We start from the raw sequence: 101,092 nt of genomic DNA, 5'->3' as shown, positions 1-101,092 counted from the left end.
TCGGCTCCCCCCCCAAGCTCCTGTTACATCTGCTCTCTGTGGGAGTTGGAGCCACAGGAGATGCTGCTCCAAATCAACAGGGACCTTGTTAACTTGTCCTTACCTGGGAAGGAAGGCGACGGCAGTAGGGGAGACTGCTTTGGGCAGTGGGGAGCTCACACCTTGGCCATTGACAGTGTGGCAGCCCCCAGCCTGGCCCCCCAAGTGCCTGGGGGTCTGCTCCCTACCACAGAGAGGGGCTTCCCTTGCTCTCTGGGCACTGGCAGGGAAGTGGGAGCTCTCTGATGTTCCTGGGCTTCTTTTATTTTCAGCTTTTGGGAAAAGGTAAATCAGACTTGAGCTGTTTTTCTGGGGTCTTGCTGTCTGTGCCCTGCTCCCCATGCACACCTCGTGTCAGGTGTACCTCAGTGTCTCCCCTGCCTCTGCCCCAGTAAGGAGCATCCTCTTGCATAAAGCCAGACAGGGACCATGCCTGAAAGACTGGGGGGTCCAGAGAAGGTAATAAAGAAGGTTGTGAAGTGATGTGGGCAAAAAGAGACTCCAAATCTGCTTTAAAATAAGACTGAAAGCTGTGGCTTGATTCTTGACCCTTCTGAGGAATAGGAAGTGAGAGGTGTGCTGCCCAGCACAGTGGGGGAAAGGCAATTCCCAGCTCTGCTCCCACAAATGCTGGTACTTCCCTGGCTTTGTAAGCAGCAGAGATGCTGCATGCTGGTGAGGCTGGTCCTGAAAGTGAGGAAGGCTGGAGCCAATGCACGCCTGTAAGACCTAGGCTTGGAGCAGCCCAGGGAAGGGTGGGTGAGGAAACCACCGGGGCTTCCTCAGCAGCACCGAGCCTTTGTCCTGAGTGTTCTCACTCTTGGAGCTCTGATTGCTCCATGATACCCACAGCGAGCCCCAGAACTGGCTCTCTGCAGCTCAGGGCACTCGGGGTCCTGCCAGGGGGAGAAAGCAGCCTGCTGGGGTGGGACACTGGAGATGCCAGGAGCTGGGGTTTGCAGACAGGGGCTGAGCAGTGGCTCAGCTGCCGGGGACTGGCTTGGTTTTCCATGGCCTCACATTTTCCTGTGCTGGAGAGTTTGCAGAGAAGGTGGAAAATGCAGCAGCCGGGAGGGGAAAGAGGGCAGAGGGAAGGTGAGTGGCCTGGTGGGGAAGGGTTTGCTTTGCCGGGGTGTTTGGACCTTACACACCTGCCAAGGCAGACTGCACTGCCAGACAGTGTCAGGGGACGTGGACATGGTCCCACCAAACCCTGTGGCTGTGGGCAGTGTCCCCTCCCGAGGTGGGTTGGTGGAAGGCAGAGTGCTGCCTTGTCTTCCTGGCTCCCACAGGATGGGCCAGCAACCCTGCGGTGCTCATGCAGGCTGGGGATGCTCAGAGGGTGCCGGGGACTTGCCAGGCCAGAGAGCGCGGGGATGGGCTCCAGTCTGCTGCCGTGCTGCAGCTCCCTGCCGTGGATCTCAGCAGGGACCAGCTGAGGCAGCACCCGTGGCCACCTGATGCGTCCCTCTTGGCCTGCAGACATCCAGGACTGCTGCTTGGTCCGCTCATTGCTGCTTCTGAGGGGGTTGCAGCAAACCGACTCCAAGAGGAGCCATGAGCTGGGTGCGGAGTGGCTTGAATGCACCTGAGAGGGCAGCCGGGCTCTGCCCTCAGTGCTGCTGCCTGACTTGCAGGCAGACCCGGCGGCGCGGTGGGATGGGGCATTTCCTCGGGCCCATCTCTGCTGGAGGGATGTTTGGTTTGCAGCGCTGGTGTTTGGAAGCTTGGAGAGCTGACAGTGCCTGCGGGCTCCGCCTGCCCACTGAGCAGGGCAAAATGATGAGGGATGGAGGGGGAAAAGATAACTCAGGTGTACCCCAGGGCAAGGCAGAGGGCAAGAACAGGCAGGTAAAACATCAAAGGAAGACTTCATCCTCTGCAGATACTTAGATGGACTCCTCTTGCCAAGAGGAGTCTTTCCTCTTTCAGCAACTTGAGGGATCGCTTTCTCTTGAACCCTTTCATTCTTTCCTCTTCTCTTATGTCCCATCCTCACAGCCATCTCCATCTCTTCCCTCCCACAGTGCTGGAGTCCCATCTGGGTATCAGCTATCCTGCCTTCCCTTCATCCAGCAGAAGCATTTCATGATGTCTTGAGGAGATCCACCAGCACCCAGGGAGCTGGGACCCATGGTCTGGCACTGCTCTGGGAGGAGATGTTATCTCCAGATAGTGACCTTCCTGATAACAGCCATCGAGCCTCCACCCTTCCCCATCTCCAGTGATCTTGCACATGCCCTGAGGGTTTGTGCCATTTGCTGGGGCAGGAGAGGGGCTGGGGCCGGGGACAGGGATGGAGCAGAGTCCCACAGCCCACCCCTGGCACTGCTCGGGGACACCAGGGCATGGCTGACCCCCTCACAGGCGTGGTGGCACCCCAAGAAAGCACCTTTCCTTAGCTCAGGACTGATGCCCACATGTCAGGGGCTGCCAGTGGGGGGAGAGTGTTTGCCACAGCAGCCTGACCTTTAAGGAAAGGTGGCAGGAGAGGTGGAGGGAGCAGAAATCCTGAATGATTATTTGTTTCTCACAAACTATATTTAGGCACCACTGGCAAAACCCACAAGTGCTGAGTTCTGCTGAATAAATATAGGAGCTTTGTGGTTCTTTCCCCCTGAGGAGAACAGGATTAGTAAGTTAATGGCAAATTGTATTTTGGTTTGACATACCTGAGGGTTTCCAGTCCAAGTTGAGCTCTTGATGCCATGATGACGATGATGGACCTAAGGCAGCACTGCCCCATCTTGTGATACCACCCGCCATGGCACTGGTTTAGGGTTTGGGTTCAACTTTGCGTTCTGGAGTATTTCATCAATGTTTGCATATTAGCATGTTTTTAAGCTAGAAGTAGCGTGAAGCTGATGCCACTCCCGTAGCAAAGTCCTTCCCTAGTGGGATGCAGAGCCCCAGGCTCCCTGTTCTCCCAAAGTCATCAAAATCCCATGTGCCTCAGGCTGGCTCCACTGGGATTTCAGCATCTGTCTGTTGTGGAAATGAGGCACTGGAGTAATTCAAGTCCTTATTACAGCAGCTCATCCACTGTAGCTCTTCTCCAGAGAGGCCCAAGTGGAGGCTTTGATGGAAATCATTGCACAACAGCAGCACCCTGCTAAGCAGATAAGAGACGCAGCTGAAGAACTGTCTGGAACTGCTCCTCTGACCAGGTTAGAGATGATGGTGTCCTAGCATGCTCCACACGGAGAAGAGGTGGTGAGAGAGGTACTCAAGGACGATTCAGTTCAGGAAGAAGGATGCTGGTACCAGGTGGTTTGTCAAGAGGAAGAAGTGACCCAGCCTTGGGTAAGAACCATCAGAAAGAGGGCAGTGACCTGAACATGGACTGAGTTGGGGCTGGAAAGAGAAGAGATTCAACACGGTGTTTCCCAGCACTGATGAATTCTGTCCGGTAGCAGGGACTAAGACAGTGAGGTCGCAGGTGTGTGCCAGGGGCTGCAAACACGGAAGCCAGGTCTGGGCTGCTCCAGCCTGCTCACTACTGAGCTTTGCTGGAGGAGCTGAAACCAACACAACCCAAAAGCACTGCAAGTGCCAAACTGCCTCCCAGACCACCCTGATGAGTCCGTGGGGCTTGGAGGGTGCGTCTGTATCCAGCTACCACAGCAGTGCTGCAGCTCGCAGCAAGCACAAGGCAGGCTTCAACCACAGCACTGATGCCGTTGCCAGCAAGTGGGGGCTAGCAAAAGGCCACCCATGCTGTGGGGCACCCAAGGGAGGTTGCCAGGTGACATCCATTGGGGTTGCACTGGAGATCTGGTTTGACCCAGGTTGAACTGTTGCAGATGTGCTTGGCCCATGGCACATTCAGAGCTGTCAGAGCAACGTGTGAGCAGTGCACAGGAGCAAGATGGGGATGCAGGAGCTTTCTGGAGCTTTCTGCTGGGCCATGGACATGTGCAGCTCTGGCTTTGGAGGGGCAGGGCTTGGGGATTCTCCAGTGCTTCCCAAATTACATGACCCGTCAGTGTGCACTTGCAGCCCAGAACCCCCCAGTGTGCTGGGCTGCACCCCCAGAGCATGAGCAGCAGCTCAGGGAGGGGATCCTGCCCCTCTGCTGTGCTCTGGGGAGGCTGAGCTGAGCTCTTAGGCAGAAGCTCTTCTCTGTGAGGGTGCTGAGGCGCTGGCACAGGGTGCCCAGGGAAGCTGTGGCTGCCCCATCCCTGGCAGTGTTCAAGGCCAGGTTGGACACAGGGGCTTGGAGCAAGGTGCTCCAGTGGAAGGTGTCCCTGCCCGTGGCGGGGGTTGGGACTGAATGAGTTTTAAGGTCCCTCCTAACACAAACCAGGCTGGGGTTCCATGATTCTGTGTTTCTATGATACGATTCTCTTTCAGCCCAGTAGCAGTGGAAGTGGCCAGGATCCCTGCCTGCACGTCAAGCCCCTTGCTGAGCACTTGCAGCACCCCAGGTTTGCAAAGCTGCCTCCTGGATTGCATTTGCTGGGATTTCAGCTGCTCCTTGGAGAGACACAAGGAATTGGCACAGACCTGGGGAGCATGGACATCCCGTGGGGCTCAGCTGCCATGGGGCCCCATCCCCTGGTGCTATGGGGCTCAGCCCCAGCCCGTGTCCTGCCTGGCTTCAGGCTGCCCCATCGTTCTCCTCCTCCTCTGGATCATATTTATTTATTTATACGGTGAATGTAATAAAACTCCACCAGGAAACGGAGGCGATTCCCTGCCATTCCATGCAAGCCAGCCCTGGGCTGGGGCGAACAAGGAGGCTCATTGTGCGGCACAGCCCTGCCTGCCAGCACCGAGCCACACGCGGGGCCGAGGGGCGAAGAAAGGGCTGTGTGTGTCTGTGCCTGCACCAGGGCTTGGGGCTGGCAGCGGCGGCTCGGCAGGATGGGGCGTCCTGGGGAGGAAGCTTCACTTCAGGGGCAAGCAGGGCCAGGGATGAAAGGGCTCCTGTGCTGGCTTGGGACGTCAGCAGGGAGCCCCACATGGCTTCCCCCAGCACAGGGTGCCTCCTCTGCCCATCCTTGTCTGCCAGGAAACAGGGCTGGGCACTGCAGGTCAGCTGGGGGGCAGATGGTCACCCCATGGCCCGGTCTGGCATCTCTGTGATCTGCTCTTCCCAGGGCTGAGCCAGCTGGGAGGCAGCTCCAGCCCTTCACCTACCTCCTTCAGGAAGCTGCTGCAAACTGCAGATGCTGCCGTCGGTAGGGTTCAGAGTGAATGCCTGCTGCCACAGCTTGCGTGGGTCCTGAACTTCCCCAGGGGGCCTGTATGGGTGAGTGATGTGGCTGGGAGCAGGACATGGTTCAGTTCAGTTTCTCCTTTAATGGGAGGGGGTTCTCCATGGCCAGGACTATGCATCCCAGCCCCGAGGAAGGCTGTAAGCTTCCTGTTGTGCTGTCAGCTGCACCGCCAGCCTCACTGACAGCTCAAACACTGGACAGGACGTGGTGGGGGACTGCCCGAATTCCCCTCCCGCCCCTTGCTAGCCAGCTTCCCACTGCGCTCCGAGTGGCAGGTACCTCAGGCACCCCACTGCCCTCCTGCCCATCGCTCAAGGCCCATGGCTGCTTGTGGTCCCCACCCCTGTGCTGGTCTCTCAGGGCTCCCGGGGGTGCGACATGCCCTGTGCTGTGGCTTTATTGCCTGCTTCGTGCCAACACTGCGTTGAGGGGGGTGTTGTGGTCCAGGGACCCTGTGGCCATTGCCCCTGGGGCTGGCCCCAGGACTGTCCCTCCGTGCCAACCCCACCTGTGCCAGACACAGAGCGCCCACGGCTTCCCAGGTGATGGGGTGACCAGGCTGCAGCAAGCATCCCTGAGGAGCTTTTGACACCCACGTCCCTGAGCCCGGGCCGCAGTCTCCCTGCACCATGGGCTGGGGCTGTCATCACACACACACGCAGGGGACTCGAAGCTAAGAGGTGACCAGGGGCCTGGGGACCCCGCCTGCTGCCTGCAGCTGCCTGCCCCTGCTCTGGGGTGGCTGGGTGACAATGGGGAGGTGGAGGGGGTGGGTGTTGAGCGCAGCAAATCCCCCCTGTGGCTCCAGGGGCTCCCACTACCTGCAACGGCTCAGCCGGCCGTTCAGGCAGGGAAGGCTGGGAGCAGCCATGGCTCCCATGGCTCCTGCAGGTACCAAGGCAGCACGCACAGGGGAAAGGGGTGAAAACCTCCCTGCTCCCGTGGGAATGTCTCTGCAGGCCCCTTGGTGTGGGGCAGAGCCAGGCGCTGCAGCCAGGGCAGGCTGTGCCAGGACAGCCAGGTCAGCAGCATTGCCAGCGAGGGGCACCGGGGGCTTCAGGAAGAGCTTTCCTTCCCCAGGATGGGTGGATTGGATCGGGCCCTAGCCTGGATAGGAGGAGCCCTGCAGAGCCTTTGGCATGGCTTGGGAGTGTTCCAACCGGGACACCAGGAGCAGTGGTGTGAGAAAAGGAGAGGACGGTCCTGTCCTGCAGGAGGTGCGTGCCAGTGTCCGAGTGCCTCAGCAGCAAGTGCCAGGGTAACAGCACCCAGCTGGGAGCCAGTGCAGCCTCCCAGGACATGGGGCTGGGGTGCTGGGTGCTCCAGGCTTTGTACTACCACTGCCCGTGCCCACGGTGCCCTTCCAGGAGTGGGTTGCCTCTGGTGGCACAAGCTGTGGGGTTCTGAGAAGCCACCACAGCCGCTGTAGTTGGATGTGTAGTGAATGGGGCTGGTTGGTAATTTCCCCGCACTGGGGGTCTCACTGATGTAATTAATGCCAGCATTAGGGAAGGGATGAGGTTTTTCCCTTCTGTTGGTACTGGCTGGGGTTGGGCAGGGTTCGTGCCCCATGTTCACCCATCTCCTCCCACCCGTTTGTTTAGGGTCTGCCCCCCAGAATCCTTATCTTCCCACCCGCTGCCTCCTGCCCATGGCGGGGACTCTGGCAGGTCACTCACAGAGGCTGTGGGGCACAAATCACCCCTTGCCCCATGCTGTTCATGGGGCTGGCACACGCATGTGCATCTGCATCACATAGGACTGTGCCTGGGGGTAGGAAGGGTTCAGGCTGGAGGATGGCTCCTGCAGTGACACAGGGGGGTGTCCCCAGGGCAGCTGCCCCCGCAGGCAGGGCAGTGCCAGCCTGCAGCCCTCCGGGTGCCTGGCATGGGGTGGTCCCAGGACAGAGCCCTCCACCTGCTCCCCAGCCCATCCGGCCCCAGCAGTGGCATCCCTTTGAAATGGAAGCCACTGGCCTTTCGCACCAGCTATTCCTGTGAAATTCTTCAGGAAGGGAAAACCATCCCCTGGATCACTGCGTGGCTCCTTGTGGGCTGGCAGGGAGAGCGCGGGCTGCACTGCAGCCCAAGCTGGTCCCTGCGCGTGGCCCGTGGCCTGCCTTCGCTCTTTGGGTTTTCCCTCCCTGCCTCAGCCCCTGCCCGCAGACCTGCTCAGGGGCAGTCTGGGACCACCAAGGGGATGGGGCAAGGGTAGGACAGTGGGGCCCTCAGCACCCCACAGCAGGTCCTGCCCGCCCCAGACAAGGTGCAGCAGGACAGCACCCCAGGCTCCCTCCATAGCTCCATCATCCACTCCACAGCTCCATCACCCCGTCCCCGAATCCATCACCCTATCCCCTGCCCTATTGCCCTCTCTCCACCTCTAGCGATCTCTCCCCACCTCCAGCACCTCCTCCCCAGCTCCGCTTCCCAACCCCTGGCTCCATCACCTCCTCCACAGCTCTGTCACCTCCTCCTCTAACTCACTGATCCCTCCCTGCCTCCACCACCCTCTCCCCACCTCCATCACCCCTGCCCAGCTCCCCCCTGGCCTGAGGGGGATCTCCCAAACCCTAGGAACACCCCTCCATGGCTGGGCAGGACAGGTACTGCTGCAGACTCTTTGGACCCTGGGGTGGCAGTGGGGGATCTTTCTCCACCCCTGCCGTCCCTTCCTGCTCTCTTTCCTGCTCCCCTCACTGAGGCTCTTGCTGAGGTTTGCAAGGGCTGTTGATGGGAAGAAAGGAAATGGGGCAAAGCTGCTGCCAGGAACCACAGGCTCCCGGGCTCCTGCGATACGGCCCCGCTCCGCCGGCCTGGCTGCTTCCCGGGCAGGATTTCTGTGCAGACTCTGTGAGCCCTTTCTTCCAGCTATTGATATTGGATTCCCAGCCCAGGGCCACTTCCAAGGCCGTAAATCTGCTGTGTTGCTCTACCTGGTGTTCTTGTTTTCACTGCGAGGCTTCCAGACCTGCTGGAGATCTCGACTTCTGTGCATGGCTGTGTCCCTCCCAGCCCGGCACTGTGGTGCTGTGCCCTCCCCGGCTGCTGCACCCCTGGTGTGTGGGCACGGGTGGGCAGGCAAATATCCCTGTGCAAGGAAAGGAGGAATTCAGCCAACGCTGGTGACAACCCCTGTGCACCACCCCGTGTGGGGTGAAGCTCCAGGAAGGGTCCTTTGCTGTCCCCATGCCGGTCCCTGAGGCTTGGGCATTCCATGGAGCGCCCAAGGAGGGTGTTGGGGAGAGGGAGGAGCTCCCCTGGGGTGAGGGGCATCCACTCTTCTGTGTGAAAAGAGCCCCTTGACTCTAAACCCCCACGTATTGCTCTTGGCTAGGCTGCGGCACCTCCTGCCAAGAGCAACAGTTTTACATATTAAAGCAAAATTCAATTAAAAGACATTTGTTTGTGCCTTTGGCCCCCCTTCCCCCATTAACCCTTTGCCACCCTGGCAGCAGGGCCAGGAGGTACAAGGGCACCCTTGGGGGTGAGTGGGGATGGTGGGACTGGCACCATCCGGCTGCTGCCCAAGCTGGGTCCTGAGACCTTTGGGTGTCTCCAGGTGATGAGTCCAAGTTTCCCTAACAAATGGCTTCCTAAAGGGAACCCTCGGTGGCAGGAGCTGGGCTCTAGGGTGCCCTGGAGCAGTGGAAGTGACACTGTTGGGTCCCTTACCCCACACAGGATGTGAATCCTGCGGCTGGAGGGCGGGTGGGATGAGGGATCCTGCAGGGGTGCTGCCAGCTCCTCTGTGGTTGACAATTTGCCCCCCAAAGATGGACTGCAGCACAAAGTACCCCAACCCCCCCATTTCCGAGAGCATGAGAGGAGGAGCATGGCCTCAGCTGTGGCGTGAAGTCCCTTGATGCCGGCTGCTGCTTCATCACCTGGGCACGTGGGATGGTGCTTCCCGGGAGCCTCCCCGGAGCTGGTGGCCAAGGGGACAAAGCCCCATCCAGCATCCTAAATGCCCCCAAATAACCCTTTTCCCAGGGCCCCAGAGCCGGGGTCAGCAGTCGCCCCGTGCGAGAGGGAAATTCTGTGGCGACAGCTTATCTCCCATACCGTTAGAATAACCGATAAGCGGCTCCCATGGAATTTCCTTATAGCGCTGGATCAGGGATGTTTGAGTAACGCATGGCCGGGTGTCAGCGTGTGGCTGGCGATTAGGAGCCGCGTTGACAGGTTGTTATGCTGTTACTAAAGGCATTGCAGGGCTGCGGGGAATGCCTGGGAACGGCGCGGCACCCGGACCCCCAGGCGCCAGCCTGTGCCCACACCACCGCCAGCCCAGCCAGCGCCCGGCACGGCACCCGAGCTGCCCCGGCGCGGCTCAGCTGCCCGTCCTCACCAGTGGGTGCTGGGCCGGCACGGAGCACCCTGCACTGGTACACAAACGCCAAATGGGTGGTCGTCAGCTTCTGGACACGGGAAGCAGCTGGTGGCATCCTGTGGTGATGTCACATCCATGGCTTTAGCGCTCGCCCAAGCGCCCATGGCTCCTGCCAGCCTCCCCTTGCTCCCGGCGAGACCGGGTGGGACACCGGATTCTGGGGGCCGGCAGCCCCAGCTGAGCCATGCTGACTTGTGTCTGGCCCACACCAGCGCCGGTGGCATTGCTGTCCCCAGCCCCATGGGCACGGGGCACCCATGCGTGCGTGTGATGTGGGCTGGAGCGGCTGTGCTCGTGCCAGCAGCGGGGAAGGTGGAGAAGATGCAGGTAGGGGAGAGGCGACCCCGAGAGGACCGTGCTGGGGTGCTCACCCGCGGGTGCCCCGCGGAGGGGGGGATACAGCCCCTGCAAGGGGTGTGGGTCCCGGTACGGATGCGGGTCCCGGAGCGCGCTGCCGGGCAGGCCCCGCTGCCGGTCCCGGTGCCGGGGCGGGCTCTTACGGGGGTCCCGGCTCCGCGCGCGGACCCCGCCCCGTCCGTCCCCGTCGAGGCGCGTCCACCCCTGTCCCCGCCCCGGGGGCGCGTCCCCGCGGAGGGGCGGGGCGGGGGGGGCCGGTCCCTGCCCGCGGGCGCTGCCGGGGCTCGCGGGGCGCTCGGCGGGGCCGCCGCATGGCGCGCGGGGCCGGGGCCGGGGCCGCGGTCGGGGGGGGCCGCCCCGGCGCGGCGCCGCCGCCGCAGCAGCAGGAGCCGGAGCAGCGGCAGCAGCGAGCGGCCGTCCCGGGGCGGCGGGGCCGGTGGGGCCGGGCGATGGAGGTGCTGTAGCCGGGGCCGGGGCCGGGCGATGGCGGCTCTGCGGCTGCGGCTGGCCCTGTCCGTGCTGTGGCAGCTGGCGGCGGCCGGGCGCGGGCTGGAGCTGCCGGGGCTGGAGGGGCCGCGGGGCCGGGCGGCGCGGTGCCAGCCCGTGGACATCCCCATGTGCCGCGGCATCGGGTACAACCTGACCCGCATGCCCAACCTGCTGGGCCACGACAGCCAGCGCGAGGCCGCCCTGAAGCTGCACGAGTTCGCGCCGCTGGTGGAGTACGGCTGCCACGTCCATCTGCGCTTCTTCCTCTGCTCGCTCTACGCACCCATGTGCACCGACCAGGTGAGCGCCAGCATCCCCGCCTGCCGCCCCATGTGCGAGCAGGCCCGGCACAAGTGCGTCCCCATCATGGAGCAGTTCAACTTCGGCTGGCCCGAGTCACTTGACTGTGGGAAGCTGCCTACCAAGAACGACCCCAATGCCCTCTGCATGGAGGCCCCCGAGAATGCCTCGGCCACCGAGCCCCACAAGGGCCAGGGCATGCTGCCCGTGGCACCCCGGCCATGGCCGCCAGGCACTGCCGAGGGACGGGGCCCCAACGGTCTGGGGGCCTGTGACAACCCCGAGAAGTTCCAGTATGTGGAGAAGAGCCTCTCCTGCGCGCCCCGGTGCACCCCTGGGGTGGACGTATACTGGTCTCGGGAGGACAAGGACTTCGCCTTCATCTGGATGGCCATCTGGTCCACACTCTGCTTCGTCTCCACCGCCTTTACCGTCCTCACCTTCCTGCTCGACCCCCACCGTTTCCAGTACCCCGAGAGGCCCATCATCTTCCTCTCCATGTGCTACAATGTCTACTCCGTGGCCTTCATCATCCGCTCAGTGGCAGGGGCCGAGAACATCGCCTGTGACCGGGAGAACGGTGAGCTCTATATCATCCAGGAGGGGCTGGAGAGCACGGGCTGCACCATCGTCTTCCTCATCCTCTACTACTTTGGTATGGCCAGCTCGCTCTGGTGGGTCATCCTCACCCTCACCTGGTTCCTGGCTGCTGGGAAGAAGTGGGGACATGAGGCCATAGAGGCCCACAGCAGCTACTTCCACATGGCTGCCTGGGGCATCCCAGCCATGAAGACCATCATCATCCTCACCATGCGGAAGGTGGCAGGGGACGAGCTCACGGGGCTGTGCTATGTGGGGAGCATGGACGTCAGCGCCCTGACCGGCTTTGTCCTCATCCCCCTTTCCTGCTACCTGGTCATCGGCACCTCCTTCATCCTCACAGGCTTCGTCGCCCTCTTCCACATCAGGAAGATCATGAAGACGGGCGGCACCAACACGGAGAAGCTGGAGAAGCTGATGGTGAAGATCGGGGTCTTCTCCATTCTCTACACCGTCCCAGCCACCTGCGTCATCGTCTGCTACTTCTATGAACGGCTGAACATGGATTACTGGAACCTCAGGGCCCTGGAGCGCGGCTGCCTGCACCTCCCTGGCCGCCGTGCCGCCAACTGCTCCTTGGAGGCCTCAGTGCCCACCGTGGCGGTCTTTATGCTAAAGATTTTCATGTCGCTGGTGGTGGGCATCACCAGCGGGGGGTGGGTGTGGAGCTCCAAGACGCTGCAGACCTGGCAGAGCCTGTGCAACAGGAAGCTGGGTGTGAGGACGCGGGGCAAGCCCTGCAGCGGGGTGAGCTGCGGTGGGGGGCACTGCCACTACAAAGCCCCCACGGTCATGCTGCACATGACCAAGACGGACCCGTACCTGGACAACCCGACGCATGTCTAGAGCAGGGACTGCTCCCGCCCCGGGACGGCGCGCCGCGGAAAGTGGCCTCGCGGGTAAGGGGCGAGGGGATGCCGAGGCGGGCTGGTGGCACGTGGGACACACTGGTTTGGGGTGGCAAGGCCCACGGGACCCCCGGCACCCCTTGACCTGACAAGGAGCTGCTTTTTCCTAGAGATTGTTTTGTTGTTGTTGCTGTTGCCAAATCCAGTGACTCTTCTAACGCTTTCTTTGGGGGGGCAGCGGGGATGGGGCAGGGAGGGGAATAATCCGGCCTGTGTTTATTTAATTCTGTAATTTATTTTAGATTTTTTTTTTTTTTTAATCATTAGCTGCGAGGAATGGAAAAAACAATAAACCCTGGATGTGTTATTTCAACTGAGCCTGGTGCTGTCTGCAAGAATTCAAGGGGGCCCGGAGCAGCCCCATGGGATGCCCTGGCCCAGCGGGTCCCTGTGTGGGTGCATGCGGGGCAGGGAGCTGTCGTGCCAGCAGCAGGAGGTGTGTGCTGTGCCATCAGGAACGTGGTGCTGGAGGCAACCTGCCTCCATCCCCCCGTGGCGTGGCAGTTGTGGCGCCCGCTGCCTGCCTCCCAGCGAGGAGGAGGAGGGTTTCCTGTGCTGTCACGCTCATGAATCATCTTTTCCACACTGCACTCTGTAGGTGATTTGTGTCAGTGCCATTGGCTGCCGGGCCCTTGGTGCCAGGCAAGGGGGGCTCAGCATGCCGGGCATGGCAGGCCAGGAGCTGGCTGATGGGCTGGGGGCACAGGACTTTGGTGTGGAGAGGGCCCAGCTTTGATGTCCCACGCAGAAGCCGGAGGTGCGGGTAATGGAAACATACGGGCAGCTTTATTTATCCCCTGCTCTGGTTACAATCCCCGCTTGCCTTCCCCATTGTCCAGAGGGAAATTCAAGCCTCAGCTGGTGTTGCCGGGCCAGCCGGGCTGAGAGGTGGGCTCGGCTGCTGGTTTGCCCCGGTGCCAAGGGGTAGAGATGGGCTCTGCTCTGGCCCCATGGCAAGTAAGGCGCTGTGGGAAGGAACATGGGCAGCGTGGGACCTGTGGCAGGCAGGGAGCTGTAGCAGGGACACAGGCAGCCCTGGGGATGCTCAGACTTGGCCATCATCAAATTGCCTGTTAATTAGCCGGTGTGCAGGCGGCAGCAGCGCTGCGCCCTAAGAAGGGTCTATGGGGCCCCTGGATCCTGCCCAGGGTGCAACAAGCCAGGAAGGGAGCCCTTGTCCAGCACCCAGCTTAGCACCAACAGCCCCTGGTGCTTGCCCCAGACAGAGCCCTTGTAGCTCAGAGCCCCATGTGAGGGCTGCAGCCAAGGGAGGTGTGCAAGAGACCCCCCAGCCCTGAGCAGAGGTTGGGTTTGGCGGCCCCTCTCCTGCTGCTGTGCTGCACCAGGGCTTTGCTCTGCCGTGACTGATGCAGTGAAGCGCCTTTCATCTGCCCCCCCCACCCGGGGTGCCGGGACAGTGGGAGAAGTTGAGCAACTGACGTGAGAAAAGCCCTCGCCTCCCCTGGGAGCCCCTGCTGCCTGTGTGGTGCTGAGGACACACCAAGGGATTCACACCCAGTTTGGGGTGCTGGGGGCAGACGTGCCCTTGGGTGGGCTGGGGGCACCCACCCTCCTTCAGGTAGGGCAGGGACCCGTGCTGCGGGGGGCTGCAGCCTCACGGGCTGGCCTGGCTGCGCGCAGGGGGGGTTGTTTGGGCAGTGACAAGGGCCATGACCTGGGGCAGGAGAGTCAATACTGGCTGCAGGACAGGCTCCAAAGTCCAGCGCGGGCAGCCGGGCACGGTGCAGGGTGGGGGGAGCCTGGGGAGGGCTTGCAGGGCCTTGTCCCTGTGTGGGGCACATCCTGTGTGCTGCCCCCCTGCCCCAGGCTGTGTGCAGGGAGCCCCATGGCGCTGAGCTCTGAGCCAGCTCGTGGCACCTTTGGCTCGGCGATGGCCCCGGGGTGTGCGGGTGTCCTGGCAGGGACAGCCTGCTCTTGCCCTGGCACTTGCCAAGTAACCGGCTGCCTCCTGAGCGCCCACCCCAGTAACAGGCCCCCGTTATCAGCAGCAGTGGGGGCTGCTGGTGCCCAGTCAAAACCCGCTATCAGCCCCGCAGCCCAGCCAGCTCTGGATGCAGCCAACAAGGTGCTGGGCATGGCCAGCCCCACTGGGGAGATAGAGCTGTCCCACAGGGCTGCCCCAAAGCAGGGCTGCCCCCTGGAAGGGCTCAGTGTTAGAACAGCAGCTGCCCCCTTGTCACAGCCACTTTCAGCCCTGTTCTGGGGAGGCTCAGCCTTCCTCCATAGTCCCCACCATCACCCCTGCATCCCCTCTTTATCCTACCTGGAGAAGACCCAAAGGCAGCCAAAAAGCCAGTGCTGGCAGGATGGGGGCTGCTGCAGCAGGGCTCAGCACCCCTGGAGCAGGCACTGCTGCCATGGCTGCCAGCCCCAGTGCAGGCAGGAGGGGCTGAGCTGGGGCTGCCGCTGGGTGAGAGCGGGCACAGGACACTCCAGGGGCCTGGTGCAGCCGAGCATAGGATCATGGACTTGCAGAGTGGTTTGGGTTGAAGGGACCTTAAATCTCCTCCAGCTTCAACCCCTGCCACGGGCAGGGACACCTTCCACTAGAGCAGCTTGCTCCAAGCCCCTGTGTCCAACCTGGCCTTGAACACTGCCAGGGATGGGGCAGCCACAGCTTCTCTGGGCACCCTGTGCCAGCGCCTCAGCACCCTCACAGGGAAAAGAAGCATGGAACAGTCACTGGGTGCCCCCACAGCACTTGCTGAGCTGTGGCCATTATCCCTAAGCAAGGCAGGATGTTCCCTTGGGGTTTGGAGTATCAGAAGGGATGTCACTGTGCTCTGGGAACACGCTAAAAACCCCGAGTTACGCAGTCTCAACTGGTTGACGTTCCTGAGGAAGCCACGAGGAAGCCAGGTTCCAGGCTCCTCACCCACTGCACCCCATGGCCTCCTCCCTGCAAACACAGCGACCCCAGGGTCTGGCACGGTGGGGAACAGGGCTGGCAAGTGTCCCCCTGGCCGCAGGGCCACGGCTGCTGGGATGGGCACAGCTATTTATGGCCCCCGCACAGGACACTCGTGCCATACAGGGGCTGCTATAAAAAGCAAGTGTCTGAAAAGGTCTCAGAGCAGATGCTGCTGAGAGGTCTCCATGCCAAGGCCTGGAAACATCCCAGCTGGAGTCACACTGGTTCGCCCCTGTCTTGTTGCATGCCCAGCAAAGCAAAACCTCTTGTGCAGGGTGGATGAGGCTTCTCAAGCCCATCCATCACTGAGAGCCTTCCGTGCTCCAACCCACCCCCAGGGCGGGGATTTCCTCTGTCCTGGCTGCAGTGCTCCCTGAAGACACCCAGGAACCATCACTCCCTTCAGGTAGAGCACTGGCACAAAAGCAGGCAGAGCACTGGTGTCACAGCTGACGGGGCTACAGCAGCTTGGGTTTGCTGCCTCCCTGGGCCATGCTGCCTCAGAAGCTCACTCCAGGAGACTGGAGAGCAGCTGGAGCCATCCCTTTGGACACAGCCCAGCTCTGAGCCACAGCCCCCAGAGCTGCGGTTGCAGAACGTGTGAACAGAAGAGGGGAAGCATCCCCACCACATCTCTCCGGCAGTGCCAGACTCTTCAACTGCCCCATCACCTGCGTGTACTCCCTTCAGAACAGCAAGCCGGTGCCACCCTGTGCGCTGTGGCAGGACGAGTGTCACTGGCAGCCTGCAGGAGACAAGGGACCAAAGGGGGTTCCAGCTCCCACATCCTGGTGCAGTGGCAGGAAGGGCACAGCCCCATCCCTCTCCTCTGAGGAGGACAAAGGGGGTCAGCTCGGAGCACACAGCACAGCAGCTCTGCCTGGCACAGCTCAGTGTCACAGCCCTGCACAGGGGACAAGACCCAACCTGGCTGCAATAACCAAAGCGGAGCAGGGCACTGGCAGATGGTGCTTCAGAGCTCTGAGCTGACCTGGCCCAGCCTTGCTGGGCCCTCCACTCCTTGCTCTGTGGATCCATTTTCCCTCTGGAAGGCAAGAGCCATCACCTGTGGTGGGGGCTCTGGGGAAGGCAGAGGGGAGACATCCGTGATGCTCCCACACAAACACAGGGCACCCACAAAGGACTCACTGCACACTGTCTTTACAAACACAAGTACATAATGTTTATTTTTAAGTTCCCAATTTATTACAAGTACAGCCCTTGGCAGAAACCCCCTCCCCCCCAACATTTATGTTTAAAAAAACGTACAGTTCCAAAGGTTTCACCATGTAGGACCTGCAGAAAATGATCTCTATGACCAGGACAAAACCAAGCCTCTGGAGGAGATGTGCGAGATACAAATGTCAGTGCTAGCCTGAGGGGCAGGGAGCTGAGGCTGAGAGGGAAGAGGCTGGAAACCTGCCTGATCTCCACAGCCGGGGACAGCCCAGAACTGAAACAAATAAACAAATGCCTGTTAACAAAACCCCAACAAACAAAGGTAAAACGTTCATAAAACCAGTCTGCTTTTTTTGATTATTCTTTTCGTCTCAAATCACAGGAGCTGCAGCAGCTGCTTCTGCTTTTGCTACAAAAGCAGTCTAGAGCAGCCCTGGGTCTGGTTTGGGCCAAATCAGAGTTCCGTAACAAAAAGGTCGAGCTCCGATTGTATGATCAAAACCTGTCATGATGGAGAGGGAGAGGTGAGGAACAAACACATCCTTTCCTTAGAGAAAGGCAGTGCTGGGCACAGGACAGGCCACGACGGAGCAGCCTCCGGCAGCACTGGGCTGGTCCCGCTGCGCAGGGTGAGGAAGGCGAGTGAGGGAAGGTGGCACTATAAAACATGGTGAGAGTGTGGCTACGGAGGGACTGGGAGACCCCCCCCAACAAGTCCCCTGATGTAACTCCAGCTACTGGTAGGAAAATGAGTTTTAAAGAGTGGGGGGCAAATATAAAGCAAACACGATTTAATAGAAACTGTACATGTGCCAAAGCAAGACAACAGTATCTTACAGGTGTTCTTTGTACAAGATCACAGCTAGAAACAAGCCCCTTTTAATTAGAAAATTGATTTTAAAAGTTACACAGAACATGTTTCCGCTGCCCCCTTGCCCTGGAGCTCCCTGCGGGGGGGGGGGCAGAAAACCACGCTCTTGGGTATGCTTCTGGCACTCGTGCGTCCCAGGGGCTGCGTGCTGCTCAGGGGGAGCCAGCTGCCTCCTCTTCATGTGTGCGAGCTGAGCTCAGAACCGCCCTCCACGGCGCTCAACCTCCAGAGATTACTCCCCGGGAAGAGAGAGGGGAGAAGCAGGAGCACCTCAAAGCCAGTGGTGTTAGGATGCTGGTGAAAGCCGGATCTCCATATATGTAAGTGCTTGCTTGCCCTATGTAGCCCTTCGCTAGGGGCTCAGAATTAACACCATATAAATATATACATACAAGAACTAGCAGCCCATTGGCCTGATGGCACCCAGTCCTTCCATGAAGCAACATGATCCCTCCCTGCACCAGCCCCAGGCTGGTTTCACATCACAGGCAGCAGAGGCAGAAGGTCCCACTGCGCTCCAGCACCAGCTGCTCATGGAGGGGAGGAAGCAGCTCATCCCAGGGAAGCTAGCAGCACCTGAGCTGGAGAAGGCTTCATGCTCCTCCGCCCAGCCAGGCTTTGGCCAGACCCATCCTGTGCTCTCCCACCTTCCCCTCCTCGCAGGACAGGCTTGCCAAGAGCGTTGTGGATTTTGCAGGATGCAGGACGGTCACCTCTGCTCACTCAACAGATGACTGAATACGTGAGGAAATTGCAGAAAAATTAAAACTAGGACAGGCCAAAGGAAAGGCTGGATTCATAGAGAAGTGCCTGCTGCTTCCCAGCTCCCTCCAGACAACCCATCCTGCTGCCCGGCAGCACCAGGAGGCCTGCTCCAGCTCTCCCCCATGTCTCCCCATCCCTCATTTCTTCCTTTTCCGCCCCCGGGAATGTTCAAGGGGCTCTGACTCACTGTCCCCTTCCTGCTCCTCCAGTCCCTGGCACCTGGCAGAGAGCTTCCTGCGTTTCCTGCGTGCATACGTGTGGCCAGGCAAGTGCTTGTGCACCATGTCAATCAAACACTGTTCCGTCTTCTCCAGGCAGGACAGTACGTGACTCCCGTTCTGGTTGTAGCACTCGGCATTGGAGAACACCTGCTTGATGTCAGAGAGAAACTCCTGCACCGAGCGGTAATTGCCACAAGAGCACTTGCTCTGTATAGTTTGGAAGTCCATAGGGTTGCTGATGACCTCAAAGTAATCTTCAGCTTCCTCTGTGGTCACTGGCTCCCTGCCGAATGAAGAGCCACAACGATAGGAGGACAATGACGGCCCCGGCCACAAGCAGTGCAGGCTGTTGAGGAGAACCACAACCACCCCATCCCCTTCATTTGGGCAGCAGCCCTGACCCACAACTTGCTATGCCCTAACAAGCCCAGGCAGCACCTTGACAGTGCTCAACATATCAGTCATACAGTGTGATGATAGGAAGGACAGCAGCATGTCCTGCTGCCCCGGCAGCTGGTCTGGGCACAGGGATGGGCACATGGCAGGTACGGCCACCTTCTCTGTCTGCCCTGCACACCCCAGGGGCTGCAGACAGCCTCCCCTCTTTGGCCCACAGTGAACCACCCTCTGCTACACCACCTCAGAAGCTCTTCCCTTCTTCAGTCCAGCACAGGGCTGAGAGAGCAAAGGGGTTTCTTCCGCAGCAGCTTCACTCCCTTTTTCCCCACCCATAACTTGTTTTTGAATCCCCAGTCTCATAGCCCACAAGAGGATCTGTCAGGACCTGTCAGGCTCTGCCAGAAACCTCCCCTGCCTGCAGCAGCCCTGTGCCTATGCAGGGGGCCACCCGCCCTCACCTGAAGGGCCAGCTAAAGCGGTACTTGATCAGCTTGCTGAGTATTTCCTCACACTTCTGCAACTCGAGGCTCTGGCGACGTGCCGTCTTCCTTGTTTGAAGGACCTGCCCACACAAAGGATGCTGTTAAAAGAAGGGAACCGCTGCAGGCTTTAGCGTTCAGCGGTTTTGCGCTGTTTTTTAGCAGTTTTCTTTTCAATCCCCTCACTTACGAGCTAGTGTCTCAAGGGCTGGGGACAGTAGTACTGCTGCAGAGGCAGAGTTCAAGTCTTTAAAACACAACCATCTTCCACAGTAATCAAGAGGCAAAAAGCTCTGCTGCAGGACCTTTGATGGCAACAGCCAAGACATGCAGTGGCAACTTGAGGTACAGAACGGGAGCCCCATCCAGAAATTCTGGTGGGAATAACTCACCAGCAGCCTGTCTTTCTCCAGGGGCAGCAAAGCGTTTTCAAGACAGGTTCAAAGACAACATGGTCAAAACAACCAGCCAAAGAATAAATGACAGCAAATGGAGAGCATGAATTCCCCCCCCTGCCTCCTCCAAGCCCCTTGGGGACAGCGCGAGATGCAGAAGAAAAGCACTTGTGCTGCTGTAGTGACACTGCAGACCCAACCATGCGCTTTAAATACCAAAGAGCAGCTGATGCCTCCAACACTGGCACAGCCTGAACACAAGGTCATTTGCCTGAGTCAGCCACCAGCACAGGGACATCCCCCCTTGGCTTCAGGCACACAGCTTGCCAGGCACTGCTGCTTAGGGCACGTCAGATGATGGGAAGGCTCCACACACAGGGCACTATTCCTGACCCAGCTTCAGTCTCTTCCCAGGACAAACGGTTAAGTGCTAGAGCCCCAACAGAGTCCTCTTCCCCAAGTTAAGTGTTCTGTCAGCTGAACAAGTAAGATTTTCCCCACTTGAACATCCCTCTAAGCTGGCTGTGGCAGCCCATGCTGGGCTTGCCCATTTGGTTGCCCTCAAATCTGTAGCACAGAGCAGCTAAAAATGACACTGCAGATCCAGCAGCGAGGCCACCCACACACAGCGTGAAGCAGTGAGACCAAAGACCATCAAAACCACTCCAGAAGAGTGTCAGGACACACCAGCACTACTAGTTCTGGTTAGTGAACAGATGGCAGATCTAACAGAGGCTCACAACATGGCCTGTGGGGCTTGCATATCCTCACGTATCCCCTGCAGAGTCCCTCCCCAGGACAACCAGCACAGCACACTGCAGCTCCACCCCACCCAGCACACACACAGAGCATTGCTCTGTTCAGGAGCAGACAGTTTTATTCTTTAAATGTCAAGTGAAACCTAAACCAGCCAAATTATGTCCTGGAGGTCAGGGAGTGACCATACAGACAACAACTGTAAGAAAATGGCCAAGGCTGGGGAGCAAGGGTCCAGCATTGCTGGCATTCTCTGCCTAGCCAGGACCCCCACGTCTCTGCAGAGACATTTGGATACTATTTAAAACCCTTTAACAAGCTGCAGGCTGCCTGCTACTCAAGGGGACAATGTATGAAAACGGCTGGGGAAGGATGCCTGGCATAGCTGCGCTCTGTTTGCACCGGGCCCTTAGGGATGTGCATCCCTTGTCAGCCCTCCCTGTCACGGTAGGATTCAGGGCATTTCTTTGGGAAGGGGAGGAAGCATGACACCTGCTTTGTTTATAACTTGTGATGGGAGCAGCCTGGCTCTTACCAGCTCATCAATGTCTGCGCCGTTGACAGGTGCCGCCCGCTGCCGCGGTCCCCTGGCAGGGTGCAGAGACTGCTTCTTCCTTTGGTGCCTTCCCTGCCTCGAGGAGTACATGGCTGCGCTCTGTTTGCCCCGGGCTGCCCTTCTGGGTCTCACTGAAACATACAAACCATGGCCTTAGAGGAACAGGTTAACCTGGAAGCAGAGACCACAAGCCCTTTGCCCAGCTACATGCCAGGCAGAGCCCTGCTCCCAGGGCAGGGAAGCTGGTGAACCCTTGGATGGCTGCACTGGACTCAGCTCCAGTCCTCACGTGGCACATGCTGCTGTCAGCTGTGCTCTTGATACCCTCTCCAGATGAGATGTATGGGTAATCACCTCCAGTCCAAAAAGAGGCCACTGCTATCTGGCATCAGCATCCTGCTCAAGGGTGGTCACGCACACCAGCCGACTGGCCAGATCCTCCAGCCCCAGGCGAGACCAGGGAGCTTCCACCATCTCTGCCAGAGGCAAAGCCCTGGGCTGCAACAGCCCCTCTGTCCATGGAACAAGTGCTGAGTGAGACAAAGCAAGGTATGGAGGAGAGGCAGTAGTCCCGCATAAAACTGCAACATCCCTTCTGAAAGCACTGGGAGCAGAAACTTGGGGTTTCTCTGGTTTCCTGCTGTGCCCCTGCTCCTTGCTGTTTCAGGGCTGGGTGCTTTTCCAAGCATTTACAAGTGGCCCACACAGTGGGACAAGCCAGTTGCTGAGCTCCCGTGAAAACTGAACTGCACACAGGACTGTTGAGTCACTGCAGCAGGGAGCTGCTCCACACTGCAAGTGGGCCACAATGGGATTTTATACCCCAAAACTGCTGCATTACATCCCACAGAAGAGCACTTGCCCGTTTGTTAGTTGGCCTGTCAGAGCTTCACAATGATGGAAATGCAAGCGTGCTGGTGCACTCCCTTGTCTTAAATTTCCCCCATGACCCCTTTGTAGCAGGGGAATGTGTTGGTCAGCTTCCCCAGCTAAGCTCCTTCCACCTGGTCCCTATGGCCTAAGCAAGCTGTATCCAGCACGCTGCAGCACTTGATGTGCAGCCCCTAATCCAGCCCTGACCCATAAATCATCTTGCCAGGCCCCCTGCACGAGCAGCGTGTCAGAGCTGTGGGACGTCTGCCTGTTGTCACTCTGCTTGTGTGTCAAGCGTGCAGCACGTGTTAAATGTCTGGCAATCCAGCATTCTAGGTTCTATCGCTCAGGATAAACGCCACGGGGATTAATGGGACTTCTCTATTAAAACAAAAGTTTTCCACCGTGACCTTTCCATGTTAATGCTCTTTAAAACTTTGCATTTAGCACTTTATTTTTAGTGACTGTAACCCTCTTTGCTATTGTTTGGAAACCTTGGCTCAGCTCCTGACTTGGCCTTGCAACACAGGCTGAATACGCTCCAAGTGTGGACATGGATACACCACAGAACAACAAGCAGTGAATGTAGCCAGGGAATCAGTGAAAAATCCCTGAAACCAGAATAAAGCAAATGAATCAAGACAGATAGACCTGAATGGAAAACCCTCAGAAGAACATGGGGATAATCTTTTGGGTCCCAGTCTGCAGGTTACACCATCTGCCCTGGTTAAATCAATCTGAAGTTAATTTTACGTCAGTCAAGGGCGTTTTGACAAAGCACAGGCTGGCACTGTGCCACTCCAAGATTGATCTTTTCACCGCATCACGTTGCCCAAATAAGACCAAGTCAAAGTGGTCTTATTTCACCACTTACTAAAAAGTGGTGAACTGGAGAAGCAGTCAGTGAGGAGTCTAGAAAAATCATCTTTTATTCTACTCAGCTGCCCAGGAATGTGCTAGTTGTGCACCCTGACTGCTGTCTGTGTGCAGTCAAAGGGTGCTGGTGCTTCAGGCCACACCACACCTCAAGTACTGTGCCTTCCCACAGGAACAGGCAGAGGAAGCGCTAGTCTTGCTATTTGAAAATGCCTCCTTGCCAAATCATTAGGAATCCCACACTTAAGAGGTTATGAGCTGGTGAGAGGGGGAAAAAGCAAGGAGGAAGGGTTGTGATTAAAGCTCCATAAGCACCTACTGACAACATCCAGTTTACCAGCCAACTCTGTAGGAGCAGAGACTGCCAACGCCAGTTACTGATGATGCTGCAGCCTCCACTGCCCTTGCAGCACTCTTCATGGTCTGGGCAGCGTCCCCAGGGTGGCGAGTGAGAGCTCAACACAGCTTCCATTTCTGCTAACACTGACCCTTATCATAAGGGACAAGGGTTCCCTCCAGCTCCTCAGGTAATGCACAGCACCACCACAGCCTCCCCCCGTGACATCTCCCACCACTTACAAGCAAGACCCTATTCAGTGTGAGGAAAAGCACAAGTTCCAAATAGGATTAATACTTCTGATACTGAAGGCAGAGTCTTAATATTTTCTGTTTCTTTCCTGCACAGTCAAAGCCTTACATTTCAGGCCAGCAACTTCATAATCTTCTTCCTCCTCCTCTTCCTCCTCAGCATCCTCAGCTTCCTCTGATACGTCCTCACCATCCTCACCTTCATCTTCAGCAGAATCCTCTGCATAGCTCCTACAGTAAGGCACATAAACATATTTGTTGTACCACAGTGTGGGCACCAGAGGCTTTGGGCCCTCTCTACTGTGTGCTCACAGGCAGAGACTTGCTGTCCACCCTGACAGCAAATAACCACCAGCCCGACACTGAAGCAGCTGTTTCAGAAAGTAGCAAGTTGCAGCTACAGCTGAAAGGACACTTCCCACACTGTTGTCTGAACATCTGGGCTGAAAATCCCCAACAGCTGAAGCTAAATATTTTTTGCTGGTTTAGGCACCTTAATAATGGATTTTAAGATTGCAATTCCTGTGCAATTACTCCTCCCTGAGAGGATGTCCTGCCCAGGTCTGCAGGTCAGGCCCAAGGAGTTTCAAGAGCAGGGCTTTTTGGTTTCTGCTGCAATATTTTCCATTTTATTCCTTCCCCTGTCATGCCACTTGCATGTGCACTACAGGAAACAGCCCTTGTTCAGTAATATTCACAGCCAAGCTTGTATTTATCAGTGAGCAGAGTGTCAGGCTTCTTGTGTGCTGGTTTCAGAAACCACAGAGTCTCCCTGCCCAAGACAGGTCTGAGTTCTCACAGATGTCTGTTAAAGCAGTCAAGCCATTACAAAAACAGGAAAACAAACAAACCAGCACGCTTAGGCAAAAGGGGACAAAGGCAAAGCTGTTGTGGGAGTCTCAATCCTCTGGAGGAAGAGGATCTTGAGCAGTAAAAGGAGTAAGAATACGCTCCCACAGTACAGGGGGGCAAAAGCACTCCCAGGGCTACATTGTTTTCCTGCCTCAGGTAGGAAGACAATAGCAGCAAGCAGGTAACCAGGCAGGTGATACCCCTCCTGATGGCTCTTGTCCAGGAGGCAGCTTGCAGATGACTGCCACATCAAAGTGATGATGATCTCAGGCTAGAACAGCTGCATTGCAGCCGTGTCATTTTTGTACAAGCCTGATGAACCCTTAAATTGTGCCCAGGGAGTAAGTAATACTTGTCATACACCACCTGCATGCTCCAAGGCAGTAAACCTCTTATTGTGCTGCCACTCTGGAAGGGAGATCTGTTGGCTGCTTCTGTTTCAGGTGCCATTCGATAGCCTGACAAGCAGGTAGGTGCAGCACAGTCACAGTCAGCAGAGGACATATATTGTGAACAGAAAAATACATCTTGCATACATTGAATTTCCAGCGTGCAATTAAAAAACTAATTTACCACCTTGCTCTCAAGAAGAAACTACTAATTTCTGCTGCATAGAACTTTGATTCCTCCTCAAATCATGTTCTCTCTGTAGCCCTACAAAGTTCCTGCCTCGTTAAGCTTTACCAGGTCCAGAAAACCATGTAGACTGATTTTCAGCAGCACAGTAGGGGCTGAGCTGTAGCCTGGAGTAATGTGTGCTCTAACTTGACAAGAACACAATAGAACTCAGCCCACTGGACCACACTGCTGCAGCACTACCAACTGCCCTCCATGAAAAAGCCACCCAGCTAGTTGTTCAGTTGAAGAAACAACAGCCCTCAGCACACCTGATCTCAGTCGATGATTAGTGCAAGGCCCTGCCAAATGCAAGTTATTTATTAAAACTCCTGAGTTGTCATGGGTCAGTACAACACAGGTGTGCTGAACTTACAGCCTGGAAAAATGGCTTTCCTATTGTTCCACTGCCAGGGAGTTAACCAGGCTACCAAGAACCTGTTAAAGGGGCTCTGCTTCACACTGGTTTGGTCTTGCTGTGGAAGCACGGCTAGAACTGAGCATGGGTGAGAAGGCAAAGTGAAGAGGGAGGTACTCACCGGCCCCGCAAGCTGCGCCGGGCAGTGGAAGGCTGGCATGCTGGGCACTGCCACTCGCCATCTGGGATCTCATAGAGTGCTGGTCTCAGGCAGAACAGGTGGAAGGCTTTGTTACACTCGTCACAAAGGATCAGCTTGTCATCCTCACCTAGGAGAGTGCAACACACTTGTAACTAGTATGGCAGCCTTCCTCAGCCTGAAGAACAGAAGCTGCCACAATGCTGGAGGTTAGGACAAAGCAGGATAAAGATGCAGAGTACCCATTGATGGCAGGGCCCCTTCCTTCTTGGTTCCACCACTGCAGTGGAAACCAGCAGCACTGAAAAACAAAACAATGCAGAGTCCCTTGCCCTGCAAAGCTTTCAGCTGAGGCAGAGGTAGAAACCTGCCAAATAGGTTCCACTCAGGCTAGATCTCAAGCCAAACACAGGGAAAGAGAAATTTGCTGCTGACGTGCCCAAGAGCCCAGCAGAAAGTTATAATTGCAGGTATTCTTATTGTACCCTCAATCTGGTTAACCTGCACAGCATCTTCTTTCAAATTAAGGCAGCAAGCCCACAAAGAAAATCAGTATGCAGCAGAACTAGCCTCTCTGTGCTTCTCACTAATGCATGAAAACAGGGAGACAGTCCTAAGCCAGCTATTTCATTTACTGAAGAAGAAAAAAAAAGAAAGTACAGAGAACATGCCAGAACTTCTCTTTTGTCTAACATCCCAGCTCTTAAGTTCTGTGAAACTATGATCTGTTAGACTCAGGTAAGCCCCCTCCTTACATCTGCCCAGAATCCCCTCTCAACAGCAGATTGGGCAGTTTTTGCATTGGTTTGGAATATCCCTGAGGCTCCACGATGAAGGACGTTGCACCAATACAGCCATTATTTCTTTGAGGAGGTGGATGGCACAGCCTTTTGGTAAGCACAAGTGGTCCAGCATTCCTGCCTGCCCTCATTTCCCACTAGTGTTTCAGCAAATAGAAAGTGAGACAAAAAGCACATGATGAGGCAGAATGTACTACCAAGTTCTCTTCTCCAGGCTTCCATCCAAAAGGAGAGGTTATGGCAGAACAAATACTAGCACTCTTGCTGGTGACACCCCTTCGACTCTCCCCTCCACCTGCAAGACTCTGAAGCCCTCCACACTATAGTGTGTACAGAGAAGGCAGACCCTTGTCACTTACTTGGTTACTTCCCCAGGTGATAAGGCTTCCAGCCCATCAGCAATTCTGCTCCCACCCTGGCCTCAAAGTAGCATCATCCCACCTCACTCTCTCCCAAAGGATAACATCCTTCCCAGCCTCTCCTTGTTCATTCCTTCTGTAAGAGATGGGATTAACTGAAAAGTCTCAGAGACCCAAAGACCATTCCAACTCAAAAACAAAACCAGGAAATGGACAGTGGCACAAGTGCTTCCAGGAGGATTATTGATGACTTGTGCCCAAGTACCCCAAGTACCCATGGGACAGCAGAGCTCTGCAATGTTCTGCAAGACTGTGTACTGGTTTCGTAAGAACAGTTTATTGGAGTCAGGGTCAAATAATTCTGTAAGATCAATGCTTCTGACAGTAAATCCTGATGTTCAAAACTCAAAATACTGCCAAAGACACTGACAAACTACAAGGGCATGTTGCCTAAGCAGGGCATGGAGAGGTGACAGCGTCCAACTGTTACACAGGCGTGGGGCAGGAATGCATTACCTTTCTTGCGACACACTTTGCATCTGGCATTCTCTGCTGACATATCCCACTTGATACAGGCATCCAGCATCCCGAGCAGCACGTGCATACGGGAGAAGGTCTGGGCCTCACGGATTGCTGTCTTCCACTTCTCCATGGCTGAAGCAACCTGCAGACAGACCTAACAACTTACAATGAAGCACACAGACATAACTCGCTACAGTCTGAAGATATTTTTATATCCTTTAGCTGGGGCCCTTAATAACCAAAGCACAACTCTGTTTCTTTCCTTCTATACAGCCTCAGCAGTCCTATTTGTGGTTTATTCATAACCAGCCTCACTGGATGGGACAGCTTGTTCATAACAGTAGAGCCCTTTCGCATTTCACGGCCAGGCTGAAAACAACCTATGTGAACTCCAGTGAATTCTTGCTTTGAAAGTCTAACCCAAATAATCATTAGGCTAAGAAAATAAAAGGCAGAAATCTAGCACTGTAAAATGCTGGATGGAAGTTAGGAGACAGCTGGCAGCACAGCTCAGCATGGTGGAGTGGAGCAGCCTGTGCTGCCCTCCTGTGGGTACTGCAGAGGTAATCCAGAACAGCAGCAAGACCCACCACAGGCCTGGTCCTGCACGCTGGGCATCAGGTTTGTCAAGCAGAGCACGTGGAGCTCAAGACAGGAAATCAGCCACTGTCCTGAGACAAGATGAGTTTGGAGCATGTGAAACTCCAGAATTAGCTGCAAGATGGGATGAAAGCATTAAACCTGAGGTTGGTACCAAGGCAACTGTTGGAGCCTGCATATCTCAAGTCACTTGTGGCATCTCACACTCAACTCTGAAGTTTAGAAACAACACTGTGGTAAATCAGAAATGCACCAGAACAGAGATCAAGGGCCACCGCATGTTTCACTCCAACGTTAATCCTTTGCTTTACAACAATGACGTGATGGCCTAGACATGACAGGGACATAATAGGACCCAAGTTAATGTTCTTCTACCCCACGAGAGTGAAAAAAACAAACAGCGAAGTGTCAGATGGGAAAATCTAAACTCTGCAGCTGACAGCAGTTTGGGAGCCAAACAAAACCCAGGGTTTTTGCAGAGTTGCACATTCTCCTCTGACTGAATTTGAGGAAGCACAGCATATATTAGATGCTTGGAAAAACACACAAACTGCTATAAAATGCCAACATCCTTGCTGCCATTGCTAGTGTGGAACCTGGAGCCCGAGACATTCAAGACAAACGGAAACCTGCGCAGCCTCCTGCGGCAGATCACACAGCCCTGAGCTATTTGCAGAACATTGTTGAGGTGCTTCACATACTGTGCAATTGATTTTCCAAGTAACTGTTCCTGGGTTTTGCTGTTAATATACTGGGTAACTGCTGGGCCAAGATAAATCTGCACAAGCTGTTGGCAAGTTTTGCTTAGATTTTTCTCCCCAAGCCTGTGGAATTTAGCAGATTTTTAGTCTTGCTTCCCAAGCATCATGAGACTGTGGCATTTTAGCAGTACCATTATCAAGGGAGTTCAGACTGCCAACTAGGCAAACAGGAGACTGAGTTACTTAAATACCCTCCTGTCTGGAGAGGGGTAATCCAGCAGGGAAAACAAAAAATACCCCACAGAAATCCCAAAGGAGAAGTCCTCAGTCACATTTCAACTTCAGTGACAGAAACTACCTTGGGTAAAGGCAGACAAACCTCCAGCTAGAAAGGTTCTCCCCCAGTATCCTAGGCAAATGTGGAGCTGCTCTTTGAGGTCTGCAGCTGAGGACTGACCCCCCTCTAGGCTTTCCCTTCACCATCGAAAAGGCCATTGAAAACCAGGAGCAGCTGCCCATGCCCATGCAGTTGTGCTGCAATGTCACGCTTCAAAGAGGTCACATCTGTCCTGCTCTGGGACAGCCCAGGGTGCTGCTGCCACTAAAGCAGGAATGTTTTCACAGGCACAGTGGCACCAGGAACAGCCACAAGCCCAGGCTGCGCTGCGACCTCGAGCTCAGCCAGCAGGAACCCTTGGTACAGACATGTCAGCAAACAGGGGCCTGTTGAGCCATGACTTGTTTCTCACATGGAAAATGAGAAAATAACCACACCACAGGGCTGCAATTTCACTCCTATGGTCTGTGTCTATTAAGTGTGTTTCTCCAGTACAGCTATGCTTTATTTTACCTGCTACGGACTCACGGCTCAGGTCTGGTTCTAGAAGACTTTGCAATTCCTGACCTATGCAGGAGGCTTGTCTTTAAAAGCCTAACAGTCCGGTTTTCTCATTGGAAAACTGTATCCAAGATCTAGGCTTCTCTTTCAAGTCATCTATAAAGCTTTTCTGCTTTGGCAAAAAAAAAAAGCTCAATCCAGATAAATGGAAGGAAAACAAAACAAACAAAAAAAAATCCCAAATATAAACCAAGCAAACCAACAAACCAGCCCCAAAACTCAACAAAGTAAGACAAATATTGCTTGTACCATCACAAGTGTCTAGAAAATTCTGAGCTTGACAAAGAGAGCATTGCCTAAATAACTGCTCCAGCACCACTGGCTTTTATTCCTCATGCACTAAGGACTGAAGGATGCAAAGTTAGCAAAGTTTAAATATTTCAGGACAACTGAGTAGTGTGAAAATTTCTAGTGCCTATCTGAATACCCTGCTAACACGTTAATGCCACAGCATAGCAAAGACTTGATGTTCCAGCAAGTGTCCAGCATACACTGACAGAAGCTTTAAAAACCCAACCAACCAAAATACCCAAACCAAAACCCCCACACCCCAATAGACAAACAGTATTGTAAGCTGGGTCTTTTAAATGCTTCTGTTGATCCAATTCTGATCTTGCTACTTCTGCTGAAGTCAGTGATCAACTGGGGCAAAGCACATTGAAGGGGGCAGTGGGTAAAGTCTTGCTACAGGGCACTAACATCCTATTCACCTTAGTTCATAGCAGCTACTCCCAAGTACTAGCATCCATCCCTCTTCAAATGAAACACTAGTACAGCTCGACTGCCTGGGGAACCAACCAAACCCTCCACAGCAATCTTCCACCCCATCCAAGCTTCAGTTTGGAAGGCTGGATATTTACCCCCCACAATACCTCTTCTCTACTGCAGCCACATACAGCTTGTGTGCCCAGGTGTGCAGACACGCTGTGTGCAACCCTCAGTTTGGCATCTTGTGTGGGTGTCTCCAGGCACATGATGACTTGCGTTGCTTCCTGCATAATGCTGAGATTTACTCTAACCCAACGCCCTTGCAGTCCCCAAAACATCAACATGTCTCTACTTCTCTTTATGGACCATGAGTCCTCCCTGATGGATACAACTCCTGTTACTTTCTCTATAAATGCTTCATAATATGCTTTTATTAAAGTACCCAACTTGTGTGAGAAACTTCACAAAGGAACTCAGATATGACTTCACAAAATTCCTGCTCACAGAGAGAAAATTAACTATAATTCCTCAGTACGATATTAATTTTGCCAATGCCTTTACTCTTCAAAATAAACGGGGAACACCTGGCCCCATCACCTACATTCCAAACTTGGAGCGGGGAAAAGCCACTCCGGATTTAGTATCCGATAAGATGTACTGTCCCTGCTCAAAGAGGCACATCACAAGACAAAAACAAAGCCCTGAAGTGAAAAATACCTTTGCTTCTTCTGCCATTTTCTTGTCTTCATCAATCTCCTCAGCCTTGGCAACATAGTCCTCTCCTTGATGCTTCCTTCTCTTCTGCTTGGGGGCCATGAAACCTTGCAGAAACTTCTTAACAACACCAGCTTGGAGTGCAATCACACACTCTCCAAAATCCTTCAGGCTCTCTAGTGAGTATACCTGTTAGGAAGAGGATATGGTCATGTAACAGCTAATGTTACTCTCCCTTTTGTTTTAGGTAGGTCTGTCCTGCAAATGGATACATGGGATTCTTAATGCAATGTCATTATCTACCATACTTGGTTGTGGAATCAGTGTATTGCTGCTGCTTCTGCTAGAGTTCAGATACAGCTGATCGTGCATAATACTGGTCAGAAAAAAGCAACATGCCTTGAAAAAACAAACAAACAAACAAACCACCAAACACATGAGAATTTCCCAAAAACTCAAATCCACGATGACCAAGCACTAAGCCATTCTTCCACTCCTTTAGTGACTTAACTCTTCCCCTCCTTTTAACACTTATGGTCTCATCTGCAAGTGGAAGTCTCTACAGTGACTCAGGAGGTAGCCTCACCACAGCTTTCACTATTTCAAGCCAGCATCATTTGGCAGGAGGAGCACACACTAATCATAGGAGTGTGTACTCTACCCACACCAGGCAGATCTCCCCCCTCCTACAGACACTCAGTGCACCAGTAATTCTCACATGAGTTCAGCTGAACTAGCCAGCCCACCAAGATTTCATACTTCAGTTCACTGCACAATTAACTTTCTCATGCTGATATACCTATGGAAAGAACATCCTTTAGGCCCTGGAACTGGGACATAATCATCACCCCAAGGCTAAAGTGGTCTGAATTTACAAAAAAAAACCCCAAACCCTCCAAACTGGAAAACTGCTCTCACCAAGATATGCTGGCTTTGATGCAGAAGCTAAAAAAATCAAATACAAAGAGGTCTGCTAATGCTCCATAAAGAAGTTCACTGCTAGAGGAAGGAGACAGGACAAGTTAACAGGACACCTAGCTCCCACCTACACCAGACAGGCCTCAAGCCAGCAGCTGCGTAATCTTGAAATAAAGTGTTTAAAAAGAAAGGGCACGAGAAAACTGCCCTCATCTTCTTATCTGAGGAGAAGAGTCAAGACCTTCTACACAAAGTGCTCAGGCTTGTCTTGCTCAGTACTACTTCTGCCTGTTCACTCACTTTTGCTTCATATTCTGGTGTCACGTCAACATATCCCAGGCCTCCTTTCTGCAGCCGAGTCGCAACCTCAATTAGATCACTTCGGAGGTAGTTCAGCAGTTCCTGGTTGCCATCGCAGGATTTGAGGCCCAAGTTCTGTTTCCGAGCCAAATGGATAGAATGCGTGATGTCCTGGTACCTGGAAAATCAAAACCAACCTTTGAATACACAGGCTCCTGCCCCATGAGCTATGGGGGTACTGGAGCAAGAATGGTATCCCCTGTAATCTCCAGGCTCCACCAGTGCATAACGTTCTTTGAAAGACAGTGGAAAGCACGTGGCGGTTCTGGCTCTGCATGAAAAAGCTGTGCCTTTGTTTCCAGCTCCAAGGAGGAGTTTCAAGACTGACAGACCCTTGGTTATCAACAACCTGCAGTTACTGCCCAAGAAAACCAGCAATTTCTCATCCTCCGTATCCTCCCCTCTTCAGCACAGGCACAATCAAGACAAAGTGCAGAATGCTGCTGCAGGAATGGAAATGCTTGCTATGAGAAGGACATGCTTTGACTTGGAGGAAGCACACAGAAAATAAAAAAAGGAGCAGGCTCACCTTTTCTCCAAACGCTCCTTGAGCTGGCTCTCTCTTACTCCTTGTGGGTGCAGGCAATCCAGCAGCTCATCCAAATCCTTCTGATTGTCACAGAGAAACCTGAAAGACAGAACATGTACCAGCATCAGCCAGTGTGTCTCTGTGGCAAGACAACTCCTCCTTCCAAATGGTGCACAAGTATTAGAGGCAGGGATGACAAGTAACCTATATCCCAACCCCATGGAGCAAGGTGAAATGCTTCCAGTAGTGTTGGCATAAAAGCTTCCTGACTCAGACAGGCCTCATTTCCAGGTCCCCAGATGTAGTGAAATTCAGGGTAAGAAAAATAAAATCAAAATAAACACAGAACTGATTTTCTAGATTTTTCCCTGTAAAATTTATTGAAACACTGGCACTTGAAGTCAGTTATCTACCCCAGGGGTTAGATTCACTAAGTTGCAGTCTGTTTAAGTAATCTGAAACATCATTTCAGAAGTACCAGGGAAGATGAACATGCCATACACTGCACAGCACAGCAATTCAATTGCTCTTTATGCAGACCCTTTAACTTCTGCTCACACAAGAAGTTCCTATATTACCACAGGGTATGTCCTGACTCATACCATGCCGGCACATGATGAGGATCTGTGACTGTGAAGGCCATGCTCTCTACAAGTACAGAAGTCCTTGTTGCTAAGAAGTTTGTCTTAACTTGAAACCTCAAATGCAGTAAATGAAACCCACACTCATTAACTTTAGACCTCCCTGCTAAGGAGGTCCTTGAGGCCAGCAGCAGTAATCCAGCAGTTAGCTGGATCTCAGAAAGGAAAGCTTTTGCAGCTATCAACATGAGGCATCCTCTGCAATTCCAGAGCACAATCAGTTCTTAATGCTGGGCTGTAGGTTTAAGCTAACTTTCAGACAGCCTGAATTTCTGCTCTTTTCCTCTTCCCACCCCCACCCCCCCCCTAACTCCACCCTAGGATGCCATAGAGCCTCCTCACCTGGTGGAGGACAAAGCCTATCTGAGCTGTAGAGCTCATTTACAGCAAATGAGACTGACCACATCTCCCAAAAGAGAATTGCTCCTTAGAAGAGGGAAGTGAGGGAGCAGCATCAACCTTTTATGGAAACAACTACAATGGACCACTATGCGATCCTCACCAGACGCAAAGAGGACTCCAGATCTAAATTTTCTTCTTGGGCACAAACTCAGATGAGCCAAGCAACAACTAGAGAAAGTTGTTCTGGCTCCTCCTGGAATAACAGTGTTCACAATGCTTATTTTTCTGGCAGAAATACTTACTAAATATCATACCTGAAAAGAAAATATTTCAGAGTTTTCATAGACTCCTACTAGGGGAATGGCTTCACAATCTGCACTCAGAAAACTGATTACTGTAATAAAACATAGGATTCATTGTTTAAAAATGGAGGAAAAATAGTTTCTTGCCAGTCACCTGCTTCAGTACACTCCATCCTCACTTTGCACACTGGGATCAAATCTGCTGGCCACCACTACCCTCCCCTGTGAGAAACAGGACAGAACGGCTCTAGACCTTTCACCTACTAGAGCCTACCACAGGCACTTCAAATGTTGCAGCCATGGGATCTGACAGGCAATTCCCAGATTCACTGGAAGGTCTTCCGACAGACCACTGCAATGACTTGTGTTTCTAAGTCTATTGGACTTCTGCTAAAGAAATGAGAAATTTCCTAGAATATCTGCTATCAAACCAAACCAACCCAAACCATTCTATGAAATTGCTTCCATTCACTTGAGGCAGACCTTGGGATTGGGCCTAAGCCATATTTCAGTATGAAGTCATGATATGGGAATAGCATGAACCAAGCTTCAAAAGAGTTGCCCTGCAGATACCCAGCAAAGGACTATTCCTTGGGCATGCCGAGAAGGTTGCCTAGGTCATGATGAAACAACACGAGTCGCTGCTGGCAATATACCACTGGATCCAGCTGGAAAAATATACAAAATGACCATGCCTGAGTTTTCTCGGCTTCCTCCCACAGCTGCAACTCTAAGGGGGGAATCCCCTGCACTGTTCTGTCTTACTGTAAAAATGAAAGGACCCTGGAAGCAGTCAGCACATGGCACTTGGATTCTCCAGGGTTACGTGGCTTGGGGAAAGACAGCACAGGCTGCCACCAGTGTGAAAAAACAACTATCATCCTCTCATGAGGAGCTAAGACCTAGCACAACTTTGCTCCTGCTGAAAACAGGGCAGGGAGTAGAACATCTGTAACAGGTACTTGAGTCTTCCCAATTTGCCCTGAGAGCTGGAACTTCTGGAAGACAGACCTGTTCTATAGCAGCTTCAACTCCAATGTGCAAAATACAAACGTATCAAAGAGGCACCTGCGTTGGTTTGAGAGGTGACACCTTGCTGCTCTGTGCAGCCACAGCTCCTGGCTCTCCATCCTACTCAGCTCCATGCTCTCCATCCTACCTAAAGGAACCATCTGCACCCCCAGCTGGGGCTCAGCCAGCAGAAGGCCAGGAGCATGGATACAGTAGGGCAGGGCTTGCATTTTAAACATGGGAGGCAACAGGGCTATGAACTTGTGGCTCTTGATAAGAAGGAGGGGAAGCCAACTGGTGCCCTTCATGTGGTCTGACACAGAATTTACTAATACAACCTAGAGTGATGGGAAGGATGCCTTTGGGAGAGTCAAGACCACATAGAGGTCTTCAGACTGATCAGTATGCACGTTAGATTGAACAGTCCTATCTGTTCTCAGGCTACAAGGGACAGAGAGAGGTCTAAAACCCAGACTGAAGACTAGGGAATGAAGAAATCAAGAGGACAACACCTAGAGGAGCCCAGAATCAGTACCTGCTCTGGAGGGTTGGCAGAAACAGGGAAACTCCATCTGTAGAATATAGGCGTGAGAATGGAGTCTGTCAGCACTCACTCATGGTTAACTCACACTGTCTGCGGAGGGGACCCGCCATATCATGGTGTATTCCTGATAGATGAAGAACAACGGGAGTTACTCTGCAGAGATGCCACTGTTGCCAAAATTCAACTGCATTCTGATCAGGATGAGCAAGAAGTCTCCTGCACACTGATATACTGCGATCAATCTGTGGCTTTTGCAGGGAAGTCCAGTATGTACAGAGCTCCCCAAGTGCCACAGGACAGAAAGAGACATTTCCAGGGACCATATGCCCAGAAGTTTCAAATGGGGAGATATTTTTAATAAGCAACAACATCAGTGGAAGTGGCAAACATTGTTAGAAATGGGACTGGTGCATCTGTCTGGAGAGGGCAGAAGTAACCAAGCTTTTATGATTCTGAATGAGAGCAATGATTCAGCCTCTGCACTTCTAGGACAGAACACTGGGCCCTCTTCTTTTGGGGGACAAATTACTGAAAGCAGAAACGACTTGCATGAGATACTGTTTCTGTAACTCTTGGCAGAAGTATGGAATTTATTTCTCCCTTGATCAATAACCTGCCAGCTCCCATTCTCAAGAAGCAAAGGAGCAGTTTCTGTGAAATCCAACCATTCACAGTGTTAATTTGATGTTAACTTTTAAGTCTCATCACTCTAGAGATTAAAAGGGTAAAGCTAAAGATACTCTATGTGCACTGTAAGGCTACTCCCAATCCCATGTTAGATGTATGACTAGGAAAGAGACACATGGCAGGAGGTAAAGCAGGACGCAAGAAATGAGACTTATGCAGCACATGCTAACATCATGAGTTACAGCTCAGCAAGTCCTTGTACCTAAACCATAGGGAATGGAGGTATCCAAGGACCTTAGTGGACTCAAGGATTCTCAGGGTGCACAAGGACAATGTGCAAAGAGCAGCCAAGGAGGAGACTCTTCCATATCCATCCGTGCTCATGGGAGTCCTTGAGATTGGAGGGATCAATGGCCAAGGCAAAAATGAAGTAAATGGAATCTGGATTTCCTCAGAGGGGAGTTGTAGTTACTGTCTATCCCTGAAATAACAGCTCTTAGGTTGGCACTTGCATTTTTGTAAAAGCTGACCTGTAATTGGTGACAGCTGTCAGACAGGCACTTAGCAAACCTAGCTAACAGCTCTTTGCAGTTCCAGAGCTTTAAATAAGTCTTTCAGCTGAGGAAGCTTCCTGCTTGTCTGTGGAAATGGCTTTAGGTTGCCCTGTCGCTTAGGAGAAAGCCATGCAGACAGCACAGAAGAATGTGTAGCCAGAACTGGTTATGTTTCCTTTGAAAAGCTGCCACTGTGCCCCCCGCTCACCTGAAGGCGTGAAGGCCTGCATCTGGCACAGATCTTCCAACTGCACTGCTCTAGCCATGGACATCCTGACACTGCCAGCCTGCCTGGCAGAACACCACACACAGGCATGATCCTCTCAGTGAAGAGCCAGCACACACTGGGACTGTTAAAAGGTCTTCCCAGCAGGTACCAAAAAGGACAGAAATCAAAGACACTGGGACAAAAAAAAAGATAAAATCCACCCAGCTCAGCATCTTATTTCTGAGGGAAGAAAGGGCAGAGCAGGGATGCAGTGACATTTCTTTGATCTGCCCCCACAGATTTCAGCATCTGTAGGTTTGAGGACCTCCTTGGGTGCCAAGACAAGAACCTTTGTGCTTAACACTCCCCAATAAGCTCCTCTTGCAGCAATTTGTCCAACAGATGCTTTGAACAGGGACTGACTTGGAGATCCCCAGCACCTGGTAGCAGCTGCAAGATCTGAAGTGACACTTCCTTCTCTATTTCAAACCTGCCATTTGCTAGTTTAATTTCCTGACCCCTTTGTTCTGTATCAAAAGGAAATCCTCTTTCTTTAGGAGACTTCCCTGTTCTCCTCCAGCAGCACTCCCACCTCTCTGCTGAGTATTTCTGTAATTTGTTTGTAATTAGAGTATTTCTGTAATTTGTTTCATAGTACTTAGGCAATTATTGACACATGAGAAGAGTTTCCCTCTTATCCTAAAGCAGGCCCAGGAACAACAGATACTGGGAAGCAAGACTGTTCCCCAAGGAAAGGAAAGCAGCTTTTTGTAACAGAATGTAACTCCGTCCTGAGAGCACACAGGACCTGGTTCCAGGAGCTCCTGCTCCTGGGATGGATGCCTGGTTGCTCTGTAAAGCACTCCCAACCTCTGTAACCACTCCTATCTCCCCCAGCATGTTGCTGACAGTAGCCAACCCAACTGAGCGAGTCAGCCCTGTCACGTAAAACACTATGTTTTCTCAAGTTCAGCCTGGAATTACAAGTTACAGGGATTCTGTGTCACTTATCCAATTTAGCTGTATCTTGACTTCAGTTCATAGCAACATGCACTATTAATTTAAGCTACTGTTTTCCTTATATTTCATCCTACTGGAACACATCTGCTAAATGAAGATCAAGTATTACAAGAGGCAGTTCGCAGAGAAGAGAGGACTTCCCTGTGGTCCATACAGTTCTCTATGACTTCCCATTTAGCACCCTAGGAAAGCCCAACTGCTTGATATATGCTGTTGTGACAAGATGTACACAGGGTTGTTCAGCATGGAGAATGCAAAGCTCCCAGGAGACCTTACTGTGGCCTTTCAGTATCTTAAGGGGGCCTACAAGAAATCTGGAGAGGGACTTCTGACAAGGGCCTGTAAGAACAGGACACAGGGGAATGGCTTTAATCTGCCAGAGGGGAAACTGAGATGAACTCCTAAGCAGAAGCTCTTCCCTGTGAAGGTGCTGAGGCACTGGCACAGGGTGCCCAGAGAAGCTGTGGCTGCCCCATCCCTGGCAGTGTTCAAGGCCAGGTTGGACACAGGGGCTTGGAGCAAGGTGCTCTAGTGGAACGTGTCCCTGCCCGTGGCAGGGGTTGGGACTGGATGAGCCCTAAGGTCCCTTCCAACCTGAACTATTCTGTGATTCTATGATGACTAGACTGAGAAAGGAAGGAGAGATTTGTCATGGCAATACTGACAGAGTGAAAGTGTGCACAGGAAACACCACTCTCTCCTACAGCCTGCCAGCCGTGAAAGAGAAGGGGCAGAGAACTACAGAGAGCGAGTACTCAGTACTGATGGTTTAGATGAATGAAAGCATCTACCCATCTCAGTTTCGGGGGGGGGGGGGGGGGGGGGAAGGGGACACACTGGAATATCGATAGTAAAGTAGTTCTGACTCACAGCACTGAAACTATGCTTTGGAGCTGGTGGTACTTATCAAAGATCAAGTAACTCCACTTTGTGGGTCAAAGGTAGAAAACTGGGGAAAAGCCACTGTTATCTAGAAAAATGCAGAGTCCTTCACAAGCAGTTTAGCAGATGAAGGTGTAGTCATTATTTCCTGGCCTGGAGACATCACTTATCAGTCCTTCGCACACAGAGCAACAGTTAACACTGGAGATTTTCTTTAAAGATACAAGACACTGGTAGGGCAAATTACTGGAACAAATCACAATCACCCATGCTCAAAGTTAGAGGTTTAGATCTGACTCACTTAGAAGACACAGGTGGGTATTGCTTGGCTCTGGGAAGCACTGAAGGGTAACAGGCTATCAACATGGCAGAATGATTTTGCCAAGCTATAATTACCACTAACAACAAAAATCAAGTTGATAAGGTGCTACAGGAGAACAAACGGACACCACTAGTCTGTTGTGAAGACACTGACAAGGAGCTGGGGGATGGCTTTGCATGTCTCACATTGTACAAGAACATGCAGGATACAGGCCTGTCTCCAAAGATCTCAATGAAGACTTTAATTTCATGTGCTTAAAGACCCCATGTGCCACAATTCAGGTCTGCTGAGATGAACCATGAAAGAAAACCCAGATACACTTTGCTAGGCCACTGCTTCCCTCCTCTGTTCTGGGTGTTTTGGTTTTGTTCACTTCCCAATACTGAAAGAAGCACACAACAATTCTTTAAATTAATACTTCTCCTGAATAGAAACTATTTTAAAAGCAATATATCTAAATAGCCTTTTACCAGCTTAATTCATACTGGCTCCGATTGATGAGATTGATTATAACAGTTCCACTGGCTCTTGGGACTGGCTGCCCTATTAACCACTCTTGACTAGTGGTAATACCAGTAACAGCCTGGGGAGCTGCTGAAGTGACCCAGCTGTTGAGTATTGGAAGAGTGGCGGTATAGAGTGGGGTCTATCAAAAGAAATGGGTCTTGTTTCCTTGTCTCTGCCCTGTGAGTCCCTGGCAGCTACCAAAGCTGTGTTACCATAAGTTCTGTCCCTGCTTGGGCACAGTGGTCTCCGCGGGCAGGTCTGTAGCGTGCAAGGGCCTGTGCACTTTGCTCACTCTGCCATCCGCAGCTGTGCTCTTCCGCTTGTCTGCAAGAGAAAAAACACAAACTTGAGTGGCTTCTTCTCCTTCCCCCCCAGCAACCATGTGCGTTCTGCACAAACTAACCTACCTCCACGGCAGGGTTTTCACACAGCATCTACGTGTCTGGGAGGGAAAACTAATCCAGTATTACCTCACGGTATATGCATTTACAGACATTAACAGAAAATTGTAACAGAATCTCAAAGAAAATACTGCATCTAAAAGCACACACATGAAATTCAGAAAAGCGTTCCTGCTATTTTAGACACATAAAACTGGTTTTGCTTTTTAGCTATACACTGACAAAATACATTTAGAACTGAGTTATAAACAACATGTATTTGTGTTTCAGAGCATCTTAGGTAACAACCTGACACGAATATTATCCTTTGCTTAGTTAAGCCTTTGCTTGTTAAGCTTTAAAAGGAACATGCTGAAATCCTGCACAGTAGCTGGGTAAATACTCAGGCAGCAGGTAAGAAATGGAAGCAGGCTGGTGTATGGGGGCAGTGTTGGTCTATAGCTGAAAGAGTTCACATAAGAAATTCCACCCATCTGGGACCACTGAGTGGTACCACCTCCAACTTGACAACCCACAGACAGCTAGGTTTGTCACTGTAGGTTTGTCCTGACCCATTCTTCTGTAGATACCTACTCTGCCAATGTCCAAAGCACTACTGCTGGAGCTCTGATATAACCCAATGCACCCATCACATGCAGTGTCACTGCAGGTGGACTCAGTGCCAGCTTATGATGCTTCAAAAGCAAGAAGCGAGCAGGACTGAAAGGACTGAAACTACACTGGAGTCAGATTACAGCATGCTCTTCCGTACCAAGAACTATTTCCACAGGAAAGTGTTGCTCCCCCCCCCCCCCCCAGGTCGATTTTTGTGCATGCCCAAGCTCTGCCTGCAAGGCTCCACCTCAGAGGCTCCAAGCACAACTACAGAAGGAGCACCAGAACTTCAGCCACCTGCTGCATCTCACCTGCACATTCAGTACAAGGGGAACAGCAGGCTGAGAGGACATGTGCAAGAGGACTGTTTGCCCAAATGGTCTCCATCAGCAAAGCTATCGCTTTGTAGGAGATACCTACAGCTCGACACTATTTCACAGGTTAATCTGGGGCTCTTCACACTGGTGGGACATTAGCACAATGATGGATGCCCTCACACCCTGCAACACAAGAGTGATCACCTGCAAAAGAAGTTTGGCACACTGCAACTCAGCAGGTTCAGAGTAAATGAGAGGGATTAGTCCACAACTGACATCAACCTCACTGCTTTTAAGAGAGGTGGTTGTATCCCGTGGCCCTTATGTGGTACACTGTGGGCAGTCCCAAGACCTGCAGCAGCAGGACAGAGCATCATGAGCAGACTCTTGTGTATAGGCTTCTAGGGTTTAAAGAAGGCTTAAATCAGAGCATCCCCATGAAAACACTCAGACTAGACAGTTTTTTCACATCCACAAATCCATTCAGACAGTCTGACAGCAACAAAGGAAGCACCTACAGAGAGGCAAGCTGATCTTACCTCCTGGGCTGTAGTCCTTTTTAAAATCTTCTTTTTTCTGATGGGGAAGGATGAATCTGTAGTCTATACTGTCATGTACCCAGCCCTTCTCAATGAACAAGCCAGGAACCTCATCCGAAAACAGCCAGTACCTGTAGGAAACACACATGTTAACATGTCCTGTCTCCTCTCCTGGCTAGGTACATACATCTGCTTTTATTGGCATAGAAAAGCATCTATGTACTTGAGTCAAAGACTGGATGCATGTATATCTTTATATTAGCGCAGCTGAGAAGCATGGAACACTTTCATTAGAATCCATTCTAAGAGCATTCTTGCACAACAAACATGAAAAACAAGATAGTAATTTGGTTATTGAACAATCACAGAATCATAGGATAGTTCAGGTTGGAAAGGACCTTAAGGCTCATCCAGTTCCAACCCCTGCCATGGCCAGGGACACCTTCCACTGGAGCAGCTTGCTCCAAGCCCCTGTGTCCAACCTGGCCTTGAGCACTGCCAGGGATGGGGCAGCCACAGCTTCTCTGGGCACCCTGTGCCAGCGCCTCAGCACCCTCACAGGGAAGAGCTTCTGCCTAAGAGCTCATCTCAGTCTCCCCTCGGGTAGGTTAAAGCCATTCCCCTTGCCTGTCCCTACAGGCCCTTGTCCAAAGCCCCTCTCCAGGTTTCCTGGAGCCCCTTTAGGCACTGGAGCTGCTCTAAGGTCTCCTCTTAAGGTACCTTCTCTTCTCCAGGCTGATCCAGGACAGCTCTCTCAGCCTGGCTCCAGAGCAGAGCTGCTCCAGCCCGCGCAGCATCTCCATCGCCTCCTCTGGACTCACTCCAACAGCTCCACATCCCTCTTGTGCTGTTGTCCCACACATGCTCTCTTGAGCTCTATCAGGACTGCACGGGGGTCTCACCAGAGGGGCAGAATCCTGCCTGTCACACCCCTTTTAGTGCAAGCAAGCCAGAGCTCCACTAGGTGGACCCTGACCCCCACAGGAAGCCCTCAACAAGCTGCCAGTGCAATCCAGTGAAGGCTGTTACACCCCATATACACAAAGTTGTCCCTTCTGCTCTCCTGCATGGTTCTATACACAGGGAGCTCTCAACACCCTTATCAACCACGGGGGCTCCTGTCACAGAGGGCAGACCTGGCAGCTGGGGATCTTCTCCTTTCCCACCTGTTATGATTGCGATCAGTGCCCACCGGGGTCCTGCGCATTACCAGCTTCGCTTTGGCAATCCCATCCTGGAACGTTTTCTCAGCTGCAGCTTTATGCTTCCGGATTCTTTCTTCCTCTGCTTCTCTCTCCATCCTCACTGTTGGAATTAGTACAGAGAAGTAGTAACTTTCTTCTACTGTATCCAGACATCAATACTCTCTTTTATTTGACCACACAATGGGGGTAAACCCAATAAATTATTGGTGACTTTGGTTAATATTCTTTCAGCATAGGCACTCACCCATCATCTTGCTTTCCACCCACCATTCTAGAAAAAGAAATCAAGACTTAAAGTCAAGCTATAAGGATTAACTGGGCTGAGAAAAGTGGAAAGTCTGGATAAAACATGCTCATTATCATTCCTCATTCTATATCAACAGTGGCATCCACTGCTGCACAATCCCATGTAACAACTGGGCCAATGATCTTTACCTTCAGCACAAAATACAACAAGGGCTGCCCAAGGAGTCCAAGGGTTGGCAGTGGTGCAGCTGTCACATCGGAGGCCAGCTTGGCTCTTGATGTCCAGACTTCTACAGCCACAGCTACAGGGACCGCTGCCCCCACAACCTCACCTACTGGAGCACCAGACCTGGCTGTCTCGCAATAGCAACCATATTACAGCTCCTCACACCTTATGCTTTCCCTCAGTCTATAATTCGAAGAACATGAAAATAGAAACCTTAGGTTTCCAACTCATGACAATATTGGGATTTCAGTAGCTGTCAATATCCACACCTGCTGACAAAAAAGAACGGAAAGAAAAACATGAAGTGGCCTAAATTCTGGCATCACAGGGTCCTGAGCCTGGTCACAGGGTCTTACAGAACAAAACACGTCCTTTCACATCTTTAGGTAAGGAGCAAGCTTCTGCCAAGAGAAGGAACTCTAAGGTCAGCAGGATTTACAGCTCTCATGATGGTTCAAGAGTCTCTCTCCACTTCTGCCTGCCTGAAGAATAGATGTACTTTCACCAGGACAAAAAGGAACAAAACATCCCACTGAGTCACATTGGTTCTCCAGAGCCTGATTTCAGCCTGACAAAGACATCACCCCTCCATAACTTGTGCAAAAGGCTGTGGGCAACATTCCTGTGTCCTGAGAAAATGCAGATTAAAAAACCCAAAAGGAATGAAGAAATGAAGACTTCAGAGGTCAAAGCAAGTGTATGGAGGTTGTACACTGGCTGCTGGCCAAGGGAGAAAGCCAGCTTCTTGCTAGGACTTCTCCAGGGCTACTACCTACTCTCTCACAGCCATTTTCTGTATCCAGGCAGGTTTGGTAACAGTTGACCAACAAACACCCAGTAAGTCTCTGAAGTCCTGCCACTGTCATCAAGCCTGACGGATAAGAGGAGACATGCTGAGAAACATACCCATGCATTTGTTACACCAACTCGCTCTATCAGCTTTTATATAACAACACACCAACAATATACCAACTTACTCTAACTGCAGCATGGCAAAACCATCCTGTGAATCTACGCCTGCCAGACACAAGCAGCTGCACAACACACATCACAGAATCCTAGAATGGTTTGGGTTGGAAGGGACCTTAAAGCTCATTCAGTTCCAAACCCTGCCATGGGCAGGGACAACTTCACTGGTGCAGGTTGCTCCAAGCCCCATCCAACCTGAGCCAGTGCCTCACCACCCTCATAGTATGTCTGTAAACATCAACTCCTCCCTAAACCTTATGACTGCTTCCCTATCTTGAAGTCCTGAAATCAGAATAAGGCACAACAGTCACTCTCACGGTACCAAATGTTTTGTGTCAGCTAAATCTGAGTCTCACGAACCTCACGAGACCCAGACTACAGGAAGTACCATTCTCACCTTCCACTAGAAGGAGATGGAAGCAATAGGATTTCTCCAAGAACTTCTCCCCTGGACACCTTCTCAAGACTTGCTGCTGTGCCTGATGCTAGCACAAGGGACACCTCCCTCCTCCGCAGAACCTTCCCCTCAAGAGCCAAGACTATAACCAAAACCAGCCATGCTGCCAGCAAACTCCTCTATGCTTACAACCTGGGATACCCTGGGCACTATGAGACAGGTATTTTTTTCTATCTAACCCAGCAACATGCATCATCAAGTGCCAGAATAAAGAAGAGACAAGAACAGAAACACGTATTTATTTATATGCCAAAACTATTCAATCAAAATGACACCAACTAGACACCAAACACCACGTTAGACATCAAACTAGTGGTTTCCTCCCTGCACCTCACTTTCAGTTGAGATGGCAAGCTACTCTCAGTTGGTACTTTGGTCTAGCAGGCTTCATTAGCTGCATAAGCTTCCAGCTTTGCTCACCTCCAACTGACTGTACAGGAGCTGTTGCTTCATGGGGTGATAAGGCAAAGAACAATTAGTGCTGCAGTAACAAAGAAATGAAAGCAACTTTTCACTATCAAGAAAATACAGATATTAATGATGTTATTTCAACAGGAAGTTCTATAGTGATTTCTTTTGAAGTCAAGAAAGAACAAAAAAGGCCCACTTATGCTTTCTTACACTGGGCTCTTTTTTGAGCTGAGACTAGAGAGGCAGCACTGGCCTCAATCGTGATAGGTTTTAACTAGAAAGAGGTTGGTGCTCCCTGTGTTACAGATGCTACCAGAGCAGTGGAAAAGAAACCTCTGACTGTGAGATACATATCTCTAGATATGTGAAGAGCAGCTGATGACAAAACACCTATTGTGCATTGGTCCATATATATGTATATGAATATAGAACCACTGCACAATAGGTGTTTTCTCAGCAACTCCTTCTACTTCCCCCAGAGACACTAACATTAATAAAACCAAATGTAACTGAAGTGCTGTGAAAGCCAGTACACTGAAAGAGCCTGCAGAGAGCCTGGGCAGCAGCAGGAGCACCCTGATGCAGCTCTCACTGTGGTTACAAGTACTTTTCACATCCTGAAGCCACACCAGCCCCCGGGCCTGAAGTGCTGAGCAGGCTACCCGTGAGCTGCTAACCCTGCAGCCCTAACTGGTGCCTACCAACACTAACCACAATCATTACTCCAAAAGGCTACCTCTGGGCCTGAAGCAACTACTTATTGGGTAAAAGCAGCACTGGATTCCTGAAATGTTGGGGTTTGCTTTGTGGAAAGGAAGCAAGATGAATTCAAACCATAACGAAAGGCTTAATCCTTCCTTCCCTGCCAGAGGGACAGAGTTTTCCTTGTGGAGTGAATGAATGAATTAAATGAATGAAGAATGCATTAAACTTCCTCAGCCACAAGTCAAATTATCCTTATCTCCATCAATGTAATCTTGCTTTTCCTCACATATAACTAGCACAAAGCATCAAGTGAGAGCTACAAGAAATATCCAAAGGAGCAATGTCCAAAATGTATCAAGTTTTGCAGTAAAATCTTATCATGAATTTGAACTTGTGGTCAAGCAAGTGGAACCCTACAAAACCTGGGGCTGCGGCCCTTCAGCTACAGGCTGTAGCTCGTTGGCATTTTGTTTTTCTGGAGAAGCAGGACAGCACCCCAGATCTTCAGCGGTTTATTGGCACTTCTGAGACTCACAGTTCTTAAAAGAAGGTCTGAAAAATCTATTTACTGCCAGTAAATAGAGTGAGGCCAGTGCCCTTCCTGAGAAGCCTCAGGGTATTACATGCTATTCACCTATTCCTGGTCTCTAGAACACACTCCCAGATCCCAGCCAAGGCACAGAAATCATGCTCCATGTGGGACTGTTTCAGAAGGGAACTAACAACCCAGATGAGCTAGGCTGTCCAGTACCCATGTCTGCAACCAAAAAGATCCCTGACGTGTAATTCCAGAGTATTCCGCTCTTCTTACTCCACTGTAGCAAAAGGCACTACTTCCCCAGAGGCATATGGAGTCTGGCACTGAAGCTTGTGTTTTAGAGGTCGAGCAGGCAGCTTGTACAACTCCATAACTACTTAAAATGAGAAACTGTAAACTGAAATGTGTTGCCTAAGTCCTTATCTGGGAGGTGGGCTGCTAGCACCAGCTTGACAATGCATGGCAGCATGACCAGCAGCAGCTGCAGGAAATAGGTTTTAGACAGGAAGTATCCCCTATGTACATAAAAGTCAGAAGATATCTGGATGTAGACCAATACTTATTGTTGGTTTCTGTTCTTCAATCCTCCTGGGCCTGACAGAACTAGAAAGAGACTGAACACTGCTCTAGAAGCAGTTACTGCTTTTTGTGAACACTCCAAATTTTGAACTGCAATAGGAACCACAGCAGCTGAATCACAATTCTCCAATGAGGAAATCCCTTAAAAGCAGGTAATACTTTTGAGAACAGGCTATCGATTTTGCCATTAACTTATTCACCTCTACTCCACAACACACAAGTGCTCTAATCTCCTGGTATTTTTCTTACCTCTCATTTGTATTTCTTGTTGCTCCCTCTCTTTCTTGGCTTGGATGGCAAGAAGGCGCCTGCTCTTCACAGCACTGATCATATCATCAGCTTCTATTTCAACCCTGTGCTCTATTTTCATCATCTCATTTTTTTTCTTTTCATTTCTTCCCATCATGTTCTCATCTTTCCCATTCTCCTTGTTCTTGGCCACCATTTCTTTTCGCTTCTGTTTTTCTGCTCTCTTCTTGTCATTTTCCTCCTTCAGGATAGCAAGGCGCTCCTTCCACAGCTCAGCCGATGTCTGCTGCTTGGCCTCCACGTGGTCCTGCACCGAGTATGTCATTAGAATCCGGTGGCACAGGGCTCCAAGTATCTGTAATTTCTCTTCAGGAGTCAGCTCAAAGAACTCAGATGTCTCCAGTTTCTCCAGAAACTCATCCTGTACTTCATTATCTTCAAAAGCTGCTGAATCCTTGCTTTCATCTATGTTATCCGAGACCTCACTTTCCTCTTGCACATCTGACTTGCGCAGGCATAAGCGAACCAACTCCGAAGCAGAGTGCAAAGTCAGTGGTATTTCAGAAAGCTTCATTCCCAGCTCAGCATAATCTTCAGCAATTTCATCCTGCAGCAGGGTCTGCAAGAGAATGACCAGTACTCGGTTCAAATACAGGAAGCCTCCCTTTTCTGCACAAAGCGCTTCCATCAGGGAAACCGCTGTGATGGGATATTGAGCATCCGGCATCAATAACCCTGAGTAACAGCTCAGGAACTCCACTACCATGGCAACATCCCCAAAGAGCGTATTAGGAAGTCCTTCTGGAGTATCAACCAGTTTAAAAGTAGGCAAGCTCTTCCCTTTCAGATCTTGGTCCTCGTATCTTTTCTGTTTTTCCAGTTTTTCCTTCATCTCCTTCTCCTTTCTCTCCTTTGCTCTCTCCTTCAGTTTCTCTTTCAGCTTTTCCCTTTTCTTCTTCATGTACTCCTTTCGCTGCTCTTCGGTCATGGTGGCCCATTTCTTCCTGTGCTCTAGAAGCTCATAGCGTTTCTGTACTAAGCCTCGCAAGTCCTCCGGGAGACGGGCACGATCCTCATTGGAGAGTAACCGAGCTGTTTTGGAGATGATGCAAGAAAGAGCACTTTTTTTGTCTTCCCGGTCTTTGTTTTCTTTGTAATAGGCAATAAGATGGAGTGCTGCAGGAGGCAGATGTTTCTGCGGTTTGCTGGAAGATCTAGGGGTGCCTCCTGAATTCCTGGGAGCCCTGGACACCTTAGTGGTACCTTTAGCCATGTCCAGTAGTGTCATTTGTTTCATTTTCATCTTAGGGGTCTTCAAGCCTTTCCTTGGAGACTTTGATTTCCCTGATGACTTCTGCCCATTCAGAACCCTTTTGCCTCTTTGCTTTTTGTCCAAGGATTTGTTGCTGCCCTTTCCCAGTCGGCTCCTCTTTGGAATGTGAAAGTTAGAACCAAGTTTAGCCGGTGACACAATTTTCATCACTTCTTCCAGCTCCTCTTTAGGAGATTTTGAATTCTTAGAGTTTTTCACCTTCAGTGGAGAGCCAATAATAGATTTCTCCAAATGCACATGGCACCACAGAGTAGGACTCAGTGGCTGGCTCAGGGATGATCCATCAGCTTTGGACTTCTTAGAAGGCTTTCTGTCAGGTGATCGAGAGCTCTTCCTCTTGGTTGAGGGGTTGAGAGTCATATACTAAAAGAAAGAATTCATTTATATTAACATTTAAAGGTAACTAAAAGTATCCTTTCCTGTCAACTACTTTTGCCTATTTTCACTTTTCATGTACTTTTCCAATGAACAGGGGGTACACAGGACATGAAGGGTAACAGGCTTCTGCAATAGCTTTCAACATTCTGCACTGCAGTCACTACGTTGGTTTGGGAGTCATCAGCTCACTCTGGAAAGCTCACATTTAACTTTAGAAACTGAAACACTACGAAGAGTTTTTAAACATTCCCAACTACATTACAGAAAACCTGAACAAGTTGTGGGGAGGGGTTTGCCTGGAAAATGCTGCCATTCATTGCAGAAACAAATCCTCTGATGAGAGACCTCATCATGAACCACAGGGGGGTTCAGCCCCGGATCCCACCCTGCTCACTGCCCAGAGGAAAACCAAAGGAGCATCTATGGGAGCCAGGGGTTCAGAGGCTGGTTTCTGAACTGCCTGAAAGCACCCAGAATGAAGGGGGGGGGGGGGGGGGGGGGGCAGGATTTGGTTCTGGGGAAGGATTCTGTTCTGAAGCAATGCAACTGAACAGTGACTGGTTTTAAGCTGCTGAGATCACCTACCTGACAGGGCACTTTTAGCACAGAGCAGTTTAACCCAGAGCCAAAGAGACCGATTTCAGAACTCCCTCAGCATCTCAATTTCAGTTTCAGAATGCACCCAGAATACTAACATATTTCAAGAGGCAAAAAATAAAACACACGGATATAACCTTTACAGGCTAAAAATCTGAGATTCCTTAGCAGTAAAACACCCCCACTGTAATAAGCACAGCAAAAGGCTGTTTCAGAACAGACATACAGAAACGTGATCAAGTTAGGACTGCCATAGGAACACTCAGATTTTCTTACTCAGGGATGGTCACTCTTGAAGGCTTTGTTTAAGAGCCCTCATTAGCTACCAGAGGAGTTTTTACTGAAGACCGCACAATCACTAAATCCGGTGTCTGCATTAACTTCATTCCACAAAAATTGTTTTGAATTCTTTGCTAAAGACAATTACCTCAGCCAAAAGCATCCAGCATCAATATGAATCATAATGACAAATTTACAAATATTAGACCTAAAACTTATACTGGAGGGGAGCCAAGAAAAGAAAGTTCCACCTTCAGCTGTGTCACCTCTCAAAGGGTCAGCCTGCAAGAGTGGACCTTCCTGCTCTGCAGCTCACTAAGCTGATGTAAGCTTTGGAGCTTACCCAACTGCCACATGAAGTCTCCGCCAAGACTGTCTAACAGTGGGGAAAGGGTGAGAAAGCAAAGGAGGTACTTTTAAGAGCTCTTACCTTATGTGGGTCAAGCAAGAAGTCACTAAATTTACTGGGGAGAGCGTATTTCTTCACTAACTCATCCTCCACGACCCATGGAGCGTTCTCACACGTGCCAGCCCGGAGGGCGTTATGTCTGATGAAGTACCTTAGGATCTCCTTGTTGGGAGGACGCTCCGTGCGGACTAAACTATCTGCTGGTACGTTGCTGATGATCTTGGAGATAACAAACAGACTGTTAACACTTAACTTCTAACCACATTATAAATACGTATCACGTGGCTGAAAGGAGGCAGGACTATTGCAGTGCTTCATGCCCACACACTTCTCACTCCTTAAAGCTCTTGTGAAGGCTCAAACCAAAGAGAAATTTCAGAACTGACATGCACAACAGAGACTGGCAGGAGACTGTTAGCCAAAAGAGTAAAATATATTAGTTTATGTTGCAAATTTCTTGCCAAAGCTTCACCTCTGACCTTCCTCTGGCTGTGCTTGCTTCTAACTTAAAAGATTTTACATGTTAACATTCATTTTGTTTTGACTTTTTTTTTCCTGAGACCAGAGGTGTGAGTGGTGCTGTACTCTGTGAGGGATGCTCACTAAATTGAGGTCAGCTCTGCCTTCCATGTTAAATTAGCAAGCAGATGACAGAAAGCACCCAGCACTGCTGCAGCTACATGGAGCTTCCCAAAGCACAGCTACCTACAACTCTCAGAGGTGCTCAGTTAGAACAAGAGCAGCCTCTGCTGGTCTAACTGACCAAATTCCATTAACTGCCTCACCAGTTCACAGCAAGCCCTCTAAGGCTATTGGCAGCACCACGACTCAGTGTGTGCTACTAGGGAATTGTCAGGTGTTACCATCCACAAAACTCAATTACATGTAGAAATAGTCGACAGCCTGTTACTGTACAGACACAATGACAGTGATTAATCAAACCTGTATACTCATAATTAGAAACAATACAAACAGAGAACTCACCTTATCTTCATTTTTCAGTTTGACATCATATTTGTGTGGAAGGAATTTAGGTGGAACCCACTTCCGCTCTTCCTTCTTCAAAGAAGTGGGAAGCTTCCGAGGAGACCTACGCGCTCGGTCATCTGGTAAAGCAAGGGAAGAGATTCAGTGCCTTAGTATTGGAGGAAAAAAAATAAAAAAACAATCAAAATCAAAGAATCCAGAGCATCACCAGGGGGGCAACCTCACCCCCCTGCACACCCAGTGTTTGGTTAAACTAGAATGTCATGAAAAAGTCTCAAATCAGGTTTTAGAATCCCAGCCTGGTTTGGGTTGGAAGGGACCTTAAAGCTCATCCAGTTCCAGTCCCCTAGTTCACCTTCCACTAGAGCAGCTTGCTCCAAGCCCCTGTGTCCAGCCTGCCCTTGAACACTGCCAGGGATGGGGCAGCCACATCTTCTCTGGGCACCCTGTGCCAGCACCTCAGCACCCTCACAGGAAGAACTTGTGCCTAAGAGCTCATCTCGGGCTCCCCTCAGATTTTGTAAATTTGAGGTTTTAAAAGTATCCTAAAGATGCAGACTGCAGAGTCCCTGCACAGCTCCAAAGGAAGAGGTAAAACCTATCTTTAAGGAGTACGAAGGACCACTTGGAGTATTTAAACCCATCTCTCTACAGCTGGTAAGCTGCAAGTACCTAGGGAGAAAATGGCAGAAAGGGAGAAAATGTCTATAAAATTCATTAAGGGGAGAGAGGTTTCATAACCTAACCTAACCACAAACCTGTCCAGGGAGCTGCTGCTGAGTCCTACCAGCCTCTGCCATGCCATACTGGAAATAACCCTACTGCAGGAATTACTGGCTCTAAATTAAAGTAACTTTTAAAAACATTTAACTTCGGTGGCCATGAAAAGTTTTCCAGTTCTGAGCCCCATGTGTACAGGCTCATTTAGCTTGAAATTTTAAGCATCCTCATACAACCAGTCTCCTTCTTGTCAAGAGAGATGTAACTGAAGGACATCACCTCACCAGCTGGTGTTCAGTCTATTATTTCTATATTCAGGTTGCAAACATTAATCATTTCAGAGAAAAATCCAAGCTTACTGAAGGAAACAATCCCCAAACGTTTCTCTGTTTGTGGCTATGACACAAAGAGAACACTAAAGCAAGCATGAGAGATGAGAACAATTATCTACTAAGTACATGCAGAATATAAGTAGATGGTAGACCAAAGTCAGGCTTTAAAATAAATAAATAAAAAATTGTCACATTCTAGGCCTGACAGCACTTAAGCTTCAGCAGCATTATAGCTTTCATAGTATAAAAGCAAGTTCTGCCCCCTGCCTTCCAGAATCAGTCACCTCAGTTAAGAAGCAGATGACAGATGTTACATAAATGTGCAGGTACTTTCCCCATTAGTGTTGCATTTCAGATAATGCAAAGTGGAACTCTCTGCTACAAGCATCACTCATTTTGGAAGTCTTCCCACTCATTATAGCAGTTTTTCTTTAAGATACCCCCCTAGATTTTCTAACAGTGATAGTACACATGAAAGGAGATGAATTTTCTCATCACAAGTCAGGCTGACGAGTAACTTTTACCTGATTTGGTTCCCCATTTGTATTAAAAAATCCTGGTAAATTCACAATCACTGAACTGTATTTCTCTGCTCAACGGCACAACAGAAGTTGCATAAAGGATACCTGAAGCTCTGTCAAAGTCCTGCTTTCAGAGATCTGCCTCCATGGCTGAACCTGATCTTCACTGGATGCACATGCCACGCATAAGCAAGTTCCTGTCACAAGCCTGTGCATGACCTCTCCTGCAGTTTACTTTCCAGATTCTAGAAATAGGGGTGACATCAAGTCCCATCAAACAGCACCTGGACACTCAGAGGTGGGGAAGAAGAAACCACTGCATGCTTCTTCTGCAGTTATCTCACAAAAAATGTACTGTACTTTATTTGCTGTTGAATTCCACTGCAATAAAACTTACAGTCATTACCCTATGGGAACCTCAGAGAGCACCCATGTGCTGGAGTCTCCTATTTGCCACTTATTCAGGATTTTTTCAAGGCAGTATTAACTCCAACTACAGCTCAAGCTGCAGAACCTGCCTTCAGTAGTTCATTTCTGCCCATTTCCTGGAGTTCACTCCCTAAGCAGCTGAAAATACAAAGCCACTTCAGACTGCACATATGATGCAACGAAGCTGGTATAAAGCCTTATTTTGGGCTTCTGAAGCACAGCAGACTTCTAACCAGAATGAAGAGCTGAAGCTCGCTCTGCTTCTTTTTTCTCCTCCCACAAAACCAGCCAATCTGACACCAGAGGAGCAGAAATGCTCAGGGCAGCCCTGCCCCCTTGTGTGTGCACAGGGGAACACAGCTCCTACACCCAGCCTGTGCAGCAAACTCGTGTGTGGTGACCTCAACCCCTATGACCGGCGGTCACTGCTTTTACTGACCATGTTATGACCTTTCTGGCACCCCTGATCTGAAAACACTGAGGTTCATCTTTTATGGCAAGGGCAGGACAGTCCGAGTTTAGAGACGTGACTAAACACACAGGTCAGATCATCAGCTGAGCCAGAAACTGCAAACACCACAGGAATCCCCAGTCCTGTGGGATTCTTTCCATCTCCAATCACTCTAATGGCACTGCCAGCAAGAACCCAGCTGAACACAGTTCCTCACAACAGGCACACCAACGGACAAAATACTATGGTAGAGTTAACTCCCAAGCCCCCAAATGCTGTTGTAAATTTGGTCAACAATTGTTTTTAAATTAAAAGGTACTTCCCAGGCCTTTAATGAGCAGGTAGTACAAGAGAACAACTCAGATTAGTCCCCCCCCAAGCCCTACTGCTATTTCAAAGGATAAAACCAGATTGCTTCTGCAACATCTGTTTTTCCCCTTCCTGGTTATACAGAGGACTGCAGTGAAATCAGAGCAGCTCAGAACTTCTTCCAGCACCCATCAGCAACAGCTGACAATTATTAAGCTTGGCAGAACTTGTCTTCCACTCCTGACTTTGCTATGAGCTTGCTGGGCTATTTCTGAGTTTCCTCTTCTGCATATCAGAGAAGCTTATGTGCACCTTCCCCAGATGCAGAAGTGGCCACTGACAAATGTAAATGGTTTATTACACAAGTAATAAATTCATTAAAAGGACTGCAACCTGTTTGAAAGCAGTTTTTGAAATGTCTTCTACAGAATCTTATTATTCCATCTTTGAAAAGTTGCACAGGACATGAAGCTTTTTTCCTCTCCTCTCTCAACAGTTCCTTCTCAGAGTTATGAAAAGCCCTGGATATCCTGTGCTTGGACACCAAGTGCTTCTGCTGCAAGGAGGAACAGATACGAAAGCGGGGGATAATGTTTCAAAACATGCTTTATTCTGACCCCTCAGAAAAAAATTCATGTAGAAAAATGCAAATTTTTTTGTCTCAGTAGCTGAAAATTGGAAAGGGGGATAAACTGAAAGAAAAAGCTTTTTTTGGTCAGCTGGGGACATGAAATGGAATTAGAGCTTTTCTCCGCAGAGCAACAGGCTTCCAAACTGGAGGGTGTTTGTTCTGAGAATGATCATCATAGAATCACAGACTGGTTTGAGTTGGAAGGCACCTTAAAGTCAAGTGCAAGGTCCTACACCTGGGTCAGACCAAATCTCAGGCACAGCTACAGGTTGGGCAGAGAAGAGATTCAGAGCAGCCCTGTGGAGAAGGACTTGGGGGTGTTGGTCGATGAGAAAATGAACATGAGCCAGCTTCAGTGTGCGCTTGCAGCCCAGAAAGCCAACCGTATGCTGGGCTGCATCAAAAGGAGCGTGACCCGCAGGTCGAAGGAGGTGATCCTGCCCCTCTACTCTGCTCTTGTGAGACCTCACCTGGAGTATTGTGTGCAGTTCTGGTGTCCTCAACATAAAAAGGACATGGAACTGTTGGAACAAGTCCAGAGGAGGCCACGAGGATGATCAGGGGACTGGAGCACCTCCCGTATGAAGACAGGCTGAGGAAGTTGGGGCTGTTCAGCCTGGAGAAGAGAAGGCTGCGTGGAGACCTCATAGCAGCCTTGCAGTATCTGAAGGGGGCCTATAGGGATGCTGGGGAGGGACTCTTCATTAGGGACTGTAGTGACAGGACAAGAGCTAATGGGTTCAAACTTAAACAGTTAAAGTTTAGATGGGATATAAGGAAGAAGTTCTTTACTGTTAGGGTGGTGAGGCACTGGAATGGGCTGCCCAGGGAAGTTGTGAATGCTCCATCCCTGGCGGTGTTCAAGGCCAGGTTGGACAGAACCTTCGGTGTCCTGGTTTAGTGCGAGGTGTCCCTGACCATGGCAGGGGGGTTGGAACTAGATGGTCTTAAGGTCCTTTCCAACCCTAACTATTCTATGATTCTAAAGACGACCTAGATCACCACCCTCACATAGATTTCAGTATTATACCCTAGAAGGACAGAACATTTTCTGCTTTAAACCAGGCAAGAACAGCTGAGAGCCAACAGCACTGATGCCACCAAAGCTGCACCATCATTAGCGACAACCACAGAACTTTTCAACACATAACACTGCTTAAACCTCCCAGACAATGTTGACAGCCCAGACCCAGGACATACATAAGTTCAAATACTCACTTCCAGGTGCTATCTACTAGCATGCTATCTTACTACTTACTCATACTTTCCCTCCTGTTGTCATCCTCCTTCAAGATAGCTTCCTTCTGGTTGTCCTGTGCTGCCTGGCTGGAATTCTCCTTGTCACTGGATGGGGAATCACAGGCTCCATCAGATTTCTTTTCCGAGACCTCTTCATCAACCTTCTCCAGGGGATGTATTTTCACAACTTTCACAGGCAACATTTTCTCCTTACCAACCTGCAAGGCAATAGTGATGAAAACTGAACCCGAGCAAAACACATTAACTAATGAGCTTTAAACACTCCAAGGAAGGAAACATGCAGCCAGGACTACCTACAAGCTGTAATCTGGCAAAACAACTGCCATCCTTCCTGAGGAAGGATGATCCCTCTCTTGAAGCAATTACAGGGTTTCTTTCTACTACTCCTATCTGGAAGTTCTGTACAAATTGTTAAGAAAGAGAGAACTGCCAACTCTCAAGTTCTTCCAGTGTTTAATGACGCTACTTTCTCAGCCTGAGGAAGGAGTATGCCCATGGTGCAAGCTTGCTCTCTCAACAGCCCCAGTTGAGAGTATGTCCCAGACAGATTGCCAGCACTTTACACCTTTCCCTTATTTTTAACAGGTTTGAGTTTTCTCCACCATTCCCAGTTCCAGAGGGAATTTTCCAACTGTTAGGGCATAGAGACTTGCAAGCAGTTGACTTCAAGCTACATTACTATTACTCCTCCTGGGAGCACATTAGAGCGGATTATGGCAGGTGATAATTTTTAACTTCTTCTAATTATGTATTTATATGTATTTAAATATGTACAAAGACCATCACACATTTAAACAGTATAATAAACATATCTCTATTTCACTACACACACACGGATCAGTCATTTTCTTCTTGCCATCAATATAGGTCATCCACTTGCTTCTGCTTATAGAACCATTCTGCATTCAAAAGCAGGTGCTGTCACGGGGATTCTACAGAAAAGAAACTCACCATCTTTCTGACGATGTGACTAACACATCCTTCCCATCTCCTGCCTTTAGACATCCAAAACGAGCTCGGTGCGAAAAGCATGGGATAAAACAGAAAACGGATCCTTACCTCAAAGTCACACTCTTCTCCCACTGCAAATTTGGTCATGATCTCCAGCCAAGCAGCATCCACCAACTTCTCCAAAGATACAGTGTTGTGGTGGACTATTTCCAGTACCAGTTTCTCATACCAGATGGGGAACTCCTCCTTCAAGCTGAGCAAGCACAGAAGTTTTCGTTATTCCAGCAGTAAAAGCCAAACTGCAGAGCCACCTCCCATTTTGCAGTCCGGGAACATTAACAGCCAGGACAATGTTGGAGGCAGATACTGCATTAGCATGCAAACATCCTTGGGCTTTTGCTGCCCTTCCCCAGCACCTCCCCACAGTGTTAACTGGCATAACAATACAAATTGCACTCTTCCTCCCAGAAGAAACACCAGAAAGTGTTCTGGAAGAGTAGCGCTGATGGTGAATTCCTTCCTGCTGGTCACTAACTGCCTCTCTACCACATGTTAAATATACACCAAGATCACGTAGTGTTTCTGGGGCTTGTTTAAGATTTCTGCTTCCAACCAACACCACCATGATGCTGATGAAGATCCGGCATTTCTTTCTTTCCAAACAGACTGCTAACTCAGGGAACAAGATAGAGGCAGGTTAACACAATCCAATTATCCTTCCACAGAAGGATATTTTGTGTGTTTCACCACATCATCTTCAAATGTTTTCACACAGAGAAAAGAAATGACTGCTACAAATTGACCTGACTGATTTTCTTTCCAGAAGATCAGGTCTCTGCTGACAGAAGACTATGAAATCCATTGCATAAAGCCTTCTGGCTAAAAAGTCCATTTCAAGTTACTTTAAGGAGGAACAAAATACCCTATTTTTCCACAGCCCTTTTAGCTTTCCAGGCTCCGGGATGCAGGGCTGACAATCCTCAGCTCTCTCTGCTGTTCCACAGCTGCCACTAGCAAATTTATCCCTTTAGCAAACTGCTAAACGAACTTTTTTTATTCAGACTAGTATCAGGTATTCAGCAGCCAGCAAACTGCCTGGGAAGCTTTTCATCCCATTTCAAGCGGACAAAGCTAAAAATCTCATTCCACAGCCTTTTTTTGCCCTCCATATTTAGAGAGACTATAGCTAAATTTGCTATTGAGAATCTGCCATTTATCCTTCATTTACATTTCTCTGTGCTTTCAGAAGTAGCCAACCAACCCACCACTGTTAACCAAAACTAAGTGACACCAGACCAGTAGGCTTGGTCTCAGGATTTTAAACTAATGGAGCTAGCTCTGCACCCTCTTCTTAAAGAAACACGTTCCAGAGGAAAGACTGATTACAGTAGTACTTCAACCCTCATGGGAATTAGGACTACCAGCAAGCAGGTTTCTTATTTATTGCCTTTAAGGATGCAATTAACCTCGAATGATGGGAAATTTCTCCTTAGGCTAAGGCTAATGAGTAGACTCTTCAAAGAGGCAGTAGAACATTTCATCCTTAGGCAGTACCACTGACCATCTCCCCAGTTTAAATCCAGGGAAAGGCAGTCACAGAAGTCCAAGCCACCAGTTCACCATTTGTTTGGCATCACTCCTACAACTTGGTGATCACACAGCAAGTTACAGACCTTGTCTGAGCCAAGGCCTTGCACCTTTATAGAAAATTCACTTCTATGGCATGAGTGACACTGGATCTCAACCAGGGCTTCAGGGCCAGTGCTAGAAGGTAAGGTCAGGGCCATGGTAGCCACTGGAATACTGGGGGGCTGAACAGAGCAATGATTTCCACTGGTTTGCCTTTGTTCTTTATGGTTTCAAGTAGAGCAGATCCCCAAAAGAGCACTCCAAAATATTTTTTTTATTTGATTCCAACGAAGATCTGGAAACCCCAATTATAGCTGTGGCCCTGACTAATGGAATACTTTAACAGCCTCTTTCTACTGCATTTTTACTTTAGCTCCTTCAACATTTACCCCCCCCCCAAAAAAAAAATTCCCATTACTCGAGGAACTTTAAAATATGCCAAGCACCACATGCTGAACTATTTTGGTTTAGCAATACCACAATACAGCACTAAATAAGTACATTACTCAACTGCATTAGCAATGGCATCAAATTTGGACTTAACTTGCTTTCACCTCCAGAATCTAGTTACTGCCAGTAAAAAGCTACTTACCTCACCTCCTAAGCCAGCAACCACATATCATTCCCAAGCCCACGATTCTGCCCCAGTGCCCGAAGATAGACACATACCAATTTATTCTTTGGTACTTACAGCTCAGCAACTTCCTGCTCCTCCTCCCAAGCCTCTTTGTGTGTCAGCTGGCTGCTTCCTGTGCTCTTGCACGTCCATATGCGTTCACTGTACCTCTCCAAACGTGCTTCATACTCTCTGTAGAAGTGGCAGCTCAGGAAAACAGGACTTATGCAGTGGAGAGCACGATCACAACACAGGGAAACCAAACTCCATTAAACCCTTAATACTGGACTACACCAAGGCTGAGGACTGCTATCATACAGTTTGACCCTGTGTCTACCACGGAGAAGCTGCTCACATCAGACAGGTTTTCAGACCAGGATGCCCTAAAGCTCTCAGCACTGAAATGGCCATCCTATTCATCAAGCATACAGAAGGTAACACACTGTCGTCAGTTCAGCCTAACTGCACAAGAGGAATACACATGGCTGAATGTCCTGTGGCACTAAGTTACTTCTCAGTTTTCCAGGCTGATTGATCAGAAAAAGCACAAACAGTATCAGAGGCAGTGCAGGAGTCATGGCACCGACTGCTGCTAAATGCCTCACAATAACAGGAAACTACTACTACTAATGCCTGAGGGCAGTGTTACAAACACTAGATGCAAGCTACCATTCCACCCAGCACACGAAATCCTTTGAGGAAGAAACCCAAGGGCTTTGTAACTGAAATCACATGGAAATTCACCTTTCCTTTGACTTCCAACAAGAGCAGCCTCCTGCACCAGCACAACATGAGGACCGTTCCCACCAGCTACATGACCTGCTGCCCATACCACAGCAGCCTCAAGGTTGAGTTACTCTGGCTATTCAGATTAATACCCAATTAATGCAGACAGCACTGTGAATGAAAGCAGCAGCTACTGTGCTGTAAGTGTCTGGAGCTATGCTCTGCCCATTTCACCAAAGCAGTAATTAACTGGGAGTGTAAACAGACACAAGCTACTTCATACTTTCTATGGATAGCACATGTACAGGCACAGTTACCAGAAAAAAACAGCACTGTATAAATCCACACCAATTTACCCAGCAGCAGCCTACTCAAGTCACCATAGCTTACCAAGAGTAATTTAAGTGGAGAAATCATGGGAGAAGTAAGAGCAGCATCCTTCCCCTCTCCTGCAGTGCACTCACCAGCAGAGAAGCAGGCACGGTGCACAAAGCATGCTTGTAACAGAGCAGCAGCTCAGCCCAGCACAGCACTAGTGCTAATTAGGAGTCTGCACAAATGAGCAGATTGCTCCATGCTCCTGTGAAGGCAGAGCCACAGCAAACTGCTCACTGTGTCTCACATCTAGAACCATAGAATGGTTTGGGTTGGAAAGGACCTTAGGATCATCTAGTTCCACCCCCCCTGCCATGGGCAGGGACACCTCACACTAAACCATCTCACCCAAGGCTCTGTTCAACCTGGCCTTGAACACTGCCAGGGATGGAGCATTTACCACTTATCTGGGCAACCTGTGCCAGTGCCTCACCACCCTCACAGTAAAGGACTTCTTCCTTATATCCAACCTGAACTTCCCCCGTTTCAGTTTGAACCCATCACTCCTTGTCCTACCACTACAGTCCCTAATGAAGAGTCCCTCCCCAGCATCCTTATAGGCCCTCTTCAGATACTGAAAGCTGCTCTGAGGTCTCCACGCAGCCTTCTCTTCTCCAGGCTGAACAGCCCCAACTTCCTCAGCCTGTCTTCATACGGGAGGTGCTCCAGCCCCCTGATCATCCTCGTGGCCTCCTCTGGACTTGTTCCAACAGCTCCATGTCCTTTTTATGTTGAGGACACCAGAACTGCACATAGTGCTGCAAGTGGGGTCGCAGGACTGCAGAGTAGAGGGCCAGGATCACCTATGTCTTTCAAGACATTAAAAAATCCCACCAAAATTAGTTGCACTAAGATTCCCATTTGGAAATTACAACTCCAACAAAGCCAATTTTCCTTGATATTTCTTCACAGCCCCACAGGAAAGCACAGTAAGGTGCAGAAGCTATACTGTGGACCTTGATATACAGGTATCTTCACAGCAACTGATGCTACACAAGACCATGAGCCAGGAGCAGACCCACCTCCAGAGGAGGCTGTACTGATGGAGCATTCCCTCACCTGGAACAGGTCTTAAAACCAAGGAGAAACCCCACAGTTCCCCAGCTTACTCTGCTTGTGGAGTGTCCTGCCCATCAGCAACCTGACAAATCATCTGTCACAAAGCCTTGAGCTCTCAGGCCAATCCTCACCCCTCCCAGAGCTTTCAAAGATGCTTAAAGTCTCCCTAGAAACACCCTAGAGGTGCTGCAGGGCAGGAAGCACATCATGGTGGTGGAGTGATGGCAAGGAGTAACCACAGCTCAGAGAGGAACCCATCTGCACAGTGCCACTGACCAGACCAGAGGTGTGTTTTTAACCAGTCTCTGTAGCAAGACTGAACGAGGAGGCAAAATAAATAAATAAAAATCCAACAAAGAAAACACCAACAAAACAGGAGTATCCCCCTGTAATTACAGCAATTAACCACTTTCATAAGGACTAAACTGCAGCCACAATGCTGCTCCTTCCTATGACTTGCCCACAAAAAGAAGAGTTAAAAGCAAATTCAATCCTCACAGCAAACAGGAGCCTAAACACACAGAAACGGTGGTCTTCAGCCTTTAGCCCCACCTCACCCCCAGGCTTCCCTTCTGCATGTCTGAGGACACCACCAATCCGGAGGGCTCACAGCTGCTGCAACACGAGTGCTGGGGGAAAGACACTTCCTCAGGGCTTGGGATGCTGCTGCCTTCACAGACTTGCAGTAGTCTTAACTACAAACAAATATTTGAGCTACGGCTGGGAAATAAAATTATGGTCTACTTCTCTTTTACCAGTTTATCAACTTTCTTCTCTCTAGACCTGTGAGGAAATCCCTTTCCTTCCAACAAGGAGAGCTAATAAATGCTGATCTCCAGCTGGAAAGGAACTGAAAGATACACTTCTTCCTAACATCACTTCCCAAACTGCCAGACGTTTCCCCTCCTTGCGCACACCTCTGAGAACAGGCTTAACCACACTATACCAGGGCTCATAGTTTTCAGATCAACACCAAACTCAAAAGCCTCAGATACAGCAACTTCCCTTGCCAGCTCAGCTCTCCTTCTCACATGCAATTCAATTCCACCTACAGCTGGTCAGCTGGTCCGGCACTGACCCTGGACACATTCCTTGCCCAAGCTCCAGAGTCATGCCTACCGTGCCCACCCTGCTCTGGGCTCTGCCATAAGCTCCCTACACCGGGTTCTGCTCCGAAACCTTGGGGAAGCACAAAGCAAGAGGCAGGATGATGCTTTTGCAAAGTTTATTCTCGCTCAAACTTTCCACTCCACATGTGCTGTTTGTCCTTTCCACTTGGACTGAAAACAAACCCCAGAATGTTCAGACTGCTCAGCAGGTCTGACTCAGTACTACGGCTGGTGTGCCACAACCAACCCATCTCCACACACATTTGGAGCTGCCATTGCCACAGAGTCCCAACACAGTAATAAATAACAAACCCTGGACACCAGCTTGTGAATGCTCCCCCAAGAGCCATCAGTAACACACGTGTTAAATTAAATAGCTGATTACCCACTGCATAACAGTTAACACATCACATCTGTTTGCATCACACTGAAGATCACTTAATGCTGAAAGGCAGAAAACAAAGAATAAAAACAAGGGACCCTTTTAGGGAAAAAATGTCATGTTTCAAAGTAAACAAGCCAACGGCACACAGGCAGCTATGAAGCAGATTTGAACTGTACGTCTTCCTGGGTAACTAATCGTCTCCCAGAAATGACTGCCAACTCCAAAACAGCTTTAGAGCATCTCAATTGTTTCCACCTCACCTAAGGCAGCAAACCTACCCAGAAGGCCAGCACTGCTCTAAGACACCACTCCGGGAGGGGTGACAAAGTTCTTCTAGAAGCGCAGAGCTTTGGTGCTGTCATCTTTCAGCCAGAGTTTAACTGGCTGGTACCACAACAGCCTTGAACCTATAGGCTACATGCAGCCAAATTCCTTATGTTCTCTGTGCTGCTTATCACACAGAACACTAAAGGCAGAAGGCAAGCTTTCATCTGAGGAGGAAAGCACGACAGCTTCCCCACACAACGCCGACGGCTGAAGGAAAGCTTTGCCTGAACAGCCCCTTCTTGCTGCTCCAGGCTGGTTTGCTCTCAGAACCAAGCGTCTCCCTTGAGCTGGCAGGACTGTCTTCCAAATCACATCCAGTACAGAACACACACACTGCAGCAGCCCCACACTGTTCCACACGGAACAAATGTGGTGTCTGGCAGGCATCAGATGCTCAGTACACGTGCCACAGACAGGCTGCACAGGTGACATGAACCTGACAAGGCCATACCCTGCATGAAGCATTTGCCTGACACGTCACCTACCGCAGAGCAGGCCTACAGAGCTCCTACAAGAATGAGTCCACCTCCAGCCTCCCAGTGACCCACTCGTCCACAGCCACATAACCAACAAGGCTTGCACCGAGTCTGACCTGATAGGGCAAAGGCTCCACCAGGACACAGTGGGCTCTATACAAAATGGGTTCAGATTTTGGGGGGGATCTGGCAAAGGAAGCCACAGGAAGCTACAAAGAAATACGAAACTGAAATAAACACCTGAGCTCTCATGACCATGTTATCACAGAATCCCAGACTGGTTTGGGTTGGAAGGGCTTAAAACTCACCCAGTTCCAACCCCTGCCACGGGCAGGGACACCTTCCACTAGAGCACCTTGCTCCAAGCCCCTGGGTCCAACCTGGCCTTGAACACTGCCAGGGACGGGGCAGCCACAGCTTCTCTGGGCTCCCTGTACCAGCGCCTCAGCACCCTCACAGGGAAGAATTATCCATCGGTTCACTGCTGCTGCACATGCTCCTGGTACATGCTCACGGGGATGTATATGCAATAACCCAATCTTAATTTTTGGTTCAACCTAAACTACAGCTGCAAATCCTAACAAAAAAAAAAAAAGTCTTCAAAACTTTTAATGTCTTCCAAATCCCTCATTTGTAGCTGCAGGGTAAGGATGGGCGCATCCTTTGGGGGAAGAGCTGATCAACCACTTTTCAAGGTGGAAAATCAAATGTTCAGGAGACTGTTTTTCAAGGCCTCTGCACAAATGGCACAAGCACGGTGAGGACTCGTGTACCTCTCTGCAGGCTGTTCCCATCACCAACATTCCTTCCTCTGCGCTATCAAGGACAGACAGAAGTGACCAAAAACCCCTTCAAGTCTTCTTCAGGTAACATTTCCCTTCAACTGACTCACTTGTAATTTTCTGTTAAACCTTTTGCCTGGCATACATTATATACAGCCACCAAAGCAAGACAGAAACCCAGCATTATTTAGTTTCTCTTTTTAGCTTCACGTCTACCTACCACAATGAACTTTCTAGAACGTGCTAGGCTGCCCGCCTCCTACAGCGCCCTATGAAGTACTCTCTCCAAGCAAAGAGCATCTCTCTAAAACAGGAGTGCTTGCACTGGTTCCCTCTTTCCTTCTGACCCTGCAGCTAATACAGCCCCTGCGAGATGAGAAACCACCCCTTTCTTCCCTTAATATTAATACCATGCAAGTGTCTGCAGAAATATGTCCTCCTCCACCTACTCATGGATCCACAAGAGCCATACCACCGGGCCAGCGCTCTCGGGAAGTGCCCTACAACTGCTCTGTGCTGTCCCTACCAGGCAGACAAACCTCAAAGCCACATTTTCCTTCACAAAAGTAGTAATCGGGTTTAATCTGCATCTCTTTGATCAGTGATCACTCTTCAGGGGGAAAGGCAGAGCACAGGCTTCCTCCAGGTCACACGGATGACCGAGCTGCTTAGGGTTTGCACACACCACGATAGCAGGCTTTGGAGTTACAGACAGAATGCTTTAATTTCAAATACTGCTGAAAAGCAAGTATCCAACCCTGTAACCAAGAGCATTTTATTGGGCTGAATGCACTAGCGATGCTTATCTGCATTAAGAGGTGCATTTCTTCTTCCAAAGCTCCTTAAACCTTCTTAGGGGCTTCCACCAGCTGTCGTTCATCTGAAGGAACAAGACACTATCCAGCGCAAGGCCCCGTGCAAGTTCTGGAGCCCCTTTGTCTTCTGCACCGCCAAGACCTCCGAGGTACGTCCCTATCTAGGTTCATGCATTTCTCCCGCTCCCAGTCCTTCAGATTTAGGTCCCAACACAACCCCTGACCAGGCTGCTCACACAGTGGTCTGCAGCGACCTGGACTGTGACTCTGCCTCCGCAGGTGTTCAGCGTCTGCACCGCTACCGGCCAGGCCCAAGGCTGCTTCCTGCCGCTGTCACACGCCAACCCGCGCCGAACGGCCAAGAAAGGTAGTAAGTAAAAATGGCTTTCATGCAAAAGCGGCCAAGAGGGAGAGGCTCCGTCCGGAGCGAAACCCAGGGCTCTCCACAGACGAGCTGACCCTTTGCTGCGCCCCCTCTGTTCCTCAGGGGGGTACGGTGCCGACCCCCACCACCCGGCTGCAACCCCCGGGACCGGTTCCGGCATTAACCGCGTTAAGGAGCCCCTTCCAACTGGTGCCCGCTGCACACGCCGGAGCCTCCGCTTCCCGGCAGCCGTCACCCCTTCGCCGCTCTCCACGGCCGCCCCAGACCCCTCCGGCCCCGCTGTCCCCGCCTGGAGCCTCGTCCCGAGCCGGGGCAGAAACTTGCCACGGCACAATCGCCCCGCCGCCGCTCAGGCTCCCGCCCGCTGCCATCCCCCTGCGCTCAGCGCCCCCCGGCCCCTGGAGGACCGGGTGCGCTGCAGAGCCCGGCTCCGCACCCGGCACCGGCGGGTCCCCTCGGCCCCGGGGGCTGCCGCCGCGGCCGATGACAGCGGCGCGGCCGGAGCCCTACAACCTCCCCCCCCCGCGCCGGCCGCCCCGTCCCCGTTCCCCGCGCCGGGCGGATACTCGCGGGTGCGGAAGGCCTCCTGCGTGTGGGGGATGACGAACCGCTCCCCGGGCTCCCCCGGCGGCAGCGGCCTGGCCAGCGGGAAGGGTTTGCGGCCCAGCAGCGGCGCCATGGCGGGGCCCGGCCGCAGCCGCCGAATTCGCGCGACGACCCCGGCGGCGGCGGAGCCCGGGCGGGAGGATTGAAAAATGGCGGGAGATTCCCCTCCCCCCGCGGCGGGCGGCAGGCCGGGCCTGGCCGCGCGCACTCCAACCTCCTACCGCCCCGCAAGGCCCGCCCCGCCACCGCCGATCCGCGAGCCTATTGGCGGGCCGCGAGCGCTACCGGCTCTCGGTTGGCTGCGCCACCTGCCAATCGGGGCGGGTCACACCGCCCGCACCGCGCGCGAGGTGAGAGGTCGCGTTATGTAAGCGGCAGAGAGCGCGGCGCCATCTTGTGTCCCCGTTACCCGCCCGCCCCCCTTCCCGCGGGGACCAATCAGCGCGCAGCCACGCCTCCCCGCCCATCCGGGTACCGCGGCCAGGCCGCGCGCCCAGCTTTGTCCTCCGCGGCGCGCGCGTGCTGACACCGCCTCTTAAAGGGGCAGCGCCGCGCGGGGTATTGTGGGCCGGTGGCGGAGCCGCCACCCGCGGGGTAGTGGCTGCGGTCCGGCGGTGCGGGCAGCGGGGCCGCGGGCAGCGGGTCTGTCCCGTGTGCGGGCAGCGGGGGCCGCGGCTCCTCGGAGCGCTGCCGGCTGTCTCGGTGCCGGGCCGGCGCTGGCTCCGTCGCTCCGTGCCCGTCGCGGGGCGGGCGCAGGAGTCGGAGGCCCGCGCTGCTCCTGCGGAAGGAGGACAGACAGCTGCGAGTCGTGTGCGGGGGAGCCCCTTTGGTAGCGGCGCGCGTGGAGGTGATGCAGAGGGTTGACCAGTGTACAGAGGCTGTGTCCCACCAGTGTTGGTTGTGGGTCGCAGGCAGCAGCTCGGGCCCTCGCAGCCGCACAAGCCTGGTGCGGCTCCGTCTGTCCCCTTCTCGGAGACAGGAGGGCAGCTCTGTCTGTCCAAGTGAATTGTAGCGGTGCTGGATGGCTGCTGCTGCTCTGTGGTACCGGAGAGCAGCTGGGATGAGCAGCAGCAGCCGTGGCAGGCTGGTTAGAGCTGGCAAGCTGTTAGGTTAGCTGGTTAGAACTGTGCGGAGTGAATGTAGCTCCGCAAAGGACCTGTGAAGTTAGGCACAGCCGGGGTACGACCTGGAGTGGAGGTGTTAGATACTCCCATGATGAATCTACACTGGAAAAGCATAACTTCTGCGTAAATGTTGCAAAGTCAGTGCCAACATAGGTGTTTCCTGACTGAGCCCAAAGGCTTCATCTAGGACTGAAGACAGTGGGAATAACAGCAAATGTCTCACGCTACGCTGCCAGCCTTCGGTGTGAGCGCACAGAGATGAACCTGCTCCCCGCTGGAGCTCCACCAGGACCTGAGGTGCAGAACTGGCACCAAGTTGCCATTCTTGGCCTGACAAAAGCCAAAAGGTTTTGCTTTTTGTTCCCCACAGGAGTGCCATGAGCGCTGTCACCTGAGGGTCACAGAGCCCATAGCGAACGTGTATCCTGAAAAGGCCCACACTTTGGTGGACTAAGAGTCCATGTGCCTTGTTGGAGCACCCACTGGGGGAGGTGGGCTCTGCTCCCCTGCTCAGAGGTAACTTTATGCCAGCTCAGCAGTGTCAGCCACAAACTAGCCAGGAAAGGGGCAGAGTTTGACACGCAGAAGCATATTCAGGGTTGTCAGTGACTTGTGTTCTGGTTCTCCGTTCCTGGTGTCCTCCTGAGTGGCATCCCTGTGTTGCTGGGTTTCTGCTGCCAGAGCAGCTTTGGGAGGTACCTGCTGTGGCAGGGCAGGAATTGCACTTTGCTACAGCCCTGCCATGTGGGCGAGGGCAGGGTTTGTGCTGTCTGTACTATTGTGTCCCAGGAGAGGTGTCCTACAGCCCTGCCAAGCTCACTGCATTTCCCTTCCTATTCCTACACTCCGTGGTGCAGCTCCATGCTGGTTGGAAGTGCTCAGCACCCATCACAATGGCACTTGGGCTTCTGCTTTTCTGAGCTCTGGCATTTTTGTGTTGACACAGTGAGGAGCTCCCATCCCCAGGAGTGCAGTTCCTGCTCCTGCCCAGTCTCCAGTGTGCCAGGGCTGGCCTGTGCTGCTGATGCTCTGCAGTCTTGCAGCCAGTGCCATTAATGTGCAGGTCTCCAAGCTCTTGACAGCTATTGAGTTAGTGAAAGTTTGCACTCTCCCTTTGGGCTGAAGGAACTAAACCCCATTTTGGTTTGATGGAGTTCTGCTCTGCTCAGTGGTGCTCACTTACAGCCTGGTTCTCGGGAACACGGGGGTCTTTTCCCATCACTTTAATGGTATGAAAGGACCATAGAGTCCATGTAGCTAACCACTAACATCCCTGGGGTAATGCAGAAGATGATTGATCAGATATATTACTGTTTTCACCTGCTGCAGGTACTCACTCATTGAGTTTTCCCGTCTCTTCTCATGCTGTGTCCCCTAGCCTCAGCTGTCACACAAGATACCAGATGTCAATTTTATGTTCCTAGAAGGACGTATAATACATAAAACTTTGTCACTTCTTAAGTATAAATACGCAGCTTTTGTGTTTAACAAGTCTTCATGTGACTCTGGAAAATATCTCTGCTGGGCAACAGGAGCAGCGCTTGTCTGACTTTGGTATTTTCCTGCCTTTCCCACTTTTGGTCCTCAGTGAACCCTTTTATGTATAAATTATGTACTGTTTAAATCCTAAAGCTGTCCCAAAATGGGGTAGAAGCTTATTAAGAGCTATCATTTACTGCAGTATGAGTTAGAATACCTCACAGGAGCCATGCCAAGGCACAGCGTGGGTGTCTGTCCCATCTCTAGCCCTGGGAGCTGTGGTCCACCCTGAAGCCCATTTCTTGTCCATGTCACACCTCCAGCCCCTGTTCCCCTGCTCCTCCTGCTCCTTGCTGTCTGTGAAGTCCACGTGCACTCATGATCGTCACTCACACTGAGGGCTGTTTGCCCCAGAGGGGTTGGCATGAGTGGGGTATCTGCATTTCACACTGAGAATTTACCAGATTATTATTGTGTATTTACGGGGTTACTTTATTAGAGGAAGGATCACATCAATTCTGCTGGTGGAGCAATAAAACCATTGCATTTCTTAGGGCATTTATTTGTTTGAGATGTTTGTAATCTTGGAACAGAGAGGTTTGTGCTTCGAGCATCCCTGTAAGATGCCAGTTAAGGCGCAGAACATGGTGTTTTCCACAGCATTTTAAATGATTGTTTAACAGGCAAGAGATAGTGGTAAATACTGTAACATAGGAAGAAAGTTAATTGACAGAAAAGTGCCTACCGATGGATGCAGCTACAAATGCATCCCTCTGTCTACAGGGTGCAGTGTGTGGATCCAGCAGGATGCTTGGAGAGAGAAGACAACAGAAATTAACTGCATGCTGGATGAACTAAAGGCGGGCTTGTCCTTCTTACATGAAAAGGCACATTGATGTCCTGCTGTGCTTGGCTCAGTCTGAGCTCAGTCACCTCCAAGTTCATCCACACAATGCAAGCCTCCTTGTCTGCTCCCGTGTGCATCCCCTGCTTGGCTTTATCCCAGCAATGCCTTTCTTTGACTCTTACTTCTCAAGCAGCTCCTGTGTCCTGCCATGGTGCTGCCAAAGCCACCCATGCCCATCCTGCCTGGAACATGGGCAGGGGCAGGACCCACTGGTGACCCAGCTCCCTGCTGCCATCCTACTACACCAAGTAAACAGGGATATGGAGAGCACCTGGGTGTCTGAAATGATCCCCTGGGTGCGCTGCTAACACCTGCACAGTTTTTCTATTCCAAGTGTTTCTATTCCACTAATTTCTACACACATACATAGACCATAAAATTAATGCTGAGGTATCTAAAGCTTTATTATGGGCTCATTTGTTATTGCTAACTGCTGCTGACAGGATGGAGATTTAATGGCATAAGTTGAGTGGCGAGTTTAAGAACAGCTGTGGAAGATTCCTATTGCCTCTTTAAGGAGCTGTAGGAGTTACATGAAAAGCACAGCAGCTCACAGTCAGCAAAGAAGGGTTGCGTGGTGCTTCCCAAAAAGCTTGGCTTCATTAAGCCTCATTTTGTCAGACCTTAAACTGCCTAGGCTGAAATTCCCAATGGCTTGTGGCTGCCTGTCTGGGCTGCTGGGGAAGGTGGGGAGGAGAGGGAGAGCTGGAGTAATGAAAAGAGGAAGGATTTGGGGTTTGGGGGTAGGTACAGACTTGAGGAGCAGGTGCTTTGCTGAAAGGCAGGGGTGGGTGAGCACAGGCTCAGGCACTGCGGCTACATGGGAGGCTCAGCCTTAGGGGGTGCTTGGGCAGGGAATAGCCCCAAGGGCAGGGCAGGGGGCTAGGAGTGGCCCAGGGACAGGAGGGTGAGCTGCCTGTTCCCCCCGCGCCCAGCACGGTGCCATGTGCATGTTCCTCCATAGCAAACTGTTGGGCTCCAAGGCTCTGGCATTGGTTCAGGAGCATCTGGTGAAGGTCTGGTTTCACCTATGTGGTTTTCAAGTTGGGGAAGGGTATGTGTGCTCAGTGGTGAGAGTCGTGCTCTGCTGAGTTAGACACTAGGTTAGTTAGACTTTATTAAACAAGGGTTAAACACTCCGGTCATGGAGCCGGCCAGCCCTGGAGCTCCGGCTTGTGAAGTACCCAGCGTTGGGTTTCTCTCCATGGCCAGCACCCGCCGTCGCAGTGGCAGAGGGCACGCGGCCTGAGCTGTTCGAGGGCGGTGTTCTGGGGCTGTTCACACCAGGCTTCCCGCTGCCCAGGAGGGGGCAGTCCTGCCTGTTGCCAGTGCGTGCAACCGGTCCCCGCACAGCGCCAGAGGGGTTTCCTGAAGAGCGGGTCGTGCTTGCAGGAAAACCCAAGCGGAGGCTGTGTTCGGTTCTGTGGGGAAGAAGGGTACGTCTGCAGGGCCTGTCCTGTTCCGTGACGTACCGAAACAGGGGTGCTGAGCCATCAGCAGTGAGGACAGTCTGTGCTCGGCAGGCAGGTGTCCCCAGGCACCTATTAGTGGTGCACCCTCAGCAATGGCACAGTGTCACTCATAGATGATCTGGGGATGCAAGGTCCATGCAGCTTCAGCTCCTCCAGGTTTGAAGGCTTTCGTTACAACCAGATGAAAGGATCGAGCCCACTATAATGATGCCTGACCATCATCTGCCTCTTCCAAAGTGGAGCCATGGCTGGTGCCTTAAGCATTCACGCAGGGAGTGTGTGATGGGAACCATCATCATTGCCACTGCCCGACCCCAGCAGGACCCCCATCTGTCCTCCTGCTCCTCACTTACATCCCTCAGCTGCTGCCATCCTTCCCCTCTGTTCCCATCCTCCCCTGCCTTCACCAGCATCCCCAGGTCACCCTTGTCCTGCCCAGCAGTCAATGCCACCTCCTTAGGCTGCTGTGCCTCACCTCCCAGGTGCCTTTCCTGGGCTGCATCTTCACTATTCTTCCACCCGTTATTGTTCTCCTGGAAAGACAGTCACCGTGTTGGTGTTAGTGATATGGTGCTGCAAGAGCACCTGCAAAGAGAACACCACTGAGTATTCCCACAGTTCCTGTGGGAAAACCCCGGCCCCATCACATGCCAAGGAGCACAGAGTGCTGCTGGGGGTGTCCCCACACTACACCAGTGTCACCAACCCTCTACCCGCGTGGCAGTGAGTACTGCCCAGCCCCTAGCACATGGGGTAGGTGCAGATCCCACAGATGCTTTTTCTCTCTGCTGCTGGTGGCAAGGCACTCCTCAGATGTGCCCGTGCCACCCCTGCTTTTCTGGATCAGCCTGGAGTTAATCCAGCTGCACTACTGAAGACTGAGATGAGCTCATAGGCAGAAGCTCTTCCCTGTGAGGGTGGTGAGGCACTGGCGCAGGGTGCCCAGTATGGCTGAACATCAAGGGGGCTTAACAGCCTGTGCCATGGGAACTGCAAAGCTTCTGCCACCCTCCCCAAACTGGCTTCCTGCTGCTGATCGCATTTTAATTTCCTTTCTATCCAACCTTAGGCTAATTCTGGCTCTGCAAAGAGATGGCAAAAGGCAAAAACATGTCACAGCCAAGCCTAGTGTCCTAGGGGGTCTTTGCTGAGGTGGGTCATATGCTAGCTACTGAAGTAAATAAGGCATTTTCCCCTTCCTCTTCCTCCTATAGATTCCCTCTACTCCTCAGGCATACCTTTATCCTTTTGTTCAGAGTCTGATCATTTTAGTTATATTAATAATCACTACAGTCTCTTGCAAAATCAGGAGTTTCCAAATCTGTAGTGTGCTTCATATGAGATGTGAAATGACCAAACCGGTGGACCTTTATAGCTTTGTAAGTTAATTTACATCCTTAACTTCAGGCAAACTACGTCATTTTCACTTGCTCAATATATTCAGGTGCACACTCAAATTCCCACCGTCTACATTTCAGGCTTAATAGTTGTTAAATATTCAAATACATCTGTATCCAAAACCTGCCTGAGGTGTAAAAGTCTATTTCAAACCTTTGAAGTGCTCGCAGGAGTTCATGTGGTAGAAGATTTCCACCACTGAAGCTCAGCTTTCCTGTAGGACAGGCCTTGGGATTGCAGGGCAAAAGCAGCTTGAAAAGGAAACTTGAAAAGCTCCCATTTGCAGTTCTGACTAAGCACAGGAAATGTCAAAGCCTTTTCACTTCTCTCAGCAGCAGTGAGTGAGGTTTAGGTTTTGTAGTCTCTGCAACTCACGGCCCTAAGCACAGTGTGGAGTCTCCTGAGCCAAGGCCATGATGACTTCTGCCAGGGTCAAGCCTATGGACACTACAAATCCATCAAGCCACCAAGGCAAAGCATCATTTCCCACAAAAATAATGGTTTTCATGATCTGAAAGGATCAAGACGCTCTCTTCTTTGAGGGAGGAAGCACCTCAGCAGGTGTCGTCCATTTCAGCTTCCAGCTGCTGTGGTATTAATGTGCTAAGAGTGCCTACAATGGCATGTGAATTCCAGAGTGTCTTTGGCTCAGTGCCATGAGAGCTGCCTTCCTCATAAATAAACATGGGCTAGCAAATAAAAACTGGTGAAAACAGATCTTTTATTATCTCATTATGTTCGTGGGGGATTTTTTTACACTCTGGTTTTCCTGGGTCTGCGTGGCTGCCTTTCCAAGTGGTATTTCTCTCCCCAGCTCCTAGCACCTCCTGTTCAGGCTCCCTTTGCTGTGAGTCATGAGGTACATGACAGGCAAGAGGAGGCAGCTGCCAGCTCGGAACGAAGCCTGTGCTCAGTGTAGGAGATAATAACCTAAATAAAATCTTCTCGGCTGTCAAACTGCAGAATTCCTTGTTGCATTTAGATGTTTTTTTCCTCTGGCCTTGAGATGGGTGTCTCCGCTACTGCCCTCCCCTCCAGGACCCCATGGTTGTGACACCACTGTGCTCCCATCAGCACCTTCCCCTTCCACAACTGGAAGGACAATACTGTCAGGTACTGTCCTCCTTGGTACTGCCAGGTATCCCATCCTTGAGGAAGTCTCCTTAGCTAGATGCTGAAAAATCTCTCTCATACCTAGTACTCTTATTAGAACCATAGAATCATAGGATAGTTTGGGTTGGAAAGAACCTTAAGATCATCCAGTTCCAACCCCCCTGCCATGGGCAGGGACACATCACACTAAACCAGGGCAGCCAAGGCTCTGCCCAACCTGGCCTTGAGCACCGCCAGGGATGGGGCATTCACAGCTTCCAGGAGGCAAGTTCCTTCCCTTGTTATCCCTGAAGAGTGTGACTTTCATCGAGTGATAACTTGCTTTTTTCTATTGTTGTGAATGAAGTTCTGTTAGCCGAATTCCTTTAACTGAGTTCTTTTAACTGAGTGGTCTTGCTTAGCATGAGTAGTCGGTTAGCATGGGTACCTGAAGCTGCTGGAGCCTCAGGCCACAAAAGCCTGTGCTGTTTTGCAAATGAAAGGCCAATGCAAATTGGAAAATAAAGGAGATGTGTCCTTAGCAAGGAGCAACTACTGGAGAAAGAAAAAGGAATTTCCAGTCCACCTCCAGACCATGAAAGAACCCAGTGACAGAGCAGGAGACCCTAGACCAAACTTCACTATTGGACCATTCGCCATTTCTTTGTTCTGGGTCCGTCCTTGGAGGCACCAGCTCCAGTTGCTCCTATTCCTCTACCACTCTGTTCTGAAATGATTTTTCTAAGACTCTGATGTCAGAGTCTTAGGTGGATGATCAGGGACTGGAGCACCTCCCGTATGAAGACAGGCTGAGGAAGTTGGGGCTGTTCAGCCTGGAGAAGAGAAGGCTGCGTGGAGACCTCATAGCAGCCTTCCAGTATCTGAAGGGGGCCTATAGGGATGCTGGGGAGGGACTCTTCGTTAGGGACTGCAGTGACAGGACAAGGGGTAACGGGTTAAAACTTAAACAGGGGAAGTTTAGATTGGATATAAGGAGGAAATTCTTTCCTGTTAGGGTGGTGAGGCACTGGAATGGGTTGCCCAGGGAAGTTGTGAATGCTCCATCCCTGGGGGTGTTCATGGCCGGGTTGGACAGAGCCTTGGGTGCCCTGGTTTAGTGTGAGGTGTCCCTGCCCATGGCAGGGGGTTGGAACTGTATGATCTTAAGGTCCTTTCCAACCCTGACTATTCTATGTCTGTGGCCCTGCTGTGGGAACCCAGGGCAAACTCAATCTGTGCATCCCGAGGTCTCTTGTGCTTTCTCCAGGGAGGCTCAGACACCTTGGCTGGTAGCACCAGAACCGGTGTGGCAAGCTCGCCCTCTCCAGCAGGGTCCTCCTCTGCGCAAGCTCGCACCCACTGCCGTCATGAAACACACTTAAAAGTAAATTCAGTGTGAAAAGGAGTGGTTTGAGAAATGTAAAGTTTCATTGCTTACCTTTCTCTTGGTCCCCAGAGGGTGCTCTCACCCCAGGCAGCTCCCAGTGTGAAGCAGGTCTTTTACAGGCAAGAAGAGCCCAGAAATATTGCCTAAGGAGCCCAACTGCAGGCTGCAATTTTCTCTTCCACGTTTGTTGCTCTATCCTAGTGCTTCAAGGAGAGCTAAGAGCCCATCAGCACGGGCTGTACACATGGAGATTGTGAGCAAGGCCATCTGAGGAAGGAAGCACCAAGAATCTCATTGCATGGATATAGAGCAGAAAATTTCCTTCCAGGAAGAGGGAATCAGTTTTCTCTGAACTAGGGTTTCCCATCCTTTTCCAAAGGATTTAATTATTTGGGATGTCACCATATTGTTTGGAGAAGAAACTGATATTCTACCTTCCCCGAGAAGCTTTTGCTGCTTTCCCTTAGCTGTTACTTGTGATGTGACCCACTTCCACCCTGCACTTGGCACTTCCCATCCCTGCCAGCACACCCTTGCCCTGGTTCCTCCCAAGGCCACGTCAAGGGATGTCTGTGTGAAGTTGGGCTCTTGGCACCCGTTTGAGCAGAGTGAGGCACAGCATGGTGTGATGCAGATGCTCTGTGCTATGTGCCCACCTGTGTCTGCCAAACTGCTCTGGCACAGAGGGGCTCCATCCCTAGGGTCTCCTCCTGTAGGCTTGCAGGAGGACCCAGGTTCCTCAGCTGCTCCCTTTGCTCTGTGCCTCTCTGCCTCCTGGGAAGTGCCTGCTCCGTTGAGCTGTGTTTTCAGTTCCTCAATTTGCCTCTTGTGGGTTGTTTCTCTCCTTCATTTCACAGCAACCTGCTCAAATCCTGCCCAGATCAATACATCAATGAACACTGGCACAGGGTGCCCAGAGAAGCTGTGGCTGCCCCATCCCTGGCAGTGTTCAAGGCCAGGTTGGACACAGGGGCTTGGAGCAAGCTGCTCTATGGAAGGTGTCCCTGCCTGTGGCAGGGGTGGGAGCTGGGTGAGCTTTAAGGTCCCTTCCAACACAAACCATTCTATGATGATTCTATGAAATCCTGCCCCATGGGCACCCACACAGGGCAAGCAGAGGCCAGCCCCATTACCAGGCAGAGGAAGCAGGGAAGTGATGTGCTGTAGGCAGATATGGCAGCACTGCTGCCGTTGGGGCTGCCGCAGCTGTGACATGTGGCAGCCCTCCCAGAGGAAAGAGCACTTCCGTCAGCAGATAGAGGTGGAAGAAGGGCCATGTCCCCATGGTGAGTCACATATCATCACATTTCAAGAGCAAAAGCCACCAGTGGTGCTGAGAAAGCTGCTAGTACTGGCTGCCTGCTAGCTCTCATTAAGACTGTATTTCACTTTCACTGCTCATAATTATGAGCTCTTTGCTTCTAGCAACAATGCTGTGCTTCATCTGGACCCTACAACCATGCGGGTCCCAGGCAGTCCGCAGGGTCCTTTCTGATGATGTGCAAAGATCATGTGAGGTGACCTTCTCATATATGTGGTACTTGTACACACCAAAGGAGAGATTGCCTTGGCACCTGCACCTTTCAGTTACTTTGGAAAGCGTCATGAGATTAAAGCCTTAAATCTGATCCCTGTAACACAGCTCCGAGCCAACAGGCTGCAGTCGTAGGTGGCAAAACTGCACCAGTACCTAGTGCTTCCACCTCCTCCGATCTCTGCTAAATGAGCTCTGGGATGATAATGGCTTCTGGGATAGTTGTAGACATTTTATTGCAGAAAACCATAGAATCACAGAACCCCAGACTGGTTTGGGTTAGAAGGGGCCTTAAAGCTCCTCCAGCTCCAACCCCTGCCACGGGCAGGGACACCTTCCACTAGAGCAGCTTGCTCCAAGCCCCTGTGTCCCACTTGGCCTTGAAAAAATCCTGACAGGCAACAACAGGCACATTGTATCTGGTTCTGGGCCATTTGGGGTGCAATGGTTTCTGCTGCGGCAATCTGGAGATCCAGCCCTCCCAAATGAGCAGTTTTGCTGCAAGATTGCAGATGACTGACATGCTGACTAGCATGACACTGGAACTTGCCGTCGCTCAGGGGTCCTCAGCCTCCAAGATGAGGCTGCATCTTTTTCAGGATTTCTTTCCTGCCACCACTGTGGCCTCACGCAGCAGCACTGGGGAGAGCTTGGGTGTTCCTTGTGGAGGACCTCAGCTCCAGAGGGAAGTGGCTACAGTGAGCCTATGGCAAGAGTTTTCCGTCTCTTCCTCCATTCTTCTACTGCCTTGTTGAAGACCAGTGCCCCATGGGAAACCTGGCAAGACCAGCAGCATGGCACCATCTCCTTCACCCACCCCTGCAAAGCAGGAACCGTTGCAGGCACTGCTAGTGAGACAGCATCCACTTGCGAGCATCCTGCAGTCCAGTTCTCGAGCTTTAATCCAGTCCTCTCTGTTGGTCACCATTTGGTGTCTGGGATGGAGCCTGCCTACAGGAATTTCATCCGCTTCCTCATAGAAAATGTGGTCCTCAGAGCTGTCTTCAAGGAAATGTGGTGAGCTTGCACAAGCAGGGATTATGAGGTTCAGGAATACATCTTGAGATGAACTTGCCAGACATTGCTTTGCCTGGTGCCCCTAGTTCTTGTGCTGTGAAAAGTGCTGAATAACCATTCTCTAACCACATTCCTGCTGCATCAGTACCTACACCCCTAGTGTGTTCCACCTCATTCATTTCTCTTCTAACACAGGCAGCCCTGATCTGCTCAGCCTTTTCTTTCAGGGATGCCATTCCCACCTCTGATCATTCAGCTTCCTCATCTCAGTGGCCTTTTCTGTTTCTGTTCTGGGCTGAGCACCACAACTACACACAGCTGCGAGCACCCTCCAGTTTATACAGGGGCAAGCGATGCTTTGTGCTCAAAGTCCGCTCCTTCCCTTGCAATTTCTGAAGCCTTTTTACATTTGAATTGTTCCTGAGCCTCCACCTGATGTTTTCAGAGAATTGCCTGCAATTGCCCTCAGATCTGCCTCTTGAGGAGTAATCACTAGTTTCGAGCCCCCCACTGTGTGCAGTATAGTTAGGGGTGCACTTCCTTTATCAACATTGAATTTCTTTTGCCACTTTATCACCCGCTCCCCCTGCAGCCTGAAGCCTTCTGAAGCTTCCTACAGACACTTTTGTGCATGACTGTTCTGAATTTTTTTCCTCACCAGAAGCTGCTGTCGCTGTGCTATTCACTGCCCCTTCTGAAAAACCCAGCCCCAGCAGAGATACTTGTAGCATCCGATAGGCCACATTGTGAACGTTAACCAGTTACTCTTATTGTTGCTTTGTAAGCTATTGATCTGTTACTACTTAGTCTCTTTGAGACTCTGTGATGGATATTCTTCCAAGCTTTTGGGATTACAGGATGTTGACCAGATCACTGTTGTCCACCTACAGTGCCTCTCCTTCCAACAACCGTAACAGGTTCCTGAGCCACAACTTTCCTCTAAAAACCTATACAGACTCTTCCTCAGGTTATTGTGTTTATGCACAAGGTCCCACAAATCCCATGTTTATTACAGTTCCCACCACTTGGTACAGTAATGATCTCTAACACCGAAGATCCCTAGATGGGTGGCCAAGCCTTCCGAAAGTGGACACTCTCTGTTTGTGCCACCTCCATTCCCTTGGTAGGCAAGTAACAGGTCACAGCAACCGTCAGCAGATCTGAAATGTTCTGGTGGAGCTTGGTGAGGGCTCCTGGGACCTCTCTGTCCCAACACTGTTCTCCCCCCAGACACAGAGGCGGTTTCTCCCTGCTGATGGTGTTGGGGTCATTTTGGAGTGTTGCTGTGGGGGCTCTGACCTCCAACCTCCCGTGTGGCAGTGCACATTTTGGGACACTTCTGGGACATCCACCTTGTGTTGCACTCAGGTCTACAACTCCCTTGATGTGCTCTCACTGTGTTGCATCCATATAGCTGTACCAGGCATTGCATGCGTTAGGATCCAAACAGCCAGTTACAAAAGCCCTGAGCACTGCAGCCTGCCCATTCCTCTGTGGGATCCCTGCTCTGGTCCATTGTTTGATGGGGAATGTCCTTCTGAGGAACCATCACCCCCTTCCCCAGGATGAGTGCCTTTCACTCAAGAGATTTCCCTCCTCTGCAGCACAAGGGCTGCTGGACCAGGGACGAGGGAGTTATGGTGTCCCTAAAAGCCTCACTGATGTATTTCTCTGCTTCCCTTAGACATATGCTGTCCCAGAGGACCAAAGTCTGCCTTCAGTGGTAAACAGATGGTAAATGATTCTGGGACAAAACCTGGAAAATCCCTTTTGCACAGCATGGCTCTGCATGGAGCGCCCCCAGAAACCCGGCGCATCCCCGGTATCTTTGTTTCTCTTCTGGCTTGTCTAGTTCTTAGTTTCCCAGGACGCCCACCTGCCGATCATCACTTTACAATGTCTGCACACAGTAGTCTTAAAATGACTTCTCTCTTCATTACCTTGACAGGCAGCTCAGGATGGGCTGACATGGTGGCGCTGAATCACAGAGCAGGGAAAGAGCAGCACAGATCTGCCTGAAAAGCAAAGAATCAGTTTCTAAGTGGGGTTTACACCCATCAGTGTGAAAATACCCAGACCAGCTCTTTGTACATGTGCTTCTGGCAGCTCTGAAAAAGACCCCGGATAGGAGCTCACTCCTCTGGAGCAGCAAAAGGCCCCACCAGTGTGCTACGGAGGTGCTCTGCTACACCTGCAAGCTGGATTAAAGCTCAGATGCTATGTTATTTTTATGCCACTGTTTATGCCGTGTTTTCATCAGAGGTACCTAAAAGCTGTCCTGGGTGCTCTCCAGACGTGTGTGCTTGTGCCAGGTTTTGGAGCTAGGGAAGAAGTAGCCAGAAACTAGAAAGAAAAAGAAGTGATTTAAGCCTGAAATTACATCCACTGTGTCTCTCTGTGGCTCTGGTCAGTGAGGAGATGCTTGTGACATAGGTCTGACTGGCATGGCACATGCTATGGCAACAGGTCTCAGTATTTATCAAAGAAGAGCACTGGAGGGGGCTGGTGCATCCAGCCCTGCCTCTGTCAGCATCTCTCAGGACACCTCAGAGGTGAAGACAACCCATTTGAAGGGCTGCATGACTACAAGGTGTGTAAATCTCACCACACCTGAGCTCACTGTTGTCATCTCTTGCATTCAGCTTTTGCATCCCCTTTCTTGCCATGTCAGCCCTTGAAGCAGACTTTTGGCCGGGCTGTTTCTCAGCACATGGCTCAGTAACTCCACATTCCTTGTGCTGAGCTGGGTGCCCGTTGCTATAATTTCACCTGTTTGTGTCCCTTAATCTGTATTTGTTCCCTTGGAAGTGCAGGGAGATACATTAGGGCAGAGGCACTGGGTAAATAGAGCCAGCGCGCCGGGAGCCGTGATTAACGCAGGTAAACAGAGCTGGCTGCAGCGCACCCGCGGCCGCTGGAGAGGAGGGGACAGGCACCCGCGGCCGCCCGCCCCGGCTTTGCAGGGCAAATAAAAGCCGGGGCCATCGGGCACATCGGCAGGAGCAGGAGTGGGGCTGAAGCTCGCGTGGCAGGGGGGCAGTGGCTGGTGCCCGGGCGCTGGGTCCTGGCCACAGTGTGCCATGGGCGGGATCAGCTGCCACCACTATAAATAGGGCTGGTGACGCCGCTCGGCAAAACGAAAGCTGACCCTTGGAGTGTGGAGGAGGCAGCGTGGTCCGGGGAAGGGAGAGCGGAGCCGAGGAGGAGGTGTGGTGTGGTGTGGTGTGGTGTGGTGTGGCTGTCCTGAGCTGGGGAGCCCAGCGGCACGTGCTCAGTGCCAACACAGCATCCACAGGGCTTTGGCACTTCCAGGACATGGACCTCAGTACTGGGGCAGGCCGGTGAAGGTGATGGCAGGAGCTCAGGTGGGGCTCCCCGTTGGGCCATGCCCCATGTCTGACTCTGACTCAGACTCCGAGGACACGGCTGTGGGTGGCACAGGAGCTGGTGCCAGGGCACAGAACCCCTCTCAGGTCATCCACAGTGGTCACTTCATGGTGTCGTCCCCGCACAGCGACTCGCTGCCCCGGCGGCGCCATCACCGCACCGAGCCCGAAGCAGCTGATCCCCGGAGCATCGACCCGACCCTCACCCGGCTCTTCGAGTGCATGAGCCTGGAGTACAGGTGAGTCCCAGGGATCCTTCGCTGGCATGTGTCTCACAGGCCCCCCTCGCTCTTTGAAGGCGTGAGGCTGGCTGAGCCCTACTGCCCATCCAGAAATTGATTGCAGCCTGGCATCTTCCTCTCCTTCTCCATTGGATTGCGATGTGCAATGTGCTCCAAACCCACCATCCTGGGGGGGCTGGGGGACAAAGAGCTGGGGTGGGTTCTTGGCTGTGGAGCCAGATGAGAAGTTCTTTCTCTCTTCACATGTAGCTTAACCCTTCTGCAACTTCCCATGAGATCTGGAGTCACCGCACCCAGCTGGGGCACCCTCATGGCCAGATCCTGCACTCTCTGTAGAGCAGCAATAATCCTGTGGGCAGCCAACACTCAGTCTTTGGCAATTCAGCCCAGAGCAGGAGTCCTGCCTTCCCGTCCTTGAGTCTGCCCACGTGTCCCGAGGTTATTCTAGGGCATGCAGCAGCACTTGGGGCTGGATGGCTGCACAAGGCTTTGTCCAGGGCCTTTGAAAGCATCCCTCCTTTACTCCTGCAAAATGGGATGGGTGACTGCATCATTCCCCCAACCACACACATCAGCCAAACTCAGGATGGTAGGGACCTGCTCATCCCACAGCCTCTCAGTGACAACAGCAGAGCCTGCGTCATGTCTCTTAGTGCCTTGGTTCACACTCTTGGACCCTCCCCTCTTTTGCCAAGGCCCCAGAGTTTTGAGTTCTCTCAAGCATAGCATCAGAGTCACTTGCTCTACTGGTGTCAGCACAAAACTGCTTACATAACTTTCCCAAAATGTCCAGGTGAAAACCTGGAATGACAATGCCCATGCAAAACCAAAACCTCAGCAAAACAGGCTTCAGGAGTTGTCTATCGCCTTGTTTCACACAGGGTCTCATTCCATTGCTGACCTTTTAGCTATGCCTTGAAGACCTTGAGTGCTGAACATGATGGAATATGTTGTCATGTTCCAGAGCAGGCCTGGTGACATGGGGCACTGGGACAGCATTCCAAGGGTACTCGCTGCCACATAGCTGTGTACACCTGGCCCATGGCCACATCACAGATTGCAGGGTTTGCTCATGGCCAGCATGGAGCAGCCTCCTCCAAGGTGCTGGTGACGCTGGCACTCTGTGGGACCATGGTGAGCCTCAGCATGGGGGGACAAGACAGGGGCAAGTCACCCCTGAGTGCCACACACAGAGGACATTCAGGCACTGTTGGCCACACTCCTTCCCTCTCCCAGCCCCACACTTGCTGTGTTCTTACCCTTGCAGCTTGGGGCTGGAGGAGCAGACCCTGCTCCATCCCAAGTGCTCAAGCTCTTGACTCCTGAGATGCATCACAGCCTCTGGATGCCCCCGAGCTCTGGTGCTCCCTGGGCAGAGGGGAAAGGAGCAGGGTGTAGCTGCCTTGGCAGTGGAGCAGACCACAGCAGCTGGACACCACCCTTGGTTGGCCATGATGTTGCAGGCAAGGCTCCATCCCTCCAGCTCTCTTCAGCCTCTCTTCTTCAGGCTGAACACACACGTCAGTCACCCTCCTCTTCTGTCATGTACATTAGTCACCAACCACCTTAGCACCCTGCTGCAGGATCACCCCAGTTTGTGAGCGTCCCTCTTTTGTCAGGGGCACCAGTCTGGACACAGTACCCACACTTGTCCTTCGCAGCGCTGCACGCAGAGAACTATCGCTTCTCCTGAGCTGCTGGCTGAGCTGTGACTGCCGCAGCCGCCCATCCCTTGCTGCCCAGGCGCACACAGTTTCAAAGGCAATTCACTGAACTCTCTCTAAACAGTATCATTTTCCATGGCTGTAGCTCAACTTTCATAGAATCATAGAATCACAGAATGGTTTCGGTTGGAAAGGACCTTAGGGTCATCTAGTTCCAACTCTCCAGATTCATGGGGGCAGTTGTAATTCCTCCCCTCTCTAAGTCTCCTCCATGGCACTTCACAGATGTTTTTGGCAGTCGTGTCTCAGCTTGAGCAATCACCCTGAGGATCTGATGTATTATCCCTTCAGGGGCAGGATTGAGCATCATCCCCTTGCTGGGAAAGGAGCCCTCTCTCCACATCATGGCTGGCTTCTGGCAGTAACTTGCTTCTTCAGATCTCTCAAAGAGAAGCAAACCCCCTCCTCCTCCTCCAGGTCTTCCTCCTGGTGCTGGGATGAAGCAGTTCCCAGGCCCTTTTTCCCAGTACCCATTTTCCAGGACACTTCCAGCAGCTCGCCTGCCAAAGACTTCATGAATGTCTTCCGCTCCTTCTCCTGCAACGTGCTGCATTTCTGAATCCCTTCTGAATCCCTTCCTTAGGCTGTTGTTTCTCCATGGGTTCACCTCCCTGCAGCCCCCTTGCCTTCATTCCCCCAAAAAGCGGAGCATGTGAAGCTGAGCTCCTTCAGGATCTCTTCACACTTTGGCCTTAGCATGGCCTCCCCACCCAAGCAAGCTCTTTCTCCCCGTGACTGCAGTGGGACTCCCAGTGTCCCGCCTGGCAGAGTTCACACACCTTCTTGTGACCCACTGCAGGGAGTCACTGGATGCCTGGCCTGGGGAACTGTCCTCCTGAAGGGAGAAAAACTGGGTGCAAAAACTGGCTGCAAATGGGAGCTGCAAACTGCAGCCACTCGTGGTGTTATATCTTGCACGTGCCTGTCCTGTGCTTCAGAAACCTTCTGTAGCTGCTCTTAGGGTGGGATGCAGATTTAACCTCCTCTGCTCCCCTGCAGATACTGAGAGGAGAGATTTAGGAGGCAGGGGCACCAGGCTGTTAAGCCACCTGGAGTATCAACCCTGCTCCTTTTGTGGTTTAAAACGAGGCAGGCTTCAGTTACACTCTTACACTCCCGACGAATCCATCCTCCTGGCAAGCTGATAGCAGGCTCTGAGGCTTTCCTAGCAGTGGAATGCTTCATATAGCTTTGCCATACTCTCTCATTGATTCTCTAATTCACAGCGCCTTGAACACTCATGCACCAGGGCAGAAAGCACCCAGGCGGAGATCACAGTGATACACACACTGAGCTGCCCTCTCCCGTTTCCTTCTCTCTGGATTATCCTGAATTTCCCTTTGCCCTCCCAGCAAATCACTCACCTCAGTCTCCCACAGCTCACCAGCGCTCGCCCGCAGCCCTGTGCATTAGCTCAGACCGGCTGGAAGCGCCTTGCACTGACGGGGCCACATCCTGGAATTGCTGGGTCCATCCCCACCATCTGAGGGGGCTTTGGACTCACCCGGACCTCAGAGTACCTGGGTGCTGCCTGTGCCCTGGCTGGACGGCGGCAGGAGCTGAGGGGGAGGCGGAGCTCGGTGCCGATGGAGCGGGACCCTTTGGGGCTCTGCGGTGGGTCAGGCAGTTTCTGCTGTGGATTATCCACATGAAGGGCAATAGTGAGTCAGGGGAAAGGAAAGGTTTGGGTGAACCCGTCCATGCTGAGCATGCTGTGCTGTCGCTAGTGGCAGGGAGCTCTGTGCCTTTTCTCTGTCATTTTCCAAGGATTTGGGGCTGATCCTGTCCAAGCAGTGGGCAGAGGAGCTGGCTGGTACTCAAGTCTGTTCCCACTCTAATGCACACGGGGGTCATATCTCCAGGGATCGGCAAGATACCCACCTTGGTTTGCAGCTATCCAGCTTCCTGGACAACTATTTGCAAGAGGACTTAGATCACAGAATCCCAGCCTGGTTTAGGTTGAAGGGACCTTAAAGCTCATCCAGTTCCACCCCCCTGTCACAGGCAGGGACACCTTCCACTGGAGCAGCTTGCTCCAAGCCCCTGTGTCCAACCTGCCCTTGAACACTGCCAGGGATGGGGCAGCCACAGCTTCTCTGGGCACCCTGTGCCAGCGCCTCAGCACCCTCACAGGGAAGAGCTTCTGCCTAAGAGCTCATCTCAGTCTCCCCTCTGGCAGCTTAAAGCCATTCCCCTTGGCCTGTCCCTACAGGCCCTTGTCCCAAGCCCCTCTCCAGCTTTCCTGCAGCCCCTTCAGGCACTGGAGCTGCTCTCAGGTCTCCCCTTGAGGAGCCTTCTCTTCTCCAGGCTGACCCAGCCCAGCTCTCTCAGCCTGGCTACAGAGCAGAGCTGCTCCAGCCCTCACAGCAGCTCCGTGGCTTCCTCTGGACTCACTTAAGCAGGTTCAACTGAAAGGACTTCTCATCTGGGGCACTCCATGCTTGCTCTGCAGGAAGGATGGTGGCTGCTCAAGAGGCAGAGCTGTGAGTGTAATAGCACTTCAGTCTGGGAGTAAATACACAGAGCGGGTCCCTATCTAATCCGCAGTACACCCTATTAACACCTTTGTTACAGCACTGCCCTCGAGTTAGCTCAGGCAGTGTGATGAGTGACCAAGCTGGAGCAGCAGCCTCTCCATCAGCAGAATGCGGTGAATTAGAAAAGCTCGTTTAGACAGTAGAGATTTGAAGGTGGATTTGAACACAGTCGGTTTTTTACTTGGAGGCACTTTTCAGGAAAATTGTGGTTAGATTTTTAACTTTCCTTTGTCAGACTCTGCATCTTAAAGCATAAAAAATCAAGGAAAAAACATTATTTTAGGAGCAAAAGCTGTGAGAAATGGAACATGAGCAGTCAGGACTTGCAGGGAATGCTGTCCTCTTTCAGCCACCCTGGGGCATGCCGCATCCCAACAGCCCTGCATCTACACCAGATCGTTCCTCCCCTCTCCTCTTGCTGTTGATGCAGAGCAGATTACTCACTTTGCCATGAAGGCAGGGGCTGCAACACCTTAAACTTTTGGACAGGCTGAATGAATCATGGAGCAAACCCAGGACCTACGGGACAAAACAGGGTCAGTGCTGACCCACACCAGGTTTGGTCTCAGGCTGAACCCTGTTCCCACCTCAGCCCATGCCCCCTTAGACGATGGTGGCACCTGCGTCCCCATTCCTCTGCAGCATGGGGCATCCTGGGACATCCCAAACCTTTCTCCTGTCTCAGCCTGGGGTTTGCATTCACCTTCCTGGGAAGGGTGGGGCCATTTCCAAGGCAAACCAGGGAGCAAAGATCAGCCTGATAAGCCCCAAACCTGAAAGGATTCTTAATGGGCAAAAAAGGCTGTTATGGCAAAGCCCAAAGGCAGCTCCCAGGACCCGCAGCAGCTCCGTGGCCACAACCCCACCAGCCCCAAGCGTGGCCGAAGTGCACATCCATGGGCTGCGGTCCTGCCCTCATGCTGCCTCCCTTGCCCTGGCTGTTGGTGGGCGGCACCGGTGAGGGTGGCCGGGTAGCCTTGACCGGCACGATATGGCCACGTGCCCGGGAAACCCGTCCCTTCCATTGGCTCCTCTGCTTGGCACCACCGCGCCGTTTGCCTTGTGCCAAGGGGGAAAGTTCAAACTCCTGGTGATAGCAGAGTGGCCAGAGCACAGCCACGTCCTTAACTCTCTGCAGGCTGGAGCCTCAGGGACACCGGTCCTTCCCCAGCCCCTGGGGCCGCAGGGTGGGCTGGGTCCCTGTGGGGACACCATCCCCATCCACCCCATGGGTGGGAGCACCCGCTCCCAGACACATCCCTGCATCAGGCTCTGGAGCCGAAGAGGTCCCCATCCTTGTTCCCTGCAGTGAGATGGGACAGCATCGCTCTCCTCTCCCCTCTACTCTGGCACGCTTCCTCCAGCTGGACCAGGACAGGGCTCTTTCTGCCTGCACTGCTGCCTGTTCAGGCTCTAACCTCGGGGGCAGCAGCCTGTTTGCAATCCAGCTCCTTGCTGGGGAGGGAGGGAGCCCCACTTGCTGGGCCGTGCCAGATTTCAAAAGGGCAGGTTAATGCAGAATGGGCCAGCCTTTGTTCAAGGATGCTCTGAGGTTTCACAAGCTTGAGTGAACAAGTGTGCTGCTGCTTAAAGCATTACCCAGCCACTGCTTTCGTCCCTAGCACCTCCCTGGGAACATGGACTGACAGCATCTTGAGGGACCTAAGAGATGCTGGCAACGAGGGAATACAGCATCCCTAAACCCAGCCCAGGCCCTACTCCTCCTCCATGCATGTGCCCCACATAAGTGGGACCCAAAATAGCACTGAGCTCTTTAAGGGACAAACTCTCAGCATGGACTTCCTGGGGAGGGATGCTGTGCAGCCTCCAGCCTGCCCGAAAGGGCCCCTCCGTGCAGCCAACATTGCCCCGAGGCCATGCCCTCATGGGTGGGAGAGCTAGGGCAGCTGCTGAACTCGCAGGCAGAGGGGAAAAGGACCCCAGAGTAAGGCAGAGAGACCCCAGCATCCCCACGGAGCTGCTGGGGCAGCAGGACCCCGAGGACCTCCCTGGTCAGAGCACAGCAGGTCATCTCCCCTCAGCTGGAAGGAAACAAGACAATCAGTGAAATGAAGCTGCCTGCACGGCGGGCCCCATTAGGGACATCACTGCACCACAGAGAGCTACAGAACAAACACAGCTGCTGCTGGGAGCTGGGAAACGGGAAGGAGGGAGGGCTGGGGGCTGCGATGGGGGCACAGGTTTGTAGGGCATGGGTGTGGAGAAGAGCTCAGGGCAGTGCTGGGCTGAGGGCAGGGCTGGTTCCGCTCTGTGCCCGCCTTGGGGCACAAGTGAGTGTCCCTTAATGTCTATAACGTACTCCAGTTTGCTCTCTTGCCTTCCCAGACCCATGCAGATGCCTGCCCTTCTACCTGCCCCTGCCCCACCTGAAGGGAGATTTTCCAAGCCTTGCCTGGCATTAAAAGGAGTGTCAGAAATAGAACCACAGAATCCCAGCCTGGTTTGGGTTGGAAGGCTCATCCAGTCCCAACCCCCTGCCACGGGCACGGACACCTTCCACTGGAGCAGCTTGCTCCAAGCCCCTGTGTCCAACCTGCCCTTGAACACTGCCAGGGATGGGGCAGCCACAGCTTCTCTGGGCACCCTGTGCCAGCGCCTCAGCACCCTCACAGGGAAGAGCTTCTGCCTAAGAGCTCATCTCAGTCTCCCCTCTGGCAGCTTAAAGCCATTCCCCTTGGCCTGTCCCTCCATCCCTTGTCCCAAGCCCCTCTCCAGGTTTCCTGCAGCCCCTTCAGGCACTGGAGCTGCTCTCAGGTCTCCCCTTGAGGAACCTTCTCTTCTCCAGGCTGACCCAGCCCAGCTCTCTCAGCCTGGCTCCAGAGCAGAGCTGCTCCAGCCCTCGCAGCATCTCCATGGCCTCCTCTGGCCCCGCTCCAACAGCTCCATGCCCCTCTTGTGCTGCTGCCCCAGAGCTGGATCAGGGCTGCAGAGGGTTCTCCCCAAGCAGAGGGGGAGATGCTGCAGTGAGGCAAGAGCCCCAGTACCACATCTCCCCAGGCGTCTTTCCTGGGCAGGAAACTTTCTTTGCATCCCCTGGGGCCAGGATGGAGACGTGCTGGTGGGAGGCAGCGGGATCCCTCCCTGGTGCCGGGTTTGAGCCTCAATCTGCTTTAGTCCTAGGGGCTCGAGAAGCCTCATGTGGGTCTGTGAAGCCCATGGTTTAGGTCTGTGCTGCTCCCAAGGTGAACGTGACCTCAGGGTGCTCTGATGGGAGTTCCCATAGGTGCCTGGCTAACAGCCTGCAGCACGGCCACATGGCAGCTCCTGCCCCAGATGTGCCACCCGGCTGGTGGGCTGGTCCCCTCTCGAAACACCTCCCTCTTGTGAGACCCTGAACTGGGCAGGCTCGGGGATGGTGCCCCTCAGCCTCTCCTTCGCTTGGTGTTTTAGTGGGAAGCTGGTGTCTCCAAAGTGGAAGAATTTCAAGGGGCTGCGGCTGCTTTGCCGGGACAAAATCCGTCTCAACAATGCTATCTGGAGAGCATGGTACATCCAGTGTGAGTACAGAGCCAGATCCCCTGTGCCTGCTGAGTGCAGGCAATGCCAGGCGGGATGGGGCTGCCCAGGGATGGACCCACGGGTAAAGCCAGCTGTGTGCTCCCCTGTGCAGATGTGGAGCGGAGGAAGAATCCTGTGTGTGGCTTCATCACCCCGCTTGAGGGCTCGGAAGCTGATGAGCACCGAAAACCAGAGGTAGGGCACGGACCCTTGCAGGAGCAGGTCTGCGCAGCACAGGGGGAGCTGGGGACGCACAGGGGCAGAGCTCGCTGTGTGTCACAGAGCTGCTGGAAAGGTGTTTCTGATGTGGCACAAGGAAACCAGCCCTGGCTGTGGGGGTCTGGGGGCTGTGGGGATCAGCCCTCACTCCCCTGTCCTGCCCCACCAGGCTGTTGTGCTGGAGGGCAACTACTGGAAACGCCGCATCGAGGTGGTGATGAGGGAGTACCACAAGTGGAGGATCTACTACAAGAAGCGGGTGAGTGGCTCTGCCCACGATGCTGCCTGTCCTGTGGTGGTGCCAGTGGTGGGGCAGGACATCAGCGTACCCAGCATGGACCCATGGCTGACCGGGAGCAGGATGTGGATGGCTCTTGCCAGTATGGGAGGGGATGCTGGCTGCTCACATGGTGCTGGTGGGGTGGAGTTCAATGGGAACGCCATCCCATGCTGTCTTCGGTGCTGGGTGTGCTCTGCCTGACTGTCCCCTGCCTTTTGCACCCTCTGGGGCTGGGTTTGGCAGCGCACCCACAGCACACATATTGGGGTGGGTCGAGCAGAGCCAGCACTGGGGCTGGGCTGGGATTCACAGGCATGCTGCTGGCAGCCACATCTCACCCTGCCAGCACGTGCTGCCAGGCAGGCTGGGTGGCTCCGTGCTGCTCTGGTTGCCTGCTCTGCTCAGGCTCGCACCACAACCTTGGCCTCCTGCCACGCGGGGTGGAGCGTGGTCCAGCCTCACCCCCAGCTACTTGCTCGGGACCCATAAAGGCCGGGGTGACACAGGCAGGCAGGGTGCTGGCAGTCACACACAGCACCGGTCCCACCACTGCCACAGCTGCTCAGCCCAAACCCTGTGGGGTAAAGGCAGATGTGAGCTCATGGCAGCCACCCTGAGCCCTCCAGGGACCTCCATCCTAAGTACTGCTCCCCTCTGCCCTGCCCCACACTGTGCCTGCCTCAGCTGGGGGGTGACATGGGCTATCTTCACCTTCCAGCTCCGAAAGACCACCAGGGAGGAGGAGGTCTCCAGCCCAAAGCAGGTGAGTCGGCTGGGGAAGGGTGGGGAGGGGGCATTAGGGGGGCACAACGCAAACCCCTGCACTGGGCAGCTTGGGAGGAGGGCAGGCAAAAGCACCAGGGCATGCCAAGCCTTATGGGATGGGATGCCAAGTCCTTAGGATGCCACACTCACACTTGTGGAAGTACCAATGTGCCAGGTGTGAAGCTTTGGAGTGATAAATGCTGTAGGGAGCATGGGAGCTGCCAGGGAGCGCAGGTGGGGAGCCAGGCATGGGCCCTTCCCACTCGGCTCCTTTGCTCATCTCATGCAGGATGAAGATCTCTGGAGGCCAATGGAGAAATGGTGCAACCAGCTCTTCTGCAACGTGGTGCCCATGCTGCTTGGGGATGAGGAAGAGGAGCCAGGGGGTAGGCAGCACTTTGACTTGGACACCTTCCTCTCGGACATCTCTGACACCCTCTTCACCATGACACAGACGCCCAGTGCCCATCAGGCACTCCCCGAGGATGGTAGGTGTTCCAGACCATGCTCTAGCAGGATCCGGAGGAGGAGGTCCAGGTGGGCAGCACACGCAGTAGCCCCTTGCTGCTTCTTGGCCTTGACCCTGGGAGCTGCTGCCTGTGTCTTTTGAGCAGAGAGGATCCCCTGGCATCCTTCCTGCTGGGGCAGGAGGGGGGGATGCTACAGAGTGAGAGCTCTATTTGGGAAGAGTGGGAGCATCCCCTCCTTGGGTGGCTCCCTACAAACTGCCTCAGGTGGGGTGTGCTGAGCTGCCCAGGCAGCACTAGACCCATGAGGGACCTTGCACCAGACTCCAGGGCAGTGCTGCCAGCCCTGGGTGAGGAGCAGACAGGGCCTGCCTTCCATGGCCACCCTCTGCTGACCCTGCCTGGCCAGGTCCCTCGTGCTCCTGCAGCACCAGGTGGGTCCTGTGCCAAGGATCAACTTTTCCCTGGAGTTCTTGAGCACTGGATGAGGTCCCAGGGGCACTGGTGGGCAGGATGGTGGGGATGGGATGGTCCTGGGTCTCCACAGAGGGGGCACCACCTCCCTGCCAGCACAAGGAGCAGCGACACAGGGTGACTCTGGGGTGCCAGAAAGGGTTGCAGCCAGGCAGGTATGAGGGCAGGGGTGGGAGGAACCCTGAAGGGGGTATTGAGGGTGCTGCGTGCCTGGGCCCCAGCGTTGCAGCTCTGCCCTCTTCCAGCCTATGTTGGGAATGCTGACATGATACAGCCGGACTTGGCGCCCCTGCAGCCCAGCCTGGATGATATGGAGATCTCAGGTAAGAGCCAGCCGCATCCCACACAACCCAGCACGGTCTGCGCCCCACTGCAGCCCAAAACTGGCCAGGCAGCAGCAGGAGCTGCAGGGGTGGCCTGAAAGCACCAGACATGCCCTGGCATGGAAAAGGCAGCGTGCACGGGCAGGGTGCTGCGGCAGGCTGTGGGGCAGGGGCTCCGCTGCCTGCCTGCACCCGGGGCAGAACCTCAGCGGCTCCGGATTTCTACAAAGAGAAATCTGGCGGTTCCCAGGGTGCTGAACCACCTCCCCTCGGCGGCAGCCAAAGGACAAGTGTCCTCCGCAGGAGAGGGGAAACCTCTGGAGAGCAGGTTCTGTGCTGCTGTGTCCCCCTGCCCAGCCATCGCCAGGCTGAGCAGCCACGGGGGCTGCCTTAGAAGTGGGTCCCCGTGCTGGGCGGTGCTCTGCCCCTGCCAGGGACGGTGGCAAACCTAGCACTGATGGCCACCTGGGGCAAGGGGGCTGCTGAGGGGACACCAGGAAGTGGGCAATGGCAGCCTCCTCCCATGGAGCCATGCAGGCTCTGAGCTGTGCCGTGAGATCAGCTGGGACACGTCCTGGTCCCCAGTGTCCTCATATGCCAGGGCAAGGCACTGCCGGTACACGTTGCACTGGGGACCAGCTCTGCCCTCAAACATGCCAGAGCCAGCGTGTGTTGGTTATTGCAGCCTTCCCGGTAGCTGGTGGCCTTGGGCAGCACCAGCATCTCTGGACCCCTCTGTGCATCCATCGGCACCCTGTGAGCTCCACAGCCATCTCCACTTCCTTTGGCAGGAGGAAACAGGGGTGCTTGCACCACACGGCCATAGCGTGATGCAAGATAAGATGCTGCCAGGGACTAGGCTGGGACACTCTGATGTGCTGGGACAGGCGGGGGGATGCCCCAGGGAGGGATGTGACGGGAAGGCTCTTGGAGCATCCTTTGGCTCCTTCCTTCCAGAGGTCTCATCAGGGTGAGACCCTTTCTGGGAAGAGGGTCTGTTCCCACTGCTGGCCCTTTGCCTCCTGTCCCCAGGTGCCCCAAGTAGGTGCCAGTCACTGGTAGGTGGAACAGCTCCAAATGGGTCACAGTGACACATGACGAGTGTCCCTTGCCCTGAGAGACCCTGCACAGTGCTGGCAGTCTGCACTAACCCCTCTCAAGCAGCACCTCACCACAAGTGTCACAGGAGCAGGCCCAGAACTTGCCGTTTGTGCCATTTGTGCCACCACATGGCACAGCCTCATGCTCAGCAGGAGATGGCAAGGGGCACAGGGGTACCCATCTGAACCAATACATTTCTATTAGCAGCCAAGTTGTCTTTTGTTTCCTGGGGAAAAGGCCAGCATTTTGCTCCAGGGTGTTGCATGGGAATGGAACAGGTCTTACTGCAAGCCACTTCATTGCAGGAGAGAATCTTTTCCAAGGAATGTTTAAGGCCAGGTTGGACGGGGCTGGGAGCAATCTGCTCTATTGGAAGATGTTCCTGCCCATGGCAAGGGTTGGAACTGGAGGAGCTTTAAGGTCCCTGTAACCCAAACCATTACAGGACAATGTAATTCATGTTTTGCCCAAACCCTGGAGATCCACATGGAGGGACTGCTGGGGCTGGGGAGGGACTCACGTCCAGCTGGGGTCAGAGACAGCATCCCAGGTATGGCCTGTGTGCCCCAGGGCTTTTGTGCTCCCGTGAGTGGGAGTCCTGTCCCAGACATGGCGTTTCCTGGGATGCTGTGCAGAGCAGCCCTGCTGACAGGCCTGTGACAGCGATGAGGGAGGTGGGGTGTACGCTGGGCAGAGGGCGTGTGTGGGGCAGGGATGTAGGAGCAGAGGTGTTCGCAGTCCATGTGATGGGCAGTGCCAGGTCATGAATGCACAGGGCTGTGGGATGACTGGGGAGAGCAGATGGGGGCTGAATGCTGGGAGCAGGCTGCCAGAGCCAACCTAATCGTGTCCCTAAGGCCACTTTTCCAGCAGGGTGTGGAGCAGGAAGCCTTGCACAGAGCACCATGGTGCCCACGTGCAGGGTGGGCACTGGGTCAGCACAGGGCTCACAGGGTCACAGGGCTGCCACTGTGCCTGGTGGTGGTGGCAGAGCTCAGCGCCTGTCAGTCAGCACAGGCAAACCAATCCCCAAAGGAGGAAGCTCCTCATGTTCGCAGTGGGCGCCGGAGCACGGTGTGGGGCGGATGGAGAAGTCCTGATGGCAGATGCAAGGGAGCAGCCGGGCCCCGGGCCCTGCTGGCACTGCGCTCCAGGTAGGACCCATACAGGGCACTGGGGTACAGGGGGCAGCGCTGGCATCCCATGGGGTGGCATCACCCCACCATGCTGCAGGGCTCACTCGGGGCCTGAGGCCAATGCTGGAGTGTGCTTGGTTTAGGAATGGGTTCTGTAGCCCCAATGCCAGCCCTGGGTTTGAACGGGATGCCAAAGGTGTGGTGTGCCATCCGCATGGGCTCTTCTCCTGTGAGCAGTGATGTGCCCTGGCCACACCGTACTGCTGGGGAGAAGTCAGGGTGATGCAATGGTGGAGAGGAGTGTGGGCAAGAGCTGTGGGGTGGGGAAGAGGTAAGAAGAAGGGGGGACAGGGCTCCTGGGGGCTGCCAGCGACCTTCCATCCCTGCGCAGAGCAAGAGGCACAAGAGGAATTGAATCTACAGAGCTGGGCACCAGAAATGCCTATAAATACCCGCAGAGCTTCAGTGTGCCGTGTGGGCATGACGAAGAGCTGGGGGCAGCGTGGAGTTGGGTGCTGCACCCTCGGGAGATTGAGACCCTGCCTGGCAGCACCATAGCCCACAATGAGTGGAACGGCAGGGATGGCTCTGCCAGGCTCCCTGGCATTCACCGTGTCCTTGGCAGGGGGAAGGGGCAGGCTGAGGGCTGAGTGGGGCAGCTCAGGGATGGCACTGCACTGTCTCGCACTGGGGTTACCCTTGGCTGCCAGCACATGGCACCGCTGGAGTCATCACCGTGCTCAGCTCCGTGGCATCGCACTCTGCTGCCATGTTTGCTTCTCTGATGGAGATTCAGAAGGGTCTCAGACCTTTGCAGGTCCCAGCCAGGGCACCCTGGGTGCCGGAGGCTGCGCCACACTGGAGGCAGAGCAGAGTCCTGCGGCATGGCTATGCCTGAGGGCACCAGAGACAGCATGTGGACTGAGCCGGGCTCTGCAGGAAGTGAAATGGAGCCTGGGGCAGTGATGGTCATGCCAGCCAAGGGGTTGGGAGCATGGCTGGGTGCTCCCCAGCGGGGATGCCAGGGTTGCTGCTCAGGCACAGAGTCAGTGCCAGTCTGCAAACGCAGCCAGCACTCCTGCTGCATCCTACCGGGAAGCATCCAGCAGCCCCAGCCCCAGCTCAGAGTCATCCTCTCCAGGGAACACCATCCTGGTGGCACTGCCCGAGCCAGCACCGGCACAGACAGCCACAGCGCCAGCACCAAGCCGAAGCGGGCATGGGGCTGCCATGCCCGGGGAGCTCGTTTCCCCAAGGAGGTGGCTCAAAGCTCAGGCCAGCCCTTTGCACCACAGCGTCTGGGCCTGCGGAAGGAGCAGGGTTGTGGGAAGGGGAGAGGAAGGGAGAGGGAGTCGCGGCAGGGTCACGGGGCTCAGCTTCGGGAAGGCCATGGGATGTGGTTAGCCGCAGGCTGCACGCACGGCACTGCTGGGGGGGGGGTAAGCGCTCGCCGTGACTCCAGGGGAGCGTCCCCCATGGCTGGGGGATGCTGTGAGCTGTGCCTCTGAGCCTGCCAGCTGTGGCTGCCCCACAGCCTGGGGGTCACCGGGCCTGCCCCACGCTGGAGCTGGTTCAGAAGGGGATGTACAGCCACCTAGCCCTGGGAGCAGCCCTGCAGCATGAGGTGCCTGGCGGGGTGTCAGGATGGGGTCCCCTCCCTTGGGTGGCACCCTTGGGCGGGTGTTCCTATCCCCTTGATGTGGCAAGGCTGTTCACGGGTGCAAACCTCTGGCAGTGCTGGTAATGGGGTACAACTTTACCCAGTGTGCCCTGGGGCTTGACATCCCCTCTCTGGGATGGTTTGCTGATGCCCCTCACTCTGTCTCCACAGATATCTTCACCAGCCACCGGCCACTGCCACCACAGATGCAACCAGGCTATCAGGAGCCACCCTGCTTCATGCCCATGGCTGAGCCCCTGTTCGGTGATGGGGGGTGCCTGATGGGTGCTCGGGGGCTGCCCGCAAGTCCCGAGGCCCCGCTCTCACCCGCCGCCCTCCTCCAGGTGAGCAGGACCACAGCCCACGGCCCGCGGCCACAGTGCCCCGGCACCCCTCTGACCATCTTGTGTCTCCTGCAGCCCGGCGGTGCCTCCCAGCTTGGCCTCCACGGCGCCTTCCTGGGCCCCGAGCTCCCCCCAGCCCTGCTGCCCCCCAACACCCCCACCACAGTGCCCAGCGACCTCAGCCCCCAGCTCCGACACAAGCCCCTGCTGCAGTACGGGCCCCCCAGCCTGGAGCCACCAGGACCCCACTACCCCCCTCCCAGCCTGTCCCCCGGGGCATCAGTGCTGAGCCCGGACCCCCTGTGCTCCCCCATCTCAGCACCTCGCTGCAAGTTCCCCTACCCCAGCTCCCCCAGCCCCTCGCTCCTCGTCCATCCCACATCCCCCCTCCCAGCACCCTGCTTCGCCCCCCATTCCCCGGAGCTGGGCTATGCTGTAGGCATGGTGCCCCCGGGGTACCCCGGCCCGGCTGCCCCCGAGCTCCTGCCTCCCCCCCTGCTGGGCGACCCCAGGTTTGCCCCCCCTAAGGGGCTGCCCCAGGGCAGGAGCGCGCGGCTGAAGGCAAAGCCCAATGGCACCAAGGGGAAGAGGCTGCCGGGACCCCCCCCACCGACACCCCTGGCCATGCCCAACCCCCGCCTGAGCCAGCTCCTGACTGCAGGTAAGGGGGCCCGGGGCCAGCCACTGGTGGGGGGAGATGCTGGGGTGGGGGATCGGAGGTGGGACCCTGCTGCCTCCCTGGGGTTGGGTGCTGGGGATGCTGGGCAGGGCGTGTGGCTCTCCCCACAGTGAGGCAGCCCCAAAGCCGGGGGGAAGCCATGCCCAGGGAGGTCTCCCCGCAGGGCTCAGCCACGGGCACCACTGCCAAGTCCCTGTGTCCCCAGCCTGCTCTCCTGTTGGCACAGAGGGGCTGAGGGGTCCTGCCCGACCTGCTGCCCATACATGAGGTGGGACAGGTCCCACGGAGGCTGTCATGAATGTCTGGGGTGGGCTGCGGGTCCCTGCCTGCACCAAGGCTCCTGAAGATATCCCTGCTGTAGGGAGCAAAGGCAGCTCTCTCTCTAGGGGCTGCTTTACCCTTCTCTGATGCAGACAGGGAAGGGCTGCAGCAATGCCTGTGCTGTGAGCTGGTTGTCCTGGGGGGCAGAATAGGTCCCCAGGGCTCCAGCACCCTCACACAACAGTTCCCTTCTGCTCCCTGCCCTCTGCAGCCAAGCAGGAGCCAGTCCTGGATGCCCCAAGCCCGATAGGTGAAGGACTCGTGCCCACATCCCCTGTTTCCCCGGTAAGCACCTGCCTAGCCCCCGGGTTGGGAAGTGCCTCCCCAGATGAGACACTGCCTTCTCCTGGTTGCTGGGCAGGGGTTGAGCTAGGGCAAGGGGGTAGATGGGGCTCTGTGGGGTCACCCTTTGCAATATGGAGCTGGACAGGCACAGGGAGAAGGAGGTGGCATGTGGGGCAGGAATCACCTGTAAAGAAACAGGGTGGAGGTGGGAAGCATCCCTTTGCAGGGCCCCTCTCCTGGGGCGATGGGGCTGGGGCTGCCCTGCAGATGGTTGGAAGGAGTTGCATGTCCCCTTTCCCTGTCCCCCCGCAGATGTTCTGATGTCAGTGCCTGGGCACCCACCAACCCAAAGGGAAGGTCTGGTCCCCGGCGCACGTGGGGTGCTGGGTCCCCAACCTCCTCCTTCCCTCTGCCTTCTCCCACCAGCAGAGCACTGTCCCAGACGTCCCTGCCACCTTCCTCTCCAGAATGGCCCAGCTGAGCCCAGGGCTGGCTCCTGGCTCCAGCCCTTCCCAGGTGGTGCCGGTGCCGCTGGCAGGCACCCAGCCGGGCCCGCTGCTGGTGCCCAAGGCAGAGCGGCTGTCCCCCACGTCGGCTTGCGGTGAGTCTGGGACGCACGAGGGAGCTCCCCAGGACACTGCATCCCCTGCAGGGAGCCTGCACCAAACCTCATGGGGATGTTTCAGATTTACTTCAATCCCAGATATTTACATTGAGCCGGCTGAGCATGGAGCAGATCTTTGTGTGTGGGAGGGAGGGCATAGTCCCTTCACCTGCCTTCTTCTACAGGGACAAAAGCAGAAACAGGAAAAGACAGAAAGGACCAAAATGTCGGGCTGTGGTTTTGAAAACCCGGAGCTTGGGTTTTGAGCAGGAAGTGCCCTGCTTTCACCCACAGAAACCAGAGCGGTGTCTGGAAACCAGGCTCTGGTCTCACCAGATCACAGCGTTGCTGCCTTCAGTCCGCTCTCCCGGCAAATTCCACCACAAGAAACACTGGGAACTTCAAATGTCACATTCCAGATGTTCCCATTTCTGAGCCGTTGTGAAAAATGAGTGGGATTTGGGATAAGAGAAACTGATAAGATTTGGTTGGATGCTGGGGCAGATGCCCTGGGGTTGGGGTAGTGCTGCAGGCTGCTCTTCTCTGCCCATCCCAGTGTGGGACCCTGATGTCAGCCCATCACGAGGGGCTGCTGCTGCCTCTCTCCCCAGAGCATCACTTTCCCTTTTCCAGGCATTGACTGGCCCAAGCCTGGCCAGGCTTCCCCGAGACCCACTGCAGGGCTGGGCACTGGCATCCCCCTGCACCATCCCGTGTCATGTCGGGGCAGGCCTGAGCCCAGCAAGGTACACCAGGAGCTATGGGAGGAGCCAACTCCATATGCACCCCCCTTCCCTGCTGCCTTCCAAGCTTCCCCCATACCCTCACTACAAACTTTGGGCAAGCCCAGCCCCACTGGGGCCGGTGGCTCGGGGCTGCCCCTGCTGCCAGGAGGTGCCTGATGGCACTTCTCCACTGGCAGGTGGAGAGCCGCCGCATCACACACATCTCCGCTGAGCAGAAGAGGCGCTTCAACATCAAGCTGGGCTTCAACACCCTGCACAGCCTGGTGAGCACGCTGAACGCCCAGCCCAGCATCAAGGTGAGTGCCCAGGGCTGCATGGACCGGCCAGCCCTGAGCATGGAGGGACAAGGTGTGTCCCCTGGAGATGCTGCATCTCCAGCCTGCCCCAGTGCAGGGAGCTCCTGTCCTGTGCCCCAGCCCTTGGGGCAGGAGGCTGCAAGCCCCCAGCAGGCACATGGAGACCCATATGGTGCAGCTATGCCAGGGTGGTCTGGGCACTGGAGCAGGGCACCTCTTGCGCTGCCAGCCCTGCTGCACCGGGTGCCCCACAGCCCGCCAGTCCCAGCAGCTGCCTGCGTTGTCTCACGCTGTGGCCCCTCAGGTCAGCAAGGCCACCACCTTGCAGAAGACAGCCGAGTACATCTGCAAGCTGCAGCAGGAGCGGGCAGCCCTGCAGGACGAGGCACAGCGGCTGCGGGAGCAGATCGAGGAGCTCAATGGCTCCATCAAGTAAGTGGGGCATGGCTGGGGCAGGCAGGAGGGAGCCACTGCCTGCATCGGGGTACCCAGGCAGGGCAAGCGCTGGGGAGGCAGCAGGACACAGCAGGTCTCCCGAGCACCTCCCAGCACCTGTACTTGACTCTGCCCCACCTCAAACCCTGTTTGGAGGAGGGATGATGCTCAAGAGGCAGTGCCACGTGGGACCAGTACATGAGGCAGTGCCCCACAGCTGCCCTGGGAGGGGGACACTGCCTGCTCACCCCTGCTGAGAGCTCAGGTCCTGCCGGAGCCTCTCCCCACGGGGCAGCCCTGTGGCTCCCAGTCTCCTAAACATGGACCCACAGCAGTGCTGGTGCCCCACAGCCTCTGTCAGGAGCAGCTGCCAGCCACAGGGGTGCCCATCACACGCCAGCGCTTCGACCAGATGCGCAGCATGTTTGACGAGTACGTCCGCTCCTCCACGCTGCAGAACTGGAAGTTCTGGATCGTATCCTTTGGGGCCAGTGCCTGCAGCTTGCTCAGAACCCTCCACCAGACACCAGGTCCTCAGCTCCACCCGCTTCTCCTGGGTCTGTGGGATCTCTCCAGCTCAAGAGGCTCTGGAGGCCATGGGGAGATGTTTCCCAGCCAAGGGCACATGGTGGGACATGCTGAGATGAGGAGGCAGCTTCTGTTACAAGGGAGCAAACCCTGTAGGTGTAAATGGTCAGTCCTTGGGGAGGAGTCACTGGCAGAGCTGAGCTCGTGCAGGTAAGAGCTCCTGGCAATGTGGGAACTGGCTCTGGGACACAGCAGCCATCAACTAGAGATTAGGAAAGGTCCAGACACAAAGTTGGTGACATGATGGCTTGGTCTTGGTGGCCACGTGGCACACATTGGAGACACAGGTGTGTCCATGCCTGGGACACAAGTCTGGGCTCCATGTGGTTGGAAGAATGGAGGAGACAAAGGGCCAGGGAAGAATGGAGGAGACCAAGGGCCAGGGAATGGGAGGTCAAAGCAGTGCACAAAATCACCAGCCTCCAGTGGTGGTCCCAGCAGAGGAGCACACCGAACACACTGGTGTCATGCCCTGCTCCTGGTCACTCCAGAGGACACTGCACTAGTAGTCTCCTTGAAGAGTTGTCTTGTGTCTAATCAACCATTTCTGGCAGCTTCAGCTGTGATGGGGGTGACACAGCTCTCCCACTGCCTCCTGGGTGACACTCAGATCCCCATCGCCCCAGCAGTATGGGCTGGTGCCCAGCATGGTGCTGTGCTGAGAAAGGGACACAGCAGGTCTGCCCAGGTCTGGGCAGGGAGGTTTGTCCTGCTGCCTGTAGGAGAGTGCTGCCTGAACCTTACAGGTGGAATCCATGCTCTTGGCAAGGCTGGCCCTTAACTCCTCTGCTCCCATCAGTTCAGTATCATCATCCGGCCCCTCTTTGAGTCTTTCAATGGCATGGTCTCCACGGCCAGCATGGAGAGCCTCACGCAGACGTCTCTGGCCTGGCTGGATCAGCACTGCTCCCTCCCAGCGCTTCGGCCAAGTAGGTGTCCCTGTGCCTGTCTGCAGCACCCTGAAGGAGCGGGGCTGGCCCACGGCATGGACTGATGAGAAAGCAGAGAGGGGGAAAAGGACAGGGGTGTCCCGGGGGGGAGCGGGGCTGGCGCTGCACCATGCTGATGCTGCACGGGAGGGAAGCACCCGCTGGATGCTCCGGGGCTGTGTGCTCTGTGCTTTTCCATGTTCCTTTCACACCCGTGCTCCAGCCTGCGGAGAGCCTGTGTCCCGGCTGGGCAGGGCTCGGGACAGGGGTTTCCCTTCAACTTTCCTGCTGTGGGCTGTGTCAGGGACGTGTCAGGAAGAGCCATCTCCCCCAGGATGGGTTCACCCTTTCAGCCCTCAGGGCATGGGGGCAGTTCTCATGTCCCACGTCTCCCCGCAGCCGTCCTGAGCTCCCTCCGGCAGCTGAGCGTTTCCACCTCCATCCTGAGTGACCCAGCCTGCATCCCCGAGCAGGCGACGCGGGCAGTGGCGGGGATGGGCCGTGGTGGCTCCTCGTAGCTGCTCCCGGCCCGGCTTTCCCAGACCTTCGGTGCTGAAGGACGAGCACCCAGCAACGCCTGCAAGGAGCCGCCGGCAGCGCCACCACGGCCGGGCCGCTCGGGAAGGGGCACGCCTGGCAACAGCCGGGTCCCCTCCCGTGGGAGTCCCTGCCTGCGCGGGGCAGAGGCTGCACCCGGGGCCGGCCAGACGCCAGAGCGGCGCATCGGGGTCCTGCGTGCCCGGGGCCGGGAGCCCGGGGCAGTGGGAGCTGCGGGGCGGCGGTGCCCGGCTGCTCTGACTGATAAAGAGCTCGCTCTGCCCACAAGCCCACAAGCGTGGTTCTTCTGAGTCGGGTCTGATCTGCCGCGGGGCAGGGGCTGGGCAGGGTGAGGGCAGCGGCTGAGCACGGGCAGAGGCACGGGCAGGGGCAGGGGCAGGGGCACGGGCAGAGCACGGGCAGGGCACGGGCAGGGGCACGGGCAGGGGCTGAGCACGGGCAGGGGCAGGGGCACGGGCAGG

General features: G+C 53.2%; 3 protein-coding genes across 13 annotated transcripts; 2 read left to right on the top strand and 1 right to left on the bottom strand.

The window, feature by feature from the left end:
- The first annotated feature begins 10,417 nt into the window (after positions 1-10,417).
- FZD9 (frizzled class receptor 9) lies at positions 10,418-12,620 on the top strand. Its single transcript, XM_061470594.1, has one exon. It carries the CDS (start codon positions 10,494-10,496, stop codon positions 12,243-12,245), a length of 1,752 nt encoding a protein of 583 aa, XP_061326578.1. The 5' UTR covers positions 10,418-10,493; the 3' UTR covers positions 12,246-12,620.
- Positions 12,621-16,399: 3,779 nt separating this feature from the next.
- Positions 16,400-65,813, bottom strand: BAZ1B (bromodomain adjacent to zinc finger domain 1B). The gene is made up of 19 exons (XM_061470610.1): positions 65,564-65,813; positions 58,634-58,750; positions 56,422-56,566; positions 55,361-55,559; positions 50,707-50,828; positions 49,744-49,941; positions 46,727-48,422; positions 42,308-42,446; positions 41,142-41,272; positions 39,503-39,614; positions 32,331-32,429; positions 31,742-31,919; positions 30,527-30,712; positions 26,897-27,044; positions 25,204-25,351; positions 23,307-23,428; positions 20,840-20,991; positions 19,133-19,236; positions 16,400-18,558 (listed from the first exon to the last, which is right to left on the bottom strand). Exons 1-19 carry the CDS (start codon positions 65,674-65,676, stop codon positions 18,192-18,194), a joined length of 4,476 nt encoding a protein of 1,491 aa, XP_061326594.1. The 5' UTR covers positions 65,677-65,813; the 3' UTR covers positions 16,400-18,191.
- Positions 65,814-80,051: 14,238 nt separating this feature from the next.
- Positions 80,052-100,891, top strand: MLXIPL (MLX interacting protein like). Of its 11 annotated transcripts, XM_061470621.1 has the most exons (18): positions 80,064-80,220; positions 80,309-80,638; positions 88,314-88,420; positions 88,534-88,616; positions 88,810-88,899; positions 89,639-89,683; positions 89,975-90,173; positions 90,872-90,949; positions 95,018-95,190; positions 95,266-95,851; positions 96,402-96,475; positions 96,902-97,076; positions 97,713-97,825; positions 98,002-98,121; positions 98,426-98,553; positions 98,908-99,031; positions 99,944-100,073; positions 100,473-100,891. In XM_061470621.1, the coding sequence occupies exons 2-18, from the start codon at positions 80,364-80,366 to the stop codon at positions 100,589-100,591; spliced, it is 2,619 nt and encodes an 872-aa protein (XP_061326605.1). In that variant the 5' UTR covers positions 80,064-80,220; positions 80,309-80,363; the 3' UTR covers positions 100,592-100,891. The 11 variants fall into 11 exon arrangements, 4 of the variants coding, with proteins under 4 accessions (XP_061326602.1, XP_061326604.1, XP_061326603.1 ...); XM_061470620.1 differs by having other exon boundaries at positions 80,061-80,220; positions 95,018-95,851; positions 98,450-98,553; XM_061470619.1 differs by having other exon boundaries at positions 80,063-80,220; positions 95,018-95,851.
- The last annotated feature ends 201 nt before the right edge of the window (positions 100,892-101,092 follow it).

Source organism: Pezoporus flaviventris, unplaced genomic scaffold (assembly GCF_033815535.1).
Source record: "Pezoporus flaviventris isolate CSIRO_AGI_PZ_B2104156 unplaced genomic scaffold, CSIRO_AGI_Pfla_v1 ptg000063l, whole genome shotgun sequence".
NCBI lineage: Eukaryota > Metazoa > Chordata > Aves > Psittaciformes > Psittacidae > Pezoporus > Pezoporus flaviventris.
The sequence above is the reverse complement of the archived record's forward strand: the minus strand, read 5'-3'. Positions and strand labels throughout refer to the sequence as shown.

Bases quoted from the DNA above. Each gene is read 5' to 3' on its own strand.
- BAZ1B (XM_061470610.1), bottom strand. From the start codon at position 65,676: ATGGCGCCGCTGCTGGGCCGCAAACCCTTCCCGCTGGCCAGGCCGCTG. The intron at 41,273-42,307 runs GTGGGAAAGGAG...TGTTTCCTACAG, and splicing joins ACTGATCGCAATCATAACAG to GTACTGGCTGTTTTCGGATG. The intron at 30,713-31,741 runs GTGAGTGAACAG...TCTTCCTAACAG, and splicing joins CACCAGAATATGAAGCAAAA to GTATACTCACTAGAGAGCCT.
- MLXIPL (XM_061470618.1), top strand. From the start codon at position 80,364: ATGGCAGGAGCTCAGGTGGGGCTCCCCGTTGGGCCATGCCCCATGTCT. The intron at 88,617-88,809 runs GTAGGGCACGGA...CTGCCCCACCAG, and splicing joins ATGAGCACCGAAAACCAGAG to GCTGTTGTGCTGGAGGGCAA. The intron at 89,684-89,974 runs GTGAGTCGGCTG...CATCTCATGCAG, and splicing joins AGGTCTCCAGCCCAAAGCAG to GATGAAGATCTCTGGAGGCC.
- FZD9 (XM_061470594.1), top strand. From the start codon at position 10,494: ATGGCGGCTCTGCGGCTGCGGCTGGCCCTGTCCGTGCTGTGGCAGCTG.